The 144,179-nt window shown below is 43.4% G+C and overlaps 1 protein-coding gene across 2 annotated transcripts; it reads left to right on the top strand.

The window, feature by feature from the left end:
• Nucleotides 1-28,567: 28,567 nt before the first annotated feature.
• On the top strand, nucleotides 28,568-135,540 carry LOC126284429 (IQ motif and SEC7 domain-containing protein 2). Of its 2 annotated transcripts, none has more exons than XM_049983350.1 (5): nucleotides 28,568-30,279; nucleotides 77,469-77,816; nucleotides 84,979-85,183; nucleotides 88,436-89,094; nucleotides 135,153-135,540. In XM_049983350.1, exons 1-5 carry the CDS (start codon nucleotides 29,794-29,796, stop codon nucleotides 135,177-135,179), a joined length of 1,725 nt encoding a protein of 574 aa, XP_049839307.1. In that variant the 5' UTR covers nucleotides 28,568-29,793; the 3' UTR covers nucleotides 135,180-135,540. The 2 variants fall into 2 exon arrangements, with proteins under 2 accessions (XP_049839307.1, XP_049839305.1); XM_049983348.1 differs by lacking the exon at nucleotides 135,153-135,540 and adding an exon at nucleotides 99,936-100,268.
• Nucleotides 135,541-144,179: the final 8,639 nt, after the last annotated feature.

Here is a 144,179-nt window from a genome sequence, read left to right as displayed (position 1 = left end):
CATTTACTTACCCATTCGAAGGTGACTGAAAGCTATTCTGAATGCCCGCCGTTTCCCTACACCGCGTTGGGATTGGTGATGTGTTGCGTCTTTGGTGTTGTATACCTACATACGTACTCCACAAGCCACCATACGGTGTGTGGTGGAGGGGTGTTGCGTTTATGTCTTAAGCAAGGTGTGATGTTTATGTCTAAAAAGGAACAGCTATATTTATAAATAAAGTGGTGTTCTGACTGAGTATAAGATTACGTGAATATGTCTATTTACCTGAACCTGTCTAATAGCAAGAAAGCAATACCAGTAAATCCAAACTAATTAAAACCTGTTCGCGATCTTACTACGACCCTGTAAATGTGTATAAGTACAAAAAGTGTCCATGTGCGAAATCCATAAACTGTGTGAAATGAATTTCTTACCTCGTATTGGTGCCACCTTGGATAACGCGTTGTTCTGCTCTTAGCACTACTAAATTAACTACTCTTGCAAAAACCAAAACGCAAGATATTTGACTGAGACACATTTAGAATTTGTTTACATATTAACGACTTAAAACTGGGAAGCGGAACATGACTGAGGAGAATAACTGTAACATCTTACTTGAAAATCTTACTGTATTGTGAAATTGACTTGCAGTCGTTAAGACATATCACAAAAATTACATTTATGTAAACAAATGATCTTTTAAAATAAAAAGGTTGGGGTTACATACAAAGGTGGTCTCATTCAAATTCGTTCTACACCAAAAGTACAGAAAGACATAAATCTTGGTTACAGTGTTGTAGATCGATGTAACAATATGTAGAAAGATTCTTCATAAAAATTTAAAAATAATATTTGCTGCATTTTCTTAATTAATTTTACCTCAGATCTTATTTCTTCCATAAATAATTAATACACAACACTGAAATTATTACGCTGAATATTTAATACTATGCGACTGCCCACTCCTGAGCATCGCAACAGACACTGTCAGCCTTTGGCGCGCTACTCCAGCTGCCCCTGAGCAACTACTCAGTTCTGCACTGTCGCATGCTCCAATAACTGCGCGCTTACGTTCTATCCGATGGCATATGCGGTTGGATAGAAAGTTTTCTAACAGACAGAGAGCAGTATGTCGTCCTCAGTGGGGAGACTTCAACAGAAACAAGCGTTACATCAGGTGTGCCCCAGGGCAGCGTAATAGGTCCGTTGCTTTTTACGATTTACATAAACGATCTGGTTGAGGGTATTGACAGCGGCGTTAGACTGTTTTCCGATGATGCTGTAGTCCACAGGAAAGTAGTATCACGCGAAAGTTGTGAAGAGATCAATGAGGATTTGCAGAAAATATATGCGTAGTGTTTTGACTGACAGTTACCTCTTAATATTAGTAAGTGTAACCTACTGCGCATAACAAAGCAAAAATACCCATTAATGTACGTGTACAAAATAAGTATCTGGATGCGACTATTCGAAATGATCTCAGATGGAACGATCAGATTACACAAGTAAATGGTAAGGCGAACTCTAGATTGCGGTTGATTGGTAGAATCCTGAAGCGATGCAGTACTTGAACAAAGGAAATCACTTACAATGCGTTATTTCGTCCAGTATTGTTCGTCTGTATGGGATCCTTGCCATTTGGGACTGATTCAAGAAATTAGGAAGGTCCAAAGGTGAGCGGCAAGATTCGTGACCGGTGCATTTAGCCATCGCGAGAGCGTTACAAATCTCATAGAATGTTTGAAGTGTGACACACTTGCAGATGGACGACACGCTAAACGGAAGGGGCTGCTCACTAAATTCCGAAATCCTATGTTCGCCGAGGATGTAGAGCATATGTTATTACCACGAACTGTCAAATCAAGCAATGATCACCATTCAAAGGTGAGGGAACTTAGAGCTCGCACTGAGGCGCTGAGGCAGTCGTTCATCCCTCGCGCGATCATCGAGTGGAACAGAGAGGGGTAGATATAACTTTGGCGCGAATTGTGCCCTCCGCCACACATCGCTTGGTGACTAGCGGAGCATATATGTTGATGTAGATAACTACCATTGCGGGACCTAACATAAGCTTTTTGTTACACGTACTCTGCCTCGGTGACAGGTGCCTCGCAACGTTCTTACAAGCGTACATCTTTGTAATCGTTATATCGCTTATGCTCTTGGATAATACATTAAAATTTTGCAATTTTCATTATTTGTACCTACTTCAGTGTTCCTTGTACCACTGCTAGTTACTTCATTTCATGTTCCATTCGCAGATAGAGACAGAGAAAAATGACTGTCGATATGCCTCCTTATGAGTTCTAATTTCTCGGAGCTTGTCTTCGTGGTCCTTACACAGAATATATGTTGGCGGCAGTAGAATCGTTCTGCAATCAGCTTCAAATTTCATTTCTCTAAATTTTCTCAATAATGTTCCTTGAAATGAATGTCGCCTATGTTCGAACCTGCCGGTAACAAATCTAGCAGCCTGCCTCTGAATTACTGCGATGTCTTTCTTTAATCAAATCTGATGTGAATCCCAAACAGTCGAGCAATACTGAAGCACAGGTCGCGCTATCTTCTCCACTGCGGTGTCCTTTCCAGATGAACAATACTTTCAGAAAATTCCCTCACTAAATGGAAGTTGACGATTCACCTTCCCTACCACAGTCTCAAATGCCCATTCCATTTCACGTCGCTTTGCAACGTTTTTCCCAGCTATTTAAAAGACGTGATTGTGTCGAGCAGCACACTGCGCTGTATCCGAACATTACAGGTTCGTTTTCCCTACCAATCCGCATTAATTTACATTTACCTACATCTAGAGCTGGCTGCCATACATCACACCAACTATAAATTTTGTGTAAATCATCTTGTACCCTTATACAGTCATTCAACTGCGACACCTTCCTGTAGACCACAGCATCAGGAGTAAAGTACCGCAGATTTCTCCGCTCCTGTCCGCCCCATCATTTACGTACACGGAAAACAATAGAATTTTTTGTCACACTTCCCTGGAGTAGTGTCAACGATATCCTCCTCTCTGATGATGAGCCAATATATTGGGTTCTGTTACTTAAGACGTCTTCAAGCCACACTCATCTGGGAACCGATTCCTTGTGCTCGAACCTTCGTTAACAGTCTGCAGTGAGACACCGTGCCAAATACCTTTCTGAAATATAGACATATGGAACCTACATATGGAACCATAGTTCTCAGTATATCATGTTTCTCTATTTTTGTCTACCCAATTACGTGAGTCCAGTGGTAACACCCGTATGCCATTCATAATTCATGCAGTGGACAGAAGAAACTAAGAGATAGAAAGAAACATATGTCTAACCATTGTAAGATGATCTGATTTTTCACGTCAGGCTACATCTATTTACCTCCTTTCTCTTTGTCATTCGTTAGCGCGTTCCTAACGTACGCCTGCCGGTCAGGCAACGCTTCCGACTCATCGGCACTGCCAATTGCCTAAATATTCGCTCGCAGGCGCACACTTATATTCACGACGGTTCTGGGAGAGACGGCGCTTTATACACGGCAGAGACCTGTTTGCATAGTTACTACAATAATTACTGTTCAGTAATTTACCTTAACTGACCATATACGCATGACAAAATCTCGTAATTTTTGAAGCTGTAGCGTAGTGGTGAAGAAGGAAGAGTTCCTTTGTGATTTTAGGCTGACCAGGCGTACAATGATTCTGAAATATTCTTACGTATTCAGCCGGTTGCTGTCGTCTGATTCTCTCTCCCTCTCTCTATCTATCTCTTTATTTCTTTTACGAATAATCAGTCTCCTTAATGCTTTGATGCAACCTGCTACAATTTCCTCTCTTGTGTCAACCTCCACGCCTCAATTATTTGTTAGAAGTACTTCTGCCTCTGTCTTTCCTTGCATTTTTTGCCCTCTGCAGCTCCCTCTAGTACGAAAGAAGCTATTTCCTGTCGTCTTAACACATGTCCTGATGTTACCAGTCCAACTAATTTTCTGTATCTTTCTATAGCACCTTATTCCAGACGCTTAGCCTCTCATCTTTTCCGTTTTTTCCCATAACCTATGATTCGCTACCATACAATGCTGTGCTCAACATGTACATTCTCAGGAATTTCTTCCTCAAATTAAGGCCTATTTTTCATAGTATAGAAATACTTTTGGACAGGAAAGCTAATTTGCCTGTGCTCCCCTTCCTGTATGTCCTCCTCACTTTGTTCGTCATGTTTAATTTGGATTGCTAGGGAGTACAATTCCTTAACTTCATCTACTTCGTTGTCTCCAGTTTTGATAAGTTTGTCGCTAATGTCATTCTCTCATTATTTTCGCCTTTTTTTCCGTTTACTCTCAATTCATATTATGTACCCATCAGACTGTTCATTCCATTCAGCAGGTCCTTAAAATTGGTCTGTCCAATTGGCTGGCTCAAAATGGCTCTCAGCACTATGGGACTCAACTGCTGTGGTTATCAGTCCCCTAGAACTTAGAACTATTTAAACCTAACTAACCTAAGGACATCACACACATCCATGCCCGAGGCAGGATTCGAACCTGCGGCCGTAGCAGTCGCACGGTTCCGGACTGCGCACCTAGAACCGCGAGACCACCGCGGCCGGCGGTCTGTCCAATTCCTGTTATTACCCTTTCCCATTCTTTCTCAAATGAATTGTTTACCATGGAAGCCATTTTCGCAGTATCTACAGCCTTAGAGAACTTCAAACCCATCTCATCACTCCTTAGTACTTCAGAATCCCTTTTCTCTCAACACTGATTCTGCCTGATGTTTCTCTTAAATGTCACTCTAATCTTCGTCACTCATTCGAGTCTGTATTAGGGTAAACCTTGTGATACGATATCTGATTACGGGGTCTCTGTGTCATCATGATGGAACCTGGCTTGAGTCTTCCGATGTCTTCTAGCCTTTTCCAAGTATATCTCCTCCTGATTTCTGAACTGTTTTCGCTATTACTAGTTGAAATTTATTGCAGAATTCTCCCAGTGGGTACAGTAAATAGTTCAAAATCTTTACACACAATTCTCAGTTTAAACATAGCACGCTCTGTTGAGTTCACTTCAAATGAAAGTGACTCGAACCATACATAACAATCATATACACTTGCACTATGTTGACATTTGCGGACGCTAAGAAGTTCGAAGTACAGATTGAAGGAAACAAAACCTTTGTACCTAGGGAAGCTTGAACAACTTGGAATTCATTTCCTTTAAGTTTAAAAAGTTAATTACTCATCGCCAAGAAAATTCTCCAGGAATAAACTGTGTTTCCAAATAAACGTCGTAGTTACCTGAGTGGTGTCATGTGTCCTGTCGTGTACCTAACGTTTAAATTCTGTAGAACATCAAGAGAAATATGTGACAAACATAAAAGTTCAGCAGCACAGGTTAGGTACTGCAATCCTGTATGACACCGAACTGGTTTAATCTTCCCCCCGTGAACTATTTCTAGCTGTTTTTAATTTTATGGTTTCGAATAGTCGTCAGATTGCTCTATCACTATTCATCTGACGATTCCAAAGATTTTCTTAAACTTAACGTTGAAGAATGATTCCTCGGGATCCATAAATCTTGTTTTCGTTTCCTGCATCTACAAGCTGGAGTATTTTTTGAATTTTATCTAGATTTTTCGCCATGCATGTTTTAGTAACTCTTCACTTCTTTTTTCATTGTCAACTGTTTTATGTTGGTAAGTTGATATTGTTGCTACTTGCTTATACGTAATTTCACATCTCTTCCAGTTTATCTTTATTAACGCCTGCTTCTCCTAACTTCACCGAGCTGTTCTCTCTCTCTCTTCAGATATTTAGTCATCATCATCGTCATCATCATCATTTAAGACTGATTATGCCTTTCAGCGTTCAGTCTGGAGCGTAGCCCCTCTTATAAAATTCCTCCATGATCCCCTATTCAGTGCTAACATTGGTGCCTCTCCTGATATTAAACCAATATATCTTAGGAGTCCCTGGTTTGTCAGTTAGAGGTGGGACTCCGTCACCTCCAAAGGTCCGAGGCATTTTGCTCTGTTTGTTGCCAGCATCATATTTAAAGTACCAGGGAAGCAGGTTGCTAGCCTTACTTGCCCCGAGGCCCATTGGGTTTTACCTCTAACGGTTGAGGGACTAACCGGTGGATTTGGTAGTCTTTGCCGTATGGGCACAAAGGTGACCACGACTCAGAATATGTCCGAGAAGCCTAGCCTTATTCCAAAGTAACTGGTATCCCGACTGTCGGGACCACTTACTAGGCCACTCATACGTTGCCCGTGGTTCATGAACTAGGACATGACTACATCAACCCACACCATGAACCACTCAGATATTTAGTTGCTCCTGAAAATATAGAAGGTTCCAGTACTACTTGCCCCTATTCATTGAATGTTAGACTTCTCCCGTATTTCCTGATAACTTCATCGTGGCAATCTCATTGGCAATACGTACGAGTGACTAATTTATCTCCAGACGTGTCAGCCATTGGAATATTTAATGAACCTGTGTGCTATGTCTGTATGTTTTATGTCCTTCATTTCTATTGACTTCTGCAGTCACATGCCACTGATGATTGTTGATTTTTATCCCACGTAGACCAAGAATGCCCTTTTTCCCAGTACTAGTCTGCCCTCAATGTTTTCCTTGCAGTGCCCGTCATGGGTTATTTTACGGCCCAGGTAGCAGAATTCCTTAACTTCATCTACTTCTTGATCACCAATCCTGTTATTAAGTTTCTTGCAGTTCTCATTATTACAATTTCTTCTTACTTTAGTCTTTCTTCGGTTTACTCGCAATCCATATTTTTTACTCATTAGACTGTTCATTCCATTTACCAGATCTGTGATTGTTCTTCATTTTCACCGAGGATAGCAATGTCATCAGCGAATCTTATCACTAAAGTCCTTTCAAATTGAATTTGGATTTCACTCTTGAGCCTTCCTTTTGTTTCCGTAATTACTTCCTTCTTGTACAGACTGAACAGTAGGGACGAAAGGCTAAATCTCTGTCTTATATCGTTTTTAATCAGAACACTTCCTTCTTGGTCTTCAACTCTTATTGTTTCCTCTTGGTTCTTGGACATATTGTGTGTTACCCGTCTTTCCCTATAGCTTACCTCTATTTTCCTCAGAATTTCGAATATCATGCACCATTTTACATTGTCGAACGCTTTTTCCAGCTTGACAAATCCTATGAACGTGTGTTCATTTTTCTTCAGTCGTCTTTCCATTATCAACCACAACGTCGGAATTGCCTTTCTTGTGCCTTTACCTTTCCTAAAGTCAAACTGGTCGTCATCTAACACATCTTCAATTTTATTTTCAGTTCTTCTGTATATTATTCTACACTCCTGGAAATTGAAATAAGAACACCGTGAATTCATTGTCCCAGGAAGGGGAAACTTTATTGACACATTCCTGGGGTCAGATACATCACATGATCACACTGACAGAACCACAGGCACATAGACACAGGCAACAGAGCATGCACAATGTCGGCACTAGTACAGTGTATATCCACCTTTCGCAGCAATGCAGGCTGCTATTCTCCCATGGAAACGATAGAAGAGATGCTCGATGTAGTCCTGTGGAACGGCTTGCCATGCCATTTCCACCTGGCGCCTCAGTTGGACCAGCGTTCGTGCTGGACGTGCAGACCGCGTGAGACGACGCTTCATCCAGTCCCAAACATGCTCAATGGGGGACAGATCCGGAGATCTTGCTGGCCAGGGTAGTTGACTTACACCTTCTAGAGCACGTTGGGTGGCACGGGATACATGCGGACGTGCATTGTCCTGTTGGAACAGCAAGTTCCCTTGCCGGTCTAAGAATGGTAGAACGATGGGTTCGATGACGGTTTGGATGTACCGTGCACTATTCAGTGTCCCCTCGACGATCACCAGAGGTGTACGGCCAGTGTAGGAGATCGCTCCCCACACCATGATGCCGGGTGTTGGCCCTGTGTGCCTCGGTCGTATGCAGTCCTGATTGTGGCGCTCACCTGCACGGCGCCAAACACGCATACGACCATCATTGGCACCAAGGCAGAAGTGACTCTCATCACTGAAGACGACACGTCTCCATTCGTCCCTCCATTCACGCCTGTCGCGACACCACTGGAGGCGGGCTGCACGATGTTGGGGCGTGAGCAGAAGACGGCCTAACGGTGTGCGGGACCGTAGCCCAGCTCCATGGAGACGGTTGCGAATGGTCCTCGCCGATACCCCAGGAGCAACAGTGTCCCTAATTTGCTGGGAAGTGGCGGTGCGGTCCCCTACGGCACTGCGTAGGATCCTACGGTCTTGGCGTGCATCCGTGCGTCGCTGCGGTCCGGTCCCAGATCGACGGGCACGTGCACCTTCCGCCGACCACTGGCGACATCGATGTACTGTGGAGACCTCACGCCCCACGTGTTGAGCAATTCGGCGGTACGTCCACCCGGCCTCCCGCATGCCCACTATACGCCCTCGCTCAAAGTCCTTCAACTGCACATACGGTTCACGTCCACGCTGTCGCGGCATGCTACCAGTGTTAAAGACTGCGATGGAGCTCCGTATGCCACGGCAAACTGGCTGACACTGACGGCGGCGGTGCACAAATGCTGCGCAGCTAGCGCCATTCGACGGCCAACACCGCGGTTCCTGGTGTGTCCGCTGTGCCGTATGTGTGATCATTGCTTGTACAGCCCTCTCGCAGTGTCCGGAGCAAGTATGATGGGTCTGACACACCGGTGTCAATGTGTTCTTTTTTCCATTTCCAGGAGTGTATCTCAGAAACTTGGATGAATGGGCTGTTAAGCTGATTGTGCGTAATTCTCGCGTTTTTGTCTGCTCTTGCAGCCTTCAGAATTGTGTGGATGATGTTTTTCCGTAAGTCAGGTGGTTGTCGCCAGACTCATACGTTCTACCCATCAACGTGAATAGCTGTTTTGTTGCCACTTGCCCTCAATGATTTTAAAAATTTTGATGTAATGTTATCTATCCCTTCTGCCTTATTTGATTTTAAGTCTTCCAAAGCTCTTTTAAATTCTGATTCTAGTATTGTATGCCCTATCTCTCCTCTACCGAATCGTGTTTCTTCTTTTGTCACATCAGGTGAGTCCTCCCCGTCACAGAGGCCTTCAACGTACACTTTCCATCTGACCGCTCTCTCCTTTGCACTTAACAGTGGTATTACTATTGCAATCTTAATGTACCGCCCTTGGTTTTAGTTTCATCGAAGGTTGTTTTCACTTTTCTGTATCGAGTCAGTTCTACCGACCATCATTTACTTTTCGATTTCTTCACATTTTTCATGCATCCATTCCGCCGTATCTTTCTTGCACTTTCTATTTATATCATTCTTAATTGACGTGTATTTCTGTGTTGCTGAATTCCCCTGAACAATATTGTACTTCTTTCATCGATCAATTGAAGTATTTCCATTGTTACCCGTGGTTTCTTCGCAATTACTTTCTTTGCACCTACGGTTTTCTTTCCCACTTCTGTGTTTGCCCGCGTTAGAGATGTTCATTCCTCTTCAAGTGAACTACCTACTGAACTATTCCTTATTGCAGTATCAATAGCCTCAGAAAACTTCAAGTGTGCGTCTTCATTCCTTAGTACTCCCGTATCTCACGTCTTTGAGCATTGATTCTTCCTGACTAGTGTCTTAAACTTTAGACTGCTCTTCATCACTACTATATTGCGATCTCAGTATATATCTCCTCCTCGGTGTGCCTTACTATCCAGTATCTGATTGTAAGGCATACCAAGCAGCAGTATAACACAGATCGCAGTTTAGTAATGATGAAGAGTGGGTGGAAGTTCAAAGAGACTAGTCAGAAAGAATCAAATTAGTAGTAAAAGAATATGATACCTGGATCTGGACCTTCAAGTATTGCTAATGCGTATTCCTAAACATTTGAAACTAATTTGATCTCATTAGCCACATTACTGGAATTGGTTATTAACCACCTAAAGTTTTTCTTAAACGAAAATTAGTTAGTTAAATAACACTGAGGTGCCAGATCTAATCGGCCCACCGTATTACATGTTGGATAAAATAATAATAGGATTCTTAGGCAAGAACAAGGAGTAAAAATTATATAAATCTGGAATACCGATCGTAACGTACAATATAATCTTAAGTACTGGACTGTACGAAATGCTTAGTACTACACCCGGTATCAAAATTTATTATTTGAGGATGATTGCTGGCACAGTCTAAACTAGTCGTTTAATTTTAGAAACACATAATATAGACAAAAAAGGGAATGTTAGTACAAGTTGTAGCAGAATAGAAATTCTAGAGGCATGACTGATCCAGCTTCCCAAGGGGAGATAACTCCAATGGAAAACAATCAGGAAGGGAGGTTGGTCTCTTAAGCGCAGGCCAGAAATCTACTGAGGAGAAGATATGTTGCTTTAAAACCTGAAAGCATCTAACGACAAGTACTTAATGATGGCACATTGCGGCAAGTTTGTAATAAAATGAAAATGGATTAATTTAGACATTAGTAATTGGAAGAACTTAATTGAAATGTAACTAACCTTGTCGCATAAAATCTCACTCACAGTCGCTACACATTACGTGTCGAGAATGTATTCCCGTCTAATTTATTTCACTGCACGCAACAAGGAAACATTCTTCTACATGAGTTCTGTACTTAAGGCTCGCCGGCCGGTGTGGCCGAGCGGTTCTAGGGGCTTCAGTCTGGAACCGTGCGACGGCTACGGTCGCAGGTTCGTATCCTGCCTCGGGCATGGACGTGTGTGGTGTCCTTAGGTTAGTTAGGTTTAAGTAGTTCTAAGTTCTAGGGGACTGATGACCTCAGATGTTAAGTCCCATAGTGCTCAGAGCCATTTTTGAACTTAAGGCTCGATAACGTCTTACCTGCAGTGGACGCTCGGTTCCGTTCTGTATTGGGGTAGCTTCCAATGACAGTGCTGTTGCGACATAATAAGCTGAAGGAGAAAAGCCCAGCGCTGCTTCTATAATTCACCGTTTGACAAGAAAGACAACACCATATCCACTCATCGTTCTGTTCATTTGCTAACAGTGCTCTTAGTACCCACAGTATTCAAAACGTATTCAAATTGCATGTTATACAAGAAAAGAGAGGGTATGATTACAAATGAAAAATGAAATCAAATCAGTACTTATTTAGTTTTCTGAAAATTTCAGATCAAACATTTAAACTCCGTTTAACAAAAATACTCATTCTTTTTAACCCTAACACAGAAGCCAAGCATTCTTGAAGAACAATATTTCTATTAGTGTTACTTTAAAATTATTAAGTCAAAACCTCCTTTTAACTAACACAAGCAGATGGAACTTGCTAATACCTTCGAGATATGACATAAATCGTCTCCTTTACCTAACACTCGAATTAACTGAACAATGAAAATTAACAAGTTACTACAAAAGCTAAATGCAAGCAAATCAATGCGACAAATACGTTTTGGTTGCTACGTGGTCTGCATCAAAATCAAATTACGAAAGTCTTTCTTCCAAGGATATTCGGTTCTTAGCTTCTTCTCCAATTCTCAATATTTATCCACTTCTCAATATTTTTCGAAAGGAAACGACTTGCTTGGTCAGAGCTCCTCAGCTAAGCCAACCGATCACCGTCGTATCTCTCTCAAGAGTTCACTGCGACTGTCTCTCCCCGCTACTGCTGTTCTACCTCCAGCGCGCTGTTTTGCTCAACAATGATTTTCTTAACACTCGAAAACGGTGTATACTTTCACGTGCCCAAGCTTTATAAATGTAGCTGTGGAAGTTAAAGTCTTTGCAATCGATCTGTTGTACAAATGACAAACTCGTACCATGGAAAATTATGTCTTAGTAAATCAATATAAATACAGTAAACAAATAATTTTTGTAAATAAAATTTATTCATGGTATAAGTAGCAGACAATGTATTTCTGTAAGACTCTTCCACAATACAAGTGAAACTGACCTATAAAATGTTCCTATACCATGCACAGTAGGTGTCTTTCTCCTTACACTAAACTTACAAAGTCTCTACCACAGGGTGGGGGCCGTGTGATGGACCAGTTACCCATCTATATCTAAAACTGTAAACCGTAAGTCTCTAAGGAATAAGTCGGATATTTCTCAAAGATGAGGGCATGCTGTGATAATGGAAAATAAGTTAAAGACAGTTTATGTATAGGTGCCTGGTATGTAATAGGGGGTTTTAACACAAAGGAATCAGAGCTTATAGAATATTTAAGGCTAAGAAATACAAATATTGCCGGAATAACAGAAAAAAAGAATCAACTGACAGCAACAAGCAGAAACAATGAAGGAACTGAAGTAACCAAACATTTGTAAAGTTAAGTATTAGTTTTCTGTGGAATTGAACAAACGCAATGAGTATGAGTGGCGTAGGTATTCTTACGAATGAAAAATCGAAAAGAATGATAAATTTTTATGACTACACAAATGAAAGGGCAATAATTGCTAGATTTAAAGTAAAGGACATTTTTGTGTCATAAGTGTATATGTACCTGAAGAAGCGAAAGCGAAGATTCTGAGGTATTTTATGAAAAACTAAGAGGTACTAGGAGACTTAAATAGAAGCATAGGAAAAGTGCCAATAATGAATTCAGTGGGCATATTTGGTGAAATAATTTTAGATGAAAATCATAAGACCATAAGAATTTTCGCTACATTTAATTAGATAAAAATTGCGAACAGCTTCTTTAGAAAGAAAGACATAAATAAAAACACCTGGAATGCAAGAGGTTCTGCTCAACAATTCATTACAAAACAGACAATGAAAAAAATAAGCTCTCAAATTTCAGAGACTCTTTCATTTACAGGCATGGCCTAATTGTACAGGTACTGATCATTTCCCAGTTACTTCAGAGACTGAAACGTCAATACGATGGAGGACACAAACAAATGCAAAGAAAAGACAAAGACAAAATTCTAAGCGTAAATTTAATCTTCTACTGGTAGAAAGTGTGAGGAATTCATATCCATAATACTGACCTAAATGGAATTAACGCTAAATTAAGCGACCAGAGAGGAATCATTTCAGAATTTTGCTTTTTCCATTTCTTAAGTATGCGGTGGAGGAACTGTTCCATACCTAAAGAACGGAGGTAGGAATTGTACAGTACTAAGTTTACCAAATGCAGGATATAATATTTATGGAAAAACTCTTAATTAAAGACTGAAAACTATCAACTATCAATGATGCAAGAATTTCAAAGGAACAGTTGGGTTTATCGAAGGAGTGTTCATGTAATGATAATATATTTACAGGTGATAAATAATTGAGAAATGCCAGCAATTTGACTTAACACATTTAGCATTTACAGATTACGAAAAAGCCTTTGATAAGGCAAAAATACACCTTTCATGGAAAAATTGGAGATCAAAGGTTTTCCTAAACACCTTATTTTAATACAATAAAGAGTCTAAATGTAAAAATGAAAACAGTTGTACGTTCAGACTAAAAAATTGTGGGATGAAATTTTAATCAATCAAGGTATTCGACAAGGGCGGAGTGTATCAACCACATTATTTAATTTATGTATTGACGACTTAATATGAATTGAAATGATGACATACAGTTAGGAATGAGAATAGGTTGTAGTACGCCAATAAATACTCTATCATACACGCAACACCAGATAATTATACAGGAAACAGAAAATAATTTACAAAGAGCAATATACTACAGTTTAAGTATATCTGAGAAAAAGAAAAATATAATGACTTTCAAAGTAAAGAATCTGGTCAGATCGAAAATAATAATAAATAATTTTAGAATAGGTAGTGTAGAACAAGAATCCCATTTCTGTTATCTAGGATGTAACTATAACAAACCTACCTCTGTCAAAGAAACCGATAGAAGAAGGTTAATAAAACTAGAGCTATCTAACAGGCAGTAATGAAATGATTAAAATAAGGGATGAAACAATAAGATCAGATTTATAAATATTTTCAGTTGATCGCGACATAGATGAGAAGAGAATGAAATGGGTGATGATGGGAATGATAGAAAGTACGTTACCTAAAATAATAAATAATTACTGGAAAAAGAGAACTAGAAAGACTTTGTAAGAGGTGGAAGGATGATAGAGACTGGGACAAGAAACTATATACCTAGTTCTTGGAAGGAGATGATGAGGAAACTAGCTGGGTTCCAGTATAGGGAACAAAATGTTATTCGGAACTTGTACAGAAATTGGATAGCTATTATGATTCGGAGAACACGGGAGGGAAGCTCTGATTAAAAGGAGAGTGAGACCGGCTTGAAGACTATCTCCAGTATTATTTAATCTGCACATTAACAAGCTATAAAGGAAATGAAACAAAGGAGACGTTTTGAATATTAATGAATGTCCATGGAGATGTTTGTTGGCAACTCCACTGGTGGAGAAATGGAATGCCCAGGCACAAAAACTCCTTTCCAGCCCTGTGGCCATCATGGGAGCACGTTGCAGAGCATGCACTGATCACAAAACCTGTTAAGAGCTATGAGCTCTCCATTTGCTGTAGAACGGGGACCATGGTGAACCACTGTGACTTCAGTGTAATTATTGTATTTGAATAAAAGTGTTATATTTGTTCGTCTCATTGAGTATTTCTTCCTGTTACCGTTTTTATACTTTAGCATTTCTCTCTGTGCATAGTCCAAGTTTCATCTAGGAATAGTACTTGGCAGTGACACATCATGCAAAAGTTATTTTCGTCCTCAATCTTTGAACGCCAGCGTTTCATCAGCTTCGACAAATGATATGTGTTGTAAAACCACTGACTCTATCAGTGCTTGTATTAAATACATGGAAAAGTTGAAAGTTGCGAGCTGTATCTTTTTATCTTGTGTTTTCTACTGAAAATCTCGTGCTTGTACTCTTGTTAACTTTACTATTACAGAGATTGCCAAAACGTGATTTTTTTATTGGGCCTGTGCGCAACTAATAACTTACTTGGTCTTTCTGCTGCCACTGCTTGATCTGCTGCATTCCATTAGTTAAAAAACATAAAAAACCTATTATTCATGCTGAGTGCACTGCATGTTCTGTATCGCGGCTCCTGCTGTTGCTGCGGCTGCTGCTGCTTACTACAACTACATATAATTCAAGAGAAAGGGTTTAGTCAAATCTAAACTCGATAAATGATAACCCAAACAAAAAATTATATTCTGACAGCGATTCTTTCCCATTCAATTAAGAGAATGCTAAAAGCTCTTTGAACAATCACTTCGTTTGTAAATCTGCCTCCAGTAGCTTTAAAGCAATATTACAAATTAATCAAACTCTTGAGACAAACTGAAATACTTCACAATTGAATACATAGTATGTAGCACCCCACCCGTCACTTATCTGGTTTTGTGTGTGTTCACCCCAGGTAACTGACTAACAGATCGACAGAGAGTGCAAAACTGCCGCAATATCGGATAAGGCAAAGAAAGTAATAAGGCCCTGTGACTCCTGATTGAACTGTGGTGGCAGTGTTGACATTAATTGATTCAGAATTGATCCCTTTTAATTAAAAAGGGGTGCACATTGATGTTATATTCAGCTATTGAACACTAGATGCAAATGTTGAATGTAAAATTAATTAAGAAAGTGGCTTGGGATTTCAACTACTTGATTGAAAACAGATGCAGTAGATTAGCACAGATTTATTTTAACTCACGACCTTCAATCATCACATTCCATGACTCTCCTAACAGGCAGTTGTAATAAATTGCGTTTGCGTGGAGTAAAGCGTGATAAATCGAAAGTAAATCCTATCGACTGACCCAGGCGTAATGCGAAGTGCGAGAAGAATTCTACAATACCCGGCCCATGAAACCCTCGTGGAAACTTTGCCAACGTGATCCAACAAATTAATCAGTGGCCAGAGCGGGCACAATGTCACCGAATTCAGCATGGTGGAGCGGCGTCATTGTGTGGACGTCGGCCGACCTCGTGGTGCTGCAAGGCTGCACTCCTCTATTCACTGCTAGCTTCTTGCTCAGTACATAGCTGAACCAAAACTTCCTATCTCTAAGCTCAATGCTAAAGTGCAGAGATGCTCACTCTTTCGCAGGCAAGCTGAGTCAAGAACGTCACATCTGCACTCAAGGCAAGCTGGGAATGGAAAATCTCTACTGAGACTTTTGACAGTCCGCTCTTCGCTTCAGTTTCCCCTCCAGCAAAATCACTTACGCCAATTGTAGCACAAGTCACGTTAATTATGCGTTGCTTCCCAGTGCCAACCAATTCCTGCTCTGGGAAGTGAACAAATTCCCACAAAATTTCCCTTCCTCTCAACTTCTTCTATTTAGCTCCCTCCAGGCCACCCATCAAGGTTAGCGTCTGCACAAACACCAAGTTTTCCGGAATTCTGACTCCCAGGAGAGTACTTCAAATTCCTTGGTCCTACATTCCCATTGGAGGCCAGCATATTTCATGCTGTCGCTCTTCACCTGATTTACTTCAGGCTCTGTGGACCGTGAATTCAGTGTGAAATTGCTATAGTAACAAACACGCATATTTTGACCTCTGTTGACCGCTCCACTGTAGCTTTGCGTGGCTTTGTTGCATGTTTCACAGAAAACGGGACGACAGACATTTATCAACAGGCGTACAAGTTCCCGGTACACCAGCATGGGGTCAACCACCTACTCACTGTCTATCATCTTAAGGCAGCTAGAGGCTGCACCACGTTACTGCATTTTCAAGAGTTTGAGTCGCCCTAAGCTGCCTATTTTTGCCTCCCTTCAGTGCTCCCCAGCTGCGCGCCGTGATCAACTCTGTATACTTCCCTGGGGTAAACTAGCATCCAGTAAATTGACTTGTTTCCACCAAGTTTTCATATCGTGTGAATTACTTTAAAACCATCACCTGACATTAATTATTCCACTACGTCCATACTATACCCTCTACAAGATGCATTGTGCCTTGTCAATCATTTTGTTCAGCCCTGCTGTTTGCTCAATGTGAGTTAGGTGATCTTTAATGACTTCATGTAAGGGCCATAGTTCTTGCCATCTTACAAGTGAAACAATTCACTGACAATTACAAAAGAAACCAATGACAAAAATCAATACTTAATCTAACAATTGTTTTCCCTTATAATTCAACTCCTATCATTATCAAAATTACCGCCTGCTGCTACGCACATACACAAACCCTTTTCTTTAAATTAATATGCGCACTACAAATTATAAAAAATATCAACTAAATACTAAATCCTGTGTCGCTGCTGGCGGACACGGCAGTACGGCTGCTCGGCGACGACCCCTCGCCCAACACAGGTGCGCACCACAGCAGACAGGGCTCCTACACTGGCTTCAAAACTTCCACTAGTTAATCCGTGTGCTGCGCGGTGGGACAACAATATCTTAGATTCCAGAGCTTTTGTATGCGAGCTGTAGCCAACCTTTACATCCTAAGAGAGTATTGCCAACTCTCAAAGTGCAAAAAGCAGCGCTTATTACATTGCGAATTGTAGCACTTCAACATGATTTAATAAGATGGTCAGTTAACGTACATTTGATTAATGAATTACATAATGACATTTAACAATACGCAAGTTGTGAGGAGAACTTGTGACACGAATTTTCCAATGTTGAGGAGGTATGATGCAGAATATTTCACAAAATCCATTTTAGTAATTAAGACAGAATGTTATAACTTAACGAATGTCTCAAGAATATGAAAGACTGTGTTGTCCCGAAATTGTATTAATACCAGTGAACCAGCCAATGCTTCACAGCTGCTAAATGTGTATGGGAATTGTATGTATGTCCTACTCTACATCTCCTCCCTCCCCCCACCCCCCCGCCACCTCTCTTTGTCCATCTCCTCTTTCTTCCTTCTCTGCCCATCTCCTCTTCCGCCTTCTGCCCAATTTCACTGTCTGTCACCTTCTACTCCCTTTCTATTTTGCTCTCCTCCTCTCTCCTCTCTTTCTCCGCTCCCTTCTTCCCCTCTCTCGCCCCACCCTCTCGCTCTTTGTCCACCTCTGTTTTCTCCCTCTTTCTGACTCTACATCTTGTTTATTAGTGTCGTAAAGGAAATCTTGATTGGGAACTGAAGTCGCTCGAAATGACTGAGTAAATCAGTTGCTGTCTCTGGTATACAGCGTATGAGTGAGACATCTCCAGCTCTGGATCAGTGAGGATGGTAGTTTCTGTATCAATATTCCGCACCGTTTTAATCTGTGAATGGATACGATTACAAAGTTACGGTCGATTGATATTTAATAACAGTTTTCCAGTCATATACCGATATGTCATAAACACATATTTCTGTTAAAACTGGCCCGAGGTATAAGACAAAACAGGACTCTGTTGTGCCTATCACATTCATATATATAATATGGCTAATCAAATTTTAGTAGCGCATGGTCTGAGAATCTGAAGTTCATTGGTAAAAAAATTTTCGAGAATTTTGCTAAAATCTTTTCCCCTTATTCTATACATTTGTAGAAAAACACTTAGAAATTTTTTCTGGGTCAACTTTCATTACAGTATTGTGTAGCAAGTTGACAGAAATTAAATACGAACTTCTAGAGACTATTGCCAACAGCATTTATAATATGGAAATTGAATGTATGTCCTAAGCTTCCTCTCTCTCTCCATCTCCTCCTTTCGCTTTCCTACATATATCACAAGTATGTCGCATATGTCCGTGTAAAAATTTGAAGCAAAACTGTGAAGAACTTACCGAGATTTTTGGTAACAACTTCTAACTATGACTTGTCTTCATGTTGAAGTGTGTATTTTATATACATATGTCTACATACAGTATGCTTGTACGTCAAAAAATATGTAGCCTATGTCGGTCCCAACATTTATTAGAGTATTGGGTAAAAATTTGAGATACATCGGTGGAGCACTTTTCGAGGTTTTTGCTAACATCATTTCTCTTTCATGTAAACATATTAAAAAAATCGCTAGCGTAACATTTATCTACATCTACATCTACATCCGTACTCCGCAAGCCACCTGACGGTGTGTGGCGGAGGGTACCCTGAGTACCTCTATCGGTTCTCCCTTCTATTCCAGTCTCGTATTGTACGTGGAAAGAAGGATTGTCGGTATGCTTCTGTGTGGGCTCTAATCTCTCTGATTTTATCCTCATGGTCTCTTCGCGAGATATACGTAGGAGGGAGCAATATACTGCTTGACTCTTCGGTGAAGGTATGTTCTCGAAACTTTAACAAAAGCCCGTACCGAGCTACTGAGCGTCTCTCCTGCAGAGTCTTCCACTGGAGTTTATCTATCATCTCCGTAACGCTTTCGCAATTACTAAATGATCCTGTAACGAAGCGCGCTGCTCTCCGTTGGATCTTCTCTATCTCTTCTATCAACCCTACCTGGTGCGGATCCCACACTGCTGAGCAGTATTCAAGCATTGGGCGAACAAGTGTACTGTAACCTACTATCCTGTTAAAATATGAAGTAAATCTGTGAAGAACTTAACAAAACTGTCTTACGACTTTCCCATTTATATAGAATACATGTAATTACATACCACATATTTACAAAATGTGTAGCTCATGTCCATTAGAAAGTTAGAGTATCCTGTTAAAATTTCATGTAAGTTTGTCAAGACCTTTCGGAGATTTTTGGTAACAACGCTAAACTTCGACTTCGCTTCAGATTAAAATATGTAGCCTATATCTGTCCGAATGTTCATTAGAGCGTCCTGTTAAAGTTTCAAATAAACTGGTCAAGAAGTTACCGAGGTTTTTGCTAAAAACATTTTCCCTTGACGTGTTAAACTGAGGTGTCGTGGGATAGCGATATGTACTTATATAGGTGGCAGTGGTATCCCGTACACAAGGCATGAAAGGACAGTGCATTGGCGAAGCTGTCATTTGTACTCAGGTGATTCATGTCAAAAGGTTATCGATGTGATTACGGTCACACGACGGGAATTAACACACATTGAACGCGGAATTGTAGTTGGAGCTAGACGCATGGGATATTCCATTTCTGAAATTGTTAGGGAATTCAGTGTTCCGACATCCAGGAGTCAAGAGTGTGGCGACACTACCAAATTTCAGGCACCAGCTCTCACCGCGGACAACGCAGTGGCCGATGGACTTCACTTAACGACCGAGAGCAGCCGCTTTTGCATAGAGTTGTGAGTGATAATAACAAGCAACACTGCATAAAATAACCACAGAGATCAATGTAGGATGTACGACAAATATATCCGTTAGGAGAGTGCGGCGAAATTTGACGTTAGTAGGTTATGGGAGCACACGACCTACACTAGTGCATTTGGTAACGGCACGACATCGCCTGCACCGCCACCCCTGGACTCGTAACAATGTTGGTTGGACCCTAGGCAACTGGAAAACCATAACCTGGTCATGTGTGCTGATTTCAGCTGGTAAGAGCTGACGGTAGGATTCGACTGTGGCGCAGACCCCACCAAGCCGTGCCCCAAACCTGTCAACAAGGCACTGCTCAAGCTGGGAATTGCTCCATAATAGTCTGGGTTGTGTTTACTTGGAATGGACAGGGTCCTCAGGTCCAAATGAACGATCATTCAGTGGACATACGTTCGGCTACATCGAGACCATTTGCAGCTATTCAACGATGGAAATTTTGTGGATGATTCTGTGCCATGTCACCAGGCTACAATCGTTCCCGATTAGTTTGGAGAACATTCGGAACAATTTGAGCAAATGATTTGGCCATCCGTCGAATATTTATGGGACATAATGGAAATGTCAGTTCGTGCAGAAAATCCTGCACTGGCAACATTTTCACAGTTATGGAAGGCTATAGAGGCAGCATTACTCAATCTTTCTGCAGGTGACTTTCAACGACTTGTTCAGTCCTTGGCCTGATTGTTTTGACTTTTCTATATGCTAAGTCAGTCCTTCAGATGATAATCCCTTTTTCGATTTCTTCACACTTGTCCTTAGTCATCGTCTTGGCTTCCTTGAACTTCCTATTTATTTCATTCCTAATTTGTATTACCATGTTCCTGTTTTTTTTCCTGAAAATATTGTACTTCCTATTTTTGCGTACATTTGAAGTATTTCTTCTTTTACCCAAGCTTCGAAGTTACCTTTTTTGGACGTGTGTCTGAGCGGCCAATATCTGTGATTCCCCTTTTTTTTTTATAGACTTACACTCCTCTTCTGCTGTGATATTTCTTATCGCAATATCCATATCCTTAGCGAACTTCAAATGATTCTCGTCATTCATTAGTACTCCAGTGCCCATTTCCTTCCACACCATATTTTTCCGTACGATTGTCTTAAAGATCTTTCTGCTCTTCATCATTACTAAATATTGAGCTGAATCAATACCTGCTCCAGTAGTTAATTTCGAAATCTCTGACTGACCACGTAATTCAGCTGGAATCTTCCTGTGTTCCGTGTCTTTTTCAAGTGGACCTCCTTATCTAGTTTTCTTCAACAGAGTATTCACTATGGTTGGTGCTTACTGCAGAACTCAATTAGTCTTACTGCTCTATCATTCTCACTGCCTATATCATATTCTCCCACAACCTTTTCTTTTATTCCTTCTTCTACTGCCGTGTTCCATCCCCCATGACTATTAGATTTTCCTCTCCATTTACTTACTGAATTACCCATACAGTATCCTCGCACTTTCTCTATCCCTTGCTCTGCTTGCGATGTCGTTATTTATGCTTGGATTATCGTTGTCGGCATTGGTTTTCTGTCGAATCTGATGAAAACAGCATTATCACTGAACCATTCAAAGTTGAGTGCTCTCTGCCCTACTTTTTTATTACTTACGAATCCACTCCTGTTATACCGCTTCTGCTGCCGTTGATATTACTCCATACTCGTGTGACCAGAAATCCTTGTATTCTTCCCATTTCACTTCACTGACGCCCACTATATCTAGACTGAGGGTTACAATTTTACTTTTAAAATTTTCTGACTTTCGAATCATTTTCAAACTTCTGACATTCCACTCCCCGACCCGTAGGACTTATCCTTTCGTACGTTATCCCACCTTTTACTCATGGTCTTCGGCCGCCATTGTTGATGACTTTTATTGAAAATATAAAAAGTTAAAACTTTCTGGATTAGAATCCGGGGCCTAGGATGTTATGATTATGAGGGAGAGTTATCTGACTTGCTATTACTATAGCGTTCTTTTTATTTTTTGCAGAGAAAGTTATATGAAAAAAAGGACTGAACTAATATCGTGTGAAATATTGAAAAATGTAAGCTCCATACAGAAATTGGAAACTGGCCATTAGGTTGGGCACCTATTTGATGTCCACTTTTAAAAAGAGGGAAACTGAAATTAAGGAAGGTCCGAATTAGGACTAAGCTGAAATCTGTAGCCAATGGGTAATCCCCATGACACTGTTTTCAATTTCAAGCCACATGTTCCGTGAACACACTTTATGTGTCTTTAATGCAGTGGTTTACATTGCTCTCTGCATTCTCATACCTTCGATCATTGCTGATCATTCCGCCTTTTGAGTGCCCTGAACCTCTGTCCGCTCTTCCGCCTTCTTTCACAAGACATTTAGTTGGCAGAAAGATGGTGACTTCTTATGTCATTAGTCTTCGGCCGCCATTGTTGATGATTTTTATTGAAAAGATAAAAGATTAAAAGTGACTGGATTCGAATCCAGGGCGTGAGATGCTATGAATATGAGGGAGAGTTATCTGATATATTACCATAGCATTCTTTTTATATTTTAGAGAGAAAGTTACATGAAAAAGAGGACTGTACTAATACCGTGTGAGATCGTGGAGTTTGTTTCGGTGTAGCGGGATGTGATGGTCGTCCGTTGTGTTTTTTTCATTTTTTACAGAGAAAGTTACATGAAAAAGAGGACTGTACTAATACCGTGTGAGATTGTGGAGTTTGTTTCGGTGTAGCGGGATGTGATGGTTGTCCGTTGTGTTATCTTTGGCTGTGGAAGGGTCTGCTATACCTGACAGTGGATTCTCGTATGATGGCAATCGCGCCTGCATTTGAATTTGTGTAAGTCTACGTCCGCCAATCACGCAAGTAACTATTCAACTATAAGCTGGCTCCTGATCCTAGACCCCACCTGATAGCAGCTCTATTTGTTTTAATTAAGGGAAATAAAAGAAAGGTTCAAGAGTAGAATTAAAATTCAAGGTGAAAGGATATCAATGATACGCTGATGACATTGCTATTCTGAGTGAAAGTGAAGAAGAATTACATGATCTGTTGAACGGAATGGGCAGTCTGATGAGTACAGAGCATGAACAGAGAGTAAATCGAAGAAAGACGAAGGTAATGAGAAGTAGTAGAAATGAGAACAGCGGGAAACTTAACGTCAAGATTTATGGTCACGAAGTAGATGAAGTTAAGGAATTCTGCTACCTAGGCAGTAAAATAACCAATGACAGACGGAGCAAGGAGGACATCAAAAACAGACTACCAGTGCCAAAAATGGCATTCCTGGCCAAGAGATGTCTACTAATATCGAATATTTGTCTTAATTTGAGGAAGAAATTTCTGAGAATGTACGTCTGGAGTACAGCATTGTATGGTAGTGAAACATGGACTGTCGGAAAACCGGAACAGAAGAGAATCGAAGCATTTGAAATGTGGTCCTATAGACGAAATTTAGGTGGACTGACAAGGCGAGGAATGAGGAGATTCTGAGCACAGTCAGGGATGAAACGAATATGTGGGAAACACTGATAAGGAGGAGGGACAGGATGATAGGACATCTGTTAAGACATGAGGGAATCACTTCCATAGTACCAGAAGGAACTGTAGAGGGCAAATAATTGAGGACGTAGGTTGCAAGTGCTAATTTGAGATGAAATGGTTGGCACAGGAGAGGAATTCGTGGCTGGCCGCATCAAACCAGTCAGAAGACTGATGACAAAAAAAAGAAAAAAAATTAAAGTCCGAATATTACTATTATTATTAGACACATAAAAAAAAGTTTTGCATCACGTCGGTTCCGAGAGTTCCGGAACCAAAAACTGGAATAGAGATAAACATAAACATCATTTCTGCCCTTTTTATTGCTCATGAAAACTACACAGTGCACTTTGTACACCATACAGTGAGCTCTTCAGAGGTAGTGGTCCAGATTGCACACTATCCACAAGTTCATCAAGGCACGGTTGGTCCAGATTGTCCAGCTCCTCAACGGCGATTCGGCGTAGACCCCTCAGAGTGGTTGGTGAGTCACGTCGTCCATACAGACTTTTTCAATCTATCCCAGGTATGTTCGATAGCGATCATGTCTGGAGAACATTCTGGCCACTCTAGTCGACCGATGGCGTTATCCTGCAGGAAGTAATTCACAAGATGTGCACGATAAGGGCGCGAATTGTCGTCCATGAAGACGAATGCCTCGCCAATATGCTGCCGATATGGTTCCATTATCGAACTGAGGATGGCAATCACGTATCAAACAGCCTTTACGACGCCTTCCATGACCACCAGCGACGTGCGTCGGCCCCACATAATGCCACACAAAACAGCAGGGAACCTCAACCTTGATGCACTCGCTGGACAGTGTGTCTAAGACGTTCAGCCTGACTGGGCTGCCTCCAAACACGTCTCCGACGATTGTCTGCTTGAAGGCATATGCGACACTCATCGGTGAAGAGAACGTGATGCCAATCCTGAGTGGTCCATTCGGCTGTTGTTGGGCCCATCTGTACCGCGCTGCATGGTGTCGCGGCTACAAAGATGGACGTCGCCGTGGACATCAGGAGTGAAGTTGCACATCATGTAGCCTATTGCGCAGAGTTTGAGTAGTAACACGACGTCCTGTGGCTGCACGTAAAGAATTATTCAACATGGTGGCGTTGCTGTCAGGGTTCCCCCGAGCCATAATCCGTAGGTAGCGGTCATCCACTGCAGTAGTAGCCCTTGGGCGGCCTGAGCGAGGCACTTCATTGACAGTCTTTTGTATCTGCTCCATGTCCAAACAACATCGCTTTGGTTCACTCCGAGACGTCTGGACACTTCCCTTGTTGAGAGCCACTCCTGGCAGAAAGTGATAGTGCGGACGCCATCGAATCGTGGTATTGATGGTCTAGGCATGGTTGAACTACAGACAACACGAGCCGTGTACTTCTTTCCTGGTGGAATGACTGGAACTGATCGGCTGTCGGACACTTCCGTCTAATAGGCGATGCTCATACATGGTTGCTAACATTTTTGGGCGGTTTTAGTGACATTTCTGATCAGTCAAAGGGACTGTGTATGTGATACAATACCGACAGTCAACGTCTATCTTCAGAAGTTTTTGGAACTGGGGTGATGCAAAACTGTTTTTGATGTGTGTATTTTAACTGAGACGTTCTTGAATACATAGAATCCTCTCCATATATAGTGTCATCGCCTATATGCGGAAGAACAATAGAAATGCAGTAGGAGACAAAGACTCATGAGTAACCATTCTAATCTAAAACTTTTTTTACAGTAGTATTGTAAAACAAGATAACTGCTTACGATCCTGGCAAACAGCTGTGTAAGAAAAAACCGAAATGTTACAGTACCCTCTGAAGTTGCTTCGAAATAACCGAAACACTCATAATGCAAGTAAGTTCTCTTTCAATTGCAAAAGACGGAATGCAATTTACGTTACTAATATAATTTCGGTACACAATTTTTTCGACATTTTAGCCTTATGAATTCGCGTCGCTAGCTGACAATATTGACAATTATATGGAAGGATAAGTGCACAGCAGTCAGTTTCAGTCCCACTGGTATTTTATTATTCTTGCATATCCAGGTTTCATTTATAAATGGCGATCCTTACTGCTCAAATACAAGGAAAAACTTACTAACGCCTTCTATCGACATAACGTAACATAACGCCGTAAGAAATTTATGTCAGTTGAGGGCGTTGGAATGTTTTTATTAATTGTATTTGGTTAAAGTAGGCTTGTCATATTGATCTTCAGTGTTTTATTATTATGTTGACTGATTTCCCCCCTCCCCCCTAAAAAAACGATTCGTAAGAAATTTTGTATTTCTTTTAAGTTTATTATTTAGTATTTAGTGGATTACTTATCCACCATGATACTAGCGACTATGCCAGATTTTAGCTTTCAACGAATTCCAGTTGGTATGGAACCATATCAAGATGATCTTCAAGGAATTTTTAATTTTCAGTTCGAATGTGATGTAACAGTTCTGTAGGTGACAGTTGTATGAACTAATTAATGATGTTTTGCATCAGACTTCGTGGAACGCTTCACCAATTACATATGGATAAAAACATTGCACATTGGCTTTTCTTGGTGTATTTTAAAGGTAATACGCAAATATACTTGTTGAGTTTATTTACTAAAAATGGGTCTTTAACTGTAATATCGGAAGAAAACGGGGTTAGGTAGTTTTTGGAATGTAAAGGACGTTACTTCCACTACATGTCCGGCCCCGTTAGGTGAATGGTCAACGTGACGGACTGTCAATACTCTGGGCCCGGGTTCGATTCCCGGCTGGGTCGGGGAATTTTCTCCGCCCAGGGATTGCGTGTTGTGCTGTCCTCATTGTCACGCTATCATGCTCACCGATTGCAGGTAGGCGAAGTGTCGTCAGATTGAAAGACCGGCACCCGGCGAACGGTCTGCCCGACGGGGGCACTAGCCATTCGATTAAATAAATAAACTTCTGCTACATGACGCAAACTGAAGTTGCTGTACTTGTTGTACCACAGTTCTCTTCCGCCTTTACATAAGTCAAGTCGTACGGTGACATGTACTGCTGGGAGTTTGCTAGATTAAAACTCACCCATATGGTGTGTTGACTAGCATGATCATTTCCAATGGATAAGGTTGCTTTTTAATTATTGTTTTGTGTAAATCAATCATGATCCCGTAATTTACTTGTATTTTAGCAGTGAGATGGCTATTTATAACTGAAATCTGGATTTGTAAGAAAATTAAAAAAGACCCAGTGGGATTGCGACTGATTGCTGTAGTTCTGTCCTTCCTTATAACAATTTACAGTCGCTGTGCATAACGGTTCCGTGTTGTTGTTATGGTCTTCAGTCCTGAGACTGCTTTGATGCAGCTCTCCATGCTACTCTATCCTGTGCAAGCTTCTTCATCTCCCAGAACCTACTGCAGCCTACATCCTTCTGAATCTGCTTAGTGTATTCATCTCTTGGTCTCCCTCTACGATTTTTACCCTCCACGCTGCCCCCCAGCACTAAATTGGTGAGTCCTTGATTCCTCAGAACGTGTCCTACCAACCGATCCCTTCTTCTAGTCAAGTTGTGCCACAAACTCCTCTTTCCCCTAATTCTATTCAATACCTCCACATTAGTTATGTGATCTACCCATCTAATCTTCAACATTCTTCTGTAACACCACATTTCGAAAGCTTCTATTCTCTTCTTGTCTAAACTATTTATCGTCCACGTTTCGCTTCCATACATGTCTACACTCCATACAAATACTTTCAGAAATGACTTCCTGACACTTAAATCTATACTCGATGTTAACAAATTTCTCTTCTTCAGAAACGCTTTCCTTGCCATTGCCAGTCTACATTTTATATCCTCTCTACTTCGACCATCATTCATTATTTTGCTCCCCAAATAGCAAAACTCCTTTACTACGTTTTCTCATTTGCTAATCTAAATACCTCAGCATCACCCGACTTAATTCGACTACATTCCATTATCCTAGTTTTGCTTTTGTTCATGTTCATCTTATACCCTCCTTTCAAGACACTGTCCACTCCGTTCAACTGCTCTTCCAAGCCCTTTGCTGTCTCTGACAGAATTACAATGTCGTCGGCGAACCTCAAATTTTTTATTTCTTCTCCATGGATTTTAATGCCTACTCCAAATTTTTCTTTTGTTTGCTTTACCACTTGCTCAATATACAGATTGAATATCATCGGGGGTAGGCTACAACCCAGTCGCACTCCCTTCCCAACCACTGCCTACCTTTCATGTCCCTCGAATCTAATAGCTGCCATCTGGTTTCTCTACAAATTGTAAATAGACTTTCGCTCCCTGTATTTTATCCCTGCCACATTTAGAATTTGAAAGAGAGTATTCCAGTCAACATTGTCAAAAGCTTTCTCTAAGTCTAGAAATGCTAGAAAAGTAGGTTTGTCTTTCCTTAATCTAGCTTCTAAGATAAGTCGTAGGGTCAGTATTGCCTCACGTGTTCCGATATTTCTACGGAATCCAAACTGATCTTCCCCGAGGTCAGCTTCTACTAGTTTTTCCATTCGTCTGTAAAGAATTCTCCATGGATTTCTACTAGCCCTCGTCTTGTTACGTACTTGATCCTGTGCTGCCTTCACTATTTCATCTCTCACTGCTAGCCATTCTTCATCTACTGTATTTGTTTCCCCCATTCCTATCAATTGTTCCCTTATACTCTCCCTGAAACTCTGTACAACCTCTGGTTCTTTCAGTTTATCCAGGTCCCATCTTCTTAAATTCCCACCTTTTTGCTGTTTCTTCAGTTTTAATCTACAGTTCATAACCAATAGATTGTGGTCAGAGTCCACATTTGCCCCTGGAAAATAAATATGAATAAACGGTGATGGGGAGATGTATAATTCCCGCAAGGTGTGGACAGAAACTTGGCGCCGACTGTACCGTGCGGGCCGGTCGCGCATGCGCAGTGAGTCCGCGCCGGCAGGTGGAGGCCCCAGGTAGCGGCCGGCCGCAGTCCGTGGTTAGGCTCGTGACGGAGAGGTGGTCGCCGCACTTTTCTCCAGGCAGCGGGGCGCTGGCCAGCCTCTCGCAAGCACACACACACAGGCACGTCGCACACGCAGACCGCCACGGGTGTCGGCCTACAGCTGAAGACGTGGACACGGCGACGATGAACGTGGCGCGACGCTGGCCGCAACGCCGGGAGCCAGCTGTCCGGAGGTGCTGCGCGCTCGGGTTCCGTTAGGCCGCGGTCCGCACTGGACACAGACTCTCGTTCACGACGCTCCGCGATTCTTTTCCCATCTGTACTTCCCGACGCTCAATTAAAACTCACCGTGTGCCATACGCCGCCCAAAGAAGAGCTAGTGCCTCTGCCAAAGTCGACGTGAACAAGTAATCGACGAGGGAAGTGCCACAATCGTTGCCGACAGCCATTTTGAGCGATCGTTTTGCCGTCGCTGTGGTACCGTGCGTGTGAACCAAACAGATAAATATTTCGTGAGTTCTACAAAGACGACACACGGAGGTCTGCAGGAAGCAAGAAACTGGATACTGCGAGTTGAAGTTACCATCACCTGAACTTGTGACGTGGAAGTGAGCGGTGTGCATTTTCGACATAACTACAGTGCCAAAATCGCAAGTGTTATTTTATTTTACTGTTTTTAAGACCAGCATTCGTATAAACTACAGAATTATTGATCAGTAAGTGTAGATTCATTCGGCTATACAGTAATCCAGGAGTGGGGTCAAGGTTAAGTACCATCTTTGCTGACGTCATATGAGAAGAAAGATCCACAGGCTTCGAAGGTCGCTGGTCGTCATACCAGAACAGCCGCAGGAACTATAATTTACCTCACTGTACAGCCAGATTCTCAATAGAGACGTACAGACTGTGTGTGTTGACCTTTGAAAAGTTGAATTAGTTGTATTGTGTATAGTGTTTGACTTATTTCCGTTGGTTCTGTAATTGGATTCGGAACAAGAGCGACGTTGGAATATTGGGAACGGAACGGAGGAACAGCGGCAGATCCGTTGGAAAGCTTACTCGAAATTTTTCCGAAGTGGGCCTGCAGTTGTGGATGTTCAAAGAATAGGTTACAACAAGCAGATTTATTAACCCAAGAATCAGCCTTTGTGGCTTTGCGTAGTGTGTCGCTGTACGTTACGGCAGAATAGTGGATCTGTGTCGCCGAGGCCGATGCGTATCGAGTGACAAGTGACCGACGAGCAGAAGCAACAGAGATGGCCAACTCGAGGGGCGGGGACGACCCGGAGTCGACGCCGATCTGCCGCTGCCGCGTGCTCTACCTGGGCTCTGCCGTGCCGCACGTGACCAAGGATGGCCTGCAAGGCATCCAGGAGCCGCTGCGGGAGCTCTACCCCGAGCAGGGGGCGCTGGGCGCGCGCGGAATCGACTCGTGGCTCAGCGTCTGGAGCAACGGCCTGCTGCTCGAGAACGTCGACGAGAACCACAAGAAGGTGACTCGCTTCTTCCCCATCGACTCGCTGCACTACTGCGCCGCCGTGCGCTACGTGCTGGTGCCCGAGCGCGCGGGGGCGGCGCTGGGGGCCGGCGGGGGCGGCGGCACCCTGCTGTCGACCAGCAGCAGCTCCGGGGGCGGGCCCAGCCCGCGCTTCCTGCCGCTCGACTCGCCCTTCGCGCGCACCCCCAACCCCAGCCACCCGCCACTCTTCGCCGCCATATTGCGCCGTACCACGGGCATCAAGGTCAGTACTGACGTCAGCAGTTACCGCAATAGGTTAAACAAATATAGGGGAAGTTTCCTCTCGTCAAAACAACTATTTCGACATAAACATTTGCCTAGTAACGATTAGTTCCTGACGTAAGCAAGAACCATCTTCTTCGTGTAGGTGAAATCTACTATGTTACGCCGCAACACGTTCCCCTTTAAGGGGGTAGGACGTCAAACGGGCCGACTTGGAGCAGGAGAGTCACCACAGGACATTTTAACTTCTACTATCTATACTTTTACAAATAAATCATAAAACTTTGTCACCCTGACCAGGAAGGATTGAGGACTCACACTCATTGCAGTGGAAGTTCAAAAACGTAGCAAAATACCTTTTTTTTTTACATTTCAGATTTCATCATTTTTCCACTTATTACTGGCTGCATTTGTTGCTATAGATAAACTATTCTTCCTAGGTAAGAGAGATTCTTCGATGAATTTTTCATAGCATACAAACAGCAGTTACAGGTGTATGAAACTCTAGAATTTTCCAAATCTATTAAAAAACCGTGGAAAAATTGAGATAATTAACTAAAGAACTTGAGTTTTTTTTCTAAACGTGAAGTTTAAAATGTAACAGTTCATTCATTTTTTCATACATTACATAACTTCTAGAGTTTCATACACCTGTAACTATGGTTTGAACACTGTGCAAAAGTCATCGAATAGACTCTCTTACTTCGGAAGAAAAGTGTACCTATAGCAACAGATGCAACCAGTAGTAAGCGAAAAAGTGATGAAATTTCACATGTAAAAAAATTGGTTTTATTACGTTCTTGAGCTTCCACCGCTACGAGTATGAATCCTGAATCCTTCCTGGTCATGCTGTTAAAGTTTTATGAATTGTAAAAGTATAGACAGTGGAAATTAAAATGTCCTGTGGTGCCTCTCCTGCTCCAAGCCGGCCTGTTTGACGTCCTATCCCCCTTGTGCTAGATGATGGACGTTTCGACCCCTCTGCTGGGATATTTTTCGCGGCCTTCTGACGCTCACGGTTAGCTGACTGTGAACACCGGAACCTAAAGGAGATCCTAGCAGAGAGGCCGAAAAGTCGATCATTCAGAAGAAATGGAAGAGAAACGTGATGCGTTGTAAGAACCGAGAAGATGTTACCTTCAGTGACAAGAGCTGTACAGGGTTTGTGAACAAATAAAAACATTGGGCACCAGACATGATGTGGCTGAAATAAACCAAGGAATTAAGACAATAGTCTACCTTTTCACTCCTTTTTTTAATACACATATCGACGACGCACACAAAACTTGGGCACGAACAATGAGAGTTATCAATTTGAATGTGAGCATGCTGCTTTTTGCTGACCACCAAGTAACTGTTAGAATGAAAATGACCCACAAGAAGTTAATTTAAGGAACATAGCCATGGAATAGAATGTGGAGTTTTCCATTACGAATACAAAAACAGTGGCATTCTTGGGACATCAGTCCATGGGCGTTAAATCGAAATTGATAAACAGATCATAAAACAAGTTATACATTTAAGTGTTTAGGATGCGTATGGGGCAAATAATGAAATACAAAATAAGTTAGCCAAAGTCAACAATTTCCGTGGAACTGTTTCCAGAATGTTTGGGAAAAAAGTAAGTCCACGAAGATACTCTACTGAGTTCTATAAGGGTCTGACGATATCTGAAGTCCACTATGGGTACGAGACCTGGACCCTTAAAAATACAGGTGAAAAAAGAAGCACGTGAAATGAACTTCCTTATATATTGGGTGGATATATTTTAATGGATAAAAGGAGAAATGACTTCATTCTAGCTGAACAGAATATGCAAAACATAACTAACACATTGAAATAATATCACTTAAGATGAAAGGAAAACATAGATCATATGCCTGATGCGAAAATCACTAAAATCTGAAAACACTGTAAACCGAAAGGTCTTGAGCGTGACCGGTGAAGAGATGGGTTGACCATTTTGAAGACGGAATAGACCAATACACGGAACGCCTTATGTAGATGATGATAATGACAACTGCTACGAAAGCCTGCCGACATACATGATCTGTCTTCCCATGTGTTAGGTACTTACCTGGTAATTCCTCATGTTTAGTTCCTCTGTTGTATTAGTTACTTACTATTTCATCTTCTCACTTCTTTCCTCGTCTAACCATTGATTATTTTCCCAGTTGGTCTATAGTTAAATTGTACTTTAGGAATTCAGTTTCCATTCTCTGTTGTGACATGATCTCTCATTTTATTTTTATACTTCTTGAACAGTTCTTGCATGCTTTTGTGTCCTAGTTTTCTTCTGATTGTTGTACTCCTTACCATATCAGGCAGCCTCTAGCAAGTTTTCGTTCATTTGAGGTTGATATTGTCCTTGTTTCACCGTCATAAGGTATTGATGATATTCCCATTGTTCTGTAGAACTTCATTACTTTGATTAATGTAAGTGAAGCTTTCAATGTTTTTGACGTGTATTTTTCCTTTGTGAAAGAAATGGTGCATCCCAAGAAGTTCAATTCTATGACTGTCTCCATTTCCTGGTCGTATATAACAACTTTGCTTGGAAGCAGGCCTTTACTTTTAAAAGCCATTACTTTTGGTTTTTGGGTCGAGATTGTTATGTTATAGCTCTTGGCAGCGATATTTAATTCATAAATGGTTTTCTGAAGAAAGTCCTTGTAGTCAGCTGTATGAAATTGGTAAACAGCAAAGAGTATTGTCATTAAGTAATCCCGTTAGTTAGACTTACGCATGTTCCTCAAAATTAAAAGAGAATTACTTAATAATTCTCTGACAAAAATCATTAATAACCTCTTCCGCTGCTTTCTGTATTATGGGATTTATTGTAACACTTGCACCACCTGCAAAAAGTACTAATTCTGCTTGTTGAATGTTAAGTAGAAGGTCAAACATATATACAAGGAACAGGAGGGTAACATTCCATTTATTTTAGTCTCTGTCTCAACATATCAACATAGATATTAAAAAGTATCGGAGACAAACTGCATCCCTATGGGTCTAAGTTTGTTGTTAGTCTTAACAGTCTCCTTCGTGGCAACGACGATTCTGGAGGCTTGGTACATTTGTTGGATTACACTCAGTAGATGGCGCGTCACTCCTGCCTAAGCACGCAAAAGTATCAATCAAAGTAAATGACCACATTAGTTGTGCCACTGGCGTGAAGCGACCATTTTAAGACAGCTTGGTTTCAGCAAGGCATTAAATGCTGTTGATTTCGGTATGAATCACTGAAACAGGGCAATACTGTGGTTCGTCAGTTACATCAAAATCTTCTCATATGAAATGGATGGATTTACTACCTCAAAATCTTCTTATATGAAATGGATGGATTTACACACAACTGGTCTAAATTCTACTTAACAAACAGAATGAAAAAATCTTGTCCTGAATAATTCAAAGGTAGAAATTTTAGTGACTTGGAAGAAATGAGAAATGGAGTCCCACAGCGTTCAATTTTGGGTCCAACACTATTACTTATATTTGTGAATCACCTACCACTTGATATTCAACATTTATAACAGGTCCTTTCTGCAGACGATACTATTCTTGTAATAAATTCGTTTAAAGAGGAACCTACAGAGGTGGTTACTAATTATTTTTTTCAGTAACTCATCACATAGAAAAAAAAGTGTTGACCGCATAAAGCAGTAAGAATAAAATGTGGACTCCATCTGTGGCAGCCATATAGGTACCTCTTCAGTGAGTTAGGCATTTTAACTGCACCATCTCAATACATACATTTACTAATGAAATTAGTTATGAATATTGTACCACAATTTGAGAACGACAGTTATGTCTACAATTACAATACTAGTGGGAAAAAGCTGTCACAGGAGGCTCACAAAGGAGTTCAATAGGCGGCAGCAAAAACGTTTGATTCTTTGCCCTTGCCTTATAACATAAATTGTTGGCAAATAGCAAAACAAGTTTTAAATCTAACCTGAAATCATTTCCCCTGGACAGATCCTTCTACTGATCGACGAATTTCTACTTAAAAGTTGGTAGCCTGTTAAAAATTAATTTTTTAAGTGGAGTTGCATGAGTAGAACTAAAAATAGTGTGTTCATTAATGTTAACACTACCCATGTTTATATATCCTGCAAACTGGCTGGTGCCACAGCATTTCGATAAAAGAATCGTTCAGATGATGTAGAGAACATGTGACTAACTAATTGTCAGAACATGTGCTCTCCAGAGATCTCAGTATTCAGTCTTTGGTCGCTTTTCTCGCTGTATGACAATGATATTTCATCTGTGTTTCATTATTGTAACTACCACTTATATGCTAAGTTATCCAACACCTCTATCAGAATAGTCTTTGATGAGCATTTAAATTGAGAAGAACAAATTGTTGCAGCATGCAGAAAATCTCTTTCAAGCATTCACGCAATCCAAAAATTTAGAAAAAATTGCTTCCACCTGAAATGAAAGCAAAATTAGTATAGTGTGTAGTATCTGCCATAACTTGACGACTGTTATGTAGCTGAAAGTGGTGCAAATGGTGACTACAGACGACTGGAGCTAGCAGTAAATGCTTGCATAAGATAAATATGCAACATTCCCTTGTTTCATAAAATCAGTCCTTCCAGTGTTGAGTTAGGCTGGATGCGACTGGTTAGGAGATGTGATTTTCACATTATTTTCTTCATCTGTTTTTTTAGTCACTGGTGTCCTCAATAATTCTCCTGCTCATACATACCTATTATTCTCCATGACTGCAATACCAGATTGGGTACGTTTGCACAACACTAAATCTTGCTCCACCTCCTACTCAGTTTCAGTCATTCAACTGTGGAACAATCCACCCTGTAACCTGCATCTTACCTATTCCTACTTACATTTCATGTGTAACCTTGTCTTATTATTTCTCTCAGTGGGCTTTTCTGTACAGTGATTCTTTCTGTATTACTGCCAGGCATTACTGTTAGGTGTCATTACTCACATTCGACGTGAAACTACTAGCGAGGTTACTTGACAAAATAGTAATAAGAGTGACGTTTCTTAAATTTCATATATTCATTGCTATTCAAAGTGTCCCGCGAGGAATGCTTAACATTCAGGTATATGAAAGGAACAATTATTCGACGCAAATATGGGTTCCAAAATGCGTAAATTAAGAGCTAATGACCACTTGTTCATCTTCGTTACTGTGGAACATGTCTCTTCTACTGAGCAAGTGCTCATACCTGTTAAGGTATGTATTTAATAGCCCATATTTACTATTTTTTCTTGTTTTGGTACGTACTACTTCCTTCCAAAATAGGGAAAGAGCTTGCAGTAGAAGTTTGTAATCGAAGATGAAGAAGTGATCATAGCTCTTACGTTGTTGCGTTTTAGAGTACATATTTAGCAGAGTTTTGCTTCGAATGACCGTTCCTATCATATCAATGAATATTGGTAATTCCTCCTGGTACAGCCTGTGTGTTAATATTATTATCATTAATTAAGAGGCAGCCAAACGGAAACAGACGGGTCTTCCCCGTGCGATTTCTATATTTTTGAAGGCCTGAAGAAACACATTTGTGGCCGTCGATTGCCTTCGGTAAAAGAGGTGCATCCTAAATACAATCATGGTTCCGTAGGGAACCGGAAACGTATTCCCTTGATGGCACTGATCGTCTTGTCTTACAGTGGGATAAATGTATTTAACAGCTATTGTTATTACTGTTCAAAAACAAACAGTTTGCTTACTTTTTTCCATCTGTCTCTTTTACATTTGACTGCCCCATATATATAACTGTTGTAATATCCAATATGTAGTGTTGAATCACTAAGGATGTCTGGTTAAAAGCAAAAGTCTGATGTTACCAGGTGAAACAAACGCATAGACGACATTTTCTGGGTATGGTACGGAGTTATATTGAATAACAACAGCCATTAAAAAAAAAAAAAAAAAAAAAAAAAAACGGACGTTGCGGTCACGGCTGCGGTGCCATTTCTCTGTGTCCGTTGATTGGCCACCGACGTCAAGTACACAAGTAGGCTATGCTCTACAACAGTATACAAAATCCCGATTTCATTCAGTGACAGTTAATTTACAATATGACGTGGCAGCACACTTAGAAAGCTTTATGTCGGCTAGTTTCTGTTTTATTATTAAAGGAACGCTGTAGAAAGGGAAATGACATGTCATATTTGTTTAAAAGACATAAAATTATTGCCTTTAACTGACCATTCTGAAGTGGAACATCGCGAAAATTTCGTCCTTAACCATATGCCAAAACAAGCTCATAAAATAATAAATTTTGTTCTGCCTTGCAAGTAACATACATTCCTAATGCTTTAACCACTTTCTCTTCCATAGAATCATCTTCAGATTGGTGTAGACCAGAAAAATGAAAACAACTGACGAATATGTGACCTAAAATCGACAACACTGCTGTTACACCACATATAAAGCCAAATTTATCGAAACTTAGCTGTACTATCAGCAACATGTATGCGACACCGTAAAACAGTATTTCATAGCATGCATATTACGTAAACTCGGTCCATATGACCTGGCGCTCCGGGCCCGTTGCATATGGCAATATAAAGGACAGAGTTTTAGCCGACATGTTCGGGTACGTCGTGGTACATTTGATTTTACGTATTGTGTAACAGCAGCTTTTTGTGTCTCAGGTTATGTGGTGCTTCGTCATTTTATTTTACTTGTCTGAACAGATGGTCCGACGGAACCGAAACCAGTCACAACTGAAATATAAGGAAAGTTGACGCCCAATAAAATTTTTAGCATAGTAATTAACGGAAGATTTTCTAAAACCAAAAAATCTATATCACTTTTTACAACATAAAATATAAAGTTTGAATATGTTCCGTTAACAGCGTCTGTTGATATCACGGTGCCAAAAATGTTGCATTCTGTGACCATTGGAGATGCATTGTGTAATGGCATTTTCACGTAGTTAATGTTTTTAAATTCCGAAACGCGATAAATCATGGTATTTTCGGTGTCCCACCAGAAAATAGCCAAGGTCGATGCTGCAAACGAATATAAATTATTTCAAAAGTGGAAGGCTTGGTGTCTGTCAAACAAGTTTAATGTCACTGTCAACCCAGCCAGTAAAACATAGTCAGTGTTCACAGTTGTTGAGCTAGTGTTGTTATTTATTACAGCATGGTAAATTATTCACAAGGAACCAATCCTGCTGTCTTCAGTCCGAAGCCTGGTTTGCTGATACTCTGTGTTCTGTTCTGTGTAAGACTCATCATCCCTATCAGCTACTGAAACCTACAGTCATTTGAAAGTAACTGTTCTTGGCAAGCTTTCAGCCCCCTTAAAATTTTAGCCGAACATCTCCCCGCCCCTTCCCCCCAAACGTTTCCATTCATTGTTACATTAACTGTTCTTTGATTCTTGTGAATAGGTCCTATTAATATATCCATTCGGTTAATAAGGAGTAGCGTAAAACTAGTTACTCATTGATTCTAATCAGTATATCTACATTGGTTATCTTGTACACCCACCTAATCGCAGCATGGTTTTGTTGCTCCATATTTCAAAATTACTATTCGCTTGTAAAGTTCACATTTTGCATTTCACTTCCATATAAAGCTACTGTCCAGAGAAACGAATTCAGAAATTACTTTCTGTAACATAATTTTTCGCACCTCTAATAGGACCATTAAAGTAACATACTATAGCCTTGAAACCAGTCCTTGAAATGGTAACAAATTTACCGTACCTTACAATATTCTTGGCTCATAGAAATTGGTGGTGCTTTATTATGACTTGATAAACTGTCCTAAACTGGTATCACATGTCGAAAAAACTCTCGTGCTGCTTCAATTTATGCATTAAATAGCCAGATGATGAACCGTCGTACGGTGTAAACGACTCTCAAATAATGCAAATACTATCACAGACTTCTGTAATACGCTGATGAAGCATCTCTGTGGCGTTTGCGTGTATTTGCTCTTTTAAACGTACTCACAGATAACTTTCTGGAGAACTGGGTTCGAGAGTTGATATCGTAAACAATAAACAACACTTGTACGACGATAACAGGTAAATAGTATTGTGGGGTTTAAAAGCGTCCGCAAGGTAGAGGGTGGGATAAGAGGGGCCACTTGCCCACTTGTCCAGTCTGCACTAAAGAGTTTTTTATTCGTTACAGTATTAGCACACTCTTTTAATGCACGTCAATTTCCTACGACACAATAAGATTTTTTTGTGATTTCATAAATGACACGTTTCGAAACTGAGTAACTCATTTATGTCAAAAATTACAATTTTAGAGTTTTGTCCCGCCAATCCTGCTGGATAAATTTCTGTCGATTCCTATAGCACCACGATTCTCTTGCTCTATAATATTCAACATATTTCAAAATCGAAACATTTATGGAAATATCTGACATATTATCGTTGTATGATAAAGTAGTTAGAAGCATACCCTCTAATTTTCTTAACCCAATATGTAAGTAAATTGGCTCGAAATTAGTTTTCAGTGCGTCACGTTTCTGGTTTACTGCTTTCGACTGATCCTACTATTTTAAAGTTTTTTCTTTTATTCATGCCAATAGTACATATTAGTTTATGCATAATATCAAAAATAGTTGTAATTTTCGCTTGAAGACAAGGGAAGTTAGGATAGTCATTCGTTATAAAATACTAATAACGATATACACAACACGGGCGTGGAACAAGATAATATACCACTTCATAAAAAAAGATGTATATGCACGATATTTTGTAGAATAATTTGTCCCCAGTAATGGTCAAACTGTATGTAAGTATTTGATATTAGTGGAAAACACTTCCACCTCTTAAGTTTCATGATACCCACAATAAGGTTGCATCTCTTCGAGATTGTGTCACTATTTTAAGTCCCCTCAATGCCTGATTTCGCCAACAAAGCGTAGCTTTTCGCTTGGATTTCAATGACTGATGAATGTAACATCCACAAAATTAACAGTAAGAGTAATAATCAGCTCTGCTTTTATCAAAGAGAATTTTTTTCCCTAAAGCTCTCTCTGATAATGCAATTACTGGGCAGCGTAGTCACTAAAATTAGTGAAACGAAATTGAAAACAAAAAAAACGGGGGTATTTGCGATTAGGAGTGCACGTTTTATTCGATTGTAGGTTCATGTATAGTAACTGTGCTGGTACAGACAGAGATCCACAGAACGAAAAGACACTACTGTAAAAATCTCTTTCACTTTCAGGATAGGCAAGAAGCAGTTTTCTTACTGATGTCTTCTTCACAAATAAAATGATTCGCTGAGTAGGCGTTGTGCAGTTGTTATTCTACTTACAGCATAGAGAATATCTTTCAAGACTGATCTACATAACTACATATATATCTCGCAAGACATTTGTGGTGTGCGGTGGAGGATACTTCATGTACCACTATCATTTCCATCCTCGCCCCCCCCCCCCCCTTTCACCCCGCCCTCGTTTTCCGTTCCTGTTTCCGACGCACATGGTGCACGGGAAGATAAGCCTTCATGTGGTGAGCAACAAAATGATTTTTCTTTCATGGTTCTTTCGCGAATTATACGTAAGAGAAAGAAATATTTTAGTTTCTTCTTCTATGAACGTACGCTATCGCAACTGTATCGGCGAGCAAAACAGCTATGCACAAGGACTCTCTTGGAGCGTACTGCCACTGGGGTTCACTGAGCACCTCCGTAATGCTCTAGCTGATGCTATTGAAGGAACCTGTGGCTAAACACGCTGCTCCTCATTGTACGCTGTCATGGAATAATCAAGTAAGTGTCGAACGAAGTTTTTTTTTGTTAATGTATCTGCTTCACGAGTGGACTATACTTCGTGGTATCTGGTACTGAAGTTGGATGTTTCTGAAGTCGGTATGCGTTTCACAGCTATACACATGCTTTCTGGTTTGCCATCCTGCATTGTTCATTCATTACAAATCGCCAGTGTTTCATTACTGACATTCGGGTTTTTTCAAATACGTCTTCGGAAGGAACACTTTTTGCGAATGAGAGTTACTATACTTCAATACATAAATTCTTCGCAGGTGGTTGTAATGACACCGCAAAGGGAGACGTTAGCTATCTCCGTCGCAGAGGCAATACACACACTGTAACCGGTGTAAGTGGAAATGTTTTTGCATGTGATACCTTATTATGTACATCGGCGAGTTGGTTGTTCGAACAGTCTTCCGACAAACACATCATAAGCTTTACAACTTGATTTCTCCTGCACGTTTGTAACTGCACCACTAAGTGGACTACGTTTCTCAGTAAACACGAACCATTTTGAGTCGACGTATCCATGCTTTAAGAGCTGTCCTCCTGCCCAGGTAAAAATAAACAATAATGGCTAGCTCTTGTCACATTTACTTGGAGGTACTACCCAATCTAAAAACGTTACCACTTGCAGAAGCCGGCCGGTGTGGCCGAGCGGTTCTGGGCGCTGCAGTCTGGAACCGAGCGACCGCTACGGTCTCGAGTTCGAGTCCTGTCTCGGGCATGGATGTGTGTGATGTCCTTGGGTTTGTTAGGTTTGATTAGTTCTAAGTTCTAGGCGACTGATGACTTCAGAAGTTAAGACGCATAGTGCTCAGAGCCATTTGAACCATTTTTGAACCATTAATCTGAAAATGACGTAAACATTGTTGTAATGTTGTACAGTACACCGTACTGAGTCAGTAGTAGAACTATCAGCAGATATACTCTTGACACATTTTATTTAGTGAGGTGTAGACTGCAGTAGCATACATTAGAAACATGGCGTTCATGAAGTCGTGTGTGTAGACGCAGAGGGCTGAAAGGAGAACACGCATTATTATGGAAGAGTAGTAAAAACTCTGTCATAGAGTATTTTCCCCCTATTCATATGTGACGGGAGTGGCAATGATAATAAAGCCCTCTAGATCACTGATTATATTTTCACGTATTACGACGTCTAAAGTACCGGAATCATCGGGTCAAAAATTAAAACTCATAAAACATAGTTCATTGTCAGTTGCAATAAAAGCTATATCTCGTTTTGGCTTAGGTGTTACTGCAGCTGACACTGAACTGTGTTTTAAGAATTCTATGTTTTTTACCTACTGATGGCAGTAGTCGAAACATCGTAATAAACGAAACTATATTAATCTATATTTAGTCCTTTATTTTCAAAAGTCCACAGTATCACAGGCTCATTTAGCGATTTACTGCCTTTACTAACAAGAGGTGGCCTCCATTAAATGACAAATCCAGTATTGCTGTGCAAATCGAATTCGGATTCTTGTCTGCGATGTCAAGATACTATGGAAGCACTCAAACCCGTGATGAGGTGTATTACTTTAGGAACAGTGTGTGTGACTGGCCAAGGCACAGTTCCGAACTCTGTAAGAAGTCTCGGTGTGCGGTGCTGCTTCTATAATGCCCTGCTCACTGTTCCCAACAGGAGCCTCCAGTCGAGGCAGCATTCCTATTGAGATGCGAGTCACGCCCGTCACGTGCAAATAGCACCGAGTACTGCTGCCGAGCAAACAACGTCTCTTGCAGCCCTACAAGTTTTCGCGCTGTACATGGCTATTTCACCTTAGTCTTGTGGTGCAAATTTCAGGTTACTCAACACTTCGACCTTTTTGCTTAGTGGATCAACTTATCAAATCAAAGGAATGGCAAGTTCCGTGCAGATACGGAGGTGGGCAGCACTAAAGGAGAGCTTTGTAAAGTTCTGTGAAGTGATCGCTCCGTTTCTTGTTCGTCTGCTATTGTGGCCTGTGATGTACAGGGTGGGGCAAATAAAAGTGGCCCGGGCGAGTAATCTGTGGCGGCATTAGCGGAGGAGGAAAAGCTCTATAGTTACTTCCAACAGGGAGGAGCAACTGTGCATTCAGCCGGCCCAGCCTTGGAGCACATTTACATAATACTCACAACTGACAGAGTTGTTAACAAAGGTTAGTCTAGTCGCGGATCTAGCTGGCTACATATGTCGCCCGATCTGCCAGAGTGCAATTACTTTATGTGATATAGCTGTCTCACAACCATAGTGTTTTTTTTTACCATTTTTTTTTCAATACAGTAATCCATTACACTACAAAAGTTTGCTGATCAGGCTTTCTAGAGGTATGTTGAAACATATGCAAACGCGCTAATTGCTGTTGAGTGTACTTTTCAGAAGTCCAGTGAGACCAGTTTATGTTTGCCCTCGTAGAGATCCCCTGCCTAAAAAGTTAGATATTATTTGAGGAAACTGGAACAAAAGTGTCATCATTGTTGTATACATGTTCCATATAATCGCCGCACCATTCAATTACTGTCTTTTCCTCAAAAACTTCCGTCTTTCACACTTCGAAGTGAACGTTCTCGTATTCTCAGCTCAACATTTTCACACATCTGTGAATCTCTTTACGCTGCTGTCCTGATTCACACATTAAGAACAACGAATTCGTTCGCAAAGGCATTATACGGCGACATTTCCGAGTCTGACACTCTTGGTAAAAAATCTTAAACGATCCACAACTGAATTCAGTACGCTAACAATTAAGAGCGAGCAAAATTAACCTCGCGTATCAGTTATGCCAAATGGTTCAAGTGGCGCTGAGCACTATGAGACTTAATAATTGAGGTCATCAGTCCCTTAACCTTAGAACTACTTAAACCTAAGGACATCACACACATGCATGGCCGAGGCAGGACTCGAACCTGCGACCGTAGCAGCAGCGCGGTTCCGGACTGAAGCGGCTAGAACCGCTCGGCCACAACGTCCAGCTAGTTATGCTAAGTTTCATTACAGCACCTCATTTACACCGACATAATACTACACGTGTTAATGCGGAAATGAGCTGAAAAATAATTTTTTTGCGTGAAATCTCTTAACGCTTTTTAAATAAAACTAACTTAATAGACTGTTAATAATCTTTACTCTTCGTGTCTACACAGTTATTTCCCAACGTAGTCACCCTGACGACGAGCACATTTCTCCCAAAAAGAGACCAGTTTGTTGATATCGTCACTGTGAAATGTTTGACTTCGTTTGACGGAGCCTCAGTGTCATCTCCGCTTGCATTGTTTCATCACTATCAAAGTGACGTCGCCGGGCATGTTCTTTAAGTTCTGTGAGAAGATGCAAATCGGGTGGGCCCAAATCGAGACTGGGCCCAAATCGAGACTGTGTGGAGGATGACCGATGACAGTTGATCCCAAGCGTCGGACTGTTGCAAATGTCGCAGGGGTCTCGAGTCGTCTGGTATTGTCATACAGAAGGAGATAGCGCTCCAACTGTTGACGAACTCTTGGAATCCGAAACTTACTGACAGCACTCTGTTTCCCACGCGCAGACATAGTTACGTTAAAAACTGCCGTGTTATTAACTGTAATTAGAAGGCTGGAAGTATGTGGCATACATAATAAGGACGTGGAATGTTAATAATGTTTGTCATATGTATATATCTTTCAGAGTTTGAGCATAAAAAATTCTGAGGCATTACTTTTCAGCGCGCGACACCTACAGCGTGCTGACATGAGGAAAGTTTCCAACCGATTTCTCATACACAAACAGCAGTTGACCGGCGTTACCTGGTGAAACGTTGTTGTGATGCCTCGTGTAAGGAGGAGAAATGCATACCATGACGTTTCCGACTTTGATAAAGGTCGGATTGTAGTTAGAAGAACATGGACTCGGTGGGTTCAGGAGGGTAATACCGAACGCCGTGCTGGATCCCAACGGCCTCGTATCACTAGCAGTCGAGATGACAGGCATCTTATCCGCATGGCTGTAACGGATCGTGCAGCCACGTCTCGATCCCTGAGTCAACAGATGGGGACGTTTGCAAGACAACAAACATCTGCACGAACAGTTCGACATTTGCAGCAGCATGGACTATCAGCTCGGAAACCGTGGCTGCGGTTACCCTTGAGGCTGCATCACAGACAGGACCACCTGCGATGGTCTACTCAACGACGAACCTGACTGCACGAATGGAAAAACCTCATTTTTTCGGATGAATTCAGGTTATGTTTACAGCATCATGATGGTTGCATCCGTGTTTGGCGACATCGAGTTGAACGCACATTGGAAGCGTGCATTCGTCATCGCCATACTGGTGTATCACCCGGCGTGATGGTATGGAATGCCACTGGTTACACGTCTCGGTCACCTCTTGTTCGCATCGGCGGCACTTTGAACAGTGGACGTTACATTTCAGATGTGTTACGACCCGTGGCTCTACCCTTCATTCGATCCCTGTGCAACCCTGCATTTCAGCAGGATAATGCACGACCGCATGTTGCAGGTCCGGTAGGGGCCTTTCTGGATACAGAAAATGTTCGACTGTTGCCCTGGCCAGCACATTCACGTCTGATCAATGGTGGCTGAGCAACTGGCTCGTCACAATACGCTAGTCACTACTCTCGATGAACTGTGGTATCGTGTTGAAGCTGCATGGGCATCTGTACCTGTACACGCTATCCAAGCTCTGTTTGACTCAATGCTCAGGCGTATCAAGGCCGTTATTACGGCCAGAGGTGATTGTTCTGGGTAGTGATTTCTCAGGATCTATGCACCCAAATTGTGTGAAAATGTAATCACATGTCTGTTCTACTATAATATATTTGTCCAAAGAATACCCGTTTATCACCATTTCTTCTTGGTGTAGAAATTTTAATGGCCAGTAGTGTAGATGGGGTCATAGACGTGGAATAGTTCGTGAGCTGTTGCTTGTAATAAGATTCTACAACCAGCACGATTCATTGATATCAGCTTGGAAAAATATTTGAAGATTTTTCGGTTATCAGCATGAAATATGACCGGCCTGTCTGTGCTTTTACCACGTTCGATCACACTCCTGGATATGTAAGACCTAAAGCGAGAACAATGACCGGTGATTACTGTCCCCTCACTATAGTAACCATCCTAGTGAGCGACGAACGCAGACAAATACGGCGGGGACGAGTGGCGTGCTTCTTAGGCCGCGAGAAGAGAAAGATCGAGTGGTCGTGCGGAGATAAATGACGAAAGCGGCGGCGCTCCCAGCTCGCTGCACGAAAACGCCGCTCCTGACGCAATGCATGGTTGGCCGGCGCATGCGCACTGGTGTCTGCGGCTCCGCAAGGGCAAGAGAAAGGCAGCGGCTCAGCAGCCAGGCAGCTGACTCAGAGAAATGGCGGTCGGCCGGCCACTGCAGTCACGGATCTGGCCGCGCTGCAGTCTGCGGTTTGTGCTGCAGCTATGTTAATACACGGGCCCGAAACCAAAGGTCTTGTGTTCACACGTTAACATAATATCTTTGCCTTCAAGACAGAATAGTATTCGCTAGTAATTCTTATTGTTACTATGCTATACCATTACGGTAATTACAAAATGGTTATTTTCCAAGAATGATTGCCTATCGAAGTCGCGGGGTCCAAACGATACATATATATCGAACTTATCATAACCTAACTCTTAATGTCTGTAGTGACATTTACCTGCTGAATAAAGTGTGTGTACGCCGTAGTTTGTAATTAATTTACATTTTTCTTACATAGTTCAAAAATTCACCCTGTATTAGTCGCATCATTTTTCACGAATCTCCTTCCAGCTGAAGCAGTTAAATCGCAATCACAAATATGCATGTTCCTTCATAATCTGGCATTTTCAAGCAATAGTGCTTGAGAGTTCGTGTGCTACCCCTGCGTTGAAGTCGCCAGACTAATACGGAGTTGAGAGGTTGTCCTGTAACAAAAAAGTTGTGTTCTGAACAGATTAAGTTTACAAATCAATAATAATTCTACTTCATTCCGTGATGTAAGATATTGTTTCCTTAAACTGAAGTGGGCGTTGCGGAATATTCGAATTACGTTTGTCTTGGGGGGGGGGGGGGGGGGGCTGAACGTCGTGTACCGTCTGCCAGTGGTTTATCTTCAACACCATACACAGCAGAGAACGGCATTTAGCGACGCATTCTAAATTAGAATTTGGTGGACGGGGTGGGGGCACAGGGATGTTCGTTAGTCTTCATTAATGTTACTTATTGTATAAAGTAACTGCTCATCATAGACTACTGATCATAAGGTCAGTGACGTGAAGCTGTGTAGGTTACGTGGGGTGAATGGAACCGGATGTGACGTAAACAAGAGAGCAGACCGTGAAAAGTGACGTTAGCATGAAATCAAGGGCAGCTCGTCTGCTTGGGTGTTTCTAACCTCAAACCTTTATCGCGAGTATAGGCACGACGTTAAACACAGATACAGTTGGTGTAATTGCCTCCAACCACTGTTAGTTGACATCTACTGCTTTTAGAGAATCTAATGACATTTTTAGGAGTGTGATGGTTATATGAGTGTCACTTTACAAATTCAAATAGAGATGGATTTCTACTCTGTACCAGAAAATATTTAGCAGCGAATATTTGTGACCGGTTAAAAAATAACGTCTGCAGGACAGGAACGGCAAGATCATACCCCTTCCAAGATGAGCGGCCATAAAAAACCATCATGGTTTGCAAAACAGATTTCCGGTGGTGACTTTTTTGCCTTTTAAATCGTATGTCAGTTCTGACGGTTTCTTTGCTGCATACAGTAAATGAAGAGAGAATGTTTCTAAAAACCACGAATTCATGTAGAATGTTGAAGAAAGAGACACACCGTCTGGATTAGTTTGTTCGCCCTGAAGACGAATTGCAATTCACGATAGTTATGTTTGTATCCGAAGATTACTTGCCACTACGGATAAACCGGTGACCCAAATAAACATGCGAAAGGGGCCGAGGTGGTGTCTTCCATCATTGTATCATCAGTGCATTTAAATGTTTGCTAACTAAAACGTCTTTAACTGTATAATGACCTGAATCAAATCAACAAAAAGGATATGAAAAGTAATATCTCTCAATTGTTGCACTTTTTCACGTTATTCTATATACTCCCGTAAAATATCGTATGAAGACATTGGCATGGAGAAAAGGTATTAGTAAATAACATGGAGCTCGAAAATATCGCGACTATAACAATTACGTCCAGTTCAGGCACCAACAGTAGGCTAGTTCTAGCGTTAATTGAGCTACGGCATGTCTCAGACCATAAATACTCATTAATGTCTACGCTCGTGGAAATTCCGTCGTCGTCATATGACGTGGCTCACCTTTCCTGTTAGAAATCCATTTGACTTTGTTTAACATACTTTAGTATCGTCGCCACAATGCTTGTTCCCACGGCTAATCGAGAATTATGGATAGCAAGTTCGCTAAAGTAAACACAGCATTCTGTTACAATCTACTAGTATCGTTGAACGGTAGTGGCAATCACAAAAGCGGAGGTGTTTATCAGCTTAAAATTTTGGTGACGTACAAAAATGGCAGCATTGTTACGTTTTCTGTTTCAGTTAAAGCAGGCTTCATCGTGACAGCCAGTGATTCAGAGGGGAATTTGCGCGTCTCAAAAGGCATTCCTTCCAGTCAGAACAACTAAATACGAAGTAAAGGATTTTCAAACATGAAAAGTATTTGTTCTATCCACCATCAGGTCATTTATCCATAAAGCTAAGCAGTTGTGTTCACTGAATGTTTGAAAGCTGCCTTAAATATTAAAATACGGCCAACTGGTATTTTTTATGCTCGTTCAATAGTGCATGGTTGCGTGGATCACGTCACAACTCAGAAAACCTAAAAAATTATGGGTCTGATCGTGTTACACATAATTGGTTTGCGCCATCTTTAACAAAAAGAAGGCAAAAAGTTGTGCAGAGTAGCTCAGACAATGTTGGTAAGGTACAAAATTTCAGTGACTGAGGAGAAATCACAAAGAGTCCACAGAGTTCAATTTTGTGTCCGCTCCTACTCCTTCATTTATTTGTCAGTCACCTTCCACTTAACGTTCAAGCGGAATAAGTACTTTCCGCATACCGTTGCTGTAAGAAATCCCATTACAGAAACAGCATCAGAAGAGATTTTTAATGTTTCTTTCAAAGAATTATTACATTGTTCTCTGAAAATGGACTCTCTCTTAATTTTGAGGAAACACGCTATATTTAGTACTGTGCGATAAGTAGATCGTTCAAATGGCTCTGAGCACTATGAGAGTTAACATCTGAGGTCATCAGGCCCCTAGACATAGAACTACTTAAACCTAACCAACCTAAGGACATCACACACTTCCATGCCAGAGGCAGGATTCGAACCTTCTGTCGTTGCAGCAGCGCGGTTCCGGACTGAAGCGCCTAGAACCGCTCGGCCACTGTGGCCGTCGCGACAAGTAGAGTCATATTCACAGTTGACGTAGCACACGAATAGGACTCAGTAAATAGACTGCTCCAAAGATTATGTCTGCCTGTTGAATAAAATTTGAAGAAGCGTGTTAGTGAGCTTCTCGAATAATTAAATTAAGCTACTTTCGTCTTCATGTAACTTTTTGTCTTGGAACCAAACGAAACCCCAGACATATTTTCCATGTTTCATTTCATTTGAATAATATCTTATACAATAATTTTCTGGGATAACTCATCACTTACAAAGGAAGTACTGACTGCTCAAAAGCGAGATAGGAGTAAAACAACCTGTTCACCTGCGGTGATGCAGGTACCTTCTGAAAGAGTGAGGCATTTTGACTGCACCAACACAATAGATATATTCTCTAATGAAATCTGTCACAAATAATCCATCTCAATTTGAGAAGAACAGTGATGTATACACCCACAACACAAGAGGAAAAATTAACCGTACTATCTACACTACTGGCCATTAAAATTACTACACCAAGAAGAAATGCAGATGATAAACATATTTAGTACTGTGCGATAAGTAGATAATCGACAAATATATTATACTACAACTGACGTGTGATTACATTTGCACGCAATTTGGGTGCATAGATCCTGAGAAATCAGTACCCTGAACAACCACATCTGGGCGTAATAACGGCCTTGATACGCCTGGGCATTGAGTCAGAGCTTGGATGGCGTGTACAGGTACATCTGCCCATGCAGCTTCAACACGATACCACAGTTCATCAAGAGTAGTGACTGGCGTATTAAGACGAGCCAGTTGCTCGGCCACCATTGACCAGACGTTTTCAATTAATGAGAGATCTGGAGAATGTGCTGGCCAGGGCAGCAGTCGAACATTTTCTGTATCCAGAAAGGCCCGTTCAGGACCTGCATTATCCTGCTGAAATGTAGGGTTCCGCAGGGATCGAATGAAGGGGAGAGCCGCGGGTAGTAACACATCTGAAATATAACATCCACTGTTCAAAGTACCGTCAGTGCGAACAAGGGATGACCGAGACGTGTAACCAATGGCACCCCATACCATCACGCCGGGTGATTCGCCAGTATGTCGATGACGAATACACCCTTCCAATGTGCGTTCACCGCGATGTCGCCAAACACGATGCTGTAAACAGAACATAGATTCATCCGAAAAAAATGACATTTTGCCATTCATGCGCTCAGGTTCGTCGTTGAGTACACCATCGCAGGCGCTCCTGTCTGTGATGCAGAGTCAAGGGTAACCGCAGCCATGGTCTCCGAGCTGATAGTTCATTCTGCTGCCAACGTCGTCGAACTGTTCGTGCAGGTGGTTGTTGTCTTGCAGACGTACCCATCTGTTGACTCAGGGATCGAGAAGTGGCTGCACGATCCGTTACAGCCGTGCAGATGAGATGCCTGTCATCTCGACTGCTACTGATACGAGGCCGTTGGGATCCAGCACGGCGTTCCGTATTACCCTCCTGAACCCACTGATTCCATATTCTGCTAACAGTCATTGGATCTCTACCAAAGCGAGCACCAATGTCGCGATACGATGAAACGCAATCGCGATAGGCTACGATCCGACCTCTATCTAACTGGGAAACGTGATGGTACGCATTTCTCCTTCTTACACGAGGCATCACAGCAACGTTTCACCAGGCAACGCCGGTCAACTGCTGTTTGTGTATGAGAAATCGTTTGGAAACTTTCCTCATGCCAGCACGTTGTAGGTGTCGCCACCGGCGCCAACCTTATGTGAATGCTCTGAAAAGCTAATCATTTGCACATCACAGCATGTTCCTCCTGTCGGTTAAATTTCGCATCTGTAGCGCGTCATCTTCGTGATGTAGCAGTTTTAATGGCCAGTAGTGTATATACATTGTCAGCATATGTATTGCTCGTAAGTCATATTTCCCAATCGAGAAATTCCTGTCTTATCGTACGATCTTCCTTTATTCGACATCGAATTTCAGTGAAATGATTGAAAGACACTGGAATAAAGCAGGCAGTAGGAAAAATCTGGATATTTTTATCATTGTGGCTTGTAATACGAGACTACTACGGAACAGATACGCCTAAAAGGTGCAGCAAGTTCACATATTGCCCTTGCGAAATGTGCCCAGTTCCGTCAGCTATATGTGAATCGTTTCACTGAACCGCCACATTTGGCCTTCGAAAATGAGTAAGCCAGAACGTACGACAACACGTCAACAGCTGTTTTGAGAAGAACGCATGTATTAACATATATGTGCTATGAAACAATCTTTGGTCTGCTACACGATACTGTTTTCTACAACGATTTGTGCTTCCGAATCTTACATTCAATAACCTTCAAAAGATTTATTGTAACCAAATCCGGAGCTTTATAGATAAATTATCTTTATCGGTAGTAGAGGAAACACGTCGTCGTATTTTGAAATTATTTTCGTTTCGTTTTAGCCTCTCGAGCTTCGGTACATCTCTAGTAAGTCGTCATTATCCACTCCGCTGAATTCATGACTTTCTGCCGGTTGGACCATTGTTGCAAAATAAAGTAAGATACCAAATCTGGTGGGCGATGGATGAGGGTGGGGAGTTCAGTATATTATTTTCATCACCATTTACAACTTTGACATTTTCTGTGTAACAGTGCACTCACTAAGATTCTGCATATAATTTTCAGTGGCGTGGACACTGAATTGAGTGTGGCCGCTGTGGCCGTGCGGTTCTAGGCGCTTCAGTCCGGAACCGCGCTGCTGCTACGGTCACAGGTTCGAATCCTACCTAGGGCATGGATGTGTGTGATGTCCTTAGGTTAGTTAGGTTTAAGTAGTTGTAATTCTAGGGAACTGATGACCTCAGGTGTTAAGTCCCATAGTGCTAAGAGCCATTTGAACTTAGCATTGGTAATCCCCAGTGTTTGCTCATCAACAGTGTTTGCATTGACATGTAGAATAATCTTGTCTACTGCCGGATGTTTGTGTCGCTCTGGCACAATATTTCGGCCACGTAACTCGTTGCCTTCTTCAGGTGCTACCTGAGACTATCCTGTTGGGGGATCTTGTCCAGTACTGTTCGCCATTCTGGTGTTAACATGATGCTTGAACCTGGCGAAGACAGGAACTACACCCCCTATCGGCATCTGGACAAGATCCTGCAACAGGGCAGTCTCGGGTAGCACCTGAAGAATGCAACGAGTTACGTGGCCGAAATATTGTGCCAGAGAGACACAAACATCCGGCAGTAGACCCGATTATTCCACATGTCAAGATCTAGCCGGGAAAGCCTGAAGAGTTACATAGTGTTTGTATTGCTGACGTTAAATGCCACTCAAGTTTTCGGAACAGGTAGAGCAGAGTGGCGGCACGAATTAGGCATAACAGCTACCTACAATTGTCAGAGGCTAAAAAGAAAACAAACACAAACAGCATCAGCAATGTTTTGTGCGAATGTGAGAGAAAGTGCAAAACTATATCTGTACGCAGTAAGTTAACCGACGTAATCGATAAAGCGTTAAATTCCTATTATCCTTCATTTTACGTGTTAGGGGCAGGTGAGTCCAGTGTGTTATTTTGCGTGTTCTCGAAGCACTAATGGTATGTACCGGGTCATATGTTTCTCTGATAAATGATACATACTCCCCACTGAAAAAAGTGGTCAAAAATGCAGGCATTAGCTAGAAACCATTTATACGTACCAAAGTATGAACATCTGACTTTCAACATACACTGGTAGATGCTTGGTTCGAACAAGAGGCTGTGAAGTGGTACTGCGTGCCGATCCCAGTCACAGCAGGTGTCCCTGTTGCGTCAGCACGTTTTGGGAGGCGCCGGCAGTGACTTGCGTAACACACACTGCGCCACACAACAGACGCGCCGTCGCGCCGCTGTACCACAGAACGGCGGCCAATTCTGCGCTCTGCGAAAGCTGGGGAATGTTGCGCGCACTTGTACCGTTCCAGCCAAGTCCCTTGCATATCTGAAGACTCATCCACACGATTTACGAGTGCGCCTGAAGTTCACTCACTCTTTTCATTGCTTCCTCGGAAGACTAATCATCTTACACTCAGGAAAAAGCAGCAGTGACTAGGATGCGGGCTGCAAATGGATATGAGACCGGTTGGTCACAGTCTGCAAGAATGAAGATTACAACAGTAGACAATTGAGGATAATACTCGCGAGAGTTGAGACAGCGTGCTGAGAATGTCCTCGCCAGAGTTCCAAGGGCGTAATTTAGTTGATCAAGGACTTCCCTCCTATGTCCATCAAACACAGATGATTCGTACTTCGGGTCGAGCACCACCGCTCTATTGGCGTACTTTTCCGATGTCAACAGTGAAGACAGGTGACTAATCTCTAAAAATGGCTGATCTCTAAAAACCACCGGGGACAGCACTTCTTCCACCACCCATAATCGTAGTAAGCATCTCCGGTACTGACATGGAGACCGGCAAATCTGTCGATCTGGATGGAAATTGCACGGAACCATAGTGAGGGATGCTTGCACTTTGAAGTAGGCGTTTGTGTTAATAGATCACCACGCTGTTGGGTCGGATGTGATGGCTTCAAAGTAGGCTGAGAAAGAAAAACGGTAAAAATACATTCCGAAATGCCTTCACAAAAGAAAACGAAATAAATATTCCAGAATCCGAATCAAGAACAGCTGCCAACGTGAGTAACGTAGAAGTAAATATCGTCGGATAGTGAAGCAACTTAAATCACTTAATAAAAGCAAGTCTTCTGGTCCAGACTGTATACCAATTAGGTTCCTGTCAGATTATGCTGATGCAATAGCTCTATAGTTAACAATGATGTACAACCGTTCGATCGACGAAAGATCCGTACCCAAAGACTAGAAAGTTACCGCCCACCCTCCCAAACACACACACACACACACACACACACACACACACACACACAGAGACTTTTCAAAAACATCTCTGTAGAAAGTCAAAGCAGGAGGCATCCGGGCGGCGAATGTAACAGTACATGTCTGACATTCGTCGGAAAATGGCTCTGGAGCTGTGAGATAACAAAAAAATGGTTCTCATGGCTCTGAGCACTATGGGACTCAACATCTGAGGTTATCAGTCCCCTAGAACTTAGAACTACTTAAACCTAACTAACCTAAGGACATCACACACATCCATGCCCGAGGCAGGATTCGAAGCTGCGACCGTAGCAGTCGCACGGTTCCGGACTGAGCGCCTTAACCGCGAGACCACCGCGGCCGGCTGTGAGGCAACATCAAGGTTTTTAGTTCTCCAGCGTTTGTGGGCGATAATTCGTCGAATCCGACGCGAATACCGAGATACAACTTACAAAGCGAAGATTGTGCACGAGTGTTTGGCCAGCTAATGGGTTGCAGTCCTGCAACATCAACCGTATTCCCCGGGAATGGCCCCAGTTGACATCTCGATAGTCCCCAAACTGAAGACGGCATTGAAAGGACGCTGTAATGACGCAGTTAAGGACATCCAAGAAAATTGTACTGCAGTACTTAATGGAGCACCAGAAAAGGATTTGAGCATCTGTTTCAAAACACCTTTAAAAAGATTCCAGCTGTGTTTTGTTTCAGGAGGACGATTTTTTGAGTAAATACATTGATTTTGTAAACATAATCCACGACCTTTTCTTGTCATAGCCACAGTCCTAACCGAACTGGGACACACTGTGTATTTCTTCATTCGCAGCGCATTACATCTCATCCCACTTCTTTCCCTGCAGCTCTGACCCAGGGTACGATCTCGCATCGAATCAAACTTTTGTACTTCGCACAAGCCGAGAAGTGATAGCAGAAGAACGGGTGACACGTGCCAGGGTAGCGCGTTTGCAGTGCCGGCATCCGCTTCGTTATGGCCGCGATAGGCGGCTCCACTGCCCACGCTGGCGCGCGCTATTTCTGGCTGTAGCAGCAGCCGGTTCCAGCGATCTGCTCCAGCAGTGGGGGGCGCTCGTCCCCTGGAAGGTCGCTCCGGCGAGGCCTCGCCACTCTGCACGGGCGCGTTGGCGGCTCCAGCAGCCTGCTGCAGCCGTGGAGGCGTCCGTGGGAGTGTCGCGTTTAAGCTGCGGAATCCAGTTTAAAACTGGGTTGTCTGGAGTCCACTGCCTGAGCTGTTACTGATGAAACAGTACATATAGGCGTGGCAGAACAGCTTTCATAAATATTTGGAACCGCATTTAATGCCCAACGGTACTTGATGTTCTGTCTTGACTACCTTTTTGTGTCAAATTCAGACCATCTTCGGGTGATAAAATATGTATTCAGCTGCGCATTCTGCAACTGCAGAAATTAATTACATTCAGGAAAATTGAGAATAGCGCACCTAGAGGGAACAGAGGAGCAAACGAAAAACTTTACAAATCTACATCTGCCTCTACGTGATTACTCTGCTATTCACAATCAACTGCGAAGCAGAGGGTTCATTGAACCACCATCAAGCTATCTACCGTTCCACTCTCGAACGGCACGCGGGAAAAAGGGCACTTAAATTTTTCTGTGTGAGCTCTGATTTCTCTTATTTCTCCTATGTAGGTGGGTGGAAAAGTGGAAAGTTTTCGCAATCGGAGGAGAAAACTGGTGTTTGAAATTTCATGAGAAGATCCCGTCGCAACGAAAAACGCCTTAGTTTTGATGATTGCCACTCCAATTCATGTATCATGTCTGGGATACTATCTCCCCTATTTCGCGATAATACAAAACGACCTGCCCTTCCTTGTACTTTTTCGATGTCATCCGTCAGTCCCACCTGATACGGATCCCACAGCGCATAGCAATACTCCAGAATAGGGCGGACAAGCGTGGTGTAAGCAGGCTCTTTAGTAGATCTATTGCACCTTCTAAGTGTTCTGCCAATGAATCGCAGTCTTGGGTCTGCTCTACCCATAATATTATATATGTGATCGTTCGAATTTAGGTTATTTGTAATTGTAGTCCCTAAGTATTTACCTGAATTTACAGCCTTCAGATTTGTTTGACTTATCGCGTAATCGAAATTTAGCTGATTTCTTTTAGTACTCATGTGATAACTTCATATTTTTCTTTATTCAGGGTCAATTGCCACTTTTCGCACCATACAGATATCTCATCTAAATCATTTTGCGAGTCGTTTTGATCATATGATGACTAAAAGACGGTAAATGACAGCATCATCTGCAAAAAATCTAATATGGCTACTCAGATTGTCTCCTATGTCGTTAATATAGATCAGGAACAATAGAGTTCTAGGCGCTGCCGTCCGGAACCGCGAGGCTGCTACGGTACAGGTTCGAATCCTGCCTCTGGCATGGATGTGTGTGATGTCCTTAGGTTGGTTAGGTTTAAGTAGTTCTAAGTTCTAGGGGACTGATGACCTAAGATGTTAAGTCCCATAATGCTCAGAGCCATTTGAACCATTTTTTTGAACAATAGAGTTCCTATAACACTTCCTTGGGGAACTCCGGATATTACTTCTTTTTTACTAGATGACTTTTCGTCTCTTACTACGTTTCTGACGGAAATCATGAATCCAGTCGCACAACTGAGGCGATACTCCGTAGGCACGCAGTTTGCTTAGAAGACTCTTGTGAGGAACGGTGTCGAAAGCCTTCTGGAAATCTAAAAATATGGAATCAATTTGACATCCCCTGTAGATAGCACTTATCACTTCATGACTGTAAGAGCTAGTTGTGTTTCACAAGAACGATATTTTCTGAATCCGTGCTGACTATATGTCAATAAACAGTTTTCTTCGAGGTACTTCATTATGTTCGAATACAGTATATGTTCCAAAACCCTACTGCAAATCGACGTTAGTGTTATAGGCCTCTAATTAAGCAGATTATGCCTACTTCCCTTTTTGGGTATTGGTGTGGCTTGAGCATTTTTCCAGTCTTTAGGTACCGAAAATCCTGTGAGCGAGTGGATGTATATAATTGCTAAATATGGAGCTATTGTATCAGCATATTCTGAAAGGAACCTTACTGGTATACAATCTGGACCGGAGGCCTTGTCTCTACTAAGTGATTTAAGCTGCTTTGTTACACTGAGGATATCTACTTCTATGTTTTTCATCTTGGAAGTTGTTCTTGATTGGAATTCAGGAATATTTACTTCGTCTTCTTTGGTGAAGAAGTTTCGGAAAATCGTGTTTAATAACTTTGCTTTAGTGGCACTGTCATCAGTGACTTCACCGTTGTTATCGCGCAGTGAAGGTATTCGTTGCCTCTTAGCACTGGCGTTCTTTATGTATGACCAGAGTCTCCTTGTGTTTTCTGCCAGATTTCGAGATTGAATTTCGTTGTGGAAATTATTAATAGCGGTGATCACACCGCGATTTGAGGAAGATGTTAGTGCGCCCAAAATGCCTCGTAGACGTTTTGGACGACATCTCTCAAAGTTAGGCCAGTTTGGGAGAAGCCTAATCATCAGCATGAAAGCCAAAGGTTGGTCAACATTTCGTGTGGCTCGCTGGGTCCACCGTACGGAATGTTGCGTCAGAGATGTTGCTTGTGGTGAAGTGCGATATGCCAGGTCTGGAGCGAACGGGAAGATAACGAGGTTAGAGGATCGAAGGATGGTGCGGCAAGCAGTCAGGGATCCTACAGTGACTCGTTCCATGATACAAGTAGGTGTACGGATACCAGTTGTTCCACAAACCATTTGCATACGCCTCGCAGTTGCGAATTTGGAATCCAGGCGCCCTTGGTGAGCACTGACGTTAACTGCAACACATCTGCGACTCTGTCCACACGTGTGCCAGGCCAGAACGACGTAGGATGCCACAGACTGGCAAAACGCACTGTTCATTTTGGGGTCAGATATGGGTGTGGACGCAGGCTGGTGTACGGTACATCCACACTATATCGAGACACACCGCCTGCATTACAGGCATTGGTCTGCCGGGCCGCAGCATACGATAGCCTTTCCTCCCTGACTATGGTGCGTGGAATCTTAATTGGCCGGGTATATGCTGATGACATTCTTCAACCCCATGGAGACCTTTCCTACACGATCTTCCAGGGGCAATTTTCCATCAAGATAATGCTGGTACACCTCGAGTTGGTCAAGGTTTCCTACACCACGTTTCGACTCTTCCACGGTTGGTCTGCTCTACGGACTTGTCCCCTGCAGAGCATGTGCGGAACCAACTGAAACACCAAATGCTGTCATAATTCTCTCTACGTGATTTGGAGCTGGCTGTTCAACATCTCTGCGCCAGTTTGTCTCAGGAGAAATGGTTCAAATGGCTCTGAGCACTATGGGACTTAACTTCTAACGTCGTGTCCGCCCCGGTAGCTGAGTGGTCAGCGCGACAGACTGTCAATCCAAAGGGCCCGGGTTCGATTCCCGGCTAGGAGGGAGATTTTCTCCACTCACGGACTGGGTGTTGTGTTGTCCAGATCATCTTCATTTCATCCCCATCGACGCGCAAGTCGCCGAAGTGGCGTCAAGTCGAAAGACTTGCACCAGGCGAACGGTCTACCCGGCGGGAGGCCCTCGTCACACGACATTTCATTTTTTTTTTCTAAGGTCATCAGTCCCCTAGAACTTAGAACTACTTAAACCGAACTAACCTAAGGACATCACACACATCCATGCCCGAGGCAGGATTCGAACCTGCGACCGTAGCGATCACGCGGATCCAGACTGTAGCGCTCAGAACCGCTCGGCCACCCCGGCCGGCGTGTCTCAGGAGAAATCAGACGTCTAACGAACTAAATGCCATTCCGTGTCGTGGCATGTACTGCAGCAAAAGGTGGTCCATCCTGTTATTCGTGTTATTGACGCTCACTGTTTTGTCTGCTTATTCCTGGCGTTTACTTGTTTTGATTTTGGGATCAAGTGAATCTCTCATCTGTATCATTGTGTGTAATAAACTTCATTTCGTTCCGATACTACCTTCTCTTGGTGCGATATTTTCATTGTTCCTCAGTGTATGCTTGAAATGTTCGATGTAGGTATAACATTGTTGTAAGAAGCATGTACTCTGTATTGCCATTTCAAGCCACAGGACATGTTTGTCATAACAATGTCAGGGATTAGTTATTTCAGCTGTGCAGTGACAGTTGAATACATATTTTATCACATGAACAGGATCCGAATTTGGCCAAAATCGACAGTCAAGATAAAAAAATCAAGTACAGCTTGAAACACTCGAAGGCTGGCCACCTTGAGGCGTTGCGTCACTACCAACATCGAGTATTCGCAGATTTTTTTTGTTAATCTACTACATCTACATTTATACTCCGCAAGCCACCCCACGGTGTGTGGCGGAGGGCACTTTACGTACCACTGTCATTACCACCCTTTCCTGTTCCAGTTGCGTATGTTTCGCGGGAAGAACGACCGCCGGAAAGCCTCCGTGCGCGCTCGAATATCTCTAATTTTACAATCGTGATGTCCTCGGGAGGTATACGTAGGGAGAAGCAATATATTCAATACCTCATCCAGAAACGCACCCTCTCGAAACCTGGACAGCAAGCTACACCGCGATGCAGAGCGCCTTTCTTGCAGAGTCTGCCACTTGATTGATAAACATCTCCTTAACGCTATCACGCTTACCAAATAACCCTGTGACGAAACGCGCCACTTTTCTTTGGAACTTCTCTATCTCCTCCGTCAACCCGACCTGGTACGGATCCCCCAATGATGAGCAATACTAGGACACAACATTTTAGTAACTCTAGTCAAGTCAGCTACTGGATATAAATGTTAGCTTTCACTATATCTGAGTTAACATTTCCGATTTGTTGTGTGCTGTAAACTCTGTGATTATTTATTATTCTAAGGTTGTGGATATTAATTTGGATAGAAGGAGCACATTTGAAATTCGTGTACTTCCCTGTATCAGTAATGCGAGAGGAATGTGAAAAGGCAAAATTATTTTGTCGGATGTGAGGTCCGTCAGTTATGCAAAACACCGTTTCTCTGTACCCAAACATGTTTCGGCACCACTGTGCCATCATCAGTGGGTTATTGTTTTTATTTATTCTTTACATTAGGTGTGCATGAATTATCTGGATCAGTCGTTTACTAATTACTACAGGTAGCTTGTCATGTTTTCGTGTGGCCATTCTCAGTATAATGCTGAGGTGTTGTGATGCACACGTAACTATAACAGGTATTTTTCACAAATATCGTAGTAAAACACATTTTACTTTACCAGATCACAGTGTGATTGTGAAACCACAATTATTGGGGAACTGCTGTTATTGGGGAACAGCTGGTTGCCAAAGTTTTCTTCCAAAGAGTACACGAGAGATAAGTAGGAAAGACAAGCCAATTGATAATTTACGTCCTGCATTTCTAAAAGGCGTTCCATACCGTACCACAGGGTCACCTGGTAACATCGCTTGTACCCCAACACAGCATGATTCCGAATATACAAAAAAGTTTCTCACTTCGATTCAGCAGCACCCTTAGATTGTTCACGAAATTTTTCTCACTGTATTATTGCAATAAAACGCTGAAAGACAGTATTTCCTTTTTGAACTACCTGATCTCTCATAAAACAACAATGGCATAAAGCACAGGAAGAAGTCTATAATATCAGATGGCAGAATTAGTGGCAAACTTTTGAGAATTCAGGGAAAATTAAATGGCTTCTGTTATGGGAGTCACATACAAGTCACTGCTGCTAGGTAACTGATTCAATGTTGGGCAGCGTGTCAAACTAGTCGCACAGAAGACTCGGGGTGGTTTTCAACGGAATGTTGCAAGGATCGTAAGAAATAGGTGTACAGACCTTCTAGATAAAACTAGGGGACGTGTATTCGAGAATAACAATTCATCCAACGATTATCTCGATCTGATATCATTAGAATGATTTGAGAGAGATTAAGGCGGGTAAGGAGGCATACCGAATATCATCTATCTCTCTTTCTGTTCGCTGATGAATAGGACAGGTAGTAGCTACTGTTGTAAGTAATCCTCCGCTATACACTGATGTGGGTGCAGGAAGCTGAAAATTAAATGGGCGATAAGAAATTAGGTCCTCGTCAGAATCGGCGAGGAAAGGAACATGTGGGAATCACTGACTACAAGGAGGGGCAGGATGACAGGACATTTAAGACACCAGGGAGTAGCCTCCGTGGTAATTGATCAGCCCGTATACGACAAAAATTGTAGGGGAAGACAGAGATTGGCAAATATTCAACAGATACTGTAGGACTACGATGCATGTGCTGATAAAAAGGAAGCAGTGTCAAACCGCATCCAACAAGCCAGAAGACACGACAAAAAGAGACGAATATTGATGTGGATACAAATATGAGCTCGTTGCAACCTGCAGTTCTGCCGAGTGACATGAAGTCGGGGATCTGAAGCACTGTGCTGTGCAGGACAATACCTTATTAGTCCATTTTCGTTATGAATACAGGTATTATTGCGTATTCAATTGGCGATGTGTCGTGTTGATGACTCAGACGTTACAAGAAAGTACGGTTTTGACTGTTTTCTGCCGCAGTGCCGCACGACACGTCGTGACGTATTACTCTGAAAGTGTTATCACTGGTTCAGCATCATCTCGACACTGAACCACTTCACTTATCGCAGCAATAGGAAATCTGCTCGCCGAGTAATAGAACTTTCGAGTTACCGCACATCAGCGACTGTAGTTGTGCAACCGTTTCGACATCGTCGCGAGCTTTTTCTGTGCGGCAGGCTGCTATTGCTGGCGACCTACGTTGCATAACTGTCACGTGTATCAATGTATGTCAATGAGCTAACAGCCTTCGTTTCCATTTTCTTCTGCACGGTCTTAAAGTGGCACGGAGAAACATTGGAGATTAAAAGTTAATATAACATAGCATGCGATGGGAATAGGCCATGACCTTGTTAGGGATGAGCCCCCAACATTGACCTCAAATGATCCACGACAGCCACGGAAGACCTTGACACCAGTTACGTACCGTCTTAAGTAACAGTTTTTGTCATCATCTTCTACAAAGCCGTGACTGCTCATGCCTACATGCCGAGCCCTTTATAAATCTTTCCATCTTGCCTGCGTTATCTTCCGTTCTTATCCCTTGTGGCCTGTAGCGGTAGAATCTCTTTGGAAATCGTTCATTCTTGATGCGTGTCGTAGCAAGCCTAAATCCAACGCAACAGGAGTTCGAGACGGTACTGCAGCACACATAAAATATTAATTACCTTGAGTAAAACACTTCAATATCGAACACCTAACTTGGATGCAATCCATGTTCACTTAAATAACGATATATACTTATTACTGTCGCAGAGTACAAGAATAACTGGTCATGTCATTGAAAGGTACTGAATGACAGTTACATGCTGCTCTAACATATCGGAGCAAGCTGCGCTGCGCTCTGCCGTAAGTACTCTCCCAGCAGTGGTGGCGTGTGGAACCTCTTCAAGGTGTGTCTTCGCTCACGTTTCTCACTCGTAGCTGCGTCTGACAGCGGCTGTCTTTAGCTTGTGATGAGGTACCAACTGCCACCTGAGACCTTATTCTTCTAACGACACTACCTCACCTTACTTAAACCTTATCTACAGTTACGACAAACTTTGGTTATTTCCACATCTGTGGAGAGAGTCCTAATTGTGTTATTATTCCATCGTTCCTTGTGTTATTTTGACGTGTGTATCTACAAACATGTCCTAGAAAATTAATCTTATTGTGTCTATTAAATCGTGAATTAAAACTTTTTTTGTTCTGTAGCTTAGCTTTTAATGACTACTTTCAATTTGATGGGGTTTATTCATTCAAAATCAATTACTTATCATTTTTGCTTCATGACTACTTAGTTGGTCTCTTGCTGTTTTGATCTGAAGTTGGAATACTATGTGCTGCAAATTATCGTAGTCCGTATACGCTCTGTTCGGCAAAAAGACATCGTTGAATGCCAATGGAACTTTGTACAATTGCACACCATCGACGGGAGTGTAAATGATTGGTATTACAGTGCTCTCTTGCAGCTAGAAAAGCTACCAGACTGCATTAGATTTGTTCATGTTAAATAAAGTTACTAGGCCTCGTAATCTGTATAAAAAGGTGCTACTGTATAAGGTGCTCGAAAAGCGTTGGATGCCCAGTGATGGCAAAGGTCCCGACCTCGAGTCGCGGTCAGAAACACAGCCTTAATCTGCCAGGAAGCTTCATGTCAGCGCACAATCCCCCGCAGAGTGAAAATCTCATTGTGGAAACATCCTCTAGGCTGTGGCTAAGCCATGTCTCCGTAATATCCTTTCTTTCAGGAGTGCTAGTTCTGCAAGGTTCGTAGGAGAGCTTCTGTAAAGTTTGGAAGGTAGGAGACGAGCTACTGGCAGACGTAGAGCTCTGCGGAGGGAGGGGGGGGGGGGGGGGGGGGGGTCAGTCGTGCTTGGGTGGCTCAGATGGTAGAGCAATTGCCCGCGAAAGGCAAAGGTCCCGAGTTCGAGTCTCGGTCCGGCACACAGTTTTAATCTGCCAGGAAGTTTCATATCAGTGCACACACCGCCGCAGAGTGACAATCTCATTCAGGAGGAGGATAATAGCGTTCAACGTCTCGTAGACAACAAGATCATTACAGGCGGCGCGCGGGTATCATGGCGACCTAGGGAGAGGTCGCACTCTTTCAGTATATTGGAGCCGCGCGGACGGGCGTCTTGTCACGGTCCGGGCGGCTCCCCCCGTCGGAGGTTCGAGTCGTCCTTCGGGCATAGGTGTGTGTGTCGTCCTTAGCGTAAGTCTAAGTTAGATTAAGCAGTGCGTAAGCTTAGGGACCGATGACCTTAGCAGTTTGGTCCCATAAGACCTTACCACAAATTTCCAATTTTTAGTATATTGAAGAGTCTCAGCGTTGTCACTCCTGCCATCATGTAGTAGGGACCCATCCACTCGGACTCGGACTTCAGTTCTTGGTTTATATTGAATGAGGGAACGCTGAAGGCACACGGCACGCCACGGACATGCTGCGTCCTCATGTTGTACCCCTGTCATGCGACAGTATCGTGATGCCGTTTCTTAACACCAGGTGCTCATCCACATATGGCACATACCTCTATGAATTGTATGCGTGATGTTGGGGTATTCCAGTGGCCAGCAAGATCCTCAGATCAGCCCCTGAAACAACACGTATAGAATCATACCAGACATCAACTACGTCGTAGTGCTAGTATTCAGGATATGAAGGACCAGTTACGACAGTCTGCGTGCCAGCTCAGGAGAGGATACTGTTGTGTCAGCTACTGTAGGAGACAGCATTGACACAAACAAGAAAGGAGAGAAGTTGCGATGGCTGGTGGCAGGAATACAAAATGGTTTTTACATAACATCTGAGAATTAACTGAACACTTTATTTCCAAAAAGAGAAGAAACTTAACTTCTTGTGGCACCTGCGTGCAGTTATATTTATCCACAGGTGCTGTTCGTAGAACGCAGGTTAAGTATCGTGTTCCTATTACTCAGTATTGATGCTTTGAAGGTCTGTGACCGAACTTGGCCGAACAGCCATGGGCGGCTCGTTAAATCTGCATTGACAGGGGGCACTGAACTCTCTCCTCCTGGAGGTGTGGCGCTGCCCAGTCTTCCCATTGGTGCGCGGGTCAGGGCGTTGTTGACGTCATTCCACGGCGCTGTGCTGGTGGGTGTGAAGTCGATGCTTTAGGACTGCGCAGGTATCACAGCCTTTCCAAGTGCATTAGTGCGTGTATCGAGGACAGAGGGGGTACAGCACCATAATGATAAATGCACTGATACTGCCAAGTTCTTTATAATTTGACTCGGTATATGCAATCAGTGAAATAGTGTCACATACCCTCTCCATATGTGAAGTTTCATTTCGTTTCCTACTCCCCCTCTGGGTCCCAGACATTTTTTGTCAGGAAGTTAATTTTATGCCGCTTCTCTGCAAAAGTGTTATTATATCGTGTGTTCTTTAAATTATTTATTTCCGTTTTGCTAATGAATTTATCCATTCTATTACATTTCAACAATCTCGTAGGAGAAAGTGCAGTTTTTTCACTTTGTTTATCGCTTAGTTTACCCCTGGCAATGATCGGTTAATGAGAAAATTTTCAAGTTGCACCTTCACGTTACGCGGTAGGTCCTCCTATAAACGGCACGGTAAGCCGTTTCAGCACTCGGAGGAAGGCAAGGACGAACCGCAATGAAGTAGGATCACTCACACCAAACCACTGCGGTGATCAAACCAGCCTTCAGGTTGAAAGCTTTGCTATATCTCTGCTGGTAACTCATCTTCAGCATAGAAAATATCACCTACAAATACGCGAGAAACGTGTTCTTAATTACTTGTAATTGTGGTATGGTATGTTCTGGTATGTTCAAAAATTATTCCTCACTTTATTCGGCTGTAGGTTTTTTAAATTATTTATTAATAAAGTGTGTATTTCTTTGTTATATTCACGGCCTGCCTCTACAGCTAGATTCTGTTCTAGGCAACTCTTCTCTTTTTACGCACATCAAAAAAAGTTTTGCATCGCCCCGGTTACCAGAACTCCTAAAGATAGACGTCGACAGTGGACATTGTATCACAGACACAGTCCCTGTGAGTGGTCAGAGATGTCACTAAACCCGCCAAAAGATGTAAACAACCATGCCTGAGCAGCGCCTCTTAGACGGAGGGGGTCCGACAGCCGATCAGTTCCAGTCATTTCACTAGAAAGGAGGTACACGGCTCGTGTTGTCTTTTGTTCAAGCATGCCTAGACCGTCAATACCACGGTTCGATCTCGTCCGCATTGTTACTTTGTGTCAGAAAGGGCCCTCAACAAAGGAGGTGTCCAGGCGTCTCGGAGTGAACCAAAGCGATGTCGTTCGGACGTGGACTAGATACAGAGAGACAGGAACTGTCGATAACATTCCTCGGTCAGGCTGCCCAAGGGCTACTACTACAGTGGATGACCGCTACCTACGGATCATGGCTCGGAGCAACACTGACAGCAACGCCACCATTTTGAATAATGCTTTTCGTGCAGCCAAAGGACATCGTGTTACGGCTCAAACTGTGCGCAATAGGCTGCATGATACGGAACTTCAGTGACATGTTTGGAGGCAACCCTGTCATGTTGAACGCCCTAGACACACTGTCCAGTGAATGCAGCGAGGTGAAGTTTCCCAGCAGTTTTGGGATGGCACTATGCGGGGCCGAAGTACGCCGCTGGAGGTCATGGAAGGCGCCGTAACGGCTGTACGATACGTGAATGCCATCAGCATATTGACGAGACATTCATCTTCATGGACGACAATTCGCGCCCCCACCGTGCCCATTTCGGACTTCGTCGACTAGAGTGGCCAGCATGTTCTCCAGACATGAACCCTATCGAACATGCTTGGGACAGATTTAAAAGGGCTGTTTATGGAGGACGTGACCCACCAACCACTCTGAGGGATCTACGCCGAATCGTCGGTGAGGAGTGGGACAATCTGGACCAACAGTGCCTTGATGAGCTTGTGGATAGTATGCCACGATGAATACAGGTATGCAGAAATGAAAGAGGAAGTGCTACTGGGTATTAAAGGTACCGGTGTGTACAGCAATCTGTACCTTCACCTCAGGAGGTCTCGCTGTATGGTGGTACATGCAATGTGTGGTTTTCGTGAGCAATAAAAAGGCCGGAAATGATGTTTATGTTGATCTCTATTCCAATTTCCTGTGCAGGTTCCGGAACTCTCGGAACCGAGGTGATGCAAAACTTTTTTTGATGTATGTAAAATCACATGTTTTCACCTCTTAAATGACCTCAGCTACATCACCTAGTAAAAGGAAAAAACATTGTTTAACCTCCATGAGCTGGTAATAAATAGCTCTTTATTTACAGCCCATTTCAGTCTCCACATTACTGCTATTGCCTACTCTTGCCGGTTGCAATATGAGGTTATTCAAACAGCATCCTCTCCCCGAATATATTATCTAGCCTTCATGCACTTCTCTTATGTATATTTTGCGGTCATCATATAACAACTAATACTTATGCATTTATGAAACAGAGCTATTTCATCTTGTTTCAAGACAGGTGTTTCCATTCACAGGGGCTAAATGTTCTTCTCCAGCATGTATTTACGAATATGCCGAATAATTCTAATACATATGCCAGCATTCCTCTTTTGTTTTGTCATTCATGTAATTACTTTTTCTTAAAAATTCTTTTGGTCTCGTCATTATTTCTACGGTTTCAGTTTTATTGATAGTGTCCGTTCTTTCCTGTCTATCCGTAATTTTTTTTCATCCTAAGAGGTATGCCGTTTTTTGTCGTCGATCTTTATTTTGAACTTTTATATCTGTTTGCTCTTGAGTTTGGCAACTTAATAGTCGTGTTTTAAACATGTAATATCTAGTATTGCGTCGTAAGCATAGATATTATAGTAAGTAGACAGGACTGGCAGCGTTAGTACAGAACTGAACGTTGTGGATGCTGAAACTAATTTACATTGAAATATGGCTCTATAGTAAAAGTGACAGCTTCATTGTGGAATGTGATTCTCCTTTGTAATCTATGCCTTGAGTCTCAAATAAAATTAAATAATAATTTATGAGATTTAGAAAAACGGGTGAAAACAATATTAGGGAACAATTACCTTCCACACAAGTTGCGAAATAGTCACAGCAAAATATTCAAGTGATCCAGGACGTATTCAACGTAAAGAAAGCTTCTGATATGAATTTTTTATTGCATTGAGATCGTGTTAGTAGACTGCATTATTAGTTTCATCATGACTAAGCTGCCATCTTCAGATCCAGACACGTACAATGTAGATCAGAAGACTGCAGCTCAATTGTGTCGAAGTTAGTAATCCAGTGTACTAACACACGATCAAGGCTATAAAAACTTTATATCTGATGCTTTCTTTAAATTGAATTCATTGATCCTCACTTGCAAACTGTGGGTGTGAAGATGGCAGCTTAGTTCTGTCGTAACTAGTAATCATATCTGAAGCTTTCTTTACATTGAATTCGTTAATCGCTCTCCAACCGACAATGGCAGGTATGTAATGGAAGTAATTCTTTTGTTATAAATCAACGTAGTGACCACAATTATTTATGTAACGACACGATTTGTGTAGTACACTGCATCTGCTCAAGTGTGAAGATGGTTATCGTCGACCGAAATTGATAACCTGACTGTTGTCCGTAAATGGATTTATAACAAAAGAAAGATTTGTCTTTTATACAAATGATGATCTTAAAAACAAAACTGAAATGGATGTAACACGTTTGTGTTATTGGATTATGTTTCTGTTTTAATCGCATCTTACACTTTTCGGCGTGAATACACTTAAAATTTTTAGTAAGCGTGGGAACGTTGCATCTTCTCTATTCTACACAAGTTTGAAAATAGCTACGATTCTTTTTTTCGCTCAACAGCGAGTTTGTGGAAGAAACCCTTATCCCAAGTCCCGCTGTTAAACGACGCCCAGTTGGTTCTGAGTCGGCTGTTCTGCTGTTTGAGGCGTTGCGTCACTCCTGCACGAATGACAGTAGGTTATTACTGAAGGCCGGCAAATAAGCCTTTCGTAAGCGGGTATTACCCATTCGCGAGGCGACGTGTGCCGCGTGGCCTCCAGTGAAATAGCTGAAGTGTTATCTCTTTACAGCTCGTTTGTTCTGGTAACTTGCGTTGTGAGCAGATGCGCTTCAAGGAACCTCGTAGATTACAGTTCTGCTGGACAATTTCCTTCTTTTGTCCTTTCAACAACATAGTTTTTAGGTGTGTGTAAGTGACCAGGTAAAAACGGAACGCTTATATCATCACTTTGTGGCCCCACTGTTTTCTTCTTTGTGTGTCCGTCTGTTAAAAACCCATTTTCTCAGGAATGGGACGTCATACTAAGCTGAAATGTATGTCATATGCTAAGGTCTACCGCCTCTTTGAAGCGTAAGAAATTGAAGCTTCTAAGTCAATACAGTCAAAAGAGACGACCATTTATGCCACTTACTTTGAAACACGAAACTCACTTTTCAAAACCTGTAGGTTACGTTCCTTTCAACTAGAATTGTGAAAATTGACAAGAAGCAAGAGTTCACACTACAAACAAAGGAAAAAATCGAATATTGTGAATTAGTAATGATATTAGACGAAAAAAATTTATTTTTTGTTCGACTGTCTGTCTGTCTGTCTGTCCGTCTATTAAGACCCCTTTTCCTCAGGAGTGGGCTGATGTATCAAATTGAAATTTGTCACATACTAAGGTCTATAGACCTTTGGCGTTGTAATAAATGCAAACTTATAAGCCAGTGTAATCAAAAGATACGGCCATTTTTATCACATACGTTGATATCTTGCCGGTATAGATATCGAAAGTAAGCAAAATCTGTCAAAATTCTCGGTCACCGGGATGAATGAAGTGTCTGTACGTATAATTAGCTTTTTACGGAACCCATGAAGTACAAAACAGAGTTTATGCGTATACACTACTGATCGAAAGTATCCTGACACCCTTGTGCAATGCTGGACCGACCACTACAAAAGAAGGCGGAGAGTATTGTGTTGACGGTACAGAAACAGCACTCACTGACTTCGAACGTGGTCCAGCCATTGGATGTCACCAGAGGATCAAATTTATCAGGGAGATTTCACCTCTTCTAAAGCTGCTCAAGTCGACTGTTGATGTGACTGTGAAGTGGAAAAGCAAAAGTACAACGGCAGCTGTATCAGGACTAAATGTACTGACAGACAGGAACAGTAGACCATACCGGAAGATACATTTTTTTGTATTGATAGCAGAGTTTTTTTGGACAAAGTTACCGTGTTTGATAGCCATTTTCAGAATTTACAGTAAAAGTAGAAGAGGAAAGAATTCCGATCTACTACATCAAGAGATCAAGAAACAAAACAGAAAATATAAACATGATGTACCTCTCTTTGTGCTGCACTGCAACAAGCAATAAACATGAAAAAATAACACGAGTCAAAGTTGCCATGCATGCTTCAACCAGTATAATTTGCTGAATCCGGAAAACTAACAGAGTTTTGTATGATCAAATATAAAATATTTTATACTAGTTTAGAACCGTAACGGTATATTGAATGTAAATAAGTTATACACAATTGCAACCAGTCACTTTTTTGAATAATACTGCTTTATTCCATAAACCTTTTCAGGTTCATCTTCAGATGGTTTCGGGAGGATCCGGGAAGTTACATCATTACTGGTAGTAGCATAATGCTGGGTGCTGGTCCTATGGCAGAAAGACGGGTCACACTTTAATGTATTGCCATGACTTAATCATAGCTAACACTTGGTTTAAGAATCATGAAAGAAGGTTGTATATGTGGAAGAACCCTGGAGATACTAAAAGGTATCAGATAGATTATATAATGGTAAGACAGAGATTTAGGAACCAGGTTTTAAGTTGTAAGACATTTCCAGGGGCAGATGTGGACTCTGACCACAATCTATTGGTTATGACCTGTAGAGTAAAACTGAAGAAACTGCAAAAATGTGGGAAATTAAGGAGTTGGGACCTGGATAAACTGAAAGAACCAGAGGTTGTACAGAGTTTCAGAGAGAGCATAAGGGAACAATTGACAGGAATGGGGGAAAGAAATACAGTAGAAGAAGAATGGGTAGCTCTGAGGGATGTAGTAGTGAAGGCAGCAGAGGAAAAAGTAGGTACAAAGACGAGGGCTGCTAGAAATCCTTGGGTAACAGAAGAAATATTGAATTTAATTGATGAAAGGAGAAAATATAAAAATGCAGTAAATGAAGCAGGCAAAAAGGAATACAAACGTCTCAAAAATGAGATCGACAGGAAGTGCAAAATGGCTAAACAGGGATGGCTAGAGGACAAATGTAAGGATGTAGAAGCTTATCTCACTAAGGGTAAGATAGATACTGCCTACAGGAAAATTAAAGAGACCTTTGGAGAGAAGAGAACCACGTGTATGAATATCAAGAGCTCAGATGGCAGCCCAGTTCTAAGCAAAGAAGGGAAGGCAGAAAGGTGGAAGGAGTATATAGAAGGTTTATACAAGGGTGATGTACTTGAGGACAATATTATGGAAATGGAAGAGGATGTAGATGAAGACGAAATGGGTGATACGATATTGCGTGAAGAGTTTGACAGAGCACTGAAAGACCTGAGTCGAAACAAGGCCCCCGGAGTAGACAACATTCCATTAGAACTACTGACGGCCTTGGGAGAGCCAGTCATGACAAAACTCTACCAGCTGGTGAGCAAGATGTATGAGACAGGCGAAATACCCTCAGACTTCAAGAAGAATATAATAATTCCAATCCCAAAGAAAGTACGTGCTGACAGATGTGAAAATTACCGAACTATCAGTTTAATAAGCCACGGCTGCAAAATACTAACGCGAATTCTTTACAGACGAATGGAAAAACTGGTAGATGCAGACCTCGGGGAGGATCAGTTTGGATTCCGTCGAAATGTTGGAACACGTGAGGCAATACTGACCTTACGACTTATCTTAGAAGAAAGATTAAGAAAAGGCAAACCTACGTTTCTAGCATTTGTAGAATTAGAGAAAGCTTTTGACAATATTGACTGGAATACTCTTTTTCAAATTCTAAAGGTGGCAGGGGTAAAATACAGGGAGCGAAAGGCTATTTATAATTTGTACAGAAACCAGATGGCAGTAATAAGAGTCGAGGGGCATGAAAGGGAAGCAGTGGTTGGGAAAGGAGTGAGACAGGGTTGTAGCCTCTCCCCGATGTTATTCAATCTGTATATTGAGCAAGCAGTAAAGGAAACAAAAGAAAAATTTGGAGTAGGTATAAAAATTCATGGAGACGAAGTAAAAACTTTGAGGTTCGCCGATGACATTGTAATTCTGTCAGAGACGGCAAAGGACTTGGAAGAGCAGCTGAACGGAATGGACAGTGTGTTGAAAGGAGGATATAAGATGAACATTAACAAAAGCAAAACGAGGATAATGGAATGTAGTCAAATTAAATCGGGTGATGCTGAGGGAATTAGATTAGGAAATGAGACACTTAAAGTAGTAAAGGAGTTTTGCTATTTAGGAAGTAAAATAACTGATGATGGTCGAAGTAGAGAGGATATAAAATGTAGACTGGCAATGGCAAGGAAAGCGTTTCTGAAGAAGAGAAATTTGTTAACATCGAATATAGATTTATGTATCAGGAAGTCGTTTCTGAAAGTATTTGTTTGGAGTGTAGCCATGTATGGAAGTGAAACATGGACGATAACTAGTTTGGACAAGAAGAGAATAGAAGCTTTCGAAATGTGGTGCTACAGAAGAATACTGAAGATAAGGTGGATAGATCACGTAACTAATGAGGAGGTATTGAATAGGATTGGGGAGAAGAGAAGTTTGTGGCACAACTTGACTAGAAGAAGGGATCGGTTGGTAGGACATGTTTTGAGGCATCAAGGGATCACAAATTTAGCATTGGAGGGCAGCGTGGAGGGTAAAAATCGTAGAGGGAGACCGAGAGATGAGTACACTAAGCAGATTCAGAAGGATGTAGGTTGCAGTAGGTACTGGGAGATGAAGCAGCTTGCACAGGATAGAGTAGCATCGAGAGCTGCATCAAACCAGTCTCAGGACTGAAGACAACAACAACACATAGTTTATCTGTCGATATCGATGTAAATTTAGTTTTTACTTACTGTGACAGTATAGGCGGCAGGCAGATAGATCCGAAAAAAACCGCCTATACTGTCACAGTAAGTAAAAACTAAATTTACATCCATATCGACAAATACACACTCGGATCAACAAGGTGCTATTTATTGAATTGATAGCTTCAACAACTCTCGATTTCCCAGCCCTTGACGAGTAGCTGATACAGGTGGGACCAACACAGTCTTTTATGTATCCCACATTTAAAAAATCGCAAAGTGTGAGCTCTGGTGACCTAGGAGGCCAAAAGCAATGGATAAGTTCTTGTTGTCCAACTGTCCAAATCCAACATATGGTATTGATAGCACAACGCCGCACCTCAAGGTGGAAGTGTAGCGGGGCGCCGTCACGCATAAAAATGAAATTACTGGAATCTTCTTGACGCTAAGGCTCCACGTCCGACATTTGTGCCACAGTTTCCCCCCCGCCCCCCCAAGAAAGGAAGGGCCATAAACTTTGTCAACAGAAACGGCACAAAAACATTCAGTTTCGGTGATTCCCTTTCATGTTCGACCAGGATTTTGTGACCCCCAACCTTTTACATTAATGGCAGTTTATTTTACAAGACACATGAAATGGCGATTCGTCCGAAAAGATGAGTTGTTGGGAAAAATTGTCGTCTGTAATATCCTGGAGAACTGAAATGCAAAATTAGTACCTTCTGTTATGGTCGCTGGGACGCTATTGCTACAGTAGCTGCTACTTGCAAGGCTTCATATGCAAGCACCATTTCAGAACACGCCACACCGTTGTTTGAGGAATCTGAAGTTTCTCGCCAGCCCTTCTTGTGGATGTCCGAGGACTCCATGTGAACGAATCTCGAAGTCGCTCAGAATTCTCATGAGACGTGCGTGCCAGACCTGTGCTGTTCCCTTTGCGTATACATGCCGCTTCCAAAACCTTTTTATGCCAGCCATAAATCTGATGGTGCAGAGGCGGATTCTTGCGCAACAGACGGCGGAATGCACGTTGCGCTTCAACAATGGGCTGACTTTGTGCAAATTTCAACATAAAGAACGATTTTCTTTGTGGTGTACTCGCCATGTTGCTACAAAGAAACAACGGCGCAGCTGTGTTAAAACCTCGAGCCTTCCTTTATCCAGTGATTCGCGCAACGTGTTTCTATCTTTTTTAATTTGTCCGTAATAAACAACTGAAATCTGTTGTTTCTTCAGCGGTCCGGTATTGTGCCCGTTGGACATTGATACAGACGTCGAGCAGTTCAGCCGTGAACTATTTCCCCAGAATCACACAGTTTGTTCAGCACGGAAAAATGAATGAAACTGATGTTTTCCTATGTACTCTAGGAAATTTACGTGTTTCCTTGGTTTGAAATGTTAAAATAAATAAAAAAATATTAAGCGCTAAAAAAGTAAGATTTTTTATTTTGAAATCTAATTGTTTCTTTCTACTTCCCTTTGAAATAGAATACGAATGTTATTGAAACTACAGTACCATATTTTCAGTTCCATTTCGACTGTTTTGAGATTCCACAATGCTCAGTCAATCTTCCGTTAAATCGAACTTGCTAGGTGCCTTAAGTTTCGCAAATCGAGAGTTGACTGAATATGTCATTAAGCTCGCTAAAGTCCATTATTAAGTGTTGATTGCAGAGAGACAGAGATAGCGTGAAATACGCTTTTTTTGTCCTTAGAATTCAGCACACTAAAGACCACGGGAATGTTCTGCTTCAATTAAAACTGTGTTTCCCTCTTTACCCTCTTCTGCTCCCTTCATGATTTATGCGATTTCACCAGCCTCGATCAACAAGGTCCGGCTATCTCATCCGTGGACATGCCCTCTAGCTTTGTAACCAAGAATTTGTGCTGAAAGTCTACCTTCAAAGATTCTGTCTAGATGTTCCCACTGTATAGATCTATTTTCCTATGCACTGAATCAGCTTTTACTTCATTCCTGATGTCTCCATTTCTGAAGGGATCTTCTTTGGTACACCCTTTAGCGCTGCTTAGAAATTCATTTCCGCAGCTTAGATACCGCTCGTATTCTATTGTATGGGAACCTTTCAGATCCATACAGAATTAACTACAATTTTATCTTACAGGAGATTTTCTCTTGAATGCAATAACTTCTGTTTCATTAGTGGAGGCGTTCATGTTATATTTAGAAGCCAACAAAATAAGATGATCAACGTCTGATTGATTATCTTCATTTTCGTGAATTATTAGTTAGTTATATTCATAAACTAATGACCATTTTGCACGGTAAATCGTAATGATGTGGAATGAGTCGCTTTCCATCCACATCGCAAATTAATTTGTAGACATGGCCACATGCTGAATATTGATAAATATTTTTGTTTTAATATACATGTGTGAGTTACTAATGACTGACCCCATCTATACAGATTACAATAACAGAACTTATTCCACGGAACAGAAGGAGGTGCCAAGGAGAAACCTTTCCAGTTCGTCTTCAAAACGCCAGCCGGTGTGGCCGAGTGGTTCTAGGCGCTTCAGTCTGGAACCGCGCGTCCGCTATGGTCGCAGGGTCGAATCCTGTCTCGGACATGGACGTGTGTCATGTCCTTAGGTTAGTTAGGTTTAAGTAGTTCTAAGTTCTAGAGAAGTGATGACCTCAGATGTTAAGTCCCATAGTGCTCAGAGCCATTTGAACCATTCGTCTTCAAATTTTACTTTGCTGCTTGTCAGTTGGTTTACACCACTAAGTAAATTATCAAAGATTTTTGTTGCAGAACTGTGCATCCCTTTTAGTGCTAAAGACAAGCGTAGCGTGGAATAATGAATGTCACTTTTCCTTCTGTTACTGTAATTATGTATATCATTTTTACTTTTGGACTGTAGTGGATCATTTACAACACATTTTGTGATGGAATAAATATACTGTGAAGCAGTAGTCACAATGTCCAAATCTTTTAAACAGATGTCTACAAGATGATCGTTGCGCAGCACCACATATTATTCTTACAGTACGTTATTTTAGCAACGAAGGCATTCTTTCTTAAATATGAGTTACCCCAGAATACTATCCCATACGACATAACTGTAAATTCGCAAAATATATCAGCTTACTGATGTGTCACTCCCCAAGATTTACTATAATTCTAGGTGCAAATGTGGTTGAACTATGTTGTTATAGGAGTTCCAAAACGAGTTTTTCCAGTTTCAATTATCATCAATATGGGCAACTAATAATTTCGAAGCTTCCACGGTATTTATTATCTCATCACCATGTGTTACACTTAACATCTAGTACCCCTAGATTTGCAGAACTGAATATGATGCGTCTTTTCAAAATAGAGGATGAGACCATTCGCAAGAAACGAATCAATGATACTTTTAAGAACATTCTTTACAATTTCTTCTGTTTCTGTACGTATACTTGAATTGATTACAATTTAGTGTACCTGAAAAAGGAACTGAATATGCATGTTATTAGACGGAAGATCGTTTACATGAAACAATAGTGGATCTGACTGAGCGTTGAGGACTCCCATTCGTGAATTCTCTCCATTCAGAATCACCTCACCAGACTATATTGGTTGAAATACTACGTACAGCTTTCTCCATTCTTTTGGGTAGATGTGACGTTGTCTTGGCTGTACCATCAGTCTCATAAAACTTCAATTTATTTTGGAGAATATTGTGATTCACACAGTCAAATGCCTTCTATATATCGCAGGAAATGTTGACAGGCGCTATTTTACTATGTAATGCTCGTAAAATTTGGTTAACTGGTAAATGACATTCATAGTAGAGCAACTCTACTGAAAACGAAACTGTGAGTTTATGAGGAAATTAATGTTTCTAAAGTGAAACACTATTCTAGAATACATCAGCTTCTCAAAGATTTTGGAACATGATTGATCATTTGCGTGTAAGAGTATTGAAGCCATGTCTACACTACTGGCCATTAAAATTGCTACACCACGAAGATGACGTGCTACAGACGCGAAATTTAACCGACAGGAAGAAGATGCTGTGATATGCAATTGATCAGCTTTTCAGAGCACTCACACAAGGTTGGAGCCGGTGGCGACACCTACATCGTGCGGACGTGAGGAAAGTTTCCAACCGATTTCTCATACACAAACAGCAGTTGACTAGCGTTGCCTGGTGAAATGTTGTTGTGATGCCTCGTGTAAGGAAGAGAAATGCGTACCATCACGTTTCTGACTTTGATAAAGGTCGGATTGTAGCCTATCGAGATTGCGGTTCATCGTATCGCGACATTGCTGCTCGCATTGATCGAGATCCAATGACTGTCAGAAGAATGTGGAATCGGTGGTTCAGGAGGGTAATACGGACCGCCGTGCTGGATCCCAACGGCCTCGTATCACTAGCAGTCGAGATGACAGGCATCTCATCCACATGGCTGTAACAGATCGTGAAGCCACGTCTCGATCCCTGAGTCAACAGATGGGGATTTTTGCAAGACAGCAACCGTCTGTTCGAACAGTTCGACGATGTTTGTAGCAGCATGGACTATCAGCTCGGAGACCATGGCTGCGGTTACCCTTGACGCTGCATCACAGACAGGAGCGCCTGCGATTGTGTACTCAGCGACGAACCTGGGTGCACGAATGGCAAAACGTCAGTTTTTCGGATGAATGCAAGTTCTGTTTGCAGCATCATGATGGTCGCATCCGTATTTGGCGACATCGCGGTGAACGCACATTGGAAGCGTGTATTCGTCACCGCCATACTGGCGTGTCACCCGGCTCGATGGTATGGGATGCCATTGGTTATACGTCTCGGTCACCTTTTATTCACATTGACGGCGCTTTGAACAGTGGACGTTACATTTCAGATGTGTTACGACCTGTGGCTCCACCCTTCACTCGATCCCTGCGAAACCCTACATTTCAGCAAGATAATGCGCGACCGCATGTTGCAGGTCCTGCACGGGCCTATCTGGATACAGAAAATGTTCCTCTGCTGCCCTGACCAGCACATTCTCCAGATCTCTCACCAATTGAAAACGTCTGGTCAATTGTGACCGAGCAACTGGCTCGTCGCAATACGCCAGTCACTACTCTTGATGAACTGTGGTATCGTGTTGAAGCTGCATGGGCAGTTGTACATGTACACGCCATCCAAGCTCTGACTCAATGCCCAGGCGTATCAAGGCCGTTATTACGGCCAGAGGTGATTGTTCTGGGTACTGATTTCTCAGGATCTATGCACCCAAATTGCGTGAAAATGTAATCACATGTCAGTTGTAGTATAATGTATTTGTCCAATGAATACCCGTTTATCGTCTGCATTTCTTCTTGGTGTAGCAATTTTAATGGCCAGTAGTGTATCTGTTGATGTTTAAGCCGTATGTGATATTTTGTTTCAAGTACTGTGCACGTCATTTATGTAGATGTTTAAAAGAGGCGGAGACAGCGCATATCTTTGTCTATCTCCCTTGTTCTTGCTAACTGTTAAGGCAAGTTATGTGCGTCTTCGATTATTTTTTTTTAAGGTATGAGTGACCTCGGAATGGTACGATAGCAGCGACTCTTATTTGCACGTCCTCTTGGTTCGGCCCACAGGTGCTGGAGTGCCATGCGTTCATCTGCAAGCGCGAGATGGCGGCGAACGCGCTGGTACGGTGCTGCTTCCACGCTTACGCCGACTCGTCGTACGCGCGGCACATCGACGGGTCCGGCGGCGGCAGCGCGTACGGCACGCTGCGCTCCACTCAGGGCGGAGACTCTGGTCCTGGGGGCGGCGGGGGCGGCGCCGGCAACAGCGACTCGTGGCGACGCAGCACCCTGTCTCTGAACCACCACTCAAGCGCGGGGGCGGGCGGCACGCTCACCTCCAACGCCTCCGCCGCCAGCGCGCTCTCCGGGGCCACCGATGACGTCAGCATCTACAACGGCGACGAGAACCACAAGGTGCGTCACCCCTAATCTCTGTTACATATGGGTTACACGCTGATAAGAAAAGTGTTTACGAGGGACTTGCGATAAGTAATGTGAACCGTGAACTTACTTTCAAAACTTTTTCTTAAGAATTTATTTTATTTACTAGCGATTCACCAAGAACATTAACACACTTAATCACACTATGTGGAAGTTGTTGCCAGGGAGTAACTGATGAAATCAAAATGAAATTGCTTTTAACAAATGTGAATTTTATTCCCAAAAGCTTTTTTTTTTAAGTAACAGATTAAAAATTATAAGCAGAAAGCACCCTCTAAATATCAAGTTTTTGACATTATGAGCTTTCTGGCTAAGAACCCTGCCGCTCCTTGGCCGTAGTCACGACCGCTCACAACAAACCTCTGAAAAACTACACAGGTGAAAATCTGCAACACACCAGATTACCTTAAAGTAAAAGTTTTAACAATTCACACAAGCAGAGAAACTATGCACCCCGTAGGAGGGATGGAAATGGTACAGAACACTAAAATTAAAAGATTAACTTGCCACCGAGGGTGCAACTTGGTTTTGACTTCTAAGAAAAGTCTTACAATGGAAGGGTGGCTATTTTATATTCTAAAATAACCATTCAAATAAAAGCTCATGAAATGCAATCTTACATAGAATTATACGAGGTTGGCCAAACATACTATACAGTACACACTAACCGCCTCTCAAGATGATAGGCAAGATAAAAATATATTTCAGGAATTAGGCTGTTACACTTGAAGCAATAAATTCTTTACACGCCGAATCCGACAAACATGACAGAGGCAACTATTAACGTACGGCAGATTGATAGGGAGATTACCGAACAACCCGTCCCTACTCCACAAGGGAAGACGGACCACCCAATTCATAAATAACCACCTTCCCGTGGGTGGGGAAACGGAGAAGAATGGTGGGACGACCCCAAAACAAAACGGCTGGTGACCTCACCAAGAAAACAACTAGAATTTAACAAGTATATGAAACAACATATCACGAATCACTTAACTTCTAATAAACTGCGATTTCTGGCGAAGACGTGGCGCAGCACCCCCAAAACGCTCACCCGAACCGTCCGCTGCCAGCCGCTTCAACGGACGCAGGAAGGCGCGGCGATCTCCCGGCGTTGCAGCTCGCACCGGCCAGACCGATCTCGTGGGTCGACTCCTGTTGCTCTCGTGTCGGCTGCGAAGCCACTACCCCTCGCTATACGGCGCGGCCTACTGGACTCACGTGGCGACGTCACATGCGCCGACGCTGAAGGCGGACAAGTCATCTTGTGTCTCAGTGGGCGACTGACCAACCGATCGATCCAACAGCCAATGACCGTAGTCATCTTGTGTCTCAGTGGGTGACTGACCAACCGATCGATCCAACAGCCAATGACCGTAGTCATCTTGTGTCTCAGTGGGCGACTGACCAACCGATCGATCCAACAGCCAATGACCGTTGCGTGAGCAACTCGAGCAGACTGGCGGTCTAACGCACAGACTCTGATGCACGAACTAAGCCCCGACCGGGCGACCACTCGCTGAGTGCTCTCACTGCGCCACAAATTCGGACGAGAGACAGACTAGCAAGCCGGGGACGAGAGACTGACCCCAGACTGACTCCAGGATCACCCTGACTGATCAACTGGCGAGCTCATAGCGCCCCTTAAATGCACGTGAACAGGCAACCTTTCGCCTTTCCCACCAGAGGGAGACACCAAAGCTGCGATTGCCACAGCGGCGCTACCGCCAGAAACGGAGGGGGACTGCTTCACACTATGCGCTGCGGCGCGCTCTTGAAAACAAGAATTTTTACCACGGCTCATAATGCAGCACTTTTTTTCCTGAAAGCATGTCGGTTTTCAGAATTACGCCATATTGTTCCTCGCTCTTTTGGCTACGAAACTCTATTTTTGAACATAATCTCCGTTCAATGCGACCGCCTTAGGCCAATTTACTGAGTGGTACCACTCTGTTGTTCGACGTCGGAGCCAACGTCTCGCTGCGTCAATAAACTCTCCATCGTCCACTTCCCGCGGAGTGTGTCTTTCACTGGGGCGAACAAATGGAAGTCGGAAGGAGCGAGATCCGTACTGTAGGATGGATGGGGAAGAACGCACCTTTGAGTACTGCAGCTTGTGTGTCAGCATTACCAACATAGGGGGTCCAGTTCAGAAGCGATCACCTCGAATGCGAATGTTGTACTTTCTAGCGTTGTAGGAGTCACAGCTGTGTGCGGCCGGACGGGGCGCGGGAGGTCGGACAGGTTTTTGCGGTCTTTTTTCGATAATGAAATCGCCTCTCCCAAAGACTCGCCGTGTTTTTGTTCACTGCCATGTCTCCGTAGACATTCTATAAGCGCCTATGAATAGCTACAATGCTGTGATTTTACGGCAAAAGAAAGTCAATGACAGTTCTTTGCTTTGAACGCACGTCCGTTACAGACGTCATTTTGAAGGCTACGTATAGCGCCTCCAGATATTGGAAGCTTATGAAACCATCGGGGCTCAAGCGGGAGTATTCCACGAAGCTGCATAACAAAGTCAGCATTTTATCAACCGAAAGAGACCAAGAAAAAAAATTGTTGATTTCATATTCAGCGTCCCTCGTACTTCTTGCTTTACTTTATCTTTATAGCTCTTGAAGATCAACACAAAAATTTCAAATTATTCTCTTCTTTTTCCTTCAATATACTTTCACCGAACTTTTAGCACTGTTGAATGGACTACACTTTTTGAAATTCTGATTGTAGTAATGATAAAATACGGGGAGCGACGAGTTATCTACCACTTACACGGAAACAAGAGTGCAGTTAGGAGTCGAAATGGAAACTGCATTGAAAATCAAAACTGCTTCATCACCTAGGCCGAGCGTGGTAGCCGTGCCGTCTAAGACTTCTTGTCACGGTTTCACGGTTCGCGCGCCTCCCCCTTCCCTCCCCCCCCCCCCCCCCCCCCCCGTTCATTATCACGTTGTAGACGCTGCAGGAACGTCTTTGCTGCAGCTGCAACGTGCGACCGAACATTTTCACGAAGAACAACAATACCCGATGACAAAATTCCTCTTCACTACTGGTTCTGAATTGCCCTTTGTAGATGGTTTTCTACAATCACCAGATCCACTCGCTGAACAACGTCTTCGGCTGAAAACCACCTGCATAAAGAACTTCAGTACGTCCTGCTTCGAAGTGCCTGTCCTGTTGTGTCACTTTGCTGTCACACATGACTGTTACGTTGTGTGGGCTGCATGAATCAGGTGTAATCCCTCCGCGTGAAGAAATCGAATGACAGCACTAGACGGGAGTCACTGTTATTCTAGAGACCCTGTACAACTAGAGACAACTAGAGACCCTGTACAAAACACTGAGCAAAGCATCATCGGATTTTTCCCTGTCGTTGTAATTTCACGACCAATCAGTCCTTGAGAAGCAATGCCCTCTTATGAGATTAGAAGGACATGAAACAGTAGCGGTAGTTGAGAAGAAAGTGAGACACGGTTGTAGCCCAGACTCGATTTACGCAGTCTGTGCAGTAAGGAAGTTATGAAGGAAACCAAGGGCACATTTACAAGGAAGTAAAGTTGAGAAACAGTAAAAACGTAGAGATTTGCTAATGACATTCTAATTGTACCAGAGGCAGCGAAGGACTCGGAAGGAACGTTGAACGGAATAGATGTGCCTTGAAAGGAAGTTAGAAGTTGCACGTCAAACAAGGTACTGGAATGTAGTCGAATTAAATCAAGCTATGCCGAGAGAGTTACATTAGGTGATGTGACAGAAAAAGTAGTCGATGAGTGTTATTTGGTCAGCAAAATAAAACAATGACCGAAGGAGAGTACATAAAATGCGGATTGGCAATAGCGTGAAATGCGTTACTGACAAAGAGAAATTTACTAACATCGAATATAAATTTAACTGTGAGGAATTTTCTGAAGATTTCTGTATGAAATGTAGCCTTGTACAGAAGTGAATTGTGGGCAATAGACAGTTGAGACAAAAAGAGAAAGGAAGCTTTTGAAATTTGGTGCTGTAGCAGAATACCGAAAATTAAATGGGTATATTTGGTGACTAATAAGGAAGTACTGACTGAAATTAGGAAAAAGAATTTGTGGCACAATGTCACTAAAAGATGGTTTAGGACATATTCTGAGGTACGAAAGAATGGTCAATTTGTTAATACAAAGTGATGGAGGTAAATGTCGTACAGGGAGTAGAACACAGGACTAGAGTAAGCAAGTTTAAATGGATGAAGGATGCAGAGATGAAGATATTTGCACAAGGAGAACTGCATCAAACCGATCTACGAGCTGAATACAACAACAAACAAAATGCTTTCAGCATTTGATTGAAGACGTCCGTCGCATAATTTAGGCCTCTTAACTCTGATGGTTAGTATCTAGTTACTGATTTCACAAGTTTACCAAACAAAATATTGATCGCTTTGTAGCACTCTGGATTGTGTAGAACTGCTACCAGACAGTCTTGTCCTTTCTACAGCTGAAGTACTTCATAGCAGAGTGTATGTGCCAGTCGGTTGGTGGAGTCAGCGCGGTTAGTCTACGTGGAAACTATAGGATAGGAAACAAGGTGTCGTGTTTATATGGGCCCCTGACCACTGTCTAGCGTGTCTACAATGGACGATGTACCGCAGCCATGCAACACGTCGTAAGAACAGTTATTGTACAGAGATTCTAACTGGCAGGGGGGCGGACGAGGGTCATGCCTCGTGAATGACAAACAGTTTTGAAACGTTGCAGGTGTATTATTAATGAATGGCACCTCATCTCAACCAGTTTCCTAGTGAATACTGTGTAGCAAACTGTATCCAGTGCAGCAAGACACTGATCACAGCGAGAAATGATGCTGTGCGTCCACCAGAGGACCAAACAACACAGACACTGGATGGCAACTGAATGAAAACCTGTAAAATGGTCCGAAAAGTAGCGATTTTTTTTAATGATTTATGTGCCCAGATGGCTAATTGAAATGAGGTATAGTCAGGCAGTAGTTGATTTTGTGATGTTTTCCAACATTCTCGGTAACCATGTACCTTTGCTTCTACGTCTTCATGACTGCGTTGTGGGCACTCCCGTCTTCCGAGACAACAGCCGTGTTTGATGGACAACAGGTCACTGTGCCGCACCTCAGCTGACCCATTAGTACTTCAAAATTTTTTGGAACCGTGTTTGATGGACAACAGGTCACTGTGCCGCACCTCAGCTGACCCATTAGTACTTCAAAATTTTTTGGAACATTCGTCCAGGAAAACAGCGTTTTATTAATAGTGTCACTTATTTCGTAAACCCTTTTCGATCTTCTCAAAGATCATCATCATACTTAATGGCAGTAGATATCACTGGTGTGGACCAGGTCCGATCGTGTGATGCGCAGATCATTGCAATCACGACTGTGTTTACTAAATAAGCTGTTAAGCCTTAATACTACAGAAAAATTGTGGGACTGTTTGGATCAAGGTTTGAATCATAGAGGTGAATTTGGATGCTACACGAGTTTAATCATCAATGAGTGATTTCATGTATATATGGCGTTCCAGGAGGTATTTGTGGCTGCTCTTCTTCGCTGAATGAAGGTGTTTATCAACATTAGTGATGATTCTAAACGGTATTTGCGTGTCTCCTGACGGTCACTAGCTTCTTGTATTCTGTGCTTATTAAAACCCCAGGCATGAAGGATTGAATCCGTGCTGTCTTTCGAGGCAACAGTGTTACAGGGGTTGAACAAACAAAAATATGAAAATTTCGTGGGAAGTTCATCATTGAAAATAAATACACGTGTTAGGCAAGGCTGCAGGCTGCGCTGTGATATTTCACCACAGTTGACACCTGGGAAAATGTGCTCAATACTTTGCAAGTGTCAGTTGTGCTCAGAACAGGGTTCTGTCTAGTTGTGAATGCATTAGGTCAGAGCCTCGTACGGTTGGTGCTTTTGAATCCTAGGTAGTCGAAGTGTTTAGTGTTTAAAAAGACAGTATATCGAAGGATTATACCACATGCAGCGAAGGCGAAAAACTTCTAAGACACAATGCGGGCGAAAGTGTATCTCAAGTGATCGTGACGGACGGTAAATGAAGGGGATTGTGACGAAAAATTAAACAGTTACGAAAGTCACTGGTGAACTGCATGTCTCGATAGCCAATCCTGTCAGCACGAAAGCAACCCGAAGTCCGCTCCGTAAGCTGGAAATTCCAGGGCGAGCTATTATTCCAAAACCACTGAACAGCGATAAAATGCGCGTCACGGGAAGACGTGATATCGAAGCCGCAAAACCTTTACTATGAAGCAATGGAATAAAGTCATTTGGTAGGACGAGTCTTGTTTCATCCTGTTTTCAACTTCTGACCGAGTTTACGTCCCTAAAGTGAAAAATAGCAAGAGTACGGTGGTGATGTGGGCAGCCGTATAGTGGCATTTCACGGCCTCCATGTTTACTATTCAAGGTTGCGTTACTGCCAAGAATTACGGGATCATTTCGGCTGATAAGGTCTATCCCATGGAACAACGTTTGTTCCCCGATGATGATGCTCTGTTCCATGACGACGAGGCACCTGTTCAGAAAGCTCGCATGGTCCAGGACTGATTGTGTGAGAACGAGGATTGCATCTGCCTTGGCCACCATGATCACCAGAACTCAGTCTTTGTGGTCTACTTTGGAGAGCATGGTGCGCGTCGCTATACACCTCCCATCATCGTTACCTAAACTTACCGTTATTTTGCAGGAAGAATGGTGTAAACCAGGACGTCAAGTTAACCATTCTGAGACGAATGCAAGCTGTTACGAATGTCAACCGTTTTCCTACAGAGTAAATCACTTGTTTTGTGCCGGCCGCGGTGGCCGTGCGGTTCTGGCGCTGCAGTCCGGAACCGCGGGACTGCTACGGTCGCAGGTTCGAATCCTGCCTCGGGCATGGATGTTTGTGATGTCCTTAGGTTAGTTAGGTTTAAGTAGTTCAAAGTTCTAGGGGACTTATGACCTAAGATGTTGAGTCTCATAGTGCTCAGAGCCATTTGAACCATTTGAACTTGTTTTGTGTTTTCGATTGTACCATATTTTTGTCCGCCCCCTGTACCTCGAAACTAGAAAGGCAGGTGAGACTACGTACAGGTAGACGTAGTTGCTGAAGGCCACGGACGCTTTTCAGGTGTGGGTGGGCAGCGGGACGCTGGAGCGCGAGGAGGTGTACGGCGGTGGTTCGTCGACGGTGCGCAGTTCGCGGTCGCAGCGGCCGCGACAGGTGGTCGCGCCGGTCAACGCGCCGCCCCCGCCGCCCACGCCCAAAGAGGAGAAGGCCAGCAAGAAGGCCGCCGCCAACACCAAGGAGCGGAATCGCCGCAAGAAGCTGCTCGGTAAGTCACAACTCCACATGACGCTACGGTAATCGTAAGAATAGTCTAGTAAAGATTCTCGGTGTCAGTACATTAATGCAGAGTGTAAGGTGACAGGCAAATCCAACACCTTCCATGAAAACCCTGAAATGATAGCAAATCCGGCAATATGTCACATAGCTCCGAATAAATCCTGACATTAAATTAACCAAAGTAATGCGATCAACGAGTGAGCAAATGGAATACCACAGACTAACACAAGAACGTCGAAATGCATGTCATACCTTCCCACCGTGAAACAGACGCAGTTCCGAGAGGAGAAACGAGTATAGAAGCCAAGAGCAGAGCCGTGTAGGGCCTAAGATAAGAGCGGGACAATGGGGCACCCACATCGTCGGCCATCCGTCGAAGAGGTCCATCCCCCAGCCCATGTTAAAAGATAGAGCCCTCCAGAAGAACTTATGATAATTCTAAAAGGGCCACACCAGTTGCAAGTTTTAGCGTGAGACTATAAGTGACTCTGTTACGTAGCAAACATTAAAAACATTGTCTTACCATGAAAAGTGTAACGTTTCTCATTGGATAAGCAGAATTTTTGTAAGCGGAGATTAAGGTTAACATTGAGAAGCGGATTGGTCAGTTGAAAACACAGCCAGATACCTTTTTCTTAAACCAACTTCGGTAAACAGTAGTAAGGATAAGTTCGAGAGAGTTTCTACCGAGACGGCGAGGTGAGTGGAGCTGACGCTGAAATCATTAAGTATTTGATAATATCATCGATAGACTCACTGAACTCTTCTGTGTGGCCTGACGTCTCCTTACCAGCAACAGGTCCCAGGTTCAAACTAGTCAATTCCCTAAAAAACACGCTCAGAGCGTCGTTGCTCGAAAGTGGTAGGGAGACACGACTTAGAACAAACAGACACCACGCAGAATGTTAGAAGAGGCACGTTAGTAATATAGGCTGGTGCATAAATTCGGAGCGTTTTTGTTTTGCATGTTGGTATTCCGGCAGCTATGGGTATATATATTAATTGTCCATTTTTATTTGTAGTTCACTGTTGCTGTTTGGGTTTACATATTGTCATTATGTCATTTGAAGATAGTGAGTGGAGCTGGGGACGCTAGTAAATGGAGTGCCAAGTGGAGAAATGGGAACATTTCCGACATACTCTTCTGCTTGAGTTCAGTGGAGGGATGACAGCTGCGGAGGCAGTCAGAAACATTTTCGCCCTGAGTGGAGATAATGCCATTGGCCAGAGCACTGCAAGGATATGGTTTCCTCATTTTAAGGAGAGTCTTTTGACATTAATGTGTAAGCATTTTCAGTAATACCTTCAGGGCTTGATGTAGATGTTTCAAACGCGTAATCCACAATGGTCCAGTGTACTCGAGAAATGGCAAATTCAGTGAACTGTGATCTTTTCATCGTTGTGCGACATCTGCATGCAATGGGGAAGGTTCAAAGATCGGGTGTACGGGTACCGATTGCTCTTAGCAAAAATCACAAAAATTAGCAGGTGACCACGCTCAAGCGGCTAGTGTAGAACACCGACCATTCCTATCCACTGTCGTTACTGGTAACGAGAAATGGTGGATTTATGCTAAGATAAAGAAACTAAATAATGGCTGAGCTCGAACAAAGCAGAAACTCACCGTACAAAGACCTGAGCGCACCTACGAAAGGTAGTGTCAAGTATCTGGTGGAACAGCGGCGGCATGGTGTGCTACGAATTGCTTCCCTCCTGCAGTATAATCACCACTGCTGACACTTATTGTCATCAACTGATACGTCTTCCAGACCCAATCCAAGAACAGCGCCCAGGAAATCAATGTGAGGTGGTACTGCCCAACACTGAAATGGCCACCCGCGTTCTGGTAGACTGATAAAAAACAGTCTACAGGATTTAGGATAGGAAGTCATTCCGCAGTCACCTCATTTGCTTGATCTTGCACCGTTAGATTTTCACTTTCTCCGCTCTCTGACTGGACTTGAACATAGCTCGCAAGAATTTAAAGCTGTGGTGTTAACCTGTACTCTACCGACTCCTTGGTTTTATTCGGGGCTCACTAACGTTCTACCCGACGTGAGGCCCTAGTCATACGACATTTACAGTTTAAATAGGGGCGAAACACTGACTGTGATTCTCTCGGAAACTTTGAACGCTGGTACCTGAAGCAAAACAGGTATTTTCATCCTTCTTTCACAATGGGAAGTTTCGAATGTGGCAGCGACCTACGGCGCTTTTTTTTTTTTTTTTTTTTTTTTTTTTTTTTTTTTTTTTTTTTTTTTTTTTTTTTAAAGCATCGACGCTCAGGTGAATCGTCCCCGAAATAATCAACGATAACATATCTTCACTTGAAACTTGCGGCCTAACACCACCGTGTTAGACGTATAAGACTTTTTCCTAATGTTTCATCTCCGACTGCAGGAGACATCTTCAGAGATCGCTTTACCTCTGAAGATATCTCCCGCGGTCGAAAATGTAACCCTAGGGGTAAGTCTTATACGTCGAATGTGGTGTCACCGCCAGACACCACACTTGCTAGGTGGTACCTCTTAAATCGGCCGCGGTCCGGTAGTATACGTCGGACCCGCGTGTCGGCACTGTCAGTGATTGCAGACCGAGCGCCGCCACACGGCAAGTCTAGTCTAGAGAGACTCCCTAGCACTCGCCCCAGTTGCACAGCCGACTTTGCTAGCGATGGTTCACTGTCATTTACAGAGACGACAGTTTAGCACAGCCTTCAGCTACGTCATTTGGTACGACCCAGCGAGGTGCCATATTCAGTTACTGTAATTACTATCTTCAAGAATGTATTCTGAAGAGATAATATTGTGAATCATGTACCGTCAAGAGCGACGTTCATCATTAATGGATTAAAGTTAAATATCGACTAATTACGTCCGCTTTCCGAATTCTGTCATGTTCCAGACTTCACGTCAGTATAGTCCTTCCCTCCTCACGCCAGCTTGCGTGAGCTAAAACGCGTGCATTTCGGCCTCTACTTGTAACACGGTGTTGGCTCTTCTGCCATCACCACATCGAACATTGCCTATGAGTCCAAGTTTCAAGTGAATTCGGGACCGACCTTGAAAGCTTACGTTGTATAATCAACAATAACATTATGATGAGGAACGAATCCTTGCTATTTAGTGTCGCAAAGAGGCGCTAAAGGGCGTAATCAGTTATTAGTGTGACCGTCGCAAGTGTCCTGTGCGATTCTGTGCCGGAAACTGAATTCGGTAATACGCCGGTTGTGAACTTACAGGTGGCAGCGTGGACAACCTGATGTTGCTGAACGGCATGAGCGGGGGCGGATCGCTGCTGCGGCCGCACAGCTCGATGAGCGGCGGCGCGCACCACCACCACCACCACCACCACCACCACCACCAGAGCCAGCACCGGTTCGCCAACGGGAGCGGCTCGCTGCTGCGGCACGCCAACGGCTACCACCAGCCGCACCCGCACCACTACGCGCCCGCGGGCCCGCCGCCGCCGGGCCCGCCGCTGGTGCTGGCGACGCTGCCCGGCCGGCCGAAGCAGGCCAAGGCGAAGGCGGGCGGCGGCAAGGTGGTGCTGCAGCCGGTGCCGCTGCTGGCGCCGGTGGCGGCGCCGCACCCCCCGGGCACCGGCCGCCGCCGCCACGCGCCCCCGCCCGTCGTGCTGCCCGTCGAGGAGCCCGTGTACATGCCGTCGGCTCGGCCCATGAGCCCCGTCGCCTCCTTCCAGCCGGCGCACTTCCCGCACGAGGCGTACCTCATGCAGCAGTACGCCACCGTCGAGCACCCGGGCCGGCACGCCAAGAAGAAGGCGGCCAAGCACAAGGGCGCGGGGCCCGTGCTGGCGCCGCCGCCCGCCGTCCTGCCCGTCCCCGTGCCGGTGCCCGTGCAGCCGCCGCCCCCGCATGTGCTCGTCAACGGCGGAGGGGTGAGTTCCTGCTCTCGTTCTCATTCCGTCACGCGCTGCAGCTCACCGTAGTCTTCGTACGAAGCGCGTGGCGTCATATACTGAAACCAATGTGGCCGTCGGTTGGCTAGTGGCTGCATCTATGTAAGGTGGCTCCTGGGATGCTGTTCATTTTATTTTATACAAGCCGAGCACGCGGCGTTGCCTGGATATTCATTTATTCCAGTCGTTCCCAACAGGTGGTCCGCAGACTCCCAGGGGTCCGCGAACTATGCCAGAGGGGTCCGCAAGATGCTTTTAGAATAAAAAAAATATATTAAATACATTTCCTATGATAACAGACGTTTTGTTTTGCCCATTACCTGCAGGAGCAGTTTTAAGCCCAATATTTTCTCAAAGATGAATATGTCAATGTTTTTTTCTAAGTACCGTGGCGGTCGAGCAGTTTTAGGGACTTCAGTCCGGAACCGCGCTGCTGCTATGGTTACAAGTTCGAATCCTGCCTTGGGCATGCATATGTGTGATGTCCTTAGTTATATTTAAGTAGTTTCAAATCTAGGGGACTGATAACCTCAGATGTCAAGTCCCATAGTGCTCAGAGCCATTTGAACCAAAAATAGAAAACGGATAAAAACGCTCTTAATTTGGCTTTTTTAGGTACTTCACACTGTGATATGACAAGTTACCAATCATACTCGATGTGGGGTCCTCGAGAAAAGTTTGTTGGGAACCCCTGATTTATTCCATTCCCCAGTCCTTCTCCTTCTCCCCCCCCCTCTCTCCATCATTAATCATGGAGAGATAGAGGGGGAGGGGGGAGAAGTAGATGGACTGCAAGAATGGAATAAATGAATATCCAGGCAAACCCTTCACTTTCCGCCTTCATTCCCTCTCTTTGTGTAGTTCTTCAACCCCCCACTCTCTGTCCATTCCCTCCTGCCCCTCTCCAATTTCTCCTGCTCCCTCTCTTTGTCCATCTGCACCTACCCCATGTGCTTCTTTCCTCACTCTCCATCTCCCTCTATCTTCTCCTCCCACCTCTCTCTGTCCATCTTCTCCAGCCCCTCTCCCCAGCAGGCCAAAGTGGCCGAGCAGTTCTACGCGATTCAGTCTGGAACCGCACGACCGCTACGGTCGCAGGTTCAAATGCTGTTCCGGGGAATGGATGTGTGTGATGTCCTTAGGTTAATAAGGTTTAATTTGTTATAAGTTCTGGGGGACTGATGACCTCAGAAGTTAAGTCCTATAGTGCTCACAGCCATTTGAAGCAACCCTCTATCCATGTTCATGTCGTCATTTTTCCTTTCTCTGTCTTTCGACCCATCTCTTCCTCTTCTCAAAAGACATCATAGTCACCGTTGACTGTACAAAATATTTATTGTTACTATTGCAATTTCGGCCTTATGGCCATTTTCAAGTAACACTGCAAAGTTACATTCTGTCAGAATATAAAACTATATCACACGAGTACATGTCGTCGTCAAAATTGCAGCCTTTTCACTGTGAGAGTCCCACAAGAGTCCCACAAGATCCGATGAGTATGACACTTATTACATCATAATATGTTGTCAAATAGTCAAAACAAAACCCCCGGGGTAGACAACATTCCATTAGAACTACTAACAGCCTTGGGAGAGCCAGTCCTGACAAAACTCTACCGTCTGGTGAGCAAGATGTATGAGACAGGCGAAATATCCTCAGGCCTCAAGAAGAATATAATAATTCCAATCCCAAACAAACCAGGTGTTGACAAATGCGAAAATTACAGATCTATCAGTTTAATAAGTCCCATCTGCAAAATACTAACGCGAATACTTTACAGACGAATGGAAAAATTGGTAGAAGCCGACCTCGGGGATGCTCAGTTTGCATTGCGTAGATATGTTGGAACACATGAGGCAATACTGGCCCTACGGCTTATCTTAGAAGCTAGATTAAGAAAAGGCAAACCTACTTTGATAGCATTTGTAGACTTACACAAACCTTTTGACAGTGTTTATTGGAATACTCTCTGTTCATTCCACCCTCCACCTCTCTCTCTGTCCTCATCCTCCCATCTGTGACCATCTATTCCTTCCCCTTCACTCTTGTGTCCATCCTCTCCTTTGCTTTTATCCCCCACATTAATAGTCTCACCCCCACAGTGTTTTTTTCCAGATCATATCTCTGTACCAAATTTGATTAAAATAGTTCCAGTAGTTTAGGAGGAGATTTTTGTCATGCCTGTGTATGCACGTTTAGAATATTTCTCACATATATTTTACATGTTTCACACACATTTGCAAACACATTTTACCTGTATATCTTGCGAATTTCATCCTGAAGTCAATGTTTATGACAATACATTGCCAGAACTGTGTGCTGTACAGTAATACCGTCTGTGATATTTATTGTCAGTATAAAGAAATAATAACTTAACCATGAAGCATGATGCAGCAGTTTGTTTACACACCTCAGTGTTAATGGCATGGTCATCCACACCAAGTGCAAATATTCCTCACCTGTGCAGCCTGTGTGAGGTGGCTGCTCATAATCTCAGCAAACATTGATGGTGATTGTTCCCTGTTGCCGCACCATAGGGATTCACTGCAGCCCACAGGTGAGTGGTATGAGGGATGATGGTATCTTCATAAATTATACCTTCATAAATGTATATTCATTTGCAAGTAGGATGGGTGACAAAAATCCCAGCAACAGTGACCAAACTGTCACACACAGACAAATCCATAGGTAATAATGCCTGCAAGTGTTGCAAGTCATATAGATAGTTGCAATTCTCAAGGAGAAAGTTGCACATGGTCATGTGGCTTACCCATGCTGATGGACTACCTGCCCAGTCCTGATACCAGAATTCAGTGTCAAGAATCTTTTCCCTTTACCATCCAGTCAAATGCATTTATGGCCATATGACCTTTTTGATTCCTTATCATTGGGATCATCATTTCATACAGGCAGAGCTGAGAGGTGATACTTTAGAAATGTAAGTTAGTCATTGCATAACTAAAGTCTGCTAAGAAGTTAGGAGGAAAATATTTCCTAACTAGGCGGGACTGCTCCCAGAGAGAGGCTGTTGCTTAGAGGCAATGCTGTCTGTGCGGAAACCAGCAGTCAGCATGTGTTTACTTTTGAATGGCCATGACTGGTTGCACACAGTAAGTGTAAAGCATGCCATTTATATCACGGGGACAAACGATCTCTGCTGAAATGATGACCTTACTTGGCCGTAGGCCACAATGTATTATAACTGACCGTTTACATGAAATTATTAAAATGAAAAATTAGAAATAAATATGCTTTTAACAATTTCCACAACCAAATTCTGTCTCGAAATCTGGCAGAAAACCCAAAGAGATTCTGGTCATACATAAAGCACACCAGTGGCAAGACACAATCAATATCTTCACTGCGTGATAACAACGGTGAAGTCACTGATGACAGTGCCACTAAAGCAGATTTATTAAACATGCTTTTCCGAAACTCCTTCACCAAAGAAGATGAAGTAAATATTCCTGAATTCCAATCAAGAGCAACTGCCAAGATGAGAAACATAGAAGTAGATATCCTCAGTGTAACAAAGCAGCTTAAATCACTGAATAAATGCAAGGCCTCCGGCCCAGATTGTATACCAGTCAGGTTCCTCTCAGAGTATGCGGATAAAATAGCTCCATATTTAGCAATTATATACACATACTCGCTCACAGAAAGATCCGTATCTAAAGACTGGAAAATTGCTCACTCAATTTACACCAATACCCAAAACGGGAAGTAGGAGTAATCCACTGAATTACAGGCCTATATCACTAACGTTGATTTGCAGTAGGGTTTTGGAACATATACTGTATTCGAACATTATGAAGTACCTCGAAGAAAACGATATATTGACACATAGTCAGCACTGATTCAGAAAATATCGTTCTTGTGGAACACGACTAGCTCTTTATACTCATGAAGAAATAAGTGCTACCGACAGGGGATGTAAAATTGATTCAACATTTTTAGATTTCCAGAAGGCTTCCGACACCGCTGCTCACAAGCGTCTTCTACGGAAACTGTGTGCCTACGGAGTATTGCTTCAGTTGTGCGGCTGGATTCGTGATTTCCTGTCAGAGAGGTCACAATTCATAGTAATAGACGGAAAGTTATCGAGTAAAACAGAAGTAATATCCGCCGTTCCCCAAGGAAGTGTTCAAGGCCCTCTATTATTCCTGATCTATATTAACGACATAGGAGACAATCTGTGAAGCCCTCTTAGATTATTTGCAGATGATGCTGTCATTTACCGTCTTGTAAAGTCATCATATGACCAAAGTGAATTGAAAAATTATTTATACAGATTATCTGTGTGGTACAAAAAGTGACAATTGACCCTGTATAAAAAAAGTGTGAAGTTATTCATGTGAATAGTAAAAGAAATTTCGATTGCGTGATAAGTCACACAAATCTGAAGGCTCTAAAGTCAACTAAGTACTTAGGGATTACAATTACCAATAACCTAAACTGGAACGATGACATAGGTAATGTTGTGAGTAGAGGAAATCAAAGACTACGATTCACTGACAGAACACTTAGAAGGTGCAACAGATCTACTGCTTACACTACACTTGGCCACTCTATTCTGGATTATTGCGGTGTGTGTGGGATCCGAATTAGCTGGGACTGACGACTGACATATGACATCGAAAAAGTTCAAAGAAGGGCGGCTCGTTTAATATTATCGCGAAATAGGGGAGATAGTGACACAGACATGACACTTGACTTGCAGTGGAAATTATTAAAACAAAGGCTTTTTCGTTGCGACGGCATCTTCTCATGAAATTTCAATCATTAGTTTTCTCCTCCGATTGCGAAAACACTCTGTTGGCACCCACCTACATAGGGAGAAATGATCATCACAATAAAATACGAGAAATCAGGTTTCACACAGAAAAATTTTAAGTGCTCGATTTTCCCACGCGCCGGTCGAGAGTGGAATGGTAGAGAGACAGCTTGAAGGTGGTTCATTGAACCCTCTGCCAGGCACTTAATTGTGAATAGCAGAGTAATCACGTAGATGTAGATGTAGAATTGAAATGAAATCAAGCTGTATCACAACTGTACACATACTGAAGGAGACAGCCAAACCAAAACGAATTGATATTGCAGCAGGCTTCTCAAATACATTGGTCGTCGACAGATATACCAGATGTCCTATTTTATGTCACACTAGGCATGATTTATTTTTTCGCGAGATGCTAGTTCGTGGAGCACTGAATGGCGAGGATTCCAAGATATTTGGGCGTCCACTCCACGATGAGAAAATTGGTGCTTCCTGTGCCGTTTCCGGTAATCGTGCAGTGAGATCAGTAGTTTTTATTTATTTATTTTTTACCTGGCCGTCATTACGCATGTATATCTCGCGGCTTTCGGAGAGTTCTGTGCACAATTAACTGACAGTGAAAAAGAATACAGTTCCTTCCAACGAGACAGAGCTACTTTTCACACATCGGACGTTTCACTGACTCGTGCTCATACAGCTTTCACAAATGGACGAGCTGTGAGCGGTGGAAAGTAACCTCCACGTTCCCCAGAGCTGTGCACGTGCACACCTTTTTCCCTTTCCGGCTACTTGAAGGAGAGAGTTTATGCAACTAATGTCCACAAAACTGATGGACTGAAGGTGAGCATTTCACGGGAAATTAAAGCAATTGGTAAAACCCGTTGATGCCCAGCGTGGCCATTTTGGGTTCTGTGTAACAACAACGTTAATAAATGCAAAATTTAAATTACGTATCACTCATAAAATTTAATTCCAGCGTAACGGTAGTTTCTGGAGCAGTTACGCTATGGGTTTGATTTTAAAATACTCACCCTGCAGTTGACATAGCTGGGAACCGAAATACGCGAAGTACTAGATAATCGGAAAGCACTAGACGTGTTGTTATTAGCGAATCGTTCCTTCGCGAGCCCTCAACCCTGCCGAATCACGGCGAGACGTGGACTATGCGAGACGTTTGAATCATTCTGGAGATACTGACTCACGCATCCAGTGTTACCAAAAACTGGTGTTACAGTAGTGGCACTCGGTTTCATCTAGTTGACAGCAACCCATAAATGGTCTCTTCGATTCAGGTCAGGTGATGGAGGCAAATCAACCCACCTGCGTGTAATCAAAGAGCCAACACATGTCACGTTGTTCTGGTGAGCAGTATTAAAATCAGGGCACTATAATTCCAAAATGCCGTACAAATTGTCTGAAACGATGTCCACATAAAGTGTACCTGCTCCATGCAGCCGGACAAACTGACCAACTTGCAATCATTTTAGCAGAGCCCAAATCGCGTAATTGCTGCACCTCATGCCTGGACACGAGCCTTCATACCTTCATTGACCATAGACCGCATTCTCAAGCGCCTATCAGCTAGATACAACTGAAACCGGGAGTCATCTGACCATCTACACGCCACAACCGTTTGACAGTCAAGTCTGTGTCACAGAGAGAGAGAAAGAGAGAGAGAGAGAGAAAATAAAACAACAGTTCTATGATATCACAGCTGACATGGGAAAACAGTACCAAAGCAAAGAAGGAAAAGCTGAAAGGTGACAGGAATATATAGACGAGCTGTACAATGGAAATGAACTTGAAGGCAATATTATAGAAATAGAAGAGAGAGTAGGTGGTGGGATGGGAGATATGATACTGCGAGGATTTGACAGTGCACTGAAAGAACTAAGCCGAACCAATGCCCCTGAAGTAGAAGACTTCCCTCAAAACTGCTGATATCCAAGGGAGAGTCATCCACGACAAAATTGTTCCACCCCGTGTGCAAGATATGAAACAAGCGAAGTACCTTCGGACTTCATGAAAAATGTAGTAATTCCAATATCAAAGCAAGCAAACGTCGACATGTGTTCTATTACTCAACTATCGACTTAATAAGACGGGAAAAATACTGATACGAAATATTTACAGCATGGAAAAATTGGTAGAAGCAGACCTCGTGGAAGGTCAGTTTCGGTTTCTGAGAGATGTTGTAACAGGCGAGACAATATTGAACCTACGATTTATTTTAGAAGATAGGAGGGGGTGTTGAAAATCAACGCCCTCGAATCTTTTATTTCAAAACTGGCAAAGCTTTTTAAATAAAACGAGCTTCATTAATACTCTACACCTTTATCTCTGCAGTTTTGTTTCCTAACATAGTCACCATGGTGACGAACATATTTGTCGCAAGGAGATACCAATTTTTGATAACGTCAATGTAGAATGTTTGATTTTGTTGACGGACCCATAATCTCGCCTCTGCGTGCTCAGCTTGACCACTTCAGATTTGTTCTCGAAGAACATTTAGGAAACATATGAAAAACAGATTGGGCCAGGTCGGGATTGTATGGAGGATGATCAGTTACAGTGAACCCAAGACGTTGGATTGTTGCAGAAATCGCAGCGCTCTCGTGTGTTACGGTATTATCATGCTGAAGGAGAGGGTGCTACAAGTGTGGGCGAACTCTTCGAACTCGTGTTTTCACTTGCATTTAGACATAACGGATAATGTTTCCCGTCTTCCTTGTACGAGGTATAAATCTTCCATATGGTGACTCTTGGAAACACCAAATTCTTAGGCCATCTTGGATACGTAAGCATCAACACTTTCGCAAATTTCGGATGCAGTTAGCTTCCAAAGAATGCTCTCACAGCTAGACAGAACATTTTTGTGATTGCGGCAGACATTGCTACGTACTGAGAACGCAATCCGTTCCCAGCACACCTTGAACATCCCAGAACACTTTGCCTGCTGATGGCATGGTCTTGAAACTTTTGGTGTCGGTTGCACTTGGTGGTGAAATTCCACCGATGTTCCCTTGTTTTCTTGGTCTAAATAGTAAATCCAGTTTTCATAACCTGTCCCATTGTCGTTAAGGAATGCCTTCGACGCTCAAAGTGTAAAGAAATAGTCACCTTGTACACAGGTTTCCTCATCGCACTTCTGCCACGATGGCCTGTGCACGCTCTCGTGACATGCCACATTTATCTGAGATCTGTGTCTCTGTTACCCAACGATCTTCTCTGATGAGTGCATCAACCCGATTTTCATGAGTCTTGTCGGCTGCCGTACGCTGTCATCCACTCTGAGCTCTGACACACACGTTAAGTTTAGCACCAACGTTTCCTTCGTTACGAGCACGAACAACACAACGCCACATATTACTGATGTCGAAACAGTCACCAAAGTACACAGCTTTCACTCTTCTTTGGGTTACAATCGGAGGTACGTTTCCTGCGCCTAGAAACTCGATTACAGCTCACTGCTCCTCGTGCACTCACTTAATTACGTTACGCGCTGCCATGTTACAAGGAGGCCTCTAGCGGCAGAAGGATGCAATGTGTGTCAGCAAAACAGGGAAGCTGATCGATTAATATGCATGACATGTAATACATCAACCGGTATTCGGAACAGAAATTGGAAAAAGAGTGAAATAAGACTCAGCCGACAAAACGACATTCTTTCATTGCCCATATTCCAGGTTTTATAGGTTCGGCGCCATGTTATTCTTTCACGGGTATCTGCATTACTGATTACTGGTTTTGGAATTCCAACTCGCCCTGGAATCCGCAGCTTCTGTAGCTCCCTTCGAATTGTTTTGGTGTCGACAGGGTTCGCGAGTACGACATTCAGTTCTGCAGTGAATTTTGCAGCCGTCGTACTTCTATTCTTCGTCACAGTCCTCTTCAACGAACGTCAATGAACGTCCGTTACGATCACTAAACACACGCTTTCATCCATTTTATGACATAATGGATGATGTTTTCCGTCTGCCTTCTATGTGGTACATATCAGCCATGCGGTGCCACTTGGAAACACCTAACTCTTAGGTCACCTTGTTTACAGAAGCACCAAAAATTTCACCACCTTCAGATTCACTTCCTGTTGTTGTTGTGGTCTTCAGTTCAGACACTGGTTTGATGCAGCTCTCCATGCTACTCTCTACCCTGCATGCTTCTTCATCTACGAGTAACTACTGCAACCTACAACCTTCTGAATCTGTTTAGTGTATTCATGTTTTACTCTACCTCTGCGATATGTACCCTCCGCGCTTCCCTCCAATATTAAATTGATGAGCCCTTGATGCCTCAGAACGTGTCCTGACAACCGATCCCTTCTTCTAGTCAAGTTGTGCTACAAATTCCTCTTCGCCCCAATTCTGTTCAGTAACTCCACATTAGTTACGTGATCTACCCACATAATCTTCAGCATTTTTCTATGGCACGATATTTCGAAAGCTTCTATTCTCTTTTTGTGTACACTACTTATCGTCCATGTTTCACTTCCATACATGGCTACACACCACACAAATACTTTCAGAAAATATTTCCTGGCACTTAAATCTACAAACGTTGTTAACAGATTTCTCTTCTTCAGAAATGCTTTCCTTGCCATTGCCAGTCTACATTTTATAACCTGTCTACTTCGACCACCACCACTTATTTTGTTACTTAAACAGCAAAATTCGTCTACTACTTTAAGTGTCTCATTTCCTAATCTAAATCCCTCAGCATCAAGTGATTTCATTCGACTACATTCCATTATCCTCATTTTGATTTTGTTGATGTTCATCTTATATCCTCCTTTCAAGACACTGTCCATTCCGTAGAACTGACCTTCAAGTTCCTTTGCTGCCTCTGACAGAATCGCAATGTCGTCGGCGAACCTCAAAGTTCCTATTTCTTCTCCATAGGTTTTAATGGTTACTCCGAATTTTTCTTTTGTTTCCTTTACTTCTTGCTCAATATACAGATTGAATAACATCGGGCATAGGGTACAAACCTGTCTTCCTCCGTTCCCAACCACTGCTACCCTCTCATGCCCCTCGACTCTTATAATTGTCATTTGGTTTCTGTACAAACTGTAAATAGCCATTCATTCCCTGCCACGTTTACTTAGCTCCCACATAATGCTCTCACCGCTACACAGAATACTATTGTGATAGCGACTGACACTTGTAACATACTGAGCTCGTTGCTCAAATGGTTCAAATTGCTCTGAGCACTATGGGACTTAACATCTGTGGTCATCAGTCCCCTATAACTTAGAACTACTTAAACCTAGCTAACTTAAGGACATCACACACATCCATGCCCGAGGCAGGAGTCGAACCTGCGACCGTAGCGGTCACGCGGTTCCAGACTGAAGCGCCTAGGACCGCAAGGCCTTATCGGCCGGCGAGCACGTTGCTCCTGTGCCGCTTGTTGTAAGTTACAGCGGGATAACCGCAGGTCTGGCTAGCATCTGCATGATTCAAGCACATATTTCTCGCGGTATTTCTATATTTTTTTTCAATCCCTCTAGCTCTGCTGTCAGACCTTAATTGGTCGATTGGGAGCGATTTACCAGCGTCATTCTCTGCCAATGTGTTGTGCAGGGGTGGGTCTCAGTGGACTGTTTTCCCGGCCGCTGTCGCTTTCATTAATGTTAGACACACTACGTCTCATTGAATTAGCTCCCTCATTGGCATCACGAGGCTATGTCCCGCTCACATCAGTACCAGAAATCAAAAAATGATTCAAATGGCTCTGAGCACTACGGGACTTAACTTCTGAGGTCCCCTAGAACTGTTTAAACCTAACTAACCTAAGGACATGACACACGCATCCGTGCCAAAGGCAGGATTCGAACCTGCGACCGTAGCGGTCACGCGGTTCCAGACTGTACCGGAAATCGAAATCGCGCCTTCCGCTTAGCAACTAGACACTCTGATCAAAGAACTAGGGAGACGCACCATAACTTTCGACTCCATCATAACATTGCTTTAAACCTCGTGGCGAGGTATTACATCAGAGACATATTTTTTCGCTGTCTCGGTAACAGTCCAAATGCTTCTTGCAGGCGTCGCCTGACGAGGACGAAATCGCAGTCCTGGCCGAGGAGTCGACGTCGCCTTTCAACACGGGCATCTACCGCAAGAAGGGCCACCTGAACGAGCGCGCCTTCTCGTACAGCATCCGCCAGGAGCACCGGTCGCGCTCCTACGGGTCGCTGGCCAACCTCAAGTTCTCGGGGCCGGACATGAAGAAGGAGCGCGAGATCGCGCAGATGATGCAGGACCTCGAGCTGTCCTCGGGGGACGAGCTGGAGCGCTCCGACGTACCGCCCACGCACCAGCGCGGCTCCCTCAGGACCAGCAACGTCCGCCGGTAGGCGTGGGACCACTCGCCCGAGGTGAGCGCCCGTCTCCGGCACTCCTCCCTAGGCCTTGGCTTCCAAAAACGCTCCTAATACATGGTAGGTGATTTATCACCATACTGAGTCAGTGGCCCAATGTCAGTTGCTCGACCGCCTGGGGTAAGATACTCCTCCCAATGAAAGGGAAGGAAAAGTACTCTAATCATTCTCTGTACATTTACTCGTTCGCAACTACTGGAAAAATAGATATTCTGATCAAAAGTATCCGGACTGGTATTGGTGAGCATTAACATGACGTAAGCCTATCCTGCACCTTTATGATGGTTTGAACACTACAGAGGACTCTTTAGAAGACGTGTGTCAATGTTTATGAAAATATGGCAAACCTTTCTTCAAAAGTCGAAACCAGAAAAGTTGTAGATTCGACTTTCTAGCTGGTACAATGGTTGCCACAGGGTGATTCATCACTCAAAATCCACTGTCTTGTTGCATTGCTCTTTACACCATCAAACATCGCTTAGGTTCTAGCAAAGCGTATAAAAATATGGGTCTTATAGGGAACTACTCGACAATTGCATCTCATTAGTTTTTCTCCCCATGGACAGTCATTTTGATAGATGGACTACTGGTAGTACTTTGGAACTCGCTTGCGTCTATTTCATGCTTTCTTATTTACAGCCCTCTCATAAAGCACCTGTCCGTCAGCGTGGTTTTGAATTAGCTGTGATTGTTTCTTCACACAGTACAAAGCGTTGGCTTGGACAGCTTTAGAAGATTGAGGTGTAGCTGTTGGATCCGTTACTCAGCTGATATAACGACTACTCCACGTTTGAAGTGAATGACCTGACCGTAGTCTACGCGTCTCGTGACATTTAGTGGTCAACTCCGCATTATGTAGGGTGTTCGGGTACTTTTGATCGGAAAGTGTGTAAGTCTATTACCATGCTTCAATTGCTTGAGCGCCAGTACTACAGGTGAACTGGAACCAAATCTAGTAAGAATCACACGAAGGTTACTCCAAAGAAGCCGTTCAACCTGCGATTAGAAATATGGCGTTTTAGCACGGCAATCATGGGTTGCGGGACGCCAGGTCACCTCAACAAATTAAGATTAATCAGCTACGTCATTGCTGTGTGGCGGAAATCCCACGAGGCTTTTGCCACCCACACACGACGGGTGGGGATTGGGGGCCGATCTTTGTGAGGTCGGAATGGGGAATTTCAGGTTGCTGAGCATTTTCAAGGCATAGTCAGACTCGTTTCGTTTTTGCTTCGTGGAACGTTTCCTCTGAGATGTACGATTGCTTTTTGAAAACACCGGTAAAATGGGAGCATCTCGAAAACGTGTCCGTTTTGTTAAGACTTGCTACAATAAAACGAGTATCGGCGTAGTGGCCGTTAAAGGCGTTTTGTATTTGGTGCTCTTCGTATTATCGTATGAGTGCTACGAAATCGTGTCGTTTCAAGGCGTCAGCTCATTTACCTCTCGCCGTCATCCTGGCAGGTTATGTCATTATCATGGAAGATTTATCAGAAACGCATCGTAGTTGGCGTGATTTGTTGTAAATAAATGTCAGTTAATGACACAGCACAGTCAGGCATACACTGCTCACTGTTGTGTAGTCATGGTAGCGTTCAGAACGGCGAATTGCGGTTGACCGTCTTCCGCATTTATTTTGATTGACCAGCACGTGGTCTAAAGCATTCCGGGGCTCTGTTATTAATATAATCTGCACTACTGGCCATTAAGATTGCTACACCACGAAGATGACGTGCTACAGACGAGAAATATAACCGACAGGAACAAGATGCTGTGATATGCAAATGATTAGCTTTTCAGAGCATTCTCACAAGGTTGGCGCCGGTGACGACACCTACAACGTGCTGACATGGAGAAAGTTTCCCACTGATTTCTCATACACGAACTGCAGTTGACCGGCCTTGCCTGGTGAAACGTTGTTGTGATGCCTCGTGTAAGGAGGAGAAATGCGTACCATCACGCACATTGGAAGTCATCTCCATACTGGCGTATCACCCTGCGTGACGGTATGGGGTGCCATCGGTTACACGTCTAGGTCACCTCTTGTTCGCATTGACGGCACTTTGAACAGTGGACGTTACATTTCAGATGTGTTACGATCCGTGCCTCTTCCCTTCACTCTATCCCTGGGAAACCCTACATTTCAGCAGGATAATGCACGACCGCATGTTTGGAGGTCCTGTACAGGCCTTTCTGGATACAGAAAATGTTCGACTGCTGCCCTGGCCAGCACATTCTCCAGATCTCTCACCAATTGAAGACGTCTGGTCAATGGTGGCGGAGGAACTGGCCCGTCACAATACGCCAGTCCCTACTCTTTATGAAATGTGGTATCGTGTTTAAGCTGCATTGGCAGCTGTAACTATACACGCCATCCAAGCTCTGTTTGACTCAATGCTCAGGCGTTTCAAATCCGTAATTGCGGCCAGAGGTGGTTGTTATGGGTACTGATTTCTCAGGAACTTTGCACCCATATTGCGTGAAAATGTAGTTACATGTCAGATCTCGTATAATATATTTTTCCAATGAATACCCGTTTATCATGTGCATTTCTTCTTGGTGTAGCAATTTTAATGGCCACTAGTGTAATTAATATGAATGTTGGGATGGTTACTCCAAGTAGACCACAGCAATTTTTTAAAACTTATTTTTACTTCCCACTGATATTGCTCATTCCGGGCTTAAAATGCACTTGTATCTGATCGTCAGTGTAACGTGAGGGCCCTGATAGAACTTCTTCAGAATTACACGGCTGAACCAGTAGCTAACGGGCTCGCTTGCTGCCAGACGCGGGAGTTTATTTTTTGCGTTTTGTGTGCCGCAGTCTCGTGACCTTCCGGCGTACCGCGTGATTGCGATTGACAATGGGCGCTGTTAGGTGTGGCAGCGGACAGGATAAAACTGGCGCGGTTAACGGGCCGGAGAGGCACCAGCGGCCTGGGAGGGAGACCGCGGAGCGATGACAGCCGGGCCACCGGGCCGTGACGAGCCGGCCTCCGGCGTCCGGACCGCCAGCCTTGCCGGCCGCGGCGACCGACCTTCAACTGGCCGGCGATCGCGGGCGCCTAGCAACAGACTGCACCGCCACCGCGGACCCCGTAACACGGCCCACCGCCTTCTGACGACTGCTCACTAGTCATCAAGGTCCATACGAAAAAAAGATAACTGAAGTTAAAATATTCTGGGTTATTAGGCAGCGTCATGTTTCTTGTCCAGTGATCGACGTTTCGACGCCTCTGCTGGGATCTTCCTCAGGATCTGGTGTCCACAACTGTCAGAGACGAGTGTCGCGTCCTCTTATAAAGGGGGAGTTTTCACGCATTCGTGTTGGAGAAGTGATGGTATTGGTTAAAATCCATATGGCTACCATTGGGGGGCCGTAGTCATTGGCTAATATTCCCGCTCTGATGCAGAAGCTCGTTTCCTGGTATCCAGAAGAGATGAGCTACCAAAGCCCCTTCCTGCCTTCCTCATGTTACTGTGCCCCACCTGTTTTCGTAAACTTTACGGCATGCCTGCTTCGAAGTTTTGACGACTACCTGATCGGTTGAACTTCAATCTGACTCCTTCTTTTTTTATCAATCATCCGTCTAATATGAAGTGAGCTGCCACGAATTCCTCTCTTGCCCCAACCTCATGACCTCAGAGTAGCACTTGCAACCTAGGTCCTCAATTATTTGCTGGATGTATCCCAATCTCTGTCTTCCTCTACAGCTTTTACCTATGCAGCTCCCTCTAGTACCATAAAAGTTACTCCCTGATGTCTTAACAGATGTCCTATCATCCCGTTCCCTCTTCTTGTCAATGTTTTGCACACATTCCTTTCCTGTCCGATTCTGCGCAGAGCTTGCTCATTCCTTGCATTATCAGTCAACCTCATTTTCAACATTCGTCTGTAGCAAAAAATCGTGCAAATGGCTCTGAGTACTATGGGACTTAACTGATAAAGTCATCAGTCCCCTAGAACTTAGAACTACTTAAACCTAACTAACCTAAGGACATCACACACATCCATTTCCGAGGCAGGATTCGAACCTGCGACCGTAGCGGTCGCGCGGTTCCAGACTGTAGCGCCTAGAACCGCTCGGCTACCCTGGCCGGGTCGTCTTTAACACCACACCTCAAATGCTTCGATTATCTTCAGGCCCGATAGACAATGCTGTGCTCCAAAAGTACATTCTCAGAAATTTCTTCCTCGAATGAAGACCAATGTTTGATAGTAGTAGGCCTCTCTTGGCCAGGAATTCCCATTTTGCCAATACTAGTCTGCTTCTTACGTCATCCTTCCTCCATCCATCAAGAGTCACTTTGCTGCCTAGGTAGTAGAATTCTTAACTTCATCTACTTCGAGATCACCAAATTAGGTTTCTTGCTGTTCCCATTTCTGCTACTTCTCATTACTTTCGTCTTTCTTCGATTTACTCTCAATCCATATATTGCGCTCATTAGACTGTTCAGTCCATTCAGCAGATCGTGTAACTCTTCTTCACTTTCAGTGAGAATAGAAGTATCATCAGCGAATCGTATTGATATCATTTCACCTTGAATTTTAATTCAACTCGTGAGCCTTTCTTTTACTTCCGTCATTGTTTCTTCATTGTATAGATTGAACAGTAGGAGTGAAAGACTTCATCCCTGTCCTACATCCTTTTTGATCCGAACTCCTTGTTCCTGGTCTTCCAGTCTTATTGTTCCCTCTTAGTTGTTGTACATATTGTGTATTACTCGCTTTCCCGTATAGCTTAACCCTATTTTTCTCAGAATTTCGAACGTCTAGCACCATTTGACTTTGTCGAACGCTTTTCCAGGTCGACAAATCCCATGAACATGTCTTCTTTTTCCTTCAGTCTTGCTTCCATTACCAACCGCTACGTCAGAACTGCCTCTTTGGTGCCTTTGTCTTTCGTAAATCCAAGCTGATCGCCATCTAACACATCTTTAACTTTCTTTTCCATTTTCCTCTAAATAATTCTTGTCAGCGACTTGCATGCATGAGCTGTTAACCTGATTGTGCGATAATTCTCGTACTTGTCGGCTCCCGCAATCTTTGAAATCGTGTGGATGATGGTTTTCTGAAACTCAGACAGTATATCAACAGACTCATACAAACCTTCCTGGCAGATTAAAACTGTGTGCTGGACCGAGACCCGGTCAAGTGCTCTACAGAGTCTCGGTCCCGACACAGTTTTAATCTGCCAGGAAGTTTCATAACAGTGCACACTCCGCTGCTGAGTGAAAATCTCATTATTGACTCATATATTCTACAAACCGACATGACTAGTCGTTTCATTGCCATTTTTCCCAATGATCTTAGAAATTGTAAGGGAGTGTTATCTATCCCCTCTGCCTAATTTAGATTTAAATCTTCCGAATCTCTTTCAAATTCTGATTCTTATACTGGATGTCCTAACTCTTTTATATTGTGACCTGTTTTTTCTTCTACCACGCCATCAGACAAGTCTTCACCCTCATGCAGACCTTCAATGTACTCTTTCTGCCTATCCGCTTTCTACTCTGCATGTAATAGAAGAATCATATTACCGCCCTTGTTTTTAGTTCCAGCATAGGTTGTTTTAACTTACCTAAGCGCCGAGTCAGTCCATCCGACAGTTATTTCTTTTTCGATTTCTTCACATTTTTCATGTATCCCTTTCGCCTTAGCTTCCCTGCACTTCCTATTTATTTCATTCCCGAGTGACTTTTATTTCTGTATTTCTGAATTTTCCTGAACATTTTTCTACTTATTTATTTCATACATTAACCGAAGTATTTTTTCTGTTACCCATGGTTTCTTCGCAGTTACCTTCTTTGTAACTATGGTTTTCTTCCCAAATTATGTGACTGACCTTTTCAGAGATGTCGATTCCTCTTCACCTGAACTGCCTACTGAGCTATTCATTATCGAAGAATCTATAGCCTCAGATAACCTCATTCCTCATTCCCTTCATTTCCCACTTCTTTGCGCATTGATTCTTCTTGGCTAGCTTCCTAAGCTTCAGCCTGCTTTTAATCACAATTAAATTGTGATCTGAGCCTATATCTGTTCCTGGGTAAGCCTTACAGACCAGTATCTGAGTGAGGTAGTGCAGTGGTTAGCACACTAGACTCAATTAGGGAGGACGGTGGTTCAAGCCGGCGCTCTGCCATTCTGATTTAGGTTTTCCGTGATTTCCCTAAATCGCTTCAGACAAATGCTGGGATGGTTCCTTTGAAAGGGCACGGCGATATCCTTTCCCATTCTTCTGTAATCCGATGGGTCGATGACCTCCGTCTTTGGTCCCCTCCCTCAAATCAGCCAACCAACCAACCAGTATCTGATTTCGGAATCTCTGCCTGACCATGATGTAATTTAACTGAAATGTTCCCCTATCTCCTGGACTTTTCCAATTATACCTCCTCGTTTTGTGGTTCTTGATCTGATGTTCGCAGAACTGAGGTTTCCACCTCTCTCATTCCTAGTACTATGCCATCTTCTCCCTTAACCCTGTCGTCTATTCCTTCCTCTACAACCGCATTCCACTCCCCCATTAGATTTTCATTTCCCTTTACTTACTGAATTATTCCTTCAATATCCTGATATATTTTCTCCCTCTCTTCATCTACGGCTTGCGACATCTGTATGTATACCTGAACTATTGATGTTGGTGATGATTTGCTGTCATTCTGATGAGAACAGCCTTATTACTGAACTGCCTTCGTATTCATAACGAATACTACTTCCTACCATTTTCTGCTGCTGTCGCTATTATCCTGTACTCATCCGACCACAAAACCTTGTTTTCTTTTTTTTTTCGTTTCTCTTTACTGACCCCCCCCCCCCCCCCCCCCAGTATCTGGACTGAGCCTAAGGATGTACCTTTTCAGAGTTTCTAGCTGCTCTACCACGTTTTCAATTCAGATATTCCACGTAGAACGTTATCCTTTCGTTGGCTACTCAATCTTTTCCTCATGGTCAATTCCCCCTTCCAAGTCTCCTCCCAAATCTTTTGCCAATGGAGAGATCATCATGATACTTTTTCAACCTGAATAAGAAACTGAAAAGGGAATTGGAAATAAATAGGAGGAATTTGCGTCTTTGCAGTGCATTCTAAAAATGGATAACATACAGGTGTGTCCTCAAGGTGACGATCGACTGTTCGAGTCCCACAAAGCTATAGAAAACGCAGTAGTCTTTTTCTCCCAGGATTATTCCACTGTCTGCTTTGCAGGAGATACACCTGAGGACTCAGCTGTGCCCAAGTTAGGCGAGCTGTTTCGTAATGTGCTTGTTTGGCCACATGCCAGCGCTGCGGACTGAGCGAGATGTCACAGTGGTAAAGCATTGAACCGCTGTTCGAGAAGTCGACGATTCAAATCCGCCTCTGGCCTACATGTTGCAGTTTTAACGAGAGTTACATCAAGTGAAGAGTATACAACCGATTTCCTTCCCTCTATCCGAGTTTGTGCTCAGCGTTTAATGTCATCGTCGTCGACGGGACGTCCTGAGTTAGTCTTCCTTCCCCCCCATCATTTCCAGTTCCGTACAAAGCATGAGGAACTTCCTATCGGAGGTTAAGTAAAGTCTTTGAGCCGAGTTATTTGGAGGGCAGCGGTCGGTAAGGGATTGAACTTTGGTTCGGGACAATGGGATTTAAACCGTGGTTCGGGGCAATGGGATTTACACGGTACATGTCATCATTAATTTCAATTTCGCGTATTCAGTAAGGCGAAAGCGCTGACATTACAGGCTTTATCGCGAGGAACGCCCGTCGTCACGTTCAGGAAACAGCGTTACGTTAGCCCCGCGTTTCTCAATCTTTTTCCCTTCGAGGCGCGCCAAAGAACATTTAAAGCTTTCACGACAACCCAAATGTGACTTTTTTTTCCTAGATGGAAAAAGCAAATACATAAAAGTGTATGCAATACTTGTTTTATTTATTTATTTATTTTTATCGTGGATCGACTGTGTGATACAGATTACGAATTTACTATTGCAAGAAACGATTTGGTGATTTTCTTTTTGTTGTAGTTACTTTATGTCGAAAGATTGGGAGACATTAAAAATATCGCGGTACACCAGTGGGTTGCGACAAGGCGGTTTAGAAACGCTGTGCTAACCAATGGCTGCTTCATTCACCGTTTAGACAGAAAAATAAGAAGGGTGTATAGTTGACAAATACATTCCCAAGCTTGGACGTCGATTCTGGAGATAGTAATAACTGTTTCTTGTTCAAATAGTTGATCTCACCGGTCTAAGTGTACACCATTCAAGTCCTCACAGTAAGTAAAACTGCGGGAATCGAATCAAAATCATTTGTGAGGCCGTCGTTTTAAAGCAAAACTCCTTCTTATGAATTTGTTTTGCTGACAGTTTAATTATCTGTGACTTTAGGTCTCGTACATTGCGCTCATTCGCAATGGTTTTTATTGTAGTAACTTAACCTAACAAAGAGCTCACATGTATGGTGATCAATGTTGATGCACTCTGGACACCATCTCAAGGTTTTCGACAAATACTATACGCTGAGGGACAATTATTATCCAGTGCGATTAGTGTTTGTGACTTTGCCTGCAAGGAAACTGAAGGCTCATTTCTTTTTTACTCTGCGAGTAAGTATAACCACGCTGAATAATTATTGGAAAACAGGAGACAGTTTGCAGCAAAACCTAACGCAACAACAGATGCGAAATGTAGAATGAAACGCACATGCAGCGCAATGCAGTTATACTTCAATTGTTACGTAAACATAACAATACGGAAGAGACAACATACTTCAGGTGACTTGTGCTCCGCCTTTGCCACAGCACCTGCCTGTTACGTTACAAACTTTTGCAAGCGTTATGTTAATGATTATCCTTTTGAAGCGCCAATGCACGGCCTTAACAGATTGACTGTTACAGTAGAAAAAAGATGGTGCGTTGATTGGCGTGAAGAAAAATTCTTGTTTCTTTGGTTACTGTAATTGCGTACACTAAGTGCTAGCACAGTAACCACTTTTGAAGGTTCACTACTTCAAACAGGTTTAGTTGAAACCATGTAGGAAGATGATTAGTGAAAGTAATGTTTGCTTATGCAATGACCGGAAACTAGCGGACAGCTGTGGAATACTGTCCTCTTACAGATCTTGTGCATTAACGTGTGGAACATCTTTACCGGCAATAAAACCCTTTTCTTTTAGTCATCAGTGTTCTGACTGGTTTGATGCTTCCCGCCACGATTTCCCATTCTGTGTCAATTTCTTCGTCTCTGCCATATTATACACTGTTTGCTTAACAGCTGAGGTACAGACGTACTGTGCCGCATGTGTGTTTCATCCTCAGTTTCTCATTGGATATATTCTAGTATCTGCCCCTGTAGGTTTTACCTCTACAGCTCCCTCTAGTGGAAAGGACTTTATTACTTGATGCCTTAACACATGTCTTATCATCTTGGCCCACCTTCATGCCAGTTTTTACGAAAGGTAGCTATCTCGCTAATTCTGCTGGGAACCTCCTCATTTCTTATTCCATCAGTCCATTTAAAACTTCGTCAACAGCGCTGCATCCCATACGCTTCGATTCTGTTCATTTACCTTTCCCCAACAAACTATGGTTCACCTTCGTATAATGGCGTACTCCAAACGTACATCTTGTAACCCACCTGCCCCACTTTACACCGGCTAACAATGTTGGAGCTGTAGTTTGGGACCATCATATACGCACACACACACAAGCATATGTTTCTTAATATGAAACTTGTATTTTGTATCTAGACATCTCATTACTTACGGATTTCGAAAGACTTCTGAAGCTATAGAATCGATCCCTTAAAAGAAGTGATTGCGTTTTTAGCTTCTGCCGCTTGCTAAACTCTCTCCGTAGAGTGCTAAAGTCGCCTCTTTCGCAAGCCTCGTCCCTTTGACATGTTTACCGTTAACACAAAGAGCCAGGTGGCAGAGCCTGACGTCAATGCGGGCATTATCGCTCAACGCAGACACACATCTGTGGAAGCAGAACCGCGTCGGTTCTAAAGCGGCCATTTGACACGAGCTTACGCGAGCAGCAGACTTCGAAAATAGCTCGTCTCTCTACTATGCGTTCACTTTGGAAATGCTTCATGGCGATTTTACGCTGTATCATAACCAGGACTCGTAAACCTACTTTTCTTCCACAGTGACGGCGCCAATGTAATAATCGATGTCGTCACTTGCACACTCTAGCTAAACTGGCTGAACCTCGCCCGGAAGAAATGAGGTGGAGAACAACCAATAATTGGACTACTACTGGGTACTATATCCGAAATTTACAACTGCCACGTACAGCATAAAGATGTTTATTGACCAGTTTGCTTTTCAACAATTTCACTCATCCATAGTTTAGACGACAGCTCACCCGTTCGTGGTTCAAATGGTTCAAATGGCTCTGGCCACTATGGGACATCTGAGTTCATTGCTTCAGCCTGACAGAGACAGATTGGTCTCTGTTGTTCGGTGGAGTCTAAGCTGGTTGGCTATTCCTCCAAGCTGGCGGTGTGTGTGGGTTGTCCTTTCGTTGTGTTTATGTCCTTTCAGTCTGCTGGGACGGCGTTCCTGGCGTTCTTGCAACTTATTGGTCGCGAAGCAGATGTGGCCATCTGGTGGCGTTGAGACGTTGCACACGGTGGCCTAGTGCTCGGAGGAGCGGATTTGTTGACTGCATGGTCTTCTCGTAGAAAAGTCGTGCAGCCTGGCGAAACCTCTCTCTAACAGTTGGAATGTTCGATACTCGGTGAAGGTCGTCCGACGGGAAGTCCCGAGGGAGGTGCAACGCCAGCCGTAGGATCCGGTTTTGGAGTCGTTGTAGTCTTCCGACATGGCTCGCTGCGGCGTTGCCCCAAACCACAGCGGCGTAGTCGATGAGTGGACGGATTAGAGTCAGATACATCGCAACACCCAGGTCAGGTGGGAGTGCAGTTGATGGATTGAGGAAGGGGTAGAGCTGTGTCATTCTACCCCTGACCTTTTTGACTATATCATCGATGTGATGTCTCCAAGTGAGCCCTCTATCCAGCGTTACACCCAGGTACTTTGCTGTAGTGCCCCAAGGTACGGCGGTTCCCCTAATGGTGATCTGCGGTAGAGCAGCTGGAATATGTTTCTTCGTGATGAGGAGGGCTTGCGTCTTAGCCCCATTGAAGCTGAGGCGCCACCTCCTGGCCCACTGACTAAGTGTGTCAGCTGCTGCTTGCATGCGTCGTTGGAGTAGAGCTGCATTCATGCTCCTTGCGTACATCGCTGTATCATCTGCGTAGAGGGCAAGATGGACCCTGTCCATCCGCGGCATGTCTGCAGTATACAGGATGTAGAGTATGGGGCCGAGGACGGAGCCTTGGGGAACTCCAGCCCTGACCAGACGGCGCGTCGACAAGTCCTCCGTGCGGACATGGAAGCTTCTGTTGGCGAGGTAAGATTGTAGAAGGCGGACATGCGGCAGGGGCACACCGAGGTCCAGAAGCTTGAAAAGGAGTCCCTCATGCCATACAGAATCGAACGCCCGTGAGACATCCAGGAAGATGGCCCCGAAAAACTCCCGTCGTTCGATGGCATCAAGGGCCTCTTCGACTAGTCGAAGCAGTTGGTGCGTTGTTGCATGACCAGGGCGAAAACCACATTGTTCGTCCGGCAGTAGACGTTCTTCCTGAATGTGACGCTGTAAGCGTCGGAGATAAAGTCTTTCAAAGACCTTGCTGACTGCTGGTAGTAAGCTGGTAGGCCTGTAGCTACTTGGTAAACGAGGGTCCTTCCCAGGCTTCTGGATGGGCACTACCTCCGCATGTTTCCATGCTTGAGGATAGTGTCCAGTGCGGAGAATGTTGTTGAAAAGTCGAGCCAGGTGTTCTATGGCTGCTGGTGGCATCTGTCGCAGCATTTCATTTGTAAGCTGGTCAGGGCCTCCCGCCTTGCGCTTGTTGAGTCGCCGAAGTTCTACGGAGACTTCATCAGCATCCACCTCTTCGATGTGATCGTCGCCCACATGTGCATTGAGGAATACCGGAAGACGTTGTGTAACCAGTCGAATGTGATCTGGATCCATGGGGTCCACGATGGGCTGGAAATTTCGTTCAAAAACATCAGCGATGGCGTTGGCTTTGTCCGCTGGGCTGCTGGCGATGTTTTGACCGACTTGTAGCGGCGGTATCCTCTGTCGTCGGCGGAGGAAGAACTGCGTGGCTTTCCAAGCAGTACCATCATCAACCCGAAGAGTGGCCAGGCGGTTGGACCATTCCTGATGGCGGTGATTTGCAACGGCAACCTTTATCTCTCTCCTCATCCGGTTTAGTGCCCTCTTCGTTGCTGCGTTTCGTGTCAGCTGCCATTCACGGAATAGGCGATTTTTGGTGGTTATCGCCTCCATTAGATGTGGTGGCAGTTGCCGTGATCGGTCAGGTGGTTCAGATCGCGGCCGCGGTGTGGCCCGGTGCACCGCCTGTATAGCACAGTCTTGAAGGAATCGGGCATAGCCATCAACTCCAACCTCAGCAGCATCTGGTGCATCTCGGAGGCCCTCAGCGATCAGCTCCTGGTATCGGATCCAGTTGGTGTTCCTGGTCTGGATTCCTCTCCGCGACACTGGCTGAGCATCGACATCGATGTCAAAGATAACTGGAACATGGTCCGAGGATAAGGCGTTGCGAGTGCTGGCAGATATAACATAGGGCACCCCCTTGGCCACCGCAATGTCAAGCACGTCTGGAAGTCCACCATTGTTAGGAAAGTGGGTGGGATCATGAGGTCCGAGGATGATGGCGTTCCACCGCTGTGCGACTCGGAGAAGTTTTCGTCCGTGGTTGTTGGTAAGACGAGAATGCCATTCAGTATGTTTTGCATTAAAATCACCGCCGGCAAAGACCTTTCCAGGTAATGTCAGCAGCGCTTCAACGTCCTGTTGGAGTAACTGCCTGCCAGGTGGACGGTAGACAGCCACAAACGTGATGCCCCCATGTGAGGTGTCAACAGCTACAGCAGTTGCCTCCATCGCTTGTAGTGGCGGAAGCTGAATCTGATGGTGCGCCAGTGAAGTCCGGACGTAGACCGCAGTACCACCGCCATGAGTTGGTCTGTCAGTCCGATAGCACACGTAGTTCGCTGCTCGGACGTGAACTCCAGGCTTGAGAAAAGTCTCCGAGACGAGGCAAATGTCAATGTCTCGCAGCAGCTGACGAAATTCGCCATCTTGGGTGCGGATGCCCTGGGCATTCCACACACATACAGTGACTCCTCGTTGACTACCGGCCATGCTGGGTCTTCAGTGGTCCGGTGGTGATTGCCTGAATGGCTGCACTAACAGCAGCGATGAGTTGCCGCGGGATATCCCTGAGAAGCTCCCGAAGTTCTTGCAGGAGGAGCTTCATTTCTTCCATGCTGGAATCGGCCGCCTGGGAGGGTGCAGATGCAGCGTGTGGGTGTTGAGCTGGGGTTTCCACGACGACAGCCTGGCGTCCCTGTTGGGAGCGGTCGTGTTGTCCCTGGTCTTCACTCTGTTGCTGATCAGGACGCAGTGCTGGTGGTCGCGCTGTGCCTCGTGGACGGCGGGCCTTCTTGTTGTCTGCAGCTGTTGCAACAGTGGCTGGCGCCGTCGCAGGTACGGGAGCCTGCGGAGAGGAGCCAGGGGAAACAGCAGCAGCAAAACTGACTCCAGGTCTGACTGGTGCAGGCCGCTTTATTGAGCCAGGGCGCTGGCCACGGCTCCGTGCCGCAGCCCGTTGGAAGCTGGAACAGCCGCGGTAAGAGGCAACATGTTCTCCCCCACATCCAGCGCATTTGGGCGGTCCATCTGTCCGCTGCCGTGTGCAGTCGCGACTAGCGTGCTCCCCTGCACACTTAACACAGCGTGGGGGTAGCGTGCAGAACCGTGCTACATGCCCAACCATTTGGCAGTTGTAGCACTGAGGTTCTCCCCTCTCCGAGCGGAGTTTTTCTGTAGTGACTGGTGTCGCCGCTATCTTCGTGACCTGCCACAGCCCACGGTTGTGTGGGATATCACAAGTGACCACTAGGACCAGCGGCGTCTCCTTTCTGGTTCGGCGAGACGGTAGGCGGGTTATCGACCTGAGTCCAAATCCATAGCCCATATCCTCCAGTTGCTGCCGGATGTGATCCAGGCTGTAGTTTCGAGGGAGCCCTCGAAAGACGATCTTTAGCGTCTTGTCCGTTGCCGACGGATAAGTGTAGAACGGCTTTTCCTGTTCTCCGAACGCAGCCGTAACCTTTCTGTAGTCATCAGCTGTTTTCAGCGTGACCTTGTACAGGTTGGTGCCAGCAGGCTTGATGACAACGTTGTCTTGGCCAACAAGACGAAGCAGCATCCTGTAGAGGCCGTCGTAGTCTTCAGTATGTTGGACCACAATAGGCGGCGGCCTTGGTTCACTCTTCTGAGTAGGTAACTCCACACCCTCAGCGAGCTCATCATAACTGTTTGTCGTCGGAACCGGCGGTGCAGACGACAGTTGAGCCTTCCTGGCCGGCCGTTTGACGAGTTGAAAACCTTCCTCATCGACGACGACATCCGCCGGTTTTGCCTTCTTACCCTTAGGAGGGGCTCGAGTAGTTCCTGTGGCGGTGGTCGCCCTCCTTTTCTTCGTCCTGGTGGAGGAGGACGCTTCTTGTCGTGCCGCCGTCTCGTCGTCAGATTCGGGCAGCGGTACTTGCAGTGCAGCCGACTCGAAATCCATAGTCGTGTCCAATGACGATGCCTGGGTCGTCTTAGGTGGGGGGCCGGATGGGGCCGCCGGCAAAGCAAGCTCTGCCGGACGGCGATCCGCCACACCCTTCGCTGTACGGACATCCTCTCGCTCCGACATCTCAGCGCAGACTGCGTGGCTGTGTGCCCGCGTTTCTCTGCGTGTGTCTGAGTTCATAAGTCCCCTAGAACTACTTAAACCTAACTAACCAAAGGACGCCGGACGCTGTGGCCGAGCGGTTCTAGGCGCTACAGTCTGGAACCACACGACCGCAGCGGTCGCAGGTTCGAATCCTGCCTCGGGCATGGATGTGTGTGATGTCCTTAGGTTAGTTAGATGTAAGTAGTTCTAAGTTCTAGGGGACTGATTACCTCAGAAGTCCCATAGTGCTCAGAGCTATTTGAACCGTTAACCCAAGTACATCACACACATCCATGCCCCAGGCAGAATTCGAACCTGCGACCGTAGCGGTCACGTGGTTCCAGTCTGAAGCGCCTACAACTGCTCGGCCACAGAGGCCGGCACCCGTTCGTGCTTGACTGTCTATGTCTGCGTTTCACAGCATTTTGGACATGTAGGACGCAATCATCTATGCAGCACTTGACGGTACGATGGCCGGCCAAGTCCTTAGGAACAGGGCATGACGACATAATGGCAGGAGTAGGAATTGTGGTCGACTCTGCCTAGAAAGAAGAGGTAAAGGTAGGGATTTATACTCACTGTTAATGACGGAGATTAGGTCCGAGGATCCACAAAATTTAGGAACACCGCCAGAATGGATACGTCGTGTTTTGATGAGGTGCTGTTAATTGTACATGACGTGGTTCGCGCGCGCGACACATTAATAAAGAGAGCTATTGCATCTAGCGGCTACAATAGTGCGACCGCAGGGATGCAAAACGGCAGTCCTCGCGAGTCGCGGCCTGCACAACTGCTTTGAAACTATATTCTCAACCCTATCCTTCCGCGTACGCAGAAATAATAAAAATGGTTCAAATGGGTCTGAGCACTATGGGATTTAACATCTGAGGTCATCAGTCCCCTTTAACTTAGAACTACTTAAACCTAAATAACCTCAGGACATCACACACATCCATGCCCGAAGCAGGATTCGAACCTGCGACCGCGGCAGTCTCGCGGTTCCGGACTGAAGCGCCTAGAACCGCTCGGCCACAAAGGCCTGCGCTGAAATAATACAGAATATGCAGTCAGATCAGACATTTGCGATAATTTCACTAGTAAAGAAGATACGTCGAGATACCGAAGGTAAAATTGTATGCACATTTACGTGAAACATACAAACTCAGAATCAAACCGTTGTAGACGTACCGCACTATGATACGGGTTATCTTGGTGTATGACTCAATAAGTACCCTTGTTCTTATTTGTTCCGCTCCCATTTTGCAATAGGAGATATACAGCTGTTCTCTGTGACAATACAAAAAAGACAGTTTTCATTTGTTCCATTAGTGTATTCATAAAAAAATAGTCACTGAAAAATATCTCGCACAATAGCCAGAAGAGTCCTCAAGATATCGCGTGTATCTTATCCAATGACCACAGGTGAACCATAACAAGCAGCAAGACCGCTGGAAATGATGCGTTCTACGCATGCGGGTATACACTTCCTCTCCTGCACATGAGCGGAACCGTGGCAGAATACAACGGCTCCTGTTTTTCCACGGCGGACAAACCGTCAGCTAAAATCGTAGCTTCACGGCCTACACCTGACTTCTACATCTATATTTATACTCCGCAAGCCACCCAACGGTGTGTGGCGGAGGGCACTTTACATGCCACTGTCATTACCACCCTTTCCTGTTCCAGTCGCGTATGGTTCGCGGGAAGAACGACTGCCGGAAAACCTCTGTGCGCGCTGGAATCTATCTAATTTTACATTAGTGATCTCCTCGGGGGAAGGCTGGCCGCAGTGGCCGTGCGGTTCTGGCGCTGCAGTCCGGAACCGCGGGACTGCTACAGTCGCAGGTTCGAATCCTGTCTTGGGCATGGGTGTGTGTGATGTCCTTAGGTTAGTTAGGTTTAAGTAGTTCCAAGTTCTAGGGGACTTATGACCTAAGATGTGGAGTCCCATAGTGCTCAGAGCCATTTTTAATCCTCGGGGGAAGCAATATATTCGATACCTCATCCAGAAACGCACCTTCTCGAAACCTGGACAGCAAGCTACACCGCGATGCAGAGTCTGCCACTTGAGTTTGCTAAACATCTTCGTAACGCTATCACGCTTACCAAATAAACCTGTGACGAAATGCGCTGCTATTGTACACGCTGGTGTGTCATGTAATGACAGCTTCATGCAGCAGTGTCTGCGCTCTGACTGGCCAGTTCGTACGATACAAGCGTGAGCAACACTTGTTTCCGGACGGGAGCGGAGTAGTGGTTTGTGTGTCAGCAACCGCCGGCAGCGCTGGGCGTGTGCCTGCTCCGGCCGATCCGGGCCCTCTAGAAAGGCGCCTCTCTCGTCTCGTCTCGTCTAGTCTGGTCTCGTCTGCGCGTCTGACGAAAGTAGCACGCCCGTGGTCCACTTGTCCCGCGACCACTCGGCGCGGCGGCGGCGGCCGATGCCCTCTGCATCCAGAGAGGCCCGCCACCGCCACGTGAACAGGATTCCGACAAGTAGGGTGGCCGGAACACGCCCGTGGCCCTCTGGGCATGGCGGGGTCCTGGACAGCGCGGCGTACGAGGGGATCCGTATATTCGACATCAACGATTCCGTCCATATTTGTGGCGTAGGCTATAGCGGGCTTGTCTAGAAATGAAAGTGACGGAAGTGGGAGTCCCAGATGGCCAAGCGTTTAGAGAAAAAGCATTTTTGGGCGGTTCGGGCGAGCCATCAGCTATTTGTGTTAGCGTACTTCCCACGCAGCTGGTGGCGCAGCGGAAGATGATGATGATGTTTGGTTTGTGGGGCCCTCAACTGCGCAGTTATCAGCGTCCGTACGAATTCCCAACTTTCGCTCAGTCCAAACTCACCACTCATGAATGATGATGAAATTATGAGGACAACATAAACTACCAGTCATCTCGAGGCAGGGGAAAATCCCTATGAGGAAACGTTTTTCCGGTTTTACGTTACTCATACAGGAAGTAATCCGAAATACATGTTGTATTTATCAATATTGTCATAAAATGCATGAAAAGAACAGGCAACGGAAAGTTTGGGATTTTAAATAAATTTCTAGTAAGAGATTATAAGCCGTACTCGAAAACTTCGTATCTAAAATTATATACATTTGTTGCTGTACTGTGGTGTGGTGATACGCATCGTGAAAACAAGGAAAGCAGCAATTTTCTCGGCATCTTGTATGCTTTATAAATGTCATTTCTACAATTACAAGGTTGTTTTAAAGGTGTATATGAAAACCGACTTGGTTTACGTTCATAACAGGTTTCTTCGCATCTCACAGCTTGGAAGCCAACCACGCGGAAAGCATCGTTTCGCCAAATATCGGTGAGAATAGCTGATAATGCACGCAGTGGCGCAGCTGGGTAATTTGGCAGCCTGTGCGGACCTCTGTCACACACCACCATCCCCTCCCCCAACCCTCCCCCACGCGCACAAAAATGTTAAATAATGTTTTTAGAAGCAGTTTTTTGATATTTGTGTTGCAGTACGCAAAGTATACTCTTAACTATTTTGTAAACAGTTTTTATGGATGGAAACGAATAATTAAATCTGACTTCTATGAATAGCACAGTCCAGTTGATTATTGATGGAGCAGTACAAATAATCAAAGGTATTCTTAGTGACATGTGACTTCAACATGTACCTTAGAACCTCTTTCGTCTTTTTCCCTTCCTACAAATTCTGAAATTACCTCATCAAAATCGATACTGTTCACTGCACTATTTTCGACTGATAAAATTGCCAGACTAGAGAGTTGTGCTTGACTCATAGAGGGTCTAAGATAATTGTTAATAAGTTTGACCTTAGAGGAGGCCGAAACACACGAATTTAAGAAAAATCTCTACACCAAAATGAGGTCTAGAACAAGAAAATTCAAGGCCACCATCTTTAGAAATCTCACCACAATTTTCAACTAAACCTTTTAGAACCACGGTAATTTCAGTTTATGAGGATTTAATCAGATTTATGGCATCCAAAACAGCAAAACGATCTGATATACATTCCATGATTTTGCAACGTGTATCGACTCCTTGTAGAAGCTTGCCAATGTACACCAACACTGATCTTCTCAGTTCCTGGTGCTAAGTGAGCACCTCGCCTGCAGCCTTCTCTCCAGGCCCAATATTATTCTTGCAGTTAGTTCTACTTTTTTTCCACAGAAACTTGCTTCTCATCACATGTGTCCTGCGCAAATTGAAGTGCGTCGTCAACAAGATAATATCGCTTGTCTACGCAATCTGAAAAGCTTCGTCAACAACACAATTTCTCTTTTTTTTTTTCGAACAAGACTTTAGACTTCCCAACTTAGCAACATACAGTCCGAAACCGACCACAATGATCTGTAAATATTTTTGAACATGGTTGACCTTTTCTTACACAATACTTTATAAACAAACACAAAAAAAATGAAATAAATACGAGAAATCACACGGTGCAAGGAACAGAGTTTGAGCAGCTCATATTGTTTCTTTAGTTTCTAAAGAATCAGGTAACTTCTCAGTGGCTTCGCTGAGACATAGACTTAATAGGTTCGTAGTGAGCTCCCGACTGTGTATCTGCAAGTCTTTTATCTGTGATTCCAATGTTTTTCAGGAAGATCGTCTGTGTGTAGAAATAGGGTAAAACCGTAAAAACTTTGCAAAGTCCTAAATAAAGTCACATACAAAAGAAGTGTTGCAAGAACATGTAAGCTGTACAGACAGAGACAATGGTTTGCACGGGGTACAAACAGTGCCTTAGAATTAAATTCCCTGAAACTTGCTAGTTTTTGCAAAGAGACCATGGGATATTAAAAGTATATTTTTATAGACATTGCCACAAAACTAAGTAAATTTTATCACCACTAAGTAGCTATGCACTTGGTGCGGACCGCACCCCGTCCGCCCTGCCTTCCCGCCCGCGTGATACGTCACTGCATGGAGAAGGAAATGTCTTTCGGTGCAGTCTTCGTGAGATGCAAATTCTCTTTCTGAGACAAGAGTGCTTTTGAGGCTTTTTGAGTTCGCTGGAGGGGAAGAGTCGCGATGATGTCAGTCCTTCTCCATCTTGAAAAATCTCGTCTTATAACTGTGCGTTTGTTTGTCTTTCCCAGGAGATGAAATTGTTCTCCTGCACTTAGGACTTCATCAAATCACTCAAAAAATTTTACATGAGAAAACAGTGTTTCCCACATTTTGACGAAGTGACGACAATATTCCTATATTTTGCCCCGTACCCGTCTACCGCTTTTTGGGTCCTCGGTCCAAAAGAGCCGATACTCTGTCGTAGGCATACTTTCGACAAAGCGTTGTAGCATATGATGCTATAGACGAGTGGTTTCCTTTGTTCATTTTGTATTTGCAATGGAAGTAGTGTAAAAAATGAAAATAAAAAGGACTGGACTCCACGACCCTCGGATTACCGTTCTGTTCTGTTCGTTGCACAAGACGCTCCTTGGAAAGTACGTAACGAAAATAGCTAATATCTCACCCGACACGCGCCAGAAACGCTGTTTTTTCTAAACGCTTGGCTATCTGGTGATCCAGCTCCTGTCGCTTACAAGTCGCGGATATGTTATAAATCGTTTGCGATGAGTAGGCACGTCGCCCTTCTTAGAGCCCTGTACTCGCCAGGCAAGAACTGGAGTTGCATACCCGTATCACTAAGCCATCAATAAAAAACTGCAACATCGCTTAGATTACTAGATGTTTACGATGCTATTTCTTCAACGTGGTGAGTGGTCCATCTTGGAAAACACAAACGGCTGATGGCTGAATATCATCAGACAGCAGAACAGAGCGCTCCCCAGAACTCACGGACTTCGAACGTGGTCAGATGATTGGGTTTCACTTATAGGTTGGTACGCGAGATTTACATACTCCTCCACTGTTTCCTATGTGATAGTGAAGTGGAAACATGAAGGGAAAGTTACAGCACAAAAGCATACAGGCCGACCTCGTATGTTGACTGACAGAGACCGCCGACAGTTGAAAAGGGTCGTAATGTTTAATAGACCATCAAACAGGAATTCCACATTGCATCAGGATCCACTGCATGTACTATGACAGACCTGAGGTGAAAAAACATGGATTTCATGGTCGAGCGGCTGCTCATAAGCCACACATCACGCTGGTAAATGCCAAACGATGCTTCGCTTGGTGTAAGGAGCGTAAACGTCGGACGATTGAAAGGCGGGAAAACGTTGTGTGGAGTGGCGAATCACGGTACACACATTGGTGATCCGATGGCAATGTGTGGGTATGGTGAATGCCCGGTGAACGTCATCTGTCAGCTTGTGTAGTGGCAACAGTAAAATTCGGAGGCGGTGATGTTATGGAGTGGTCGTGTTTTCCATGGAGGGGGCTTGCACCCCTTGTTGTTTTGTATGACACTATCACATCACAGGCCTAGACTGATGTTTTAAGCACCTAGCTTCCCACTGTTGAAGAGCAATTCGGGGATGGCGATAGCATCTTTGATCACGATCGAGCACCTGTTCATAGTGCACGGCCTGTAGCGGAGTGGTTACAGGACAATAACGCCCCTGTAATGGACTGACCTGCTCAGAGTCCTGACCAGAATCCTGTAGAACACCTTTGGGGTGTTTTGGAACGCCGACTTCGTGCCAGGCCTCACCGACCGACGTCGATACCTCTCATCAGTGCAGCACTCTGTGAAGAATGGGCAGCCATTCTCCAAGAAACCTTCTAACATTTGGTTGAGCGTATGGCTGCGAGAGGGGAAGCTGTCATCGAGGCTAAGGGTGGGCCAACAACGTACTGAATTCCAGCATTAACGATAGAGGGTGCCACGAATTTGTAGCTCATTTTCAGCCAGGTGTCCGGACACTTTTGATCACATAGTGTACAACTGTCCTCGCCAAGGACGACTTCTCCACGTTTGTCAACATACGCAGGTTGCTCTCTCTGGACAAGGACGGTAAACACGTTCAAATGGTTCAAACGGCTCTGAGCACAATGGGACTTAACATCTGAGGTCGTCAGTCCCCTAGAACTACTTAAACCTAACTAACCAAAGGACATCAAATACATCCATGCCCGAGGCAGAATTCGCGCGGTTCCGGACCGAAGCGCCTAGAACCGCTAGACCACAGCGGCCGGCGGTAAACACGCACACGCGAGTCTAGGAAAGATACACACACACTAGCGCGGGCCACTTACATACCTTACATGCAGTGTCAAGAGCTCTTTACCAATCCAACACGAGCTTTTTTTCAGCTCAGAGCGTTGCAAGAACATAGTGCCAATGTTATTTGAGTTATATGCTAGAGAACGTATGGGCCCTTGGAGTTACACTGAACATTGATGTGCGCCTTCCAATAGCATGCGTTGATACTGTTCAGTCGCGATTTGTGAGGATTGGAGGGGTTGTTTTGGGGGGAGATACCAAACTACGATGTCATCGGTCTCATCGGATTAGGGAAGGGCGGGGAAGGAATTCGGCCGTGCCATTTCAAAGGAACCACCCCGGAATTTGCCTGGAGCGATTTAGGGAAATCACGGAAAACCTAAATCAGAATGGCCAGGCGCGGGATTGAACCGTCGTCCTCCCGAATGTGAGTCCAGTGTGTTAGTGAGGACGCCCCGAAAACAGCTTACAGCTGGAATTCCGCCCTCGAATCAGTGACACAAAAATATCACCCAGACCTGGCGGCCTTGAGCGTTGCTTTCCAAATTTGCGTATTTTCACAAGGCTCGTGACCGATATGTTAGATCTGAAGCGAAGGTTGAACCAGTTTCAAGTATCTAGCGAGGTGTTGTGTGAAAACGGTATAAGTTGACCTCCTTTGTGAGACACAGTAGTGGAAGCGGTACCAGACGTATTTAGCAGTAGGCCATCCACCGTACAGGTTCAACAAGAACAATGGTGAGAGAAAAAATTTTAAAATTACATACTACAATAAAAGCGATTGGTGTAAGATCAAAACAGGTACTCACAAAAAGCGGTTTCTATTTGTAACAAACATTCTTAAGGGAGTTGATCATCTGCTCATAAATCCTCATGTGTTGTGACTGTGCGTTAGCTTGCGAGTTACGGAGGTGAGAGAGACCCGGATCGAATCCACAAGGCGGCATCAGCGTGAATTTTATACGGTCTTCCTCAGTGGTTTTGCCAAATGCTGGGATGGTTCACAGCCCCTGCCTTACAAAATATGATACACTAACAATTTAGTCAGCCGGTGTGGCCAAGCATTTGCAGGCGTAGGCGACCGCTACGGCCGCAGGTTCAAATCCTGCCTCGGGTATGGATGTGTGTGATGTCCTTAGGTTAGTTAGGTTTAAGTAGTTCTAAGTTATAGGGGACTGATGACCTCAGATCTTAAGTCCCATAGTGCTCAGAGGCATTTGAAATAACAATTTAAGTTACGATAACACACGGAACAATGTTTACTCTAGTCACACGACTTCTCTCCCGCACGCTAAGTGGCGACTGTGTCGACACACGTAAAATGAAATGTAATTACTAAATTGTGGATAACAGTGGTCCGTGTGTTGTGTGGCAAACGGCAAGGAAAGAGTAAGATTCTAAAGAGAGTTGATGAAAGCAGTCGGTAATAATGTAATTTGATCGCAAATAAAAATACGATCGAATTCTGTGCAAGGGTTCATGACCTGGAGCATTCTCTGTTACTTTCTGATTCTTCGCATAATGTGTAGCACAGAAACATGAACACATTGTCAATTTGCTGTGTAATATAGACACACACTTTCTCATCCAACGGTGTGAGTACCTTAGCTGGTTACGATGTCCTCACACCGATGATAAGGACGAGGGATCCACTTTCCACTAGCTGGGCCTAATAAACTTATTAATTACTGAGAGTGAATCTTTTCTTCCCCTTTCTACGTTTTCCGCTAGTTTATCTCCTCTCAGTATTTGGAAACAGTTAACAGCTTCCACCAAACGTCTTATTAGGCTTCTGAAGAGCACTGGCATGGATCATGGCCCATAAAAAGGGAAAGCAGTTAGGCGCTGGAACCACTCAACGAACTGTGAAGAGATTTAGTGTGGCGAACGCTGATAAGGAAAAGTTACTCACTTGGAAAATTTGCTCTCTCTACGTCTAGACAGAAACTACTTCGAGCTTCTTTTGGCAATATGCGTCAAAGCAACCGAACAGTTCTTGAGAAACTCTTGTGTTGCATATAGATTGTCAGAAACGTAAAGCAAATGTTTATATAGTTTGACCACGCTCTACACATGTTATGTCGTTGAAGTACTCTTCGAAAGCTCTTGTCAGTGTCACAGAGACAACTACATAGCTCCAATTTTTAAAGAAAATGAGGTTTCATTATTCGACAGATGTGTGCTTGAAAATTAATTCTGTACGTCAGAGAATTCGCCATCTTTGCCGCTATGACTTACCAAAAGCCATGCCACTACAAATATACTCGTCTTGGTACATTAATAACTTGACTACATAGCGCTAATGTTTCACAACAATGTTTGTTTAATAGTTCATTATGAAGCGGCTTTCGGCTTCTTAGGCCGTCGTCAGATAACTTAATGCTAAATAGATAGTCCAGTCAACTTCAGTGAGAGTTCACAGCTGCGCAAAAATAAGTGACATTATATAGTTTCATCGATAGGAAACACAAGCATAAGGTAATACCGAACAAATGAATCTGATATTGCAGTATATTCAGATATTAAAACTATGAGCCGAATACGTTGTACAAGCGACTAATGGTACAGGCTGCAATGTTATATGGAGTAACTGGTGAGTGTGGAAAGAAAAAAGGGTGGGGGGTGGGGGGGGGGGGGGGGGAGAAAGAGGTCCGTGGAATATTATCGAGTGGTGAGAGAAAGAATAACTAACTACTTTAATAAGGCTAGGTAATGGAACTGTGTTTGGTCACTAAGGACCAGGTCAAGAATCTTTAATTTGCGTCTATTAATGGCGAGAATTATGAGTAATGTTGGTTTTCTGTCTGTAATTCATTTATAGGGAGCATCACATTTCATATCATATTAATGATAGACATTCAGAGAAGTTTAGCGAAGGTCGAATCCTTTTTCCGTCCCCAACTTCATTCATGACCATCCACACTTACTAATGTAGCAGCAGCCAGTTATTGTTTGTCTCACAATTAGATAATCGACCTATAGTGATTGATCCACATATACAATCCATAGGCTTCATTCTCCCCCTTTTTTCAGCCTGTTTTTACATTCTTAGTTGGTCCATATAATATAGTAGCATGTGTCACTACAACATAATTCGGTAATACATACATATAGCTGAAATATTGGGATATGCTGTAGTATGAGATTCATTTATTCAGACTCTTTTTGGATGTTGAATTATGTTTGCTTTTCGTGTTGATGCAACCATATAATGCTACATATCTTTGTACAGCTATGAACTCTTGCTGAAGTTATGTGAACTACACGTTTGTTATTAAGTTACCTGACGATGGCCTAACAAGCCGAAACTATTACATAAATATTATAGTGGAACATTAATACTGTGTATTCATGTTTTTAATGTGTCTTTGTTTCTGCAGGAACTGACGGAAAGTTCTTGATACATCTGGGATAAACTTACCTACCCCACCCTATGTGCTATATGATAGTCATAATGACAGTGGAGCCAAATGTAATATAAATTACATCGTTTGCCTACAAAATTAGATTATTTACTGATAATGTCTAGACTGAAGCGTACATACATCAACAGAACTTCAATTTTCGATTGAAGGAAGCTAATAAGGTGGCAAAGTGACAGAATTCTGTGAAATTCATAGCTACACACAATGTTTTGATGGCGGAGTAAAGTTTTTCACTAGTAAGCCGAAAGTGAAAGTGTGAATCCCAGCTCGCTCTGTTCTTCCACGAGACAAAGAAGGCAGTATCTACAGGCAACTAGGTAGATACCGTGTTTCTTGACTGCCGAAAAGCATTCGGTATAATTCCTCGGTAGTTCCTAGTGAACAAAACACGAGCGTGTGAATTATCAGATGATCTGTGTGACTAGATTGAAGAGTTTCAAGCAAAGAGAACACAGAATGTCATTCTGAACGGAGAGAAGTCTTCACAGTAAAAATAATTTCGGGTGTGCCGCAGAGGAGTCTTATCTGTCCATTACTCTTCACAGTATATGTAAATGACGTAGTAGATAACGTCGGAAGTTCCATGAGGCTTTTCACTGACGATGCTGTTGTATAAACAGAAGTTGCGACACTAGAAAATTGTAACGAAATGCAGGAAGACTTGCAAAGGATCTATGGTGAGTACAGGGAGCGGCAGTAGACCCTCAAGATAATTGTATTGTTGATACATAGGGCGAAAGATGCTTTATTGCATGTTTACAAAATTGCAGAATAATCACAGGAAGTATTTATTTCTGTAAAATATCTATGTGTATGCGTACAGAGCGAGTGGATGTGGAACGACCACATACAATTAAACGCGAGTAATGCACTTGACAGACTGATATTCATTGGAAGAATGCTCAGGAAATGCCATCCGTCAACAAAGGAAGAAGCTTTCAAAACATTCATTGGACCAGTATTTGAATTTTGCTCATCAGTATGGGTTCCAGACGAAACAGGACTGAGACGAAACAGGACTGATCGAGGAAACAGAGAAGATCCAGATAAGAACAGAACTTTTCGTTACTGGTTCATTTACTAAAAGCGAAAGCGTCAGAAATTGTAGCGTCAGCCAATTGTAGAATTGAAAGAGTCAGCCAATTCCAGTGGCAAACTATGCAGGAGAGGTATTCTGCATCACGTCATGGTCTGTTATTAACGTTCCAAGAGCGTACATTCCTAGAAGTCAACCACTGTGTAGCCTTTTCCTATGTATATCTCCCGGAAAGACCTCACGCGAATCACACCCGTCTGGAACAGGAAACTGACACTGGTACACAAAGTACCCTCTGTTACATACCGTAAGGTGGCTTGCAGAGTATAGAGCTATACTGGGGTGACAAATGTCATGGGATAGCAATAAGCACATATACAGATGGCCGTAGTATCGCGTACACAAGGCATAAAAGGACAGTGCACTGGCGGTATTGTACTTTGGTGATTCATGTCAAAAAGTTTCCGACGTGATTATCGCCGCACGAATTAACATACTTTGAACGCGGAATGGTAATAGGAGCTAGACACATGGGAAATTCCATCTCAGAAATTGTTGGGGAATTTAATAATCCGAGATCCACAATGTCAAGAAAATGCCGAAGATACCATGCTTCAGGCATTACCTCTCACCACGGACAACGCAGTGGCCGACAGCCCCCGCGTAACGACCGGAGAGCAGCGTCGTTTGCGTAGAGATGTCAATGCTAAAAGACAAGCAACACAGCGTCAGATAACGGCCGAAATGAATGTGGTACGTATGACGAACGTATCCGTATGGACAGTGCGGCGAAATTTGGTGTTAATGGGCTCTGACAGCAGACGACCGAAGCCAGTGCCTTTGGGAACAGCACGACACAGGCCTGCAGCGCCTGTCCTCGGCTCCTGACCATATCTGTTGCATGTGTATTCTAGCCTTGGCACTGTCTCATTGACGATGGGAAATTGCTTCGACATTGCATACAACAGGGTCTAAACCGACGTTTCTATGGCAGTGAGGCGATTACGGTGAGGGCATGAATCCTCTCATGAGTCTAAATAACTTGTAACCGATGCATTTTTGTGTTTTTATTCTAGCCTTGGCACTGTCATATTGAGTATGGGACTAGAAAACTGAGCCCTGGTCAAATGAGTCCCGATTTCAGTTGGTAAGAGCCTGCACGAGTGTGGCACAAACCCCACGACGCCATGGACCGATTTTGTCAACACTGTGCAAGCCGGTGGTGACTCCATAATGGCGTGGGCTGTGTTTCCATGGAAAGGACTGTGTCCTCTGGTGCAAGTGAACCGATCATTGATAGAAAATGTTTAGGTCCGGCCGTATCTGCGGCCCACAGTTGTTCGCACTTTGTTTGAAGAACATTCCGGACAGTTCGACCGAATGATTCGGCCATTCATATCGTCCGACATGAACCCCATCCAACATTTATGGGACGAAATTGAGAGGTCAGCTCGTGCTATAGAGGCAGCACGGCTCCATGTTGCTAAATGGCTCTGTGCACTATGGGACTTAACATCTATGGTCATCAGTTCCCTAGAACTTAGAACTACTTAAACCTAACTAACCTAAGGACATCACACAACACCCAGCCATCACGAGGCAGAGAAAATCCCTGACTCCGCCGGGAATCGAACCCGGGAACCCGGGCGTGGGAAGCGAGAACGCTACCGCACGACCACGAGATGCAGGCCTCCATGTTGCTGCAGAGGACTTCTAACGACTTGTGACCATGCCATGTCGGGTTGATGCACTGTGCCGGACGAAAGTAGGTCTGACACGATTTTAGGGAGTATCGCTTGGCTTTTTTTTACATCAGGGTAGATAAAGAAACTAACGGCGAAGCTGTGTTTGGGAATTTATATCAAGAGTCGAAATGGCAGTGTTGAAGAGTCTTTAAAATATTAAATTTAAGGTTATGCCTAATTTCACCCACCCTGGCAGACAACGCTTTCTAGACGGGGAGATAGCCGGCCAGCATCGAATCCGTCCTGCGGATTAACGATAGCCTGGATGTTATTTTCAGGTGGTTTCCCACATCCTACTGGTTGAATACCGGGTTGGTACCCAAGTCCTGCCTCAGTTACAAGATTAGCAAACATTTCGAAAACTTTCGCTCACTCTCACATGAATAACTTTATACCCATAGTGTTGGGGTGCACTTATTTCGTCCCGGGGAGGGCGCGGAGTTAATGGGGATGTGAAACGAAGAGCATCGGGCCACCCCTTAAATTAACCATGTAAATTCCATTAGTAACAATGTCAACCCTGCACTGATGCGGAACAAAGGCACAAGAAAAAGAATAAGAAAATCATACTTAGTTTCACATCTTGCATCACAATTATAAAGCTGCATTGGTTCCATTGTACTGTTTGCTCTGCTTGAGTTGTGCACCTTTCGCGGTATGTTGCCACCATTCGATAGTTGTACAGCTGCAAAGTAGAGAGATACAGATCACAATATTAATATTACCACGAAACAATTGAAAACGCTAAAAGCTTTGAAACAGAATTGGCAGGTGAAATGATATTCCTTTTAACCATATTTTACTGCAGACCCAGTGAGCAAAATATTGTTGTCACCGAGGTAACGAGAGCGCAGGTCGAACTTCTCCACAAAAAGGAAGACCGAACTGATGGATGCACGGAATTAGTAATCCCAATACATTCACTTTTATTTTGTATGGTAATTCTATAACTTATTCTGCTTTCATAAATAATGATGCACTTGGAAGGAAACAACCATCTTCATTGTAAGGGAGATGGATTTTGAAAATACCAACCATGTGAAACTGATCTCACACTTCTTCACTGATTATAGCCTAAGAGTAGCGGGTAGTGGATTCCATGTTTCTGCACTTTCTATAAACTTTTGATTCTTCATTCTGTCGACGTCTACTTAGAAATTACGTTAGTACGGTGTTTTTGTAATGGACTGTCAAAGAGACCACACAGCAAAGGAATTTTATAATTTTTCATCTTCACAACAGCTACGCGAGGTACAGAATTCAAATATCAATGAACGAAAGCAATTCTACGCATAAATCTTCTCGAGAAAATTGACTATGAAGTGTTCCGAGCCTCTTTAGTACAATAAATTAAGGTCTATGTTTTCGATAGGTAGCTTAGGTCTGTGTTAAACGCTCGCTTCCACTGTAGGGGAGGGCGGTTGCGTTCGATTCCCGACCTAGGCAAATTTTTAAAGAAAAGTACATGTTCCGCGAGCCTTTCCACGAGGTGTAAAGCAAATAAAGAAGAAGAAAAGTGAGTAGCACTCGAGATTGGCAGTCACTGGATCGTTCTTTGTACTTTTTCTTGTTTTTTTTGTTCAGTTAATCCATACATATTATAAAAATGGGTCAACGTATATGTGTGTTTTGTATGTACGTAGGACATCTCCTCCTAAATCACTTGATCAATTTCAATCACACTTGGTAGACATACCTCTTGCTGTCAGACAACAATCGATGTGGAGGTAAGAACCGCATACCTATAGTTCAGAAGCTATGTCATGAACAATGAGATGCGTAAAAACTGCCGCGTGCATGACGTTTACAACTGTAATAGGAGTAACTATTCCACATAGTATCCACATATGCCGCTGAATGTGCCGACACAAATAGATCATTTTACGATTCATAGTTCAAGATATATGACGTCATAAACGCTTGAGATGCGTGAAAAAATGCCGCATCATTCTTTTAATACATTGATTCTTGACTACTAATACACTCCTACAGTCCAGTCAAATTAAGTAAATCACGAGGCACGTGGCAGCGCTTTTGACAGTTTTCAAATGCGAAGTCGGAACGGCTGTAAGCAGAAACAATTGCGGTGTATAGAAAATGCCTCTGAGCACTATGGGACTTAACATCTGTGATCATCAGTCCCCTATAACTTAGAACTACTTAAGCCTAACTAACCTAAGGACATCACACACGCCCATGCCCGAGGCAGTTTATGCGAATAATCATGTAACATGCACCATTCTTTAAAAGTTTACCACAGTAGCGAATCGAACCCACGTCCCCTATGGAGCAGGCGAGCACTCTACCACAGGGCCACACGGCCCGTTGAAAATACGATATTTCTTTATATTATTAAGCTTTACCTCACGTGATGTGGTCTCTCAGACTACCGCAAAGTTTTCGAACTCGCTGTTTAAGGTCAGTTATGGGAGGAGGTTTCCTAACTCCCTCTACTGTGCTTAAATCGCCAATCCTATAATGTTCCGTTGTCGGTTGCATTATCGCCTTGTTTGTTTGTTGTTGACACGTGTTATTGACACGTGCTTGTAGCTCATAGTTCGCGCCTCTAGGAATGCGTACCAGTTTCCTTCACTGTGGTACAAAATATCTTCAGGAAGAAGTCAGTTTCAACGCTCCTAAATTTGTTGATATTCGTTGGACGAAGGAAGATGTCAGTGACATGGATCAAGAAACAGACGAAAAAAGACGACGATCTTGCAATAGCCAATGATCACAGTTGTGCTGGCGAACAGTACGACCATTAAGACGAAGAGCTTCAGGCCAGTTATTGTCATGCGGACCTTCCGTTTCTCCAAGGGCCTACTTAAAGTGTTAGCAAAAATAAAAGTGTTCTCAGTGGCGATAAAGAAAGGTGTAGTACCCAGCATTAAATGTGAATTTTGCTGACTTTCTTTTTGTCCCTACCGAGTGCAGTTTTTATATGCAAGTTTGAACCGTGAAATTTAGTTTGATGTCACCATTTACATTTATCTGCAGAGATACCACAATATTTCGGAATGTAAATTTCAGTCCTGTAACATTTCGTGTGGTAAAAAGTAAAGTGCTGCAACCGCGCGGGATTAGCCGAGCGGTCTCAGGCACTGCAGTCATGGACTGTGCGGCTGGTCCCGGTGGAGGTTCGACTCCTCCCTCGGGCACGGGTGTGTGTGTTTGTCCTTAGGATAATTTAGGTTAAGTAGTGTGTAAGCTTCGGGACTGATAACCTTAGCAGTTAAGTCACATAAGATTTCACACAAATTTTTTAAATTGCTGCAGGCAATTAAATCAACAAGGAGTATTTAAACAACATTTAAATAGTAGTAAAATAAGTGTTATATAACGTAAATTAAAAATTTCAAATGATTTTTGCCAGAGACCCCATCTCGCTATATACGTAACAGGAAAGCCATTTCGTGAGTTAAGCAATAAATATGGTCGGAAAAATTCGAAGGCTGGCATCAAACGTCCTTTAGGGATTGATATTTGAGTTTTGAAGTTTACGTACCATAAACACAGACACAGACACACACACACACACACACACACACACACACACACACTCACACTCACAAGAATCAGATTGCCATGTGGTCTCCTGGTAATAGTTTTCTGGTATGCAGAATGCAGGATATATTTCTACACTGAGAGTCGTTTGCTTGCGAAGAAGTAATTTCAGGTGTATCTTAGGAATGTGTTACAGGGCTATGGTGTCAGTTTGTGTTTGTATAAGTTGGCTGATACTAGTGTTGCAATCTTAAACTTTTCATTGTAGTGGACTTGAATTTAGCCATCGTAGTGCACATAGATGAGTGATCTATGAGACGAAATATAACTGTAGTCAGAATATTTTGACCTCAGACCAGACGCCACGATCTGACTTGCGGCACGACTGTTCCAAAAGAAACCCCGCACGTTTGCTGTTCGGAAAGTATAATTAACGCAAACCGGTTGAAGCTGGCTGCTAATCGACACTCGTTTTCCTATCAGTGACGTAAGGCCTGCGTCAACGGCTATGTGTTTTTCCTCTACAGCGCTCCATCAGTGTCATGTCATCGGCTGCCACTATATCTACTGCATGCGGAGAGAAACACTGAAAGCTGGGCTCGTTTCTCGATAAAATGAACTAGCGTTCGAGGGCAACGTTATTCACAAACTCACGTCTAACTATCCAGGTTTAGGTTTTCCGTGATTTCCTCCAATTACTTCTGGTGCACGGTGGGGTGTTCCATAGAGCAGACGTTGTTCAAATTGTTTACCCAACTCGAGCTAGCAGACGCTGTTTGTAGAAAATTAAACTCTTTAATCACCGGGAGACAGATTTTCTACTATGCAGACAAATATACCAGTCTACGGGACAGTCCACCCTTCCACAACAATCACAGCACTAACCCTTCGGGCCTTAGGCTACGCAAGGCTTGGATGCCAATTCACAATTGTTGAATAGCTGTTTGTTGGAGTGGGATCTAAAACTTGCACATTCACCGTGACTATCATTTTTGATGTGCTGGAGCTGAATGAGATCAAGTGCCATAAGAGGCCAAGCAGACTTCACAGGTCAGTAAAATTTCGGAGCCCTCTTGCTGTGTGTAGAGTTTTACAACGAAACGCTATAACATGCGATAACTTAAGAATCTCCTATTTTTAGGAGTTCTTCCACTAAGTTTTCACCTGTAGCTCTGTTACCCTTCGGCTCTTGAAGTGCGTTGGTTGTGTATTAGGTGGCTTAGAATTAGATATTGTTATTTTTAGAGCTCCTATTTGCAGTCATTCACCGTCACAACCCAGCATCCTGTTAAAATATGTACTGAAGATTTTACAGTTTGTCTTGTTGTCCGTTCCTAATTTGTATATTTTATAGCGGAGACCAAGTTGCTGGCACCCGTTCTACCGCGAATTGTCTTAAAGAGGCCTCTGATATTTTTAATGGTTTATTCTGAATTTTTCGCCAGTTTCTCTATTTTCGCCTCCCTTGAACTTCAGCAAGCATTTCTCTATATACGGAATAAACCGAGGTAAAAAAAGAGGTGCACTTGAAAAAAATACCACTAGAGTCCCTGGCTTTGCACAAGTAGCACTAACTAAGTAACTACAGCCTGGTGACTTTTCTGGGGAAGCGATAGTAAATTACGCATGGTGCTTCCGTGGCGATGTTGAAAAATTTCAAGGATGATGGAGAATGTTAAATGTATCCATTTGAGGTAAGGGACCGTGGTTCGGAAAGGACCAAGCCGTAAGTTGTATGCAATAATTCTTCTGGTACCACCGACATTGGACTTGCGAGCCCTTTGCTTTCCATATTTTGGGAGGAGATAGTATAGATCAAAACAAAATTTAAAAAAAAATGTCTAATAAGCATGGGCTCTACGGTACCTACCTAAACGGTTGTGAACACTTGTTCAGTAGAAGAGATGTGATTCATAGAAGTAAATGTCAACAATTGCTCCCCGGTTTTCGCTTGTAACTGTCAGTTGTTTCCGGACCAGGGTCCCCAACTTATATTGATACATTAGCCCTTCATTATCTCTGAGAGTAACATCATTACGCAATCACCCTGTATACATAGATTCACCATCAGATTTACCTTCACATGCACCAATAAAAATACGGTGAGGATTTCACTATGTAGCATGTACAGAAAGAACGTTCCTCCAAATCCTCGAACGCCATGCAGTCCGTCTCGATTTCCGCATCCATATACCTACCCTCACATGAATCTTCAACCATCTTATCAAATTCCAATCCCTCCTAACCCACACTGAATACCTCTGCATCTCTTATATTACCCGCAAATTAGATTCCAATACTCCATTAGCTCCCCTCTCATCACAAACCCTTGTCTGCTTCTGCGCCTTCACAAACACGTCCCTACACCCACACACACTCCATACCCTATCCCAGCGCAACTTAAACCAACTCCCTCTGCGAGACAATGAGATCCTTTCCTTCCTACCATCTTTAAACCTTCCCTATCTATCCCTCTCCGCATCAGGGATCCTCTCTCTTTCTCCTTTTCATCTGTCCCTATGCGCTTTACTTTTGTAACCACTACCCACACACCTGACTACCCCTCATCCTGTTTCTTTTCTAGCAACTTCATTCCTACTAACCAATTCAACCCCTATCCATCATCTCAATAGTTTTTCTTCCTTACAGACTCCTATCTTTTAATCCACACCCCTCAACGGTATGAAACAAATCCTCTCTTCCCACGATATTTCTCGCCCAGTGCAGGTCCTTGAGATCATAGAAGAATATCAATTGTGTTTTTTAAATTGCGTACATTTTTCGCCCTATTATCTCTCTGTCAATGTGTTCTTAATTTAAAAATGAAAAACAGTGCTTATATATTTTTTTAATAATCTTTCGTATATTTTTAAGAATGCTTTTGTCTGATGAGCGCAGTATTGTACCGCTGACAGCCATCCCTCGCTCATATTGGACGAGGGGGATGAAATAACAACTGAAAAAAGGTTAAATTGAAAATATTAAAGAGTTTATATCTGGAGGAGCCTGTAATCTATAATATGTTTATAAAAGTTGTAACGCTTAGAGAGATCGTATCTTCATGCACTTACACATCATCATTTCGTACTTTCAGACTTCGTTTCATTCTTCTTTTTTTCTCGTTAAATGCCGATCATTATTGCAGCAAGCGAAATCTGCCAGCAACTAATTATGTGATGATTCGATATTTATAATAATAATTCTTGTCTGAATTGTTACAGGGATCGAGACGAGCGCGCGCCCTTTGACTGTGCGCCGACAGTGGAGGGAGGCGGGCGTGGTCCACGCACGCCCCTCAATATGGCCAGTGGTGACGTCACGTCCGAGCGCCCTGCAGGTGCCTCGGATGTCGTCTGAGGTCGAAACCCCGGCACGGAGCTCGGCCGCTGACTGGAATGGCAACGCTCAAGTAGTTATTACACTTACACCTGGACTGTGGCAGGAAACTGTGTTCATTATATTCATAATACCATATTATACACCTCCTCGTGGTAACTGTTCTCACAAGCCGTGAAGCTGTGTACTCAACTTATTCAATCTAATTAATTTATGTATTGTAATGTACCATATGTAATCACGAAATAAACGGAGACAATTATGTTATTTAAAGGTCGTTTGTGGCAATTCTTTCAATGTCTAACAAATTACAAAAATCCTTAAGATTACCACACTGTAGGAATGAAGTACGTATTGCTGGTCATACTAAAAAACAATTCGAACGATAACTACATTAACTTAGTTGTAGACACGACTGCAACACATACTCTTATTTCCGTAAGTCATAGCTAAATACATATGTTCTAACCATGCCCTTCTGTACTGCTGCTCACTTACGTTAACAGGAGAGTTCGAAGATCATTCTAGTACAGAATGTTACCTAGAGCCCGGCAAAATTTTACTCTCTCATTACGACTGTGTTTCTTAATTCACATAAATTTAAATAATAACTACAGGAGGTCTTCTTTCATCTCTCTTCCAAGCAACATAAGTTCGATCTGTAGATCCAATCAAGAATCAAGCTTTTGAACAAATATGTTGCCTGTATACGTCATATCTTGTAATTCAAAGTGTGTACTGCTGTAAAGCAAATGAGGCAGATGCGATTTGCTTCATATTGAAACAGTAGCAGTCTTCTTAGGGAGTATAACAAAAGCAGTCCGTCCATATTGCAGCTGTTTGGTAATCGGTTTCAGTCAAGCATGCTAACTCCCTGGAGTACAGAGCTGCTGGAGCTGAAGATAGTCACGTTTTGACCGAAACCGGTTACCAGAATAACTAACTGTCATTTACGATCTAAGCTGACCGTTTTTGCTAGAAGAAGTGATTTGACTGTTCTTAGTTAACTTTATATCAAACTCTATGTGCTACAGTAATAAATTTATCAAGTTTTCCTGTCAGTTGCTACAAAAGCATCATGGCAGCTACTAAAAATTTTCTCGGACACTTGATTTTTCGCTTTTCTGTTAAGAGAAGTAATACGTTCAATGGTAATGGAAACAGTATTTTCGTATCCTAATACTGAAATGTTACTAACAGCTGGGAAATTATTCAGGAAATCGCGACCCTCGAGTGCAGAATTCATTTGGTGTACCTCATGCAGGATACGGTGGCCGATGCGCAGTGACCAGATCTAGTCCAAAGCGCTGGGCGACTTCATTCGTCTGTTCGGAAGAGGAGGCCAATAAATGTTTTTCACCTTTCGACCAATCAGCGAAGACAGAACTGAGGCGCGAGCTCCCTGCAATCTTTCTGAAACGAGTTTACAGAAACTATTCAGTAAAAAAAAAAATAGCATTTTATATGCCAGGTTCATGATGATGTGTCCATCATTTCGTTGATGGTCACAGTTATTACAAAACTTACGTGAATGTAAGACACTGCGGGAAATCCGGAAAAATTTCAATGAAAAATAGAGGCCACTATAATTTTGCGTTTGGTGGATATTACATAATACGTTGTTGTGTATGAAATTTTGCTAACATATTGAATTTTTCTTTAGATTTGGGTAGAGGTATCTATCTGTAACCAGTCTCAAAAAATTGATCTGATGTAGCACACTCATTCGGGGTCGCAGTGTGCCAACGATAAAGCCAAAGTAAAATACTTCAACATTCCTCATATTTCATAAACGGTTTCACGTATCCAAATGAGATTTTGGCAAATGATAGCATACAAAGAGGTGAGTATTCTACCATATAGCTATTACGTGAAACTTTATCTACCATGCTATTCCAATAACAACAGACTTTTTCGGTGAAAGAATGTCATCTTTGAGTGCCATCGATAGCTGATGAAACGAGAAATGTTATGAGGTTTTGAACAATATATGTCAAGAAATTACACTTTTTTCCGAGGATATGCTTTTTCATAAGCTACTGACTTTATTTTTCCTCAGTTCCTCACTTAATAAACTTAATAAACAAGTGTTTCAGAATTCTCTTGCAACTGTGCCTGCACAATATGTTACTGAGGGCACACAGGGTAAACTCCGCTGTATTTCAGCAAAAGAAGCAAATTTTGACTTGGCAACCAGAGAAATATGTAGATTATACTCAAAATCCGCCGCTCAGAACGCTTCTCTGAAAGTTACTAATGGTTAACAAGCCACACGAAAGCAAATTGCTGCATTTTCGGCTGAATTCTTTTTAGATAGTAACGAACGAAGAGATCACAGATCTTCCTGGATGGTCACCATGCAAGTGTGGGTGTGGAGTGGCCCCACTTAATATATCCCAGCGGAAGCTTAAGTTTAGAGTGGCACTTCCCCTCCAGTGCTCGGCATTTCCCCTGCAGCGCTCTGAGCGACCCCTACCACTGTCCCTGTCCCCACACTTCCCCAGCCGACTGTGTAACCAGCGGCCACGCCATTTTGCGCCTGCTGTAGTTGACTGTCCCGCATGTTGACCATCATCACCTCTTCGTTACATTTCCCCAGTACAAGTAGCAAGCATTTTCAAGTGTTTCCTAGCACAGCTGGTAAATTTATCGGCGCTAATGTCAAACAGCACAGTGTCGTCTGCAAGACGAATGTGGCTCAGGTATGATACAGAAACGTGCATTTCTTCACCGTTTTACCAGCTTGACTTCTGAAGACTTTCTGTAGGATTGTTGGGAATAGTTTTGGTTATCTGTAATCTAATTTCCTGATTACACCTTCAGTTATAAATTTTTCACCAAACTGATTAAATTTAATGGACTTCAGTGTACTAACATGCCTAGTTTCTTAATTTTTTTAAACTGTGTCAGAGATTTCACAGAATTTATGAATCGCAAAAAAAGTCTTGATTCTTACTCACTGCACGTTCTGCAATTTCGTTTATGACTTACAAGTTGTGGTGATTTGCCTATCATTTGGTCTTGATTTATACATGGCGACCAAGAGTCAGCCATCCCAAATTACACATGGTTTCTACCTTTTCTAAAGAGTAATTATTTATTGCTATCGTAAATCTTCCCACATCAAGATAGTATGAGCCTATTACATTCAAAATCAGTAACAAAAATTTATATCTTTTCATATACCACCATACCATAAAGCAAAAGTCAAGAATCTCTGCTGTAAGATAAATTTAACTATATTGTTGGAAAACAGTATAAAGTCAGTGCTCCATAATATCCCAAGCTATCGGTGAATCTTCAATTACAGTCCAATGAATCATTAGCATAGCTGTTTTTAGAGCATTTGTCTTTTCTCAATACTGTCCATCGGAGAACTGAACTGATAACATTGCCAGAATGAATTTCATTTTGTTCAGTTAAGGCATCAGAGTGTTCTTTGACTGCGAGTGGATCGTTGCCATGCTGACGTGGCCCACGCAAGTCGCACCACGCACTATAGTTCCACCAACCCTGTAGCAAACAGCATGACACATACACGTAAAAGACTTCTGCAGCATGACAACTGCCAGCATTAACACACATGAAATTCTCCTAACGTGTAGAGCGTTTGAGGTCCCTGAAGCACTGGTTATTAAAATTCTGATAAACTGGCCTCGTACTTCGGAATTAAAACAAACATTATCTGGCGCAACAGGCATTCGGTTACAAAGTGCTATATCTACTTCTGAAGGAAGGCATTTCTTTGAATAATTAAAGTATAATGTTTGTTCTATATGGCTGGTAATAGTTTAAGCTAGTATCTTACACATTAGGGAACCAAGCTGGTACATACATAATTTGAATGTCTTGCTTTCAAATCTTCGTTGTGCAAGAGAATCATCACAGAACTCTTTCAGTTCTAAGGACATATCGTACTTCACAAGCATTCTGTAAACAACTTTGCAACAACCTTCGGTTTTACTCTACCTCAGGCTTTAGTCACACTGACACACTAATTTTACCATTAGCCTTTCGAATGATTTTATACATCTTAAAATCTCAACAATAAACGGATAACTTACTGAAACAAATTTGTCGGCTTGAAAAGGAGTAATGAAAGCACGAAAATAACGAACAAGCAACGTAGCGAAAATAAAGTGGTTCAAACTATCAAACAAAGTCGAAGAATCATTTGAAAAATTTCGTATCTACAGCAGCTAAAGACAGCTATTGGATCGGAACTGCTAAAGCGAAAACAATTTCAAAAACTGAGGTTCGTACAGGGAGCAATGGTAAAAGTCAAAGAAACTAATATACTGATGTTCCACACTATGATCACTTGATTAACAGCAATGCAGAAGCGATTTCGAATGGCACTGCTTCGAGAAATCCTTGGAAGGATTCAGGACACCCCAAAAACACACGTTTTTCATGTTAGGGGCATTGTGCTGCCACCCGCTGCCGGGTGCTGCATATCATCGACCTCAGTAGTCATTAGACACCGTGAGAGAGCAGAAAGCGGCGCTTCTCGGAACTCACGAACATGGTCAGGTGATTGGGTATCACTTGTGTCATACGTCTGTACGCGAGATTTCCACACTCCTAAACATCTTTAGGTCCATTGTTTCCAATGTGATAGTGAAGCGGAAACGTGAAGGGACACGTACAGAACAAAAGCGTACAGGCCGACCTCATCTAGCACAGCACGGGCCTACAATCATGTTTTAAGCACCTTATTGCTTCCCACTGTTGCAGAGCAATTCGCGGATGGCGATTGCATCTTTCAACAGGATCGAGCACCTGTTCATAATGCACGGCCTGTGGCGGGGTAGTTATGCGACAATAACATCGCTGTAATGTACTGGTCTGCACAGTCCTGACCTGAATCCTGTAGTACACCTTTGATATGTTTTTGGACGTCAACTTCGTGCCAGGCCTCACCGACCGACATCGATACCTCTACTCACTGCACCACTCCGTGAAGAATGGCCTGCCATCGCTCAAGAAACCTTCCAGCATCTGATTGAAAATATGCCTGAGAGAGTGGAAGGTGTCATCGTGGCTAATGATGGGCCAACACAATATTGAATTCCAGCATTACCCATAAAGAGCGCCATGAACTTGTAAGTCATTTTCAGCGAGATGTCCGGATACTTTTGATCGCATAGTGTACTTGGCACTGGATATCAGTATGATGGTCAGGTAACGCAGTACCAATAAATTACGATCCGGTGGTTTGTGTGGTTGGAGCTGGCGCCAATAGTGTCTCATGTGACATAAATGAGTGGTGTAATGACTGGCAGTTATTTCTCAACATTAGTAAGTGTATCCTACTACGTATAAGAAAGCGAAAATCGCCATTAATGTATGAGTGCAAAAAAAATGAGCAGTTTTTGGAAGCGGTAACATTCGTCAAGTATCTGGGTGGGACTATTCCAAATGATCTCAAATGGAACGATCAGATTACACAAGTAATGGATAAGGCGAACTCTAGATTGCGGTTAATTGGTAGACTCCTGAAGCGATGCAATCCTTCCATAAAGGAAATTGCTTACAATACTTTAGTTCGTCCAATCGTAGAGTATTGTTAGTGTGTATGGGACCCTTACTAGTTGGGTCGGATTCAAGAGATTTAGAAGATCCAAAGAAGATCGGCAAGATTCGTGACTGGTACATTTAGCCATCGCGAGAGCGTTACAAATCTCATAGAAAGTTTGAAGTGGGACACACCTGCAGATGGACGACGCGCTAAACGGAAGAGGCTGCTCCAAAATCCTATCTTCGCAGAAGGTGTTGAGCATATGTTATTATCCCCAACCTTCAAATCTCTCAGTGATCACCATTCAAAGATAAGGGAAATTAGAGCTCGTACTGAGGCGTTCAGACAGTCGTCTTTTTCCTCGCGCGATCCGTGAGTGGAACAGAGAGGGGGAATATTATTTTGGCGTGAATAGTGCCCTCCGCCACACACCGCTTGATGGCTAGCGGAGCATATATGTAGATATGTCAATGTAGAAATCAAGCGAAGACATCAACGTGAGTTAACTACAATGGTCCTTAACCACTGTAGCTCGATTCTGGCCTTGTGATACGGAAAATTGTCCTGCTGGAAGATTTCATCGCTGTCTGGGAAGACATCAAGCATGAAGGGATGCAGATGGTCCGTAGTGATGTTTACGTATTTCTGAGCTATTATGGTGCCTTCGATTACTATCACAGGTCCCATGGGAGCTCAAGTGATTGTTCCCCACAGCTTAATACTGCCCCCCACAGGCTTGCGTCCATAGCAGACGTTCGCTTGGATGACGGCGTTTTCAGACTCAGCCTTCGATCTGGCCAATAAGAAACGTGATTTATCTGACCAGACAATACATTTCCATTGATTCGTGGTCCAATCTTGACCACATCATGTCGACTTCAGTCGTAGTTGACGATGTCATTGGGGCATCAGGCGTTTATTTAGGGAGCGTGGCTGCGTAGCCTCGCGTTCAGCAACGGTCGTTGAACTGCGCCCTTCGAAAAACTAGTGCACGCCATGGATCAGTACTCTATGGTGAGACCTACCGTCTATCCTGCTTTACAGAGCGGGTAACACTCCACGTTCAGTGATGCGTGAACGTCCAACATCTTGTTACCTAATCTTGGTTTCACCATCCTTCAGCCACTCACTATAGATGCTCACCACAGTAGCACGCGAACAGCTGACCAGTTTCGCGCTTCCCGAGATGCTCGTTATGAGCATAAAAACCTGTGTTTGTCAAAGTCGCTTATATTGGTGGAGCTACGCATTTTTCCCCTTATCGTCTCTGCTCCGCGGATATATTTTTCCCCAGCACGTCATGTGACGTAACGCTGCCAGGCGAGATTCAAATCAGCTTTAGTGGTGATGGATTAGAAGCATTAAGTGAGTGCTTGGCTCATTTCCAAGAGATAAAGATCTAGACTACACCCTGTTGGACACGACGTATTAAAAATGCAGGAGAAATGTGCTGATGACTGTAATGTGTAGAGAAGCCTACAGCAGACCTTCATCCAGCAGTTAATGTCAAATAACTGTATCTAATTTAGTTCTATTGTTGATACCTCTGATTAGTATTATGATAATACTAAGTGATTAACAAGCTCCACAACAAGGCCTTAAAGACGATGTGATGCTGATCAATTACCGTGACTGCGGGGCAGTTCAGGACACCGTTATTCAAGCTATGTTCATTTTTCGTAACGTGGAGTCCCTGCTTCTCATTCAAGTAGCTCCTCAGTTTACCAGACGAGGATGAGTACACTCCACTGTCAATGTTACTTTAGTCAGTGCTTACAAGTCTCTTTTAGGGGCGTCGGTGGAAAGTTGAAGCCTAGCATACTTTGACGCAGTCATCACCCAAGAAATAGTTATGGGCTATTGGTAATGATCACACATTCGAAACGGCATAGTCTTTAAACAACATAGGTGAACTTAACAGAAGTGAACTTTAGAGTCAAGCGTCTCTGTCAACCAATAAGAATTAAATCAATAAGAATTACATTTGGGAGAGAACATTCCATTACAATCCACCAATCAGAGTAAAAATCCCTCATAGTTCCAAGAATCGAACCCATCTCCTCCTCAGGTAAGCCAGACACAGTGAGGGCTTAAAGGTGTGCTTCCGGGTGTTACGCCGAGTTATTGTTTCTATTTTGAGCACAATATTACGACTACCGATCATGCGTTCTCTTCATATGCTGCGAGTTTTACTGTGAAATGTGGTTGGTCTCGCACCACTGTTTTGTAGCCGAGTTCGAATCTCGACACTCTACAGAGCGTCAATGGACGCTCTTTTGTTTTTCAAACTCACCCTGATATTCCGTCAAACGCAAATTAACGTTTTCGGCTTCTGGTGGATATGATGGACGGTGAGATTTTAAAAGACTACAGTGCCGAATCTCAAGTGTTATTTAAAGGTAAACCTCCGTCATGTTTATTAGGTTTGCTGACAACTTTATTCCGATAGACCTCTTAATTAAGCTGCCGCAGAAACTTCGAGCTAGTGCCATGATTCTGGTCTCGTTAAATTTCATTTTATTACTGTAATCGGGACAGCGCTTACTCGGGACAGCTCTCTGCAACGTCTCACTTGATTGGCTATTTTAATAGGGTGTGGTGCTGATGCTCCTTGTATGCCACATTCGCGTGGAATGCGATACATACACGGCTTTCGGAGATTGTCTGCAACTTATCGTAATTGAAGGCAGCCATGTTTCCGTAGTAGTCTACCGATCCTACCTAATGTTATGACAGCATAAGGTATATAAACGATTTTTGACTTCTCTTCCTCGATCTCAATCTCACACCATCTCGCACGCATTCTTAATTCTGCTTGTATCACCCGTTAAATTTTTTTTATCTGTGTACTCCTTCCTTCAAAAGACTCTTCGTAGGTGCTGCTATTTTTCAGCGAGGCTATCCTTGTTTACAAGTGTCCAAGCACTATGGACGAGTCTTTAGAACTTAATTTATTGGTGACGTATAGTGCTGGATCGAGATCTGGAGACAGTGGCCATTGTGTGTAGCTTTTCTATACAGGATGTCCAGGGAGGAGCGGTCAGTATTCAAAGATATGATACCAATGATTAATTGAAGCAAAAAATTCTGTATAGAGATATGCCGTCTTCCGATTGGCACACATTTAATGTACTTTCTTATCTATTTTCCATATAATTCAATACGTTGTCAGCTTTACACATGTACACACGTACGACAGTTAACACTGCAACATGCGTTTTACAAAGTGTCGATTGAAAAATACGTATTTTTAACACACTCACCTCTAAGCATTATCGTATAGATCAGATTAAGCTGTTGTTGACTTCACAAGAGATGTTCAAATATCCCACCGTCACCTTCAGTGTATCTGTGCACTACTGGGAAAACATTTTGTGCCTCTTTTTAGAGT

Source organism: Schistocerca gregaria, chromosome 8 (genome assembly GCF_023897955.1).
Source record: "Schistocerca gregaria isolate iqSchGreg1 chromosome 8, iqSchGreg1.2, whole genome shotgun sequence".
Lineage (NCBI taxonomy): Eukaryota > Metazoa > Arthropoda > Insecta > Orthoptera > Acrididae > Schistocerca > Schistocerca gregaria.
The sequence above is the reverse complement of the archived record's forward strand: the minus strand, read 5'-3'. Positions and strand labels throughout refer to the sequence as shown.

Bases quoted from the DNA above. Each gene is read 5' to 3' on its own strand.
- LOC126284429 (XM_049983348.1), top strand. From the start codon at position 29,794: ATGGCCAACTCGAGGGGCGGGGACGACCCGGAGTCGACGCCGATCTGC. The intron at 77,817-84,978 runs GTGCGTCACCCC...GACGCTTTTCAG, and splicing joins ACGGCGACGAGAACCACAAG to GTGTGGGTGGGCAGCGGGAC. The intron at 85,184-88,435 runs GTAAGTCACAAC...GTGAACTTACAG, and splicing joins TCGCCGCAAGAAGCTGCTCG to GTGGCAGCGTGGACAACCTG.